The sequence below is a fragment of the Salminus brasiliensis genome, chromosome 16, assembly GCF_030463535.1.
Source record: "Salminus brasiliensis chromosome 16, fSalBra1.hap2, whole genome shotgun sequence".
Taxonomy (NCBI): Eukaryota; Metazoa; Chordata; class Actinopteri; order Characiformes; family Bryconidae; genus Salminus; species Salminus brasiliensis.
Window position 1 is genome coordinate 20,027,282 of NC_132893.1, and position 144,179 is coordinate 20,171,460.

Consider the following 144,179-nt stretch of genomic DNA (forward strand, 5'->3'; position numbering starts at 1 on the left):
CGGTGGAACCACTCCTCACACAGGGGACAGTACACCCATGACACAGCGGCTTCATCCGCAGGTGGACCCCAGGGCTCCCTGCTCCTGCCAAAAGTGTCACAGGGTTAACTGCACAATCTCCTCTTTAGTAGCACATCCCTCACTGCCTGTGATTCCTGCAGCCTGATTTTATCTCATGATTATTTTACAGGTGTATGAGGGCCAGGTGTTCGGCCATGTCCCGTCCTAAAGGTTTTTTGATTAGATTTGTGTTTATTCCCCTCATTACAGAAGATTTTAAATAGGTCAGAAACAAGGACAGGAAGGTGTGGCCCAGGCTGGATTACCGTCAACCAAAGGTCATGGTTGTGACCTTATTTGCTATCCTCCTAGCTCTACTACAGCCTAGAGCAAACCACACAGTGCCAGTGCGTGTGCTCTTCATTACATTTATAAATGTGCTCAGCTCGACAGGAGTGTGGTGATGCAGCTATCAAGTCAAGTCAAGTCAAATTTATTTGTATGGTGCTTTTTACAACTGTTGTTGTCACAAAGCAGCTTTACATAATTAGTACTTAGTAAAATACAGAAAAAAAGAAAAATAACTTAAGAAGACATGAAGGATCAAAGACCCACAGCGAGCAGCCAACAGCGACAGTAGCAAGAAAAACTCCCTCAGAGCTGGAGGAAGAAACCTTGGGAGGAACCAAGACCATCCTCCTCTGGTCAGAACTATTTATAAATTATTGATAACAGTTACCAAACCATCTATAGTGTTGAACTGCTCTGATCATAATCATAATATAATAATCATGGTGTAGTAGAACTTAACAAACATAGTCATGGCAGTGATGGTAAGAGTAATGATTAGTTAATAGTGTGGCAGACATCCAAGAGTCCACCCAGGTTTCAACATGGTCATCAGACAGATAGCAGTGGTAGGAGGGTGTGCCGCTGGTCTGGCATGGGTGGTGGTGGGGACAGGGTCTGCTGGTAGGTGGCAGCTGGTCTGACGCAGGTAGAGGCGGACCTCAGCGGGCAATCTTCCAGCAGGTCGGGCTGGGTGACCATTAACCCGGAGAAGGTAAAGAGACAGAGTTAGTTCTATCATGAGTGTATCATGTACTTTAATAAGTACAATTAAGTAAAAGTACTTATTTATGAGTAATGGGTTTTCACATATATTATACTTAATAAGATTTCAGCGGCTTCACACAAGGTTTACCAAATAGAATGATGTCCTTACACTTTCAAAAATCATGGTGCTTCAAGGTGGTTCTTTAAACAATGCCACAGAGGAACCACTTTTGGTTTCAGAGTGCGAGGAACCTTTTACAGGTCTAACGAACCTTCACCTGATATTCACCTGATCTCCTGAAAGGTTCTTTACCGATTTAATAAGCAGTAAAACATCAAACCTTCAATAAAAGGGCACAAGTGACCCGTTGCTTGTCAAATAATGAGCCCACATTCGTCTGTAATATAAACATCTGATATTGCTGGTTACTTTGCCTCCTTTTCTTCTCCATCAGCAGGATTATACTGGTCAGCTCCATCAAATCTGTTAATAAGCACCAAAAGCATCTCTTATAATAGTAATTCATTTCTTATTAGACTTGACATTCACATTCTGAAGTCCTGGCATTATTGTTTACTTTGGCATTTTGGAGTTATCCTCATGATTGTCAAAGGTATTGCTGAAACGCTGCTGTTGGTCTGTACTGCTGCGATATTTGTGGTTTGCACAGCATTCCAGATGTGCCACGACTGGTAACCTTCCTTTACTTCCTTTGCTTTCCCACTTTCGGATCTCTTTGGCCTGCCCAAACCATCACTGGTATCTGTTGGTACTAGCAATGCTCCGAGACTATCATATGCGTTCCTGTTCTCTCAGAGTTTAGCTTTTCCTGCTTGGTCCGTTGTTTCTTAGCATCCCAAATAGTCTGGGAGTCATATAAGCACCTAAAGGGAGGCCATAACAATATCATTTGGTCATTAATTCATTAGTTACTGCCTCAGCAATGCTGAAAATGTCAGGACCTTAGAATGTGATTTATTTGTTCAGTCCAAATGCTGGACTGAGCCTGTCGGGATATTTTCCTGCGTTATCTCCAGGATGCTGGGATGTTTTGGGTCGGCCAGTGCCCGGGTTACTGACTCTTGCATAGGGTTCATTATCAGCAATAATAAACAGCACATGAAGAAGTCAGTTAAAATGTCTTCGGGCAGCAGCGCAGGGACACGACTGACAGAAATCGGTAAATACACTTGCATAAAGTATAGACATTTTTACTGTTTACAGTCAAATACAACTAGTCAGTGTGTGTGTGTGTGTGTGTGTGTTTGTTTGTTATTAAAAGTAAAAATAATAATATAAACAAGACATTTTTGTAAGCCCATTTTATATTTGTCAATTTGTATAATGATGTCTGTGTAACATTTTATTGTAGTTGGCTAGCAGTAGATACCAGCTTAGCTACTCAGCTAACCTAGATACAGTAGCTAACCAAATAGGCCAGAGGAAGCAATTAGTCCAATTAAAATAATACAAAATAAAATAAATAAATACATAAATAAAAAAACATTGCTTGTTGGTTTATTCTTATAATCCATTGCTGGGCCAGTTTGATGTGTGTGTTCTCATATACAGTTATTACTGGCTGGTGGAAATGACTCTCAGCATGAGATGCATTTCGCTGATGTCTCATCTTGGATGGCAGCTCATCCCCTCAAACTTAACCCCAGCAAGGCCGAGCTGCTGTACATTCCTGGAACTCATCTGCAGAAGCACAAAGCCTTGGTATAGTCATGGATGATCTGATGGGTGACTCGATCATGCAGATTTTTCCTTTACAACATCCAGAGAATTCGACCCTTCCTCTCTATAGAGGCCACACAGGTTTTTCAAGACTTGACTATTGCAACTCCCTTCAGGCTGGTCTTCCTGTGTGTGCCATCAGGCTCCTGCAATTGCTGCAGACTCTTTAGTGTTTCAGTGAGTTCAGCCATGTAAGGTCGACTCCACTGCTGCATTCTCTGATTGCGTCAGATTCGAAACCCTGACCCTGGCCTTCAAAGCCAAGAATGGACCAGGTCCTCAGTACTTGATGGCGATGGTCACAAGCCGATCTGCACCAAGAGCTCAGCTTGACCCACCATCAGTTCAAGATCCACAGAAGAGTACTTGGGTGAAGTGTAGTGTATGTTGAGTATCATGGTCTCCAGACTGACTTGTGTGTTTAGTAGCATCTAAGCTTAGAGGTGTCTATTGGATCCTAGTCTATACAAACTAGCTGAGGGTGTTTTCTGAGTCGCTCTGAAAAAGAACGCCGGCTAAATGCCTTAAGACATACTGCTCCTGCAGTAACACATTAGGAGATATCCGCTGAACCTGACAGGTTGCTAATGTTGCTAATAGAGAAGACAAAGTAAGACCAGTACACCCAATAAATCTGAGGTTCACAGCGTAGATGAAGGTGCTATAACTGCATTTTGTAATGGGTGAAGCTGGCTGCCTTGACCTGAGCTACAGATGACTCTATAGACTGTGCAGCCCAAGGCCAAGCTTAGTAGCTATATGCTCCCTGGTCCCTTGTAGGTCCACCTTTCTGGTGCGCAGTTAGGGACCGTAGTGGACCTTCTCCTCATCCGGAAATGCTCAGTTTCTAAACACCCAGCTCTGTCTTCCTTTGACAGTCGATGCTTCTTTCTCCCCATACATCACTTCATGTGGGCAGTGGTGGCTCAGCGGTTAGAGCGCCGGGTTATCGATAACAGAGTTGTGGGTTCGATTCCCGGGCTCGGCAAGCTGCCACTGTTGGGCCCTTGAGCAAGGCCCTTTACCCTCTCTGCTCCCCGGGCGCTGGAGTTGGCTGCCCACCGCTCTGGGTGTGTGTGTGTACTCACTGCCCCTAACACATGTGTGTGTGTGAGTGTGTGTTCACTACCAGATGGGTTAAATGCGGAAGACACATTTCGCTGTACAGTCCACACTGTACAGTGACAAATACGTGCACCTTTTCATGAGGTGAGGCCTAGCTTCTGTATTGATTGAGTATGTTTTAAATTTTGATTAATTAATCAATCAATCAATCAATCAATCAATTAATTAATTAATTAATTAATTAATTAATTAGTTTATTTTGGGAGGGGGGTAGTTCAATGTCAGGGTTAAATGTTCAGTTTCAGGGTTCATTTAAACGAGAGAAACAGGACTCGTTTAGTGTAGGTCTTGTTCAGCAGATGGCGCTCTTTCCCCAACGCGGTAAAAGGCGCCTCTTTCGACTCAGCCTGGCTTCCTCCGGGCGTTTGTGGAGAGCTGCTGCTGGGCTCACCTGAGCTGTGCTGTTCCCTCACCTCCGGTCAAACCTGCGCTCCCCTGATTCCCTCCTTCAGCCTGACCTGCAGGTGTCTTACAGTGAGGGTCGTTTAGTCGGAGCTGCAGGTGTGTGACCTCTCGTTATCGGCCATGGATGGAGCTGTTTGAAGTCCAGACGAAGAATACTGTCAGAAATGATGCAATCGATGGTCAGGCTTTAAAAAAAAAAAAAAAAAAAAAAAAAAAAGTGGGGAACGAATCTCTCTGTGTGTGTGTGTGTGTGTGTGAGAGAGAGAGAGATTAAAAAAAATAAAAAATAAATAAATAAATAATTCGCTCTAATCCTCTGACTGGGGCGCACGCTCTCCACTCCTGCGCGCGCGCGCTCGGCGCCACAAGTAGCTCGAGCGCGCCAGCGATGAGCTCTAAAGGGGGTCGGTGGTGGGTTTCTCCCTGAGGAAGACCAGCAATGAAGGGCTTTCTACCTCTGTAACGGTAGCGTCTGACGAGCGGGCTGGAAATGATGTATCCCATTACGCGCGCGAGGCGCGGAGAAAAGGGCGGGAAGTGGAGGAGGTGTTTGGGGTTCGCGCTTAACGGCTCTACTCGGCGTCTGTGAGATGAAGTTTACCACGGATCTCGATTACGGAGCCATGGAGAGGCGAAAGAGGCTGTTTCCTCTGCTTTTCTTCGTGATGTCAAAGTTGTACCTCAGTGACCAGCAGGTTCTCAGAATCGGTGAGTTTCCTCCATCGTTTGAGACTTTGGAGAAAGAAGCCTCTGGGTTCGACTCGGTGGCCAAATGACCACCCTGTCTTTCTTTCTAGCCAACTGTCTAGCTAGCTATCACTAGCCAAGTCCCAGTAGGAACTTCTCACATTCTGCACATTATAGCGCTTTCCCTCATCTCTCTCTCTCTCTCTCTCTCTCTCTCTCTCTCTCTCTCTCACTCTCTCTCTCTCACACACACACACACACACACACACACACACACACACATCCCCCTGACTCCTATCTAGCTCATTAACGACCTCCTCGTGTGTTGAACCAGGTGTTTTTAAGTAGAGAAAAACACAAAAGTGTGAGGAGTGGTGGCAGCTCATGGTGAGGGGTTGTGGCAGCTCATGGTGAGGGGTTGGGGCAGCTCATGATGAGGAGTGGTGGCAGTTCATGGTGAGGGGTTGTGGCAGCTCATGATTGAGGGTTTAGGGCAGCTCATGGTGAGGGGTTGGTGGCAGCTCATGACGAGGAGTGGTGGCAGCTCATGGTGAGGGGTTGTGGCAGCTCATGGTGAGGGGTTGGTGGCAACTCATAGCGAGGGGTTGGTGGCAGCTCATGGCGAGGAGTGGTGGCAACTCATAGCGAGGGGTTGGGGCAGCTCATGATGAGGAGTGGTGGCAGTTCATGGTTGAGGGGTTGTGGCAACTCATGGTGAGGGGTTGGTGGCAGGTCATGGTGAGGGGTTGGTGGCAACTCATGATTGAGGGTTTAGGGCAGCTCATGGTGAGGGGCTGTGGCAACTCATGGTGAGGGGTAGGTGGCAGCTAATGGCGAGGAGTGGTGGCAACTCATAGCAAGGGGTTGGGGCAGCTCATGACGAGGAGTGGTGGCAGCTCATGGTTGAGGGGTTGTGGCAACTCATGGTGAGGGGTTGGTGGCAGCTCATGGTGAGGGGTTGGTGGCAGCTCATGGTGAGGGGTTGGTGGCAGCTCATGGTTGAGGGGTTGGTGGCAGCTCATGGTGAGGGGTTGGTGGCAGCTCATGATTGAGGGTTATGGGCAGCTCATGGTGAGGGGTTGTGGCAACTCATGGTGAGGGGTTGGTGGCAGCTCATGGTGAGGGGTTGGTGGCAACTCATGATTGAGGGTTTAGGGCAGCTCATGGTGAGGGGTTGGTGGCAGCTCATGGTGAGGGGTTGTGGCAGCTCATGGTAAGGGGTTAGGGCAGCTCATGGTGAGGGGTTGGTGGCAGCTAATGGCGAGGATTGGTGGCAACTCATAGCAAGGGGTTGGGGCAGCTCATGACGAGGAGTGGTGGCAGCTCATGGTGAGGGGTTGTGGCAACTCATGATTGAGGGTTTAGGGCAGCTCATGGTGAGGGGCTGTGGCAACTCATGGTGAGGGGTTGGTGGCAGCTCATGGTGAGGAGTGGTGGCAACTCATAGCGAGGGGTTGGGGCAGCTCATGACGAGGAGTGGTGGCAGCTCATGGTGAGGGGTTGGTGGCAGCTCCAGAATTATATCTGGATAAGGCCAAGCCACAAAAAGTGTAAGTGTAAACTCACCCAGGACGCACTTAAACCTCAGTGAGTTCAGAACACAAACACAACCCCATTCAGCCGTTTCTGACAGTGCTCTGCAGCTGAGGTAAGGTGGGTCCTTGGTAGGACTGTCCCATGAAACCTTTTCTTAATAGTCTAGTGTGGTGATCACAAAAAAGATCCCGCCTTTTGCAATTGTAGCACAAAACATTTCAACACAAGCTCTGCTTTAGAGACTTTCTGCCATGTTTGTGGTGCCGTTAAATCCTAGTTTGGCCACAATACCAGAGAAATCCTTGCCTCTTCTGTGAGCTAGAGCCAGAGCTGCTGTTCACTTTCATAGAATACTTTTTTTTACTCCAATGAAAGACATGGATCTCATTTCTGTTTAAAACTTACATCATCTTTGTTGTCACTGTGTATAAACTCACAACATACTTTGGCAATCCATTAATGCTCTGTCTGCTTGTGCTTGTGTTTGAGAAAAGACCTTGCCAGTACAGTGGCTGATGACCATCAGTGCCCGCCTCCACCGTCCTGCCAGTCGGTAAATCCCTAAAGCAGTTTTAACAACCTACATTAATCCTCGTTCCCAGCCAAGGCTTGATTTGACCCTACTCTCCAAAAGACTGGACTTCTTTCAAAACAGAGAGGCCGGCACATTACTTGTGCGGCCTAGATTTGCCCCAGCTGTGTCCTCGCGCTTATGGTAGCACGCCACCTTTTAGACAGACTGAAGGTTTCGATTCACTTCAACTGTGACTAAGATGACTCAGCAGTTGACTCACCACAACCTAACTAATACTTTAGTCTTTTTTGTAAAACTGTCTTGTCCATTTAGTTCTTGCGGTTTTTAAGAATTCAGGATGTCTTCTGAGAGGTTTTCACTACAAGCCGTGAACTAATAACACATTGATTTTATACGTTTTCCCTTCTCACACACAGAAGCAACTCGTGTTGTTCACGGTATGCAAAGAACATTTTTCATAACACTTGACTCTCGACTGAGCGTATTGAGGACTTATAGATGTTCTGTCCTCTGGAAGACATTGCCGTTTGTCATTTAGATGAAGGTGTACCCCTGTCGTGGTACCTCTGAGTCAGTCAAATTCGTATACGCCCGTATGAAAAATAGATTAGAGATATAATGGAAGAGATGCAATGTGTTTAATTTTGAAAACAAGTTTTTGTCTTTGTTGGATGCTTTAAAACATGTCTGTACTAATTCTGTTTGTCTTGAATGACAGTTTCCTTAAAGTCATTTGACATATCAAGCTGAATTGAATACCTTTTTCATCAGGGCCATAATAGTGTATGCATTTCTTTGGCTATGCATAGTAATACCATGTAAATGTATGGAGTCAGTCAAGGCCCCAGAAAGAGTACACCTTTATAGGGGATACTATAACTACTATAAAATTAACTTCATTTGCTCTCAAAACAGCTATAATTCATTGTAGCATGGATTCCACAGGATATTGGAAATGTTTTTTTGAGTTTCTGGTCCATGTTGACATGATTGCTCATGCATTAAATCTCCTGTTATACCACATCCAACAGGTTCTATGGGATGTAAATCTGGTGACTGGGAAGACCACTGGGTAACGCTGAACTGCCTGTTATGTTGTCAACTGTTGTCATACTGGAAGTAGAAGTTAGAAGATGAGTAAATTGTGGCCATAAAGGGATGCACGTGATCAGCAACAAAACCCAAATAATCTGTGGCATTGGTGCAATGATCGATTGGTATTAAAAGGCCCAAAGTGTGACAAGAAAGAATTCCACACACCACTACAACACCTTAACCAGCAGGTTGGGTCATGTTGGTGCCAAATTCTGGCCTTTCCGTCTGTGTGCCTTTGAGATTCAGGTCATACCAGACTTTTCCGGTCTTTAACTGTCCAATTTTGTTGAGCCTGTGCCCACTGCAGCCCACTGCGTCCTCAGCTTTCTGTTCTTGGCTGACAGATGTGTAACTCGAAATAGTCTTTTGCGCTTCTGCCTCAAGGTTTGACATGTTAAGCAATCTGAGTCGCTTTTCTGCTCACCACAGTTGTACAGAGTGGTTAGCGAAGTTACTGTAGCCTCTCTGTACGTTTGAACCTCCCTCATGGGCAAGAGGTTTCCATCTGCAGAACTGCCACTCACCGGATTGCACCATTCTAAAAAAGTCTAGAGACTGTTTTGATGAGCAGGTCTGGAAATAATCAAAACAAGCCATCTAGCACCAAAAATCAGGGAGATCACATTTTTCCCCATTCTCATGGATGATGCGAACATTACCCGAAGCTGATGGATTGTAATGTATACATGATTTAATGCATTGCACTGCTGCCACATGATTGGCAGATAAATGACTATATCTGCAGGTTTCCTAATAAATAATAAATGCACAGTGAGTGTATAGATTTGAAATGATGTGCATAGTTTTAGGAACGTGTGAACACTACACAGTTCGGCTAGCCACAAGTTGATTAAATTACACTCATGTCTTACTATGCTTAGTATTCTCATTGCACACGTATCCATTACTAAATCACAAGAGAAAGCAAGAGAGCGCCTCTTTACAGCTGTGCTAAATAAAACACCATTAGCTTGAAGCATATTGTCTAATTGTCTGTCTTGTCGTATCAGTAATGGAAAGGCTCTGGAGTGTGAATCCTAGGCTTAACAGTGATGATTCGAGGAGTATTTTAGTTTGATTTTGCAAACCAGTGATTCAATGCAGTATTTTGTAATGAAATATAGACCTGAGATGTTGGTAGTCTGTCACATGGAGGATAGACATTGATTCATTTAATATAACAAATAACGCATAATAAAAGTTTCACAAGCACACTCAGATTTTAGTAGCTCTCCTTTATGGCCTCTAACTTATTATAGAACCATGTGTATGTGACAGTCTAGACTGGCAGAATGACAAGCTAGTGTTCCTAAGTAAATACTTATCATTTATTACTATGTCTTATATAGAAATTGTCATATTTTAACATTTAGCAAAATGAATCATAATTAACAGCAACAGGAGCACTGTTGCAGTCAAGAACTGTGACACTAGATTTTGTGATTTCCAGACCGTTGTGCTGACACTTGTCTGTGTTCAGAGCAGTGCTGAAACCAATAACCTGCCACATTATACCTTAATACTCCATCAAGTAGCCCAAAGCAAACTCTGCCTCTAGAGCCACAGTACATCTGTCAAAGGGCTGACTCTGATCCAGCTTTGCTGTATCACATATAGAGGTAAGTTAAGACCTTCTCATGTTGGTAATATGTGTCTCCTCTTTAACCAAGCTGTGCCCTTGATCTCCAAAATGTGCTCATCATTTAGATTTTCATTCTTCAAGGTTACTTTATGGAGTCCAATTAGCTACGTGCTGAAAAAGGGGGAAAACCAAAATGCATTATTTATATAATCAGAGTACATAAATGCTGAAAGAACAGACTTACAAATATCGCCTGTACCCTCGTCTGCCATTTCCATTAATATCTCAGATGCCTGTACCTCAGGCTAACACAGATCGTATTATTAGAATCTATTTCCACAAATGTTTACATATAAATGTCATATTTCTGCCTTTTGCCTCCAGTGAGCAAGGATGGCAGCATGGCAGTAATATTTGTAATACTTCCATTTCATGGATAATTTGTTGGATGTTATCCTTCACTGAGTTAACGGCCGCAGATGCTTTCTGAACAAGCAAAGTACTCTCGAGACTTTCTGTGCTCTCTCTTCACCATCATGAAAAGCAAAATTCTTAAATGTAAAAGTTTGTTTACGTTCACACAAAAAGCTTTCTTTCTTTTTGCAACACAAACCAAACAAACACCTCTCAGACAGTTCATCTATTTGGAGTCATTAGATACAACTGTTGGGAATTTAAAATACACCTTTACTTGTATTGTATTAATGGTATTCTCATGGGCAGTGTTGAGAGATACTGCTAACATTGAACATCAAAATATGTTGTAAATATTTTATAGTATATCATAAATATATCATAGTATAATCATATCGATGCTAAAATGAATTGCAAATGTGATGTGAAGAGCTTATGTTGTAGGGCTGCCCCCTGAAAGTTCACAGGTCGAATCATCAGTCAGAGACCCGTCAGTCGACTGAGATTCAAGTCAAGCAGTCGAGAAAGGTTTTCTTTTTTGTAAAATAGATGAAAGCTTAAAAATGCACAAGGATTACATTTTAACGAAGAATTATAAATAATGGGAAATATATTTTGTATTCTAGAGAACTATCTGGTGCACTTGCTAAAAGAGAATCTGCACTAACAACCTGCTCTGGTGGTTCGCTGGCAATTTGTACCAAATAACAATGATTCAGGGTCTAAAGTATGGAGGCATTTTGAACTTTTAAAAGAGAATAACAAACTTAAATGCAAGAATTCACTAACCATTCAACATCAGATACAGCAAAGCATTTGAAATGGGTAAGCTGCTATAGGTGAGCATTTTCCAATTTAAAATAGATATGTTATAATTCAAACACTAACTCAAAATATATGTTATGTATATCTCAGCTTGGCCCGTCATAAGACAAGAGAGCACGGACACATCTGCTGGGAATGAAAACATTCAGAATCTAAATAAGAAGTGTTTAGTTTGATTATTTATTGTTTACATCTTAAATTTATTTCAATGTAATGAAAAATACAGCAGCTGATGCCGCAAATATCTGTCAGTTCTCCCACTTCATTCTTTGCATCTAAATATAATTCAGATTTTGACGTTTGATCTTGCTAAAGAACTAAATCTAATGTTTAACTGAAAAAAATAGGCTGTAAGCTTATTTTGAACGAAAATACATGCTGCAATAGTCTGCAACCTTTCATCATATGCAACATCTCTTTTATTGATTTTTAAATAGGAAAAAGGTATAAATGAATACTTAGATTTTCGTATTGAACAGCCCTTATTATTTTGAGTGGATTGTTTTGTTCTGTTTCACCAAAGTGAAGCTTTCACAGCACTGTAAACTGTAAAGGGAATATAATTTTTTTTTTCTACATAACATGTATATTGTTGTTTTAAAATAATCACCCCGAAAGACTGAACTGGTGGGAAAAACAAAACCTCTGCAGCAAACTATTTTAAAAATATCCTTTTCCTGCAAGTATGAATGCAAAGTAATGTTACTATTACTATATAAAGTTAATGATGCTTTATATTTGAAGAATTATGAATTTATAACACCCTTCCAGTAAAGTTTCAAACTTAATTAACTCATTGGGCCTTAATTTATTAGGAGTCATTAGGAGTCAATTGGCAGATGAAAAACTTCTTCAGTCAGTTGTCGGTTGATGTTAGTTTCAGAGTGTAACTAATTCTCTGTCTCTTAGGGGCAGGTAACATGGTAAAACTATTTTACTTTAATGTTTAATGACATTTACACAATGCACAATATTTCTGGAAACATTTTGACATACAGACAAAATGCACCTGTAGGTTTTAAATAACTATCCTATATTTAATACAGTGATTGCTGGAGTTTGTTTGATAATCCAAATTGCAGACACATTATACAGCAAAATGTCATTTGGCCAGGGTTGCCAAGACTTTTGCATACAACTGTTAAAAGTGTACAACACAGAAACACAGACATAAAAACAGTGAGAAATAAAAACAGCATGACAACAAAGAAACTAAAATGATAAATATTACGCTTATTATCCATATCAGTACCATTTTTGAAAATCAGTATCATGGTGTGACACCAGTACTGGTGTAGATGGTATACTGTTAGTTACAGTGTAGATGGTACGTTGCCCAGCACTGCTTAAAGGTCAGTGTTAAAACGATAACACATAACCTAGAGTAGAACATGAGAATGTGCAGCTCTGCGAGTTTGTATGTTGAGGTGTTGAGCCTCACTGTGTGGCCTGGGGGAGAAATGTGTGGCGCTGGCGGAAACGCACAGGCCGTCTGGGGGAATTAATCCTGTTAGATGTGGCCGCGCGTGCCCTCGGATGCGTGATGTGGGGTGTGAAATGCCGCTGCTCCACGGCCATCAGCACAATTTATTGAAGCCTGAATGTGCATGCTGAACGTAAGAAGTTCCTCAGCCGTTTCATCGTGCTCATGCATCTTTTTAAAGTGTGTTCAAAGAGTGTGTGTTTGGGTATGTGTTTATGCTCTCAGCCATATGCAAGCTGGCGGAATGTGCTTAAGCTTCATAGCCCCATGCATCTTGACGGACGTATTTGAAGCAGTACACTACAGAGAATTAACAGAAAACCAGAAAAGCTAATAGTCGTAAATGCTGGAAGTGAGCATGTACAGTTTAATGGAATGTTTGTCAGTCAGCAGAATTGTTAGATATGATTTTTACTTCATTTTGTTGTTCTTGTTGTCATTTCTATTTATATAATGCCTGTCCCGGGCCTGAAGATGCTTTACAATCATGAAATAAGAGGCAACATGTTTAACAAGAAATAGATTAATAGTCTTATACAAATGTTTAGCAACTATTGGCCAAATTACATGATGTTGTTGTTTTGAACTTGATACGTAGCCTGTGTATCTAATCAAACATAGGACCTAATATTTTCAGCAAATCCTAATGCTTAGTTAATCTATCTAAATCTAAATCATCAATGTGGTTTGTTCAAAGGTTTGGGCACCCTAAGCATTGCAAGGGCTCCGATAACTTTTGATAAGGTCTCAGATCTTGATTAGAAAATCCTAATGGAAGAGTCAAAACACAGCCTTTGAAGTATGCTACAGAACATCTAAAAAACCCAGTTGAGTACTGAAGATTGATGAAGTCTTTGGTCACAACCAGCAAAGGAATTGCCTTTATTCCTGATAATAACAGGAATAACACCTTTCCAACTGTGAATCATGAGGGTGGGTCTATAATGCTTTCGGTTTGTGTTGCCATAAGTGGCATTAGCAATATTTGCAGGTGGATGTAAAGATTGGTTCCTGGATGCAAATGTCAAGCCATTTGTGAAAAAGGCTGAAGCTGAAAAGAGGATAGCTGCTCAGATTGACCATGAATTACCTGTAGAGACACGTACTAAAGCTTTTGGAATGGCACTCACAGTCCTCTGAACTAAACAGTCCATTTGACCTTAAACTAGACCTTACACTAGTTGTGCAAGACAATCCTCTGAACAAGAGGCCCTCTGCAAAAAAACAACATGAACTGAAAGAACTTTAGCTAATGCATAAAGTGTTTGCAAAATTTGATCACATTAATGATTCTTTTCTTTTTTTTTTGGTGTGAACGAGTAAATGCTTTAGGATTTGCTTAAAATATACAGTATGTTTTTATGTTTGATCAGCTACAAATTGTGAAATTTGTAGGGACACCCAAATGATTGCAGAAGATTGTATTAAAAATATCTCAATTTATTTTCCATGCAAAAAATTTTTTTGACAAATTTAAAAAAAAAACTAAATGGAAAAGGTAAAAAAATAAACTGGAAAAAAAAGTGTTTTAAGCTTGGATGAGGCGAATGCGTTGGTGTTCAATAAAGGAGAAATGCAACAAATGGTGATGGAAACCGGTTTTGTGAATGAGTAAGTGGTAAAAGTGAAGTGGAAAAGTGGTTTCTGCCCTCTGTAAATGGCCCACTGTTCTGTCTGCTGTCTCTAATCTACAGCCATGTACAGCTGAAAGAGAGCTGTCAAATCTGTCCTAATGACAGCTTATAAATGTTTGAATCCCTTCACGGTCTGGGCTTCAGGTGTTGAGCGAATCTAGCCGTGTTCACGAATTAGCAAAATTTTTACCACAAAGCACTTACAATTTGCTAAACCTTTGGCTGGAAACTCGGCTACATATATTATCTGTTTAGACCTTGCATCAGCATGTGTTCCACAGCGCAATCATTAAAAAACAGCTGTAAGCCCACAAAATATGTTGAATGTGCAGCATTATGAGAAAGTACGCAAAAGTAAAACCAGGCACAATTTTCCTGCACCAGTCTTAACTGTGCAGAAATCCCAGCAGTGTCACAAAAGCCTTTTGTTCCATCTATGCAAACGATTTGCTTCCTGTTTTGCTAATGTAGTCACGCTTGGAATGTGTCTTAGTCCAAGGTAGATTCAAATACACACTGAACACAAAACACATACTCAGAAGTGCTGTAACGGATCACTGATAATCCGTATGGATCCCCCCACGGTTCGGTGTGCATGTAAACTGTGGATTAAGTGCCTTTGTTTAACAGTGTGGAATGCAGTTGTACTACGGCAGTTACTTACATTGATAATTTCCTCAATCTGGATGCAAAGCTGCAGTGAAAACATGCAGACTTAGCAGTTGTCTGTCACGAGAACGAAGCATGTTTGTAAACATTGTGTGATGGGAGCCATAATGCAACTCATCGAGCATGGCCACACATCTGCAGCGACATCACTCTGGTGTGCCAATGGAGAGCAGAGTTCTATTAGTGTGAGGTGTGGGAGTCTCATATCGACTCAGGCTAAGTGTAAAAAAGACGTTCAAAGAAAGTCAACCTCAAAATGATGGACTCCACTATTAACTTTTAATTACTTTTACATTTTTTTCTTTTTATTAAAGAAGTTATCCAATCTGTGACTCAAGAACCCGAATACTCAAGTTGCCAGTATAGTTATACAGTAATTGCTATTCTAGAAATACATGCAAAAATGATACAGGCCAAACGATGGTACTGTGTTTTTAGAGCTTCTGTTCTTCTTGAACTGAACTGGTTACCTGTTCTATTAAAGGTTACTGCTCCTAACGCCCCATCCAAAGCCATCCACGGATTGCCACTCCTTACATAGCTGAACTATGCCATCCTTACTGCCGTACAGTTAAGTCTGCTGCTGGTTTGCATAGTGTCGCCATCTTTAGTCAGTGGCAGGGCTTTTACTGTCCTAAACCATGCAACTCACTCCTGCATAGTGTCCTTGTTCTCACCTCTGTTTTGGTGTTTTTTAAACCCAACTCAGAACCCACCTTTTTATTCAGTGCTTTTTTCTCTTTGACTTTCCCTCCCACAGCCACTCATGCATTCTCTCTTTACAGTGTTCCCCATCTCTGCTCTCTTATTTGCATTCTAATTTGCACTGCTAATTTTTCTCTTTGCCCCTTTGCTTCTTCAGTTTCTTGGTGTGTTCACATTTGCTTGTCTGCTATTGTTTGTTCATGTATTTTAGGCAGCAACTTTGTGTTCAAGAAAAGCGATAAACACAAAATGTAGCATTATTATTGTTTATTAATAAAACATTTTTAAAACACTACAAAAGTGTAAAATCTGACCAAATGTATAATCTTATGTAATGTGATACAGTGGTGTTTTAATTCTAGACACTTTCTAATACAGGGGAAATGTAGAAAACAAACAATTGTCTTCTGTTAATTTGTTCAAATTTACATTTTACATTTTTTTAACATTCAACATGACAAAAGTACAGTATTTTGTAAAAATGCACTAGCCACAAGCTAGTCATGACAATAACGGTAAACGGTTAATACTCTAACAGTAAATAACAATAATAATAAATTGATTATCTCATTACAGTGGTTTCTGTCAAATGATGATATATATATATATGTATATAGATATGTATATATATGCAGCAAATAAAACAGACATGGGCCAGAGTCAGAACATCTTCCAAATGCATGGTCTTGTGAGTATGCAGTGGTCAGTACCTACTAAAAGTGTGGGTGAACAACTGGTGAACCATCGACAGGGTCATGGGTGCCAAAGGCTCACTGATATGTGCGGGGGGTGAAAGCTAGCCCGTCTGGTCCGATCCCACAGACAAGCTACTGTAGCTGAAAACTGCTAAAAACGGTTATGCTGGCTATGCTGCAGATAGGTCAGAGCGACATGTGAGAATCAGAACGGGACCATGGAGCTATGAAAGGTGGTGGCCTGGTCTGATGAATCACATTCTCTTTTACATCATGTGGATGGCCAGGTGTGTGTGTTTGTTTGTTTTGCTTGCCTGGAGAAGAAGTTAATGCACTATGGGAGGAGGGCAAGCAAGTACAATCAGTGTGATGCTTTGGGCATTGTGAGGCAATGTTCTACTGGGCAACCCAAGGTACAGTCATCCATGTGGATGTTATTTTGACACGTACCACCTGCCCAAACATTGTTGCAAACCAAGTACACTCTTTATTCCAGTAGTATTCCCTAATGGCAGTAGCCTCTTTCAGCAGTACACTGTGTCCTGCCACACTGCAAAAATGGTCCAGGAATGGTTTAAGGAACATGATGTAGATTACAAAGTTCTCCAGATGTTAGTCTGATTCAGCATCTGTGGAATGTGCTGGACAAAATGTCTGTAGCATGGAGGCCCCACCTCGCAACTTATATTAAATAAATGATCAGCTGCCAACACCTTGTGGTCTTGTGGAGTTTATGCCTCACTGGTTTCGAGCGTTTCTGGTGGAATGAAGGGCTTATTCCCTAGTCTTGCTCTTAATTTGAGGTAAAGAGGAAGCAATAATATTAAAAGAGGAATGATGCTTCTACTTAATTTTAAGTTTTGAATTGAAAGGCATGTATTAAACCTACTAAATATTATCAGAGGGATTTAGCCAATACCAGCCTACCAGCATATAACAGCTGGGCTGCAGTGAGTTGTTCTGCATTTTATGATGATGCATATGTTACCCGCTGTCCTCAATAGAATGATGCAAAAAACTGGAAAAGAACAACCATGTATATGGAGTCATCCCTGTAGGGAAAATCAGAGGGTTTGATCTCGTGGAGGCGAGAACGTGTAAGTGAAGACACATTGTAAAAGCAGCTTGTTTCTTCTGTCTGCGTAGAAAAAGACAGCGCTGCTGTGCTATGCTCAGTCTGTCGTGTTTGCTTTTGTTTGCAGTCATCATGAGTAGATTTGGACAAAAGAAGCAAGGCACTTTTTTTGATGATACAGTCCCTGTGTGTTTACAGCATGTCATTATGATTGGTGTGTGTGAAATACAGAGACTTGAGTGTTTTAGAACTGAAGGGTGTCACTGTTTTGTCTCAGTCATTGCTTCTGCAGTGCACATTTAGAGAAGTCCTTTCATCATAGTATCATAGCTATACCCCGGTTGATTGGAATTGGGAAATTTGCATAATAATAAATTGTTGGGCTGAAAAGGCTAATATTTTTGCTTGCTTTGAATTTTATGCACCAATCTTGTGTAAATTGGTTTGTTTAACTGTGTGCAGCAGCGTGGCATCAACTGAAATATGTAGTGATATGCACCACTGAACTGAATACAGTGCCTTGATTCAACCCCCTCAAAGATCACACATTTGGATATTTTGATATTTGATGCCATATTTTATTTTGAAAGACTGACCATAATTAGTTTCAAGAGATAATGGTTTTTACTAGGGATGTCCCAATCAAGGTTTTTAACCCCCCGATCCGATCCCAACCTCTGATTGCTGACTATCGGCTGATCCAATCCTAGTGTTTCTGTGAATAATACAGCCCCACAATTTGGGTAAGCTATACTAATCCACGCTGGTAAACAGCAACAACTCTACTTTGTTTGGAGCCACTTTTTAAACTGTTTTAAACTCTTCACTCCCGACACTCCACTCTGACTGACCTACCTGACCATTTAGGTCCCAGTTCCTTTTCAGCTCTGCAGTCAGATCACTAAGTGTGTGTGCATTAGCATTAGCCTCACCCTCAGTTCTGAATGCGTCGTTCAGAGCTGGTTTAGAACGGAGTGTGAGTGTGGTTCTCTTGCTGGTAGGAAAGAGCATTTCCACCAGGCGGAACTCCTGTAACCAGTAGTAAAGACAGGATGGGAAGAACCCAACAAACTGGCCGGTTTTTGGCAGCGCAGACAAAAACGGCAGAAAATAGAGCACCTAACACACTCTTTACCTGCTGCTCTCTCGTAGCTCTAAGTTAAAGTTTTCCTCTTTCCCCGAACTTTCCGTTCCACCTTAAATAACCTTACGTTCGTCTGCAGCAGCTAAGGATCATGTCTATTAATGGCACCTAGAGGACGCTAGATGACACTGCTACAGCAAACTTAAGGATCGTAAGTGGATCAGAACCTTGAAAGCAGATACTCGATCCAGTAAAAATACCTGGATCGGCCCCCAATCTCTAGGCTCTTTACCTACCTAAGTTTTCAATGACTGTAGTGTGTAAGCTCCAAGTTTACAATTATGAAAGAGATTGGCCCATTAGGACACAATTGGCTTACAACCTGTAAATCATTTTTTGGATAAAAGTCCATCTAAGTACCACTGGTCAAACTGTGGATCTGAAGGAAAGCTGTGTAAATGAAGAGCCAAGGGGTATTCTAAGCAAATTAGAGATGTAGTTAAAACATGCACAAGACAGCAAAATAATATCCAAGTGTTTGGATATCCCAGTGAGAGCACATCCCAAGTTCATCCCTTAAATCTCAGCATCAGAGCAAGAAGGGGACTTCTGAGAGAGCCTCAGAGAGACCAACACGCGCTTTGAAGGAGCTACAATGTTTATTGGCATAGGCTATATAATAGGTGCTATAGTCCTGTATGGGAAGATGGTTACAAATAGCTGTTACTCAAATCACAAATAAGTATCAGACTGACCCAGCTAAAATGTCGGATACATTTTTTGTCTGGTTAGAAGAGACAAAAGTTTGCATTTTTAGATGAAATTCTAAACACTATGTGTAGCGCAAACCTAACAATGCCCATTCCCAGCAGTATTGCAGGGGGGTGGTAGCGTAATGTTGTGGGGATGCTTCAGCTTAGTGTGAACTTCTCTTTACAATTGAAGGATGGATGGTGCAGAATATAGGAAGATACTGGCTAAGTCTGCTGAAAAGCTTGAGGGACACTTCAGCCTTTTAGCAGGAGAATGATCCCAAGCACAAGGCCAAAAGCAACACAGCAGTAGTTGAACAACAAAAGGTCAATGTTCTACAGTGGGCAAGTCAAAGTCCTACAACTAAACCTAAACAACCTTCTAGGAAGAATGAGTGAAAGTGCAACCTGCCAAAGTCATACAACTAAAGACAAAGTCATACAAGTCAAAGTCATACAACTAAACTAAGTTTCAACTAAAGACAAGTCAAAGTCAAAGTCATACAACTAAACCTAAACAACCTTCCAGGAAGAATGAGTGAAAGTGCAACCTGCTTAAACTTAAAGCTGGTATAATTACTCAGTAAGGACCTTTTTCCAACAGCTTGCTGATCAGCTGCTTTGAAACACAGAGATGTGTATCCAGAATTGTCAGATCCCCCTGTGAAAGAGAGAACTACCCCAGTACCCAATGTAAATGAATCCCGTCTGAATAGGGTTTAAGAGCTATTTGTAATCTAGACAAATGTAATGACTTTTAATGAACGCTTATCTTTAGAGGACGGTTATTTTTTTGTCAAAGCATTGTTGTCTGGCCCTTAAAGGAAGCTTATTATGCCCCATCTATTTGATAAACATATTACTAGAGAACAAAAAGTTTGTCCTGGCTTCTGAATATGTTTCATCTTCAGGTTTCTTGCCTGGAATCGTACTTGTTTTTGCTTGTATTAGTCCAAAGGCTTTATCCTAAATTGAATGTGCTCTCCTGATGTTACTGAAATAATTTGGATTCTCAAATCCCATCTGCCATTGAAGCTGAGCTAAACCGTCCCCCTGCGGTGCTGACACGAAGGACGGAATCTCCAAAGAGCCTTTGAGATGCTGATTTCCCCATTAACATTGGAAAAACGAGAAATTGAAGTCAGCTCTAATTGCGGAGTACGATACCGCAGCAAAGTACATATCACAGCTGTTAGCTGTGAAATGTCTTTTGTATTCCGTGGAATACGGCCACATAATGAATTGGCTGGCTTTGTGTGGTGGAACTGCCTTTTATTTCCTCTTGATAGACCCTCTTTCGGGTAGAGTATAAGGTGTGTGTGTGTGACACAGAAAGTGAGAAATTAGTAGGCTTTTGGCATCGGTGAGGATTTTAAAAGGTGAGAGATAGGGTAGATTTTTCAATTTGAAAGGAAAAAAACTGTACTGCTGTAATGCCACTTCTACTCAGATGACAAATAATTTGTACTGCTCCTGCATTCCTGCAAAACTTTTCCTGGGTACTACATGTCTGATTCGTCTTTCTAGTTACATCGCATTGCTGCACCCCTTCATGTGAACTCTGTGAACTCTTTTAAGCTAATTCCTATTCCTATGGGTTTGGTTACATACCGAACAGCAAATCATATTCCCACAGGAAGATCTTAATTTTCCTTCCATATTAGAAGAAAATAAGTGTACACCGATCAACCGTAACATTAAAACCGCATTGTAAATAATATTAATTATCCCATTACAAAGGCACCTGTCAGTGGGGTGGGATTTAATAGGCTGCAAGTGAACAATCAGTTCTTGAAGTTGATGTGTTGAAAGCAGGAGAAATGGGCCAGAGTAGGAGTCTGGGACTCTTTACATGTAATGAGAACCGGTTTGTGATGGCTAGACGACTAGGTCAGAGCATCAGGCTGGTCTCGTGTGGCGTTTTCAGTATGCAGTGGTCAGTACCTACCAAAAGTGGTTCAAAGAAGGACAAACAGTGACCTGGGCGCCCAAGGCTGACTGATGCAATCTATGGAGACTCCAGGTGGAGTCAAATGACAGGACCTGAAGGATCTGCTGCTAACATTTTGGTGCCATATAACACAGAACGACTTTAGAGGTCTTGTGATGTCCATTAATCAGTTGGTCAGAGCTGTTTTGGTGGCATGATGTGGACCTACACAATATTAGGCAGGACTGATGTGTATGTTCTTCTTTGCTTTTGGGAATGTAGATACCAGAGATGGGGCCTCCAATCCAATGACTTCAATGGCCTCATGATTTGAATGAACTGAAAATTAAAGTGGGAAAACGTAAAGGGGCACATATCTTTGTCTTCAGTTAACACGTGACATTTGTATTAAATGGAACTGAAACAGGGAAGAAACGGCATATCCAGAATGGTTTTCCAGTCCAGATGTATTTTTTCAGTCTGCAGCCTTGCCTATGCTATCACCATCACTTAGCATTTACACTGCGCCTGACATGGCTGAGTCTTTGTAGTGTCTGCTGATCAAAGCCAGCAAGGAGGGCCTACCTGCCGCGTGTGCCACCCTCTTACCCAGCCTCGCTCCGGGGGACTGATGAATAAGAGAAGGCAACGCTTCTCCAATTTATATGAGCTTCATACAGTAAATGACCACAGTCCTCTGGGAATGTAAAATGTTTACTGCTTGCCTTTGTCTGAAAGCAGAAGTATGATTTCATGTGAGGTTATGTTCGGGATTTAGTGATAAAAGCGGTTTCTGTATTAATTTTGATGCTAATAGTCATTTTCATACAAACACTGAGAATGTTTTTTGCTGCCACAGCACAAAATAATGATGCAAAAACAGTTTACAATGACACAAGCATCCAGAGTTGGTTACCAAACAGAGGGGTAATTCATTAAAGGTACTGTTTTAGAGGTGAACTAGCCGGCCTGTGCCCGTGTCTCTTAAGACTTCTGTTCCAATGAATAGAAATAAAGCATTATGCATGCTTAAGTGACCATTCCGTCGAGTAGGGCACACACAAAACCCAACACTGCACACAATTTTTTAATAGAAGCATCTAGAGCTGGGCGATATGGAAAATCTTTATATCACAATATTAAAAGACATTTTTTACAATATATGATATTTATCGAAATATTTTGTCATGTAGACCAAATGCACCAATTGTTTACATTTTTTAAAAACTGCTCTCCAAATACTCTACTATACTGAGTACTATGATTTTTACTCAAAGTATGCTTCACTCCATAGAGTAATATAAGACTGATAACGCTCTTTGTAATGGAACGTGCAGTTAATCAGTTTTTAAGCACTGACGATATCCATGATGCACGAAATATATCACAATACGATAAAATATTGTCATATTGCCCAGCACTATGTGTTTTAAGTATCCATGAAATGAGCATTCCTGAGAATTCCTTTTAAATACCAGTGTAATACAAGTGTTACGTTTTTTTTATAGTATCGATTAATCATTAAATAAAAGGAAACAATAACAGTGATAGATAATCAGTAAACCGCTGTAGTATATATTTAATAGTAACAGGCATAATTATTATTTTTTGTTTAATATTGATTAGAAACTACTCTGCTCTCACATCGTTCGTTCTCAGTCCTGCCAGATCTGTCTACTCTGTAAAAAGCTCTAAGCCTTATTCTGCCCTCTGGCATCTGTCTTCCTCTGTCTGGCCCTTATAGTCTAACGCACACACACACACACACACGCATACACGCACACACACAAATCTCTCCCAAAGAATTCTTGACACATCTACCTGTTTTCAGCTTTGTTAAAGAGTTTTCAGTTATTTTCCTTCTGGGGGTGTGAGAAGCTTCAGAGTAATATGTGCCAGAGAATTTTCATCAATCTCTTCCACTTCCTGTTCAACCTCCAGCTAAACTCTGGCCAAACTGAGCATAAATGAAATTTGCTTGATGAAAAAGCAAGTTCACTTGAACAGGGAAGGATGTGAGAACTTGGGAACTGAAAAAAGAATTTGCTTGCGAAAGTGGTTAATTTTGCTTAACCACTATCGAGTTAATGAAGGAGAATGTTAACCCCCAAATTTGGCAAACATTGGAAGTGTGCCAGTAGAAAGAAAGGGTGGAATGGTATGTGTATTTGTCCCATATTGTCAAGGTACGGACATGATGGTTGATGGCTGCATTCTGGATATGGTGAATACATGGTAGCCTATGTCAAAATGTATTAACAGAATAGAATTAAATTTGACAAGCTCAACTAAGAAACCTTCAGCTGTAAGCCATTTAGTTAGCAGCATGCCATGCTAAGCTCAGTTCAAGCTTATTGCCTTCTGAATATGGTAAATACAAATAACACACAGGAGCCAGAAGACCCGCCTGCTTCTTTCAAATCAGCGAGTATTTTTCTCTCTTTTCTTTGGGAGTAGAACAAATTGAAGCACTCCTCCTAATTAAAGATTTTAATTTGGACTCTTATAACATTGCTTTTCAGTTTTGTAACCAATGGTGACCTATTGCCTTTTGTTTTATACCAGCCCTACAAAAAATCTAGTTTCATACCGATCAGTGTTTTTGATAGGACTGTAGGGCCGGGCTGGATGCCACATTAAGCTTTTTTTTAGACAAACTCGGTAAAACATCTTCATGCAGGGCTTTAGTAATGTTTCAGCTCTCAAAGCAAGATACTTTTTCGAATCAACCACACTGTCGAACTCCGAGCACTCGCCGCGAGATCCAGTGAATTCCAGTGCAGAACTGCACTGTAGAGCTAAAAGTGTCGTTAGCTGTCTTTGTTAGATCTGCTGTGTTCTGATACTCACTCTACTGGACTGAGTGTACTCTCGAGAGGGGTATCCGGTATTGCCTCCCAATGTGGCGGAGTTCTTTTTACACATTCTACTAGTATGTGATTTAAGTCAGATACGGTAAAAACTGACAGACCCGCGACTCTGTATGCATTCACAGAGCGGATTTGTACGCTTGGTTTTAATGGCATTCTCCAGCTGTGATTGAGGTCCGTATTGCCACCTGTGACCTTCTGCAGAGCTGCAGGAACTCGCAAAACATGAATCATATGATCATATGACAGCATATGATATATTGACTAAGCGTATATTTGGGCTGAAAATCGTCCGATACCAATACATAGCCAATCGATCTTTCCATTTTGCTATACAGATCTCGATTACGTTCAGACAAATGAGCTACAGTATACTACTGTGAACAGAGTAATCTGGAACTGTATAACCGCAAACTGAAAATCCAATAATGTGGCCCTAATGTCTGTAAATATCTGTACAGAATATAGCTTTTATTCTTCATCTTTCTGCTGAAGAGACTGCATTACAATGTCTCCAACAATGAACACAAACAAGAGATACATTACAGCAGTGTGTTTTTAAACAGATGCTCGTGTGTAATTGTGGATACAAAGCCTACTGTTTAGTTTAGCGTCCCACAGTGGGGACACAGTTGGCAGCGTCGTTGGACTTCGCCTCTAATCAACTTCATTGTGTTTGTGTGACACTGAGTTTTAGTGAGGCAGCGGCAGTCTTCCACTGCCACTGGGGGAGGTTTAATAGCAGGAGTCTTAAATAATGGTTACTGATACGATCAGTTCAGCTTTTTTAGAGCTTATTTAAATTTAAATTGGCCAGGGTCACACTAATGAACTAATAAATTTCAATAAAATGGGAGGATCACAAAGGAATGGGGGAAGCTGAATAATCTATCCGTTCGTAGATGCATATTAGCCTTTGTAAAATGTCTGTGGACATGTCCAAGATGGCATTTCATTCCATTCCAATTGTCTGTAGTGATCAGAACGGCATCCAAACACAGTCTGCTCCTAAATCAAGCTGCCTGCACCCGTTAATGTCATGTTTAAGGTTGGTCCCAGAAATATGCATGTAATTTGCAGCGGAGGTTTTGGACCGTTTAAACCGGGGAGGGGAGGGGGCAGGCTGGGGCCAGTGAGGGGGCAATTACTTTTTACTTCATTGTGCTTTGTGGACAATAAGTGACAAAGGTCATTGTTCAAATACACATATAAAATTTATCATTGAATTTATACAGTTTTGAGTTAAGTATGACCATATAATATATTCTATATTAAGTCACACCCCCCACCAATTGTCCCTGTCTGTGCGTGAGTGAAGTAGGTTTGTTCTTGTTGTTTGGTACCATGGGCGTTGGACATGGGGGGGAGGGGGGGGGGGGTGGACGAGGCATGCAGGGCAGCGTTACGGGTTTAGCTTTAGCGCACCTGGTTGCTCAGGCTCAAAGAGAGGTCAAATTAGCCATGTTAGCCTTGTGATTGGTCAGGTGTATGCTGATGTAAACCCACAATAGAATCGTCCATTCCGCAACGAAAAGAGGGCAATACTAGTGAAATGCAGAAGACATTTATTAGACTACAGAAGATATTCATAAGATATACTTTGTACATTTACATTGGGGGCTCTGAGGAGCCAGATTCACTTAATTAGAAAGAAAACTCAGATTTAGGTTCCCAGGGACTTTAAGGAATGCTTTGAAAGTGGTTAAACTCGCACACACGCTCATTAATTCACTCTTTATTGTTTGTGGGTATTTATTCTAATGTCAGTGTAAAACAAACAAATGGATATATAGCTTACTTACATTTTTTTTTTTGTGTGTTTTACTGAAACTTATGCAGTTAGGCCTGTCACGATAACTGTTTTAATAAATTGTCTCAAAAATAATTGCAATAAATGAGACCATTTTATGCCACTGATATAATGACAATATAATAGCATAATTACATAATTTTAAAGAGCAGCAAACTTTCATAATTGTAATTATTTTAACATTTAGGCATTAGAATTGTAATATATAAAAAATGTTTAAATATCCCACATTAATAAAATATAAATAAAATAAAAACAATGTTCAGTCAACATATCAGCTCACTCACATTAAAGGACTCTCCTCATTCATTTGGCTTAAAGCCAAAAGCTGTGGAATGCATTTGGACTCGTCCAAACTTTCTGTCTGGAAATGTGCAGTCTTTGGGGACTTGCATCATATTTTCTGTGGTAACGCACTGCAAAATCCAACCCGGCGGTTTTCCAGCCGTGCGCGAGATCAGGTGCAGCGTGCATGACAGCGCGGAACCATCCCTTGCGTTTGTCGTTTACAATGGAAGCAACACACACGCATTGTGAGGCAAAAGTGGCTTCTGTTTGTCTTGCATTGGCTTAAACAAACAACATAACAGCAGCAGTAAAACTGTATTCCACAGTAGTTTTCTTAACCTTTGGGGGTTTCACATGCATGCCGTACTGTGTGCGGAGGGGTACGTTACACCACTACCTATCGCAGTCCACTCTGGATGTATGGAGGCGCTGTTATTAATGCACTGGTCACTGTGCGCACTGCACTGTTTTTCTAAACGATTGATGTCGCTGTCTGCTCATAGACTCGTCCTATCCTCCTCCCACAGCAGACGAGACAACAGAACAGTGAGTCTCTGCTAAAAATACACGCAGGTCAATACAATGGGCAATATCGAGGTCAGGAAAAATGATCAAGGTCCTGTCCATATGTTGTATAATAAGTCCATAATGTAACTATTGGGACAGGCCTAAATATAACTTGCTTGGTCTGTAACCTATGAGAAGTTAGCTACTGAGTCTGTATGCTGTAGGGGTGTAACAGGACACAGAAATCACAGCTCAGTTCACACCATGGTTCCGACCTCACCCGCTCCTCTAGAGTTGCTTTTGAAATTAAGTGTACTTAAAGGGAGATTTCCCTTTTCCGCAGTAACAGCAGACATCAACAAAATGACGCTCAGATGTATCCCAGATGTTTTGGCTGAGAGCTCCAACACTTTAGAGAAGACAGTTCCCCTGCTCCACAGCCGAAGTGCTGCTGGGCTTTATACCCCTCTATCTACCAGATGACACTGAGTATGGTGTCTTTAGACTCATGCTTAATCTATGACGAGTAAACAAGCTGTGCATGCACAGAAATATGCCTGCGTCAGTACTGGATGCACGGTGAAGTAGCAGAACTCACTCATTAAAAAAAAAGAAAGTGTCTGGGTACCTTTGTACGTATTAGTGTATAGCCGATCGATTTGGCAGACTACACTTCAGCTCCGCCCATTCATGCTACAGTTCTCAGGAGTGGTTTGTGAACACTTTTGGAATGAGGCACAATACAGGAACACCAGTCAGAGCAAGCTTTAAGTTGTGTAAGTAGCGCAAATGGTTGTACATTTACGTGGCTTCTGTACCGCCTCAACCTGCCTTTTTTTAAAACTGAAAAATAATCAAATACAAAGTTCAGTTTGCTCACAGGGTGAAAAACTAAGTGGACAAGTGCATTCATGTGGACATGTGTCATTCAGTAAGTGCTAAATTGTCAGTCTGACAACAACTGCAGATGTGTAAACTGCTCTGAATCAGAGAGAGAAGCTGATTAGCATTTGTTAGCAGGATAGCAGTCTGCTCACTACAGGAAAAAGTCAGGTTTGTCTGACTGAAAGCCTACTTATAAACATTTAGACGAAAATGGCTCAGATCGAGCAACTGGGCAATCGAGCGAAGGGTTTTCTTCCATGGTTTTGGATCTGTAGGCCCTTGCTAAGCTAGCCTTTGCTGAACTAGCTCAGCTACAGCTCCACTGAGTATCAGACAGCTCGGTTCAGCTGCTGTTGACTAACTGCCAAGCCACCAACACAAGTGTTGAAAATAAAAACTAGCACTGTCTAGCTATATTTAGCTAGATAAGTTAGCCAGCACGCCCCAACACCACAGCACGGCCTGTGTTCCAGCTTACTGAGGCTCTAATCTTACACGTTAAGATTAGTTTTGACAAGTACAAGAAAACATTATGAGCTCTCTTATGATCCTCTTCCTTCTATGAAAGTCAGTAAGCTTACCAAGTATATGAAGTGCAATTTAAGCAATACTATCCAAGGTGTGCGTGGTTGATTTATAGTACAATCCGTTTTTGTGCTTGCCTTTTTGTGGATTCATCTAAGAAAATGTAAAATGCAATGTTCTGTTTGCCAACCATTGTATTTCTAATAACCCACAGTAATAGAAAAAGGGAATTGAAACAGGCCTTTTGACTAGACTGTATTGTGTATTGTGATGATTATTTCCTTTACTCTCTTTTTCTCTTCTCTTTCTTTGTTCCATCCTCCCTTCTCTGTTTGCAGGGGGCATTTTTGAGACTCGAGAGAACGAGCCAGTGAGTGTGGACGAGTTAGCCTTCAAATTTGCTGTTACTAGTATCAACCGGAACAGGACGCTGATGCCAAACACCACTTTGACCTATGACATTCAGAGAGTGAATCTCTTTGACAGTTTTGAAGCCTCTCGAAGAGGTCAGACTTCAGATCACATTTGTCATCATGAATCATTTGTGTTATCGTTCATCTCTGATGGGTACAATGTAGTGAAAAGTTATTCTTACATTCACTTTCTGTGCTCTCTGCTTTCAGTATGTGACCAGTTAGCTCTGGGCGTGGCCGCAGTGTTTGGCCCAGCTCACAGCTCCTCTGTCAGCGCAGTGCAGTCCATTTGTAATGCCCTGGAGGTCCCTCACATTCAGACCCGCTGGAAGCACCCCTCGGTGGACAACAAGGACACTTTCTTTATCAACCTGTACCCAGAGCACACCTCCATCAGCAGGGCTATTCTGGATGTCGTCACCTATTACAAGTGGAAGTCCATCACTGTGGTCTACGAGGACAGCACAGGTGAGTCACAGCTAGGGGGAACGTGGCATGACCTAGATTTGCAATAGTAGCACATTGTAGATAGCATTGATTAGCTCATTACAGTGGCGTCTGTCACAGGGAGGGATATATATTAGGCAGCAAGTAAACACTCGGTTCTTGTAGTCAATGTGTTGGATGCAGGAGAAATAGGCAAGCGTTAGGATTTAAGAGATTTTGATAAGGGCCATTTTGTAATAGCTAGAATGTCTCGTTTAGTTTTCCTGGTATGCCTTGATCAGGACCTATTATAAGTCTTGTAGAGTTCGTGCCTGGACCGATCAAAGCTGCTTTGCTTTGTGTTCGGCTTGAGGGCAGGGTTATGGTTGATTGGTGCATATTAATCTTTGACTTTGTGAATGTAGATACCAGAGATGGACATGAACTAAGAATTATTGTGAATTATGATTATGAAATTATATTAAAATTATACTAATATTAACTAGTATTAAAATTAGTTATTTATTTGCTCCAGTCAGTTGAATTCATTGTTCGAATAATTATGTGTATTCACTTAAGATGCTTATATTAAATGATGCAGTCTGATACATTTTGTTGTTACACTAATTAAAGTTGTGTAGTGTTCTACAGGTACAGATGATACCTTGGTGCACTCAAAAAATTAAATCACACACATAATATTTTACACACTGCCAAGTCCCAGATAGCAAAGGAATCGTGGCCCAGTTCTGGCCCACAATTACCTTTTCATTCAGCCTATACACCACTGTGGAATGATGGCGATGACTGTGCTTGAAACTGGTAGTTTTGGCCCAAAATAGAAATGTTGTTCAAACATTTCACATGGCCGGCTGCATGTGGGTCACATGTGGCCCAGATATCTGATGTCATGACAAAGCTTAAATGTGGCTGCTACAGCTGGGCCAGTTTTGGAGCACAATACACTTGCCATTGCTGTAACCGACCCATAAATGCCTTAACTGGGTCGTATTTGGCCTAGAATTGTCTGTTATCTGGGGTATGAGTGGTCCTTTTGTGTCCAAAGAGGTGGTCTCAACCTTTTTAGCTTGAAAGAACTCCCTCTGTTTTTCAGTTTTCTGTAGTTATGCCATAATCACCAAACTGGACTGAGACTTAGGGTCTGAGGCCAGGAGGCTTAGGGTCCACATGTCAAGGGTCCCTGTGACTTGACAGTGTTCTCTGCAAGGATACAACATCCCATTAAGTGTAGGATTACAGTGTGATTGGGGGGTATGACTGGCACCATTAGATGAAAGATTAAAAAAGTACTTTTTATAGATCATAACCAGCAGCAGGAATTTCAGCAGTTACCAGTATAATGATGTTTGATGTCTTGAGCTTGTATTCTGTGCATCTTAGATATATCAGTTGTGTGTGTGTCGGTGTGTTAGAGTGTCTGCTTCGGGATTAACTGATTTCACATGAAAATAATACAATAGATATCTCTCTCCTGCAGCTCCCGATAGCATTCTCAGAGCAGTGTGAGCTCTCAATGTGCTTGGCTGGGAGAAGGGAGCAAATTTTATAGTCACTGCAGGCTGTCTACGCATGGATGGGTTTTATGTACTACTGGTTCAACTCATGCCTATTACTCACTGGCACAGAGGACTTTTTCTGTCAGGTAATTTTAGATATGGTAGTTTGAATTTCATACCCACAAGGCAGTGCTGTGAAACTGGTCAATGTTATTGAGATACATGCAGTGTTTTCCTCTTTAATAAATGTAGGATACCACAGAATAGATAGCGTGTCTGCTTGTGTAGATTGTAGCCTTAAGAAAGATTTTCCATTTGTGCTGTATTCCCAAGCAATTATAAGGCCTGAACTTGCAGCAGTGCTGAATTGGCACAAGGTCTCTCCTCTAAATATGGAGAAGGCATTTTTCAAAGCTCTGTCATTCTGGTCTAGTGAATGTCCCAACATAGGCTGATGAACTGCCACAGTTGAACAGACTAATATGGCTGAGAGAACAGCTTGAGTATTGATTTATTGTCTTTTTACTTTTTGCCACAGTGCTTCCAGATCAGTTAACATTATTTATTTATTTGTTTGTTTGTTTGTTAAGTGAGAAAGATTAAAACTCTCTCTGGAGACACTATGAAAAAAATAGTCCATCCAGAGAAAGTCATTTTTAAGTAAATGTCCATTTATATTTGTCATTCACTTTAAATTCCTTACTAATAATTACTGTGGCCGTGGAATGTTTTAGATGGCTAAGAATAAGGAATGGCCAGCAGCAGCTGAAAGAATGGGCTAGTGCTCTCAGTAAATACATCCTTTAACACACCAGAAACATTCATCTGGATACTCTTTCCAGGTTTGCCTTTCACTGCATGAGCACAATTCCTGCCCCGATAAGACCCAAAATATTAGTAAGGCCTCAGTGCTATCCATTCCAATCTCTGTGGTTGCTTCTGGACCCCATAATATGGGATTGTTCATGACAATGAATAAAATGCCACACTACCAAGGCTCATTCTGTGCTTGTGCTGAATAAAATCTGTATATAGAGCACCAGTTTATCTGTTTGAGGGCAGGAACAATCTCACGCCGTGCCTCCATCCCATAATCCCTTGCACAGGGGTTAGCAGACACAAGAAAATGCCATACCCGGGAGGGTCAGTCTATTATTATGGTTATTGGCTTCCCTTCATTCTTTTTTAAAGGTTATGGGATGTTGTGCTGAGCAAGTCATAGGCATTATATCATTATATATATATATATATATATATATATATATATATATATATATATATATATATATATAGTCAGGTCTATAAGTTTTTGTAATTTTGCTTCTACCTCAAAGGGTTTAAAATAAAGCAGTCAGCATGTGATAGACAGCAAGTGTAGACTTTCAGCTTTAATACAACATATTTAATAAAGGTGCACAGGTCGTTTCGGAATGTGTTGTATTTGTCTTTTGCACAGTCCTTCCATTTTCACAGGCTCAAAAGTAGTGGACAAAATTAACAAAATGATAAATATAATAATTAAATCTTCCGCAGTTAAAGATTGCCTAAAATCTGGAACCCATGGACATTACTAAATACTGAGCTTTCTCACTTGCTTTGCCAGGTCTTCAGTTGCTGCTTGTTTGTGGGACTTTCTGCATCTGTTTTGTCTTCAGTAAATAAAAGTATACTCAATTGGATTAAAGTAAGCTGACTGACTTTGCCATTTAAGAAAGTTGCCTTAAGAAGCTATTGGGGTGCTTTTGCAGTGTGTTTGGGTTATTATCCGTCTGTACTGTGAAGCACCATCAGTTTTGCAGCATTTGTTTGAATCTGAGCAGAAAGTAAACCTCAGCAAAATTTATCCTGTGACTTCGGTCAACAGCTGTATCCTCTGTAAACACCAGTGACCCAGTTCCTTTGGCAGCTGCCCATCTATTCCATGTATGTGTGTATATATAATGAACCACATCAGCATACGAGGCTATTTGGGCTATGTCTGTATATATATATATATATATATATATATATATATATTAGGTCATATATGTCATGCTACAACTGCAATTCGTAATGTTCTCATTTTCCAAATGAACATATGAACCAGACGCAGATTATATCTGGCCAATATCCTTTGTCCTACCCCAATCTTTTATACACAGAGGGCATTATTAATATCATGATATACATCCTGGTGTCATCACTTCTCCTGTAAAATAGCCCAGGCTACTCACATGGAAAAAAGGAAACACTACAGTACATTTATATTTACAGTGCAGGACTAAACCGGGACTTCTCAAGCTGTAACTCCCATTGCAGGAAAGAAAATATTGTGATATCAGTGTTAAATTTTATCCCATGAAACTTTGTCTCAGATGGATCACTGTCCATTTGTTGTTTGTTTGAGGAACAAGTGAATTACTGTATCCTTAAAAAAGAAAGACAAGCTGTACTTATAATAGATGTATTTCATATGTCATGGAAACATTTGGCACAATTTTAACAATGTAGAATCAATGTGTATCATCAAAACAAACTGTATGACACCATTTTTCTGTTATCAGACATTCGACTCAACATTACAGGAACGTTTCTTACTAATGAAAAGACCTTCACCTGCAGATATTTGCTATAAAGCCTCAGAATGGTATTTATGTTGCATACTGTCTGCTGTCATCACCCATGTATAGAAATGACCTTCTTATGTATTTAACTCACAAACTGTTTTTGCTAATTGTCAAACTACTGGCAAACAAAAACTACCTGCCTCTGAAAAAATGATAATGTTGCACTTAATGCATTATTTTTTTTGTTTTAATTCGGTTATAAAAATAACCCCCATGTCTGCCCATGCTGAAGTCTCAAACTGGCTCTGAAACAAGAAAGATTTGCTTCATTAGGAAAGACTTGTAATAAAATTGGCCAGCTTTGAAATGATTAGTGTGTCTGATTTCTAGCCAGAGACTTGGAACCAAAATTATTACAGAATCATTAGGGGAGCTTAGGTAACAGATGCCAGCTCAAATTCTGCTATGTGTGTGTGTGTGTGAATTTTTCATGTGTGTGTCTTTCTATTATTTATTATGTTGGCCTAGTCACTGGAAAGTTTTAATCTCTGTACAAATGAAGATTGTTAAGGAATTCAAGTAATTATAAATAAATGATCATATCAAGATTTGGACTGATGTGGTCTGACAGTCTGATGTATCACTGTCAGAACTGCTTGTTTGTCAAGAAAGAATTGGGTTAGATTGTAATTGGCCAAACATTGTGCCAATGTTGTTGGATGGTTGTTTTTTCTTTTGGATGGATCTGGAAAAAAATCCAACAACTTCATCTCCACTCTTTTGTGCCTGATCTATTTTGGGATCATTTTTGATCATTGGGATTTGAAGGAGAACTGGGCTCCTGTGTGACTTCCTTGTGTCCTTTTTCTGTATTCCAGTTACTTAACCCTGAGCAGCTGAATTATTCAGAAGGCTTGTCCTAATAAATTGTTCACACAGAATATTCCTGTCGTCTGTATCTAACAGGGTTGTCCACTGGGGTAGAGGACATTGCTTTTCAAACGTTTAAACCGCCTGGGAGTATTCTCCTGTCCATCTGGATGTGACAGTAAGGTTCATTAGCTGTGGAGATGAATGGCCAAACGGTTTCATGTGAAACAGTAGAGTGTGCAGGTGATTACCCTCCCTAATGAGGCTGTGCTTTGTTGTGTATGTCCAACAGAAAGGCTTAGAAACCTATTGCCAAATTGCCACATACAAATGCCAGTGGCACGAGTTTCCTATCCTAAAATAACAGTGGTTTCTTTCTCACTTTGTGCTTATTTCAGAAGTTGTCTTTGAGGAGAAATTGATGTTTCTTGCAGCTGTTAGCTTCAATTTCCTCCCCAGTCTGCCCTTCAGATATAATTTCAGCCTACTAGTATAACAGCCCACATTTTTTATTTATTTATTGCAACTAGAAACTGATGTGCCCTTTGACTACAAAAGGGGATGGTTGATAAAGACCCATTGATTGAGGTCTATTGACAGTGCGGAAGAAGATTAGGGTCCCAATTTGGGTGATGCTGTCTGGCACGGCCGCCACACTGGGGAAATCAAAAACACTCAACTACTCCAGCCGGTAATGAGTTTGTTTTCCTCCTAATGTGGTCGTCCTTGTGTTCACTCTTTTGTGTCGACTCTTTAACAGGCCTAATGCGCATGCAGGAGCTGATTAAGGCCCCGTCCAGAAACGGCATGAAGGTGCGTATTCGCCAGCTGCCCACGGGGAGCAGCGATGCCCGCCCTCTACTCAAGGAGATGAAGAAGGAGCAGGAGTTCTACGTCATCTTTGACTGCTCCAACCAAATGGCCTCTGAGCTGCTCAAGCAGGTGCCACACGCAGACAAAGACAGTTTAGTTTTTCAGTCTTAAACATTGGATTTAAGAATTTGTTCCTTGTTGTAACTTTTCTGACTGAAGTTGGAGTTATGTGAACTTCTGTTGATGATATTTCAGTCCCTCTCTTTTGCTCTTATTAACTCACATAATTAACTAACATTTTACACAGGCACGGAATAATGAGCTAGAGAGCCTTTTGTTTTGTAGAATTACTAAAGGCACACATTTGGCGCACTGCCTGACCAAAAAAAAGTTGCATACTCTTAATATTATGTTGGACCACCCACGGGTTAGATTACTGTGCAGATCTGCTCTGGCATTGTTTTGACAACTTTATGCAGCATCAGAACTTTTATGTTCATCCATAGTTACCAACGTTTTGTCCGAGAGCTTGTATTGGTGATGGGAGAGTCGAAACCACTCCGTAAAGTCCTTTCCAGCACATCCCAAAGACTTGGGAAGGCAATGGGGTTAAAGTCAGGACTATGTGCTGGCCAATTCATGTGTGAAAATTATTCGTCATGCTCCCAGAATCACTCTTTCATAGTTCGAGCATGATGAATCTTGGCTTTGTTGTGCTGGAATATGCCTGTTCCATCAGGGAAGAAAAAACTCATTGATGGGAAAACCTGGTCATTCAGCACATTCATGTACTCAGCTGACCTTATTGCATTATATAACATTGCTGAGTCTGGACCTGACCAGCTGAAGCAACCCAAGATCATAACAGAAGCTTATACACTGGGCACTATGCATGATACACTTCCCTTCTTAATCTGATGCTCCCATCATATAAAAAAAGGGGAAATCTGATCTAATCAGAACCCATGACCTTTCCCTATTGCCTACGAGTCTAATCCTTGTGCTCCCTAGCAATTGTTTCCCAATTAGCTTGACTTGCAAGTGGGCAAACAGCTGTTTTGTCCCAGTCCTGTCTTGTCACATTATGCTTGTGGAGTTACAACATAACTAAATATTGGGAGAAGGACCACGCCCTGAACCCTTAAGTCCCTTATATACCCCCACGTCTCAGTTCAGCTTTGTGTCAAACAAATATTGCACCCACGTTCACCCCCTCTCCTCCCTTTCTTTCATCACTCACCACAACAAACCAGGTGTGGTGGTTTTGGCTTCACACAAAGACCACATGAAAGCTAACCCGGACCCCAAGCCAAAAATATTCGGAGGTCACCCTCCGTTCCATCTCAGGTCATGGTCCGCACTAGCTAACTATTAAGTTGACTAAATTTTAAAAATGCATTGGACAGTTCTTAACTGAACTTGTTTAGTTGTTTTCCTTTAATAATGCAGGTCAGCATGATGACCCTCCAGAAACAAAGTAGCATATTTTACATGGTCATGGGATACTTCTTCCAACATGGTTGGTTTACTAAATGAGAAGCTACTTACTGCATCAGTTATGGTTTAAAATATTGCCAGCAGCAGCATATTAATGCAGTAATTATCCAATCGCAGGCCCTTATGCATTTGCTAATTTTATTCCAAACTTTTTGGCCATTTTGACAATATTCTCCTGTACAGTGTCTTTTTTGGTTGTTTCTCTTTTTTTGTAGCTAATGTCAATGGGGATGATGACTGAGTACTACCATTTCTTCTTCACTACCTTGGTAAGTGGTAAGGTCTGCAAAACATCTATGCTGAATGCATTTATAAAAAAATATCATTATTTAGAATGAAATGGAAAACAGGAAAATGCAGAAGCAAATCTAAATTAATGTTGCCCTTTTCTACCACAGAAACACTCAGACTGTGCCATTTTAGTTTCACTGCAAAAATAAACAGCATATCTGAAAATATGTGCTTTTGCTGTCCAGTACTTTTGCTTTTTTAGTCTGTCCTTCTCTTACAAGTGTAAACTGTGTGTCCTTAAAAAGTGTTTTAGGTGATCAAGTGCAAAGTAGTTATCCAGAGAGGTTTTATAGGAGATGTACAAGCTTTTATTAGCCTATGACATTAAACATATATTGTCTAATTTCCTTAATTGAAGTCATTTCTTTTTTGTAGGATCTCTTTGCGCTCGATCTGGAACCGTACCGCTACAGTGGTGTTAACATGACTGCTTTCCGCCTGCTGAAACTGGACAACCCCTATGTGGCGTCAGTTGTTCAGAAATGGAGCATGGAACGCCAGCTGGCCCCACCCAGACCTGAGAGTGGCCTAATGGTCGGGATGATGACGGTAAAAATGGCCTATAAATACACAAGCAGCAGCCAAAACATTAGGCAGTGTTACAGGTTATATTAAACACATGGGTGCCCACACTTCCAAACGTACTTTTATGTGAAGTTAAATGGTGTTGCAGGTCATGCTATGTCTTATTGACTAATCTAATTCCGTGTCTCAAACGAACAATATTCCCTACTATCTACTTACCTACTTAGCAACAATGCTGATGAGTTTCAGTCTTGTTTAAACCCATAATGTCTGTGGTTAATGTACTTAGGTGTGGTTTGGGATACCGTTTATTGATGCCTACATTTCGTTTTAGTTCTCACACCACTGTTGAACAATTCTTATATATACATATTCTTATATTCTATCTATAGTTTCTGGATGATTCTGAAATGTACTTTATAAGATCAAATATGAGAATGAAATGTCTATTTGAGAATCTCCGGCCCTATTCACAGGGCAGAATCAGTCTGTTGCCAGGTCACTTCAATTTTCAGGGAAAATTGATTAGAAGAGATAGGTCACCCAAAGGGGAACTGGCCCTCTTGGCTAAAGAAGATGCTGAACTATTGGATTGTTTGATGGATAGTAGAGAATATGTCACTGAGGCATTCCTGTATAAAATGCAGAAATGTCACAGACGTTCTAATATTGAATCAGACTGAATAGTTATCACACAGCAAATTACACTCCCAAGTATTTTACTTTTTATATTTTATATTACTAACATTAGCCAAGACTGTCTGTTTTTTGCACATGCAGCCATATACAGCACATTGAAATATACAGCTAGTTGGTAAAACTGGCATCAAAAAAGGGTTGTCAGCAGCAACCCACATAGGCAAATCCTAAGATATATTGACTGTAGCTTTCAGCTCACCCATTCACACTGATTCATGCCCCTATTTTGGGCCAATCCAAAATCTCCCCTTGTGCCTTTCCCCCAGCTTTCACTCACACATTTGAAATGATTATGGAGGATTAAGCTGCGCTGCTGAGGATTCTTCCAGCCACCCAAAATGCTCTGTGGATCACCCAATCCAATGCCATTATATGTTGGAGGCTGTAGAAAGAGACCGCTTTCTCTTTGAACCTTAAAACCTGACTGGAAAATGCCTGACCTGTCTTCTCCCACCTTCTGCAGGGACAGCCACTCATGAACATTGTGTTACAATATTTTTTTATGATTGATGATATTTGGAACCATCTACCCTATGCATATTTTGCCTGCACGTTGTTTTTCTGCCTCTTTGCAGACAGCAGCCGCTCTTATGTATGACGCCGTGTTCATGGTTGCCGTAGCATCCCAGCGAGCTAGCCAGATGACGGTAAGCTCTCTGCAGTGCCACAGGCACAAGCCATGGAGGTACGGGCCCCGCTTCATGAACCTGTTTAAGGAGGTGAGCCTGTGGCACTTTACACACACACACACACATACCTGACTCCCTGAAATGAAAGAAAATGCATCACTTCACTTTTACTTCCTTGAAGATCTTCTGAATGTTCTTCTGTGAATGCTTCACAGCAAAATTGCCTTCAGGTTTTCACATTTACAGTATACATTTCAAAAAAGTGAAATGTAATATTGCTGCACATCATTGGAGTTTGTATGATTGGTTTTAATGTTTCTACCGGTAGTTTTATTATGTATTATTTCCGTCCTAGTTCATTTGATATACTACACTTCATTTTATTTGCTTCACCTGAAGGCTCCTAAAGATATGTACGTGTTTATGGGCCCTGAGACATATTTTACAGGCCAGAATGTGGAGGCAGAAAATGGGCTTTGATAAATGTGCAGTTTGATCCTTTTAAATCCTGGCACTCAGGAAGCATCCTCCAGCCTGCAGCAGGAACATATAACTCACTGGCCTTGTCCGTGTTTGAGTCTGTGTGCGCTCTCTCTTTGCTCTCGGAATTCATCACAAGAAAGATGACTGTTAAATGAGTTCCTAGAGGTGCATTAGGCTGAAGTATTCTTCAGGCTGAGTGGTCCTTCAGCACATCTCAGGTTAGGTTGCTTAGCGTGCATTGGTGTCAGGCTTACCTTATTGGCTGTGTTCTTGGAAAAAAAGCTGCAGGAATGCAATGCAGCCACAGGCTCACAGAGGACAAACCTTCAGGCCTTGCTTGTTGATACAGGCACAGCACAGTAGGGCTGTCACAATTAATTGATTAAACTCAATTACCAATTACTCAATAAAAAATGATTACAGTTTACCTTATTTAAGAATCAGCAGTAATTATAGAGCAGTTTGCAGGGTGATATTTTTTAAAAGTTGAATCCAATAAAATATGCTGGAGACTTTGAAAGGCTTTTCATTGTTTGTTAACTTAATCGAGCAGAAAGTTAATTACTCAATTTCTTGTCAAAATATCTGGTAGAAAAACGACTAATGTAATCAGTAGTGACAGGCCCACAGTAAAGGTTATTGGTCTCTTCATCTCTGTTATTGCAGGAAAGTGCATTATGCTACTGACATCACATCTTTGTTATGTGCTACTATTATACTTCTTAATATATTAAGTTGTGATCTGATGACTGTGACTGCTTTGGTTTGATGAGTCTAGGTTGATGTACATTTTGGTGAAAGACTACAAGGAAGCTTTAAAACCTTCTTGGCTAGGGTTCAAAAACAATTTTTACTGGATCAGAAATGCTGATCTTAAATCTCTTTTAATGGTTAATAACATAATTATTCTCCTTTATGGCTCGACATCATATCTCATGTGATTTCATTCAGTGATTTATTTTACACCTGCTGTGCAGCAAATACATTTTTGAGCTCCGCTAATAGTTTTAGGTTTAAGTTCAGTTTAGCCACATTACCAGCTGCTGCCATTGCATACCATACTGTTACCTCAAACTGTACTATAGTAAAACCTGTCAGGTTTGACATGGCTTCAGATAACAAGTCTGATAGAAAAACCTTCAGACTAAAGAACAGGACTGAAACACTAGATGCAGTAAAAACAGCAGTTGGTTAGTATGTAGTTTGTATATCAAGCATATATATATATATATATATATATATATATATATATATATATATATATATATATATATATATATATCATAGCTAGTGTAATAGCTAATGACCTCTTCAAAACATTTAGAAGAATGTGGTCTGTAACTTACAGCTAAACAGCAACTTCAGCTAAAGTAGCTAATAAGCTAACTAATAAGCTAACTAACTTTATTTACTATAACATTTTCCTAGAACCCTGTCTAAAATACGGCAGACTACAGTTGTAAGTAGAAGTGTTAAGTAGCTATGAACGAACATAGCATATTAAATATAGCAAATTAGCATATAAAAAAAACGGCACAGCCTTTTTTGAAAGTGTAGAGGGCACTAACTTTATATTTTTTCTGTTGAGCAACTACTAGCCATGTAATAACTATTAGAGGTGGGGGTGGGGAGGGGGGAGTTGAATCTTAGATGCATCTCGATGCGGACGTGGATGAGTATGAATCGATTGATAACGTAATGTTGACAGAATGTAAAAGGCGAAACTCAGAAGTGTACTAGTGCAGCACCGGACAGTCTGGTCCATCGAGCAAGCAGTGTCAAAGCTTCCATACAAAGCTAATTACAGACTACCGCAACATTTGCAACATTTTCCATTGAAAACCAGGGCTTTCTTGCTAATTTGTGCACTTTGGAGCCAAGATACAGTAGCGTCCTGTCTTAAAGATAATTTACTGACACAGCACAGATCCCCACACTCTACACCCAGTCCAAAGTCATGGAATCAGTGAAGAAAGCTGGTAGCTTTAACAAGATACAACAGAATCGTTACGTTATCACCGATGAGTGGCAGCTAGCATCTCATGTGCACCAACACAAGAGCAGTGAATGAGAGCCACACGGGTACAGATATGGCTGAGCTGTTAAAGACTGCAGCAGAGGAACGGCACTAATGATCACTGAGAAAGACTTTAAGTGTTAATTACTGTTAATGCTTCAATATGGCTGTTGCTGCTGAACTGGGTAAATTCCTACATGTGAAATGCTGTGCTCACACGCTAAACCTGGGCTCTCTGCGAGTGCTCAGGTTGTCCACTGTGTCACGGCTTCTAAGGAGGGGCTTTCCACCACAACCCTACACTGTAGAACCGTCCAGTTGACCTGCCAGATCACCTCCATCTGTTTTAATAATAAAAGATATAGGAAGTAAATTCATTATGGATCATTACAAATACTTTAAACATATCAAGTAGAATCAGACAGTGAGAAAAATAACTAACTAAAGAAAAGATGTTTGAATAATCACATCACATCCCTCTGAATCGTAATTGAAACGAATCATGAAGCGCTTAGAGATTCCCACCCTTAATAACTATCCAATTTGCTTAAACAGAATAACAATTCATTTGACACAAAACTAGAAGAGTACCACTGTCTAATTGGTCGTATTGCTCTATTTCAGTGGTGGGCATGAGAAAAGGGTGAGCAGAGTGTTGACAGGCAGAACGCAAGAGAGCTTCAGCCAGTAACATATGGCTTATAAGGGGAAAAAGAGAGAGAGACTCAGCTTGACTGAGACTCAAATGACTCCAGATGCCTTGTTTAAATGACCCATAAAGACTTAATTACAACATCATTAAGGCATTTAGCTATGCATTGTGTGGGGACTTTTCCACAGATTATCCACTGAGCTATAATACAGACTAATGTACTGGACTTGATTTAGGACATGAAGGCTCCAGCATATGCTAAACGCTGGGTAGATTATATAGCACAGCGTTAACTTTGCCTTGCAAGGCTGCATTTTTTTTTTTCTGCTGAAGTTGAGCTAATTTACATCAGCTTTGTTCCAGAACAGGAAAAACAGAGTTTTCACACCAGGGCTCTTATTTCTGTAAGAAAAATATCCTGCAAAGAGCAAAGCTATGAATTGTTCTCTCTTGGCATGGCACCTTCCTTACTTCCAGTGGAAACATACAAGGCCTTTTTTCTCATTTGAAGTCAATTTTGGTCTAAACAGTGCCAGGCAAACTTGCTCCTGAATGAATAACGATACTTTCATTCACTGCTCTGCATAATAATTGCAGCTGTAATCTACATGTGGATGCTAGCTGTTGACTGGTGACCACATGTGTCCAGTCCCCCTGGATCAGTTTCTGCTAAAACTCCAGGTTTGAGTTATTTTCCAATCACTCCTAGCTGGATCACAGCACTATCTTATTACTGTTCTATGCAGGGGTGCTTAAATCCGGTCCTAGAGGATCACAGCACTGCAGAGTTCAGTGTTTTCCCTTCTCAAACTCAACTGAGCCCAACTAATTATCATATTCTTCATGAGCCGAAACCACCATGTTGGAGGGGGCGGGGTGCAGGGGAACTCTGCAGTGCAGCTTGGCCCTCCAGGACAGGATTTGGGCCCCCCTGCTCTGAAGAGGAATGAGTTGGGGAAAAGTACTGCAGATGTGACAGAGGTGGTTAGAGGAAAAGTGACCAGCTGGAGCAACAGAACATGAAGCAGCATGTTAGGACTTGTTTGGAGTGTGTTTCTTTGGAGGGCAGTGCCAGTGTGGATAAAGGCATGTAGAGCTGAAGTGGTTATTTCCATCCATGCAATATGAGATGCTCCTCCCTCAGGGGAAACCTGTTATGATTGAATTGGTGGTAGTATTTCCAAATGAATGTCCAATGAGTTCACCCTAAGCAATAATTTAACATTTCTGTTCTGGTTAATTCCATTTTACATAGGCCTCCAAACTTATGGCTAGACCTGAAGTATGTAGTTGTATTCATTAGGATTTGTTCACACAAACAGGGTATGGAGGTTTTCTAAATTTCTTTTTCACATGGTTTTGGATCTGTAGGCCAAAGCTGTAAGCTTAGCTTAGCTAGCTAGCTAAATCAGCCAGTGTACAGAGCCACCGAGTATCAGACAGCTCAGAGCTGCTACTCTGCTGAGCTACAAGCACCAAGTGTTGATGATAAAAACTCATGTCTGAGAGAGCGAAGTCAAGCAACTGGTGTCAGGAGTAACAGAAAGTCAAAATGAGACCGGTTCTGCTGTGTTTAGACTCATAGCCGGCTATCTATGCTTAGGTGAGTTAGCTAGGAGGCAGGCTGTCTTCCAGCTTACTGAGGCTGCAATTACTCGTTTAGAGGATAAAACCTCATATCTGAGAGCACAATGGTAAGTGAATAGTCTTAGGAGTCTTTTTGATTGTTTTTAGGCACACTTAGTCGACTGGTTCATCCAGGTTTGCTTGCTCTCCCTTTTAATCAAACTCGGCACGTCGCTAAATTCACAATTATGATGGGCTTTGTTTTATTTTTCAGAGCATGACATCACCAATCAGTGACCTCCCACAGCGCCACCTCCTCTCTTAAATGCACATGGGGCAGCTTATTAGGCAATGTACCAGATTACCATGTACAGAGAACAGGAATTTTTAAATAGTGTTCTCATTTTGAGATACCTTTAATATGTTTAAATACTGAGGTAGTACCTTAATAGCATCTGTTACAGCCATATAGAATATAATGACAAAGCTCCCAGAAATCAAATCAAATTTCCTTATTTTCAAAGGGCAAATTGGTCAGCAAACCAAAAAACAACAGTTTAGTTATTAACCAGTTACAGACATTTCAAATGAGATTTCTGTTCAGTAACAGTTGAGAATAATTATTTTGGGTTTTTTTGTTGTTGTTTCAATTTTGCTCCTGGTAAATCACTGTTTTAATTGCGGTTCAAGTATCCATTGCATAAACTGGTTCAGAGCCATAAGTAAGGTAAATTTGGAACTCTTGCCAACAGGGACAGTTGAAAACATTGAATTGACCAAAATGCTCTTACTTAAATTGTGCTGTAATTAATAAAGATTTGCCTAATACTGAATTATTCATGGATCTGCTTCTCATTGGCTTTGCCCCCTGCACACGATGGAATCCTTTATCGTTTCAGTAACCTTGTTTTCAGTTCCATTGAAAAGTTGGCCAGACAGACCAACCTAGCCAATTAAGATCTACAGGAGAGGGGGCCTGTTTGTTTTGATCTTGCTAAGACATTTTGACTCTTCCCGTTGCCCTGAGCCATGTACACAGCTGTTTGCAATGGAACTTAATGACTCACTGTGTATCCCCTCTGTGTGTGTCTCCTCTTCTCCGTGCTGGACAACACAGGCTCAGTGGGATGGCCTGACAGGACGCATAATCCTTAACAAGACTGATGGACTCAGGAAAGACTTTGACTTGGACCTCATCAGCCTCAAGGAGGATGGTACAGCAAAGGTGAGGTAACTCAATTAGTGCTCTGGAAGGTGCTGCTGGCAGAATCGTTTATGTTTGTTATGTGGATGTTTTTGACAGTGACCTTAGACAGTGGGGCATGTGACAAGTTGAGTATTGTAGCTTACATATATATGTATATGGCAGATCTGAAAAATAATTTGCATCTAACATCACCTCAATACAAAAGAAAATGCTTAGGGAACTAATCTGCAGCAATCTTGTTCATGTACTGACCACTCCACTCTTTTTTATTCTTTTCAAAAGCGTGTAGTTGATGGTGCAGCACGTCGTACTAAATTGTGGACAAAGGTTTGTTCCAATCTCCATTTGATTCCCCTTGCCTAACGGAAATATCCCAGTGCTTACACCCAGTGCCATCTTCCTTACTAAAACCTCACCTTTTTAACATCCCTCCCTGATAATCTTGAAACTCTCACACCCAAGTTTTGACAGGGATAGTTTCTTAAAAAGCCTTGCTGAGATATGTAAGAGCCTGTAAGTTACAAGTAATGGCACTGGTTAAAATATAATGTACTGCACCTAATATCAAACATATTGAAAAACCTTTTCATTCCCCAGTACTTTGATTCCTCAGGAAGGAATGTATCTCTGAAAGTGGCTCATCAAGTGCGCTCCAACACAAACACGTTAATCCACCAGCAGATGTTTGGAGAGCAGCGCTAATTTATTTTTAAAAGTTAATTCGTTTGAGCAAGCCACTGCTTTCAGAAGTCCCTGGAGGGAAGCCGTGCTGTATGACATGCTCCACGCATAAAGTGCGGGTGGTTTATGGTGCTGTTAATAAAGGCATTATCAAACAGAGGCAGGCGTGCCGTCTTCAGGCACTGCTGCCTCTAATTCTCTTACTGCTCACAGCTCCTGTTAAACCACTAGAGCACAGCGCTGAGAATGTGCCGCTGCTTTTTCATTTTTTTTTTCAAACTGTGTAGCTAAACAGAAGTGGCACAGTTCTGTGTTTAACTTTTGTTTGTTTACATTAGTGAGCCCACGATTCAAACCTGTAATCCTTTGGTCCATGATGTGAAACATTGACTCACCAGCCCCTTAACCCTGCCCATTATAGTGTCTTGTTGGTATATACTGTGTGTTCCATGTGCCTCCCACATATCAGATCATAGTTGTAAATTGCATCACATTTACATTTATGTCTTTTAGCTGACGCTCTTATCCAGAGCGACTTACAAGATAGTGTTGGGAGTCTTGCCCAGGGAGTCTTCTTGGTGTAGCGCAGCATAGTCACCCAGACTGGGAATCGAACCCCAGTCTCCAACGTAGTGTGGTAGCTTTTTTTTTTTCAAACAAAGTGAATTTAATCAATGTAATTATTGGTGTATTCTTTTTTTTACAATGACTGGGTACCAGAATCTAGTTCCTGAAAAGCACTGATTAAATCTCATCGTTATCAGCTAAGCTGCAAAACAGGAAAACTAAAATAGTGAAGAACTGCAGAATTGACATAAGTAGCCATTTATTGAATCATTGATTATATAACCTATTGCACATAAAGCTAAGAAACCCAAAGGACTGCATAAAATCTGATATTGCAAAGCCTAATCTACACATGTGTTACAGCTGAAGAAATCTAGCTTTTCTTTGCAAAACTAGGTGGTAACAAAGGTAACACATTGAACTCATAAAATAAATGATGTCAACTCATGTGAATAAAATAAAACATGCATGATAAATGAAACTTCTCTACTATACACATAAATGCCATCCACCATCCCAAGTAAAACTAACTACTGTTGTTACCATCACCACTACTGGCAACGTCATGGTTAACAGAAGGTTGATTGAAGGTTACCAGAAAGTGAAAACGGAGGCAGGGTGGCACAGGCCCAAGGAGTGGCATGCTGTCAAGCTGTTAGGGAGTGTGATGCAGTGCAAGGTTAGTTACAGTCACTCTAAAAACTGGCAGAAAGTACCTACAACCCCCTCTGCTAGTGGTATTTTGCCACGCCTCACAGAGCTATGGCAGTGCAGGCTGTTCCAAAGCCCTACCAGAATCTAATTGCTACCCATCAGCTAGCCATAGCTGTGACATCTGGCCACACCTGATTTCCCTCATTCTGCTTGGAGGCTTGGTACGTCTGGTAAATTGCTGCATCTGGCTACTTCCAAAAGAGCTCATCCGAACATAGAAGCTACTGCTGGCCATTTGGAACCCATGCCTGGTTGAACACCGCAGATTTTGCCCCATGCTGCTGGGACTTGAAGATGGCACTGGTCTTTTGTGCATCTTTGTGGATCATTTAAGGCATGCTTTGACACATATTTTCTTGGATTGTAAAAGTAGGAGCATCCTGCTGGCTTAAAAATGAGGTCAGACAGTACCCTTTCGGATAAGCCCTGAACTAAGAAATATTCAACGCTCAGCACTGCACAGCAGTTTAAGAAGGCTAGGAAAATCATCATCTTCCACCCTGGCACATGAGATGGATTTACTGTATGTGTGGACCAAAAATGTTAGTATTTACTTATGCCTTCGTTCAGGCATTGGGCTGCAGTGCTGCATCACACACTGTGACAGTCTACTGGCTTCTCTGGCTGTTACTCGTCTATCTCTGAGGACTCTAGGACCACTCTAGGATGCTTACCCATGGTATCAGGGCAGCCATTTGGAGGCACTAAAATGGGGTGTGTTCACATCTCTCTTTCCTCAAACATTTTCACACAACTGCCACAGTTGATGGAGCCTCCATCACAATTCCTTTACTATATCACAACTGTATCACAAAATCGACATGTTAATAAGATCATGCATACTAATGGACACCACTCAGCCAGGTCCAAAAACCTGTTTTCTAATAAAGTACTGTAAAATATAGTAACAAACCAAAAAAAATCAATATCAATATCAAAAGTCACAGTTATAAAAATAACAGGAATTTCCAGATAAATCGGATCAACACAAACTACAACACAGTGTGTTAATTCTTTTAAATGACACATAGAGCTCAGTCTTTTCCCTTCACCCATACTCTGCACAGGGCCATCAGACAGGCACTTCTCTTTGTCAGTGTTTCCCTTAATTAAGCCCACAACAACTCCAGAAGGCTCAACGATAAGGTCTGGTGTCCCAGACACCCTTCCTTCCACACTCAGTTCACAGAACTATCACTTAACCAACTTTATCATTTATGTAGAACCACATTGGCCTTCCTGGTGACAAAGGCTGTATCTAGTCCCACTGGCACCGTTAATCACCTGAGTATGTGTATGTGCCTCGGACGCCAAGCATGTTTGAAAACATAATAGACACAATTAGAATAATTTGGGTGGAACTTTTTGGCATGACGGCGTGGTTTATTAATTTTCTATGGTGCATACAAATAAGGGAAAAGTACAACAGCCCCATTTTTTGTGGATGCTGAAATCCAGCCAGACACATTGAGAAACCAGGACTTCAAATTGTATTAAGTGAATTCTGTTTTACTGTTATGGCATGCTGTCTTCAAAACTTCCAAAAAATTAAGGTGCAATTTAAGGCTTTGGCTTTACCTAACTTACAGTTCACGTTGTGATTCTTTGACAGAGGGAAAAGAAATGAACAGTGGGCATAATCCTGTACAGTACATTATAAATACCTGCACAGACAATTTAGATACTCAGAAAATAATGCCATCCCGAATACGGATGTGTACGAGTACACATCCTCTGTTCTTCTGTGTCTTCGCAAAGCCTCACTTTTCAGGCATTTTTTCCTTTCTCTCTGCTAAATGTCTTTTTGTTGGCTTTGGTCTAAACCTGTTCTCTTAAATCAGGCCAGCATTTCATATTGTGATCCTTATCCACATTTTCAACCCTGAAATGATGGATGCCAGCTGTCCTCCACACACTGAGGATTCACACACATGAAGTAGAGGCAGTGAAATGGCTTTATCAAAGGCTGAGATGCAGCAAAGGATGTTCTCTGCCATCCTGAGCTTGAGTGGTAAAATACAGAGGCGTGAATCAACTAAACCTCAGTGGAAAATTGAACTGAAGAGATTGGAGATTTAGACCCACTAACTCATTGATTTCTCTTTAAATAATCAAGCTCAAATAATCACATTTCTGCTTCAAGAGTAATCAGTTTGTGCTTATTAGGTTTCATAATTAAATAAAACTTGAATTGACAGTAAATGAATAGACTGTCATTTGATTGCATACTGCTTTTTGAAGTAGTTCTGACTTTTCGACTGCAGCTGGAGAGTCCTCTTTTTTACTCTAACAGGATTTTACAAGGTTGAAATAAAGTAATTAAGCTGAGAGAGGGCTCAGTGGCTTTCTGTTGTTAAGGCCTCTGCATCTCATTTTAAGGCAAAAGTATGCTTGACCATAAACTCAGTGAATACCTTAGCAGCTAAGATCTCCGGGGATCTTTCAGGATCAGCTGTTTTCAGATTTGCTGCACTCTCCCTCTCTAAACCTGTTTTCACATTCCCTGTTGTCATGATCTGATGGACTTTATTGTCTCGCAGTGGCTTAGGCAGTATAGAATGAATATCGTTATAAATCTTGTGAATGTAATTCGAAAGTGATATCCATATTTATTCCCTGCGTTTATATTACTTTTATGTCGGTTGTCATCACCATGCTCTATCTGATGGGTTCATATTGCATTACTCATAGATTGGGGTTTGGAACTCATACTCGGGTCTGAACTTAACTGAAAAAAAGGATTCCAACAAAAACGTCACGGATTCGCTGGCCAACAGAACACTGATTGTTACCACAATCCTGGTAAGATACTGATTTATTATTTTATTTATTGTAGTAATTCACATAATTAATTAAGAAATGAATTATTTCGCTTCCCCTTTTGCTTTGCTGCAGGAGAACCCATATGTAATGTATAAGAAGTCTGATAAGGTGCTGTATGGGAATGATCGCTTCGAAGGCTACTGTCTGGACCTGCTAAAGGAACTGTCCAACATCTTGGGGTTTAATTATGAAGTCAAGCTGGTGTCTGATGGAAAGTACGGTGCCCAGAATGACAAGGGAGAATGGAATGGCATGGTCAGGGAGCTTATTGACCATGTGAGTCACGCACACTTACATAGGGATTGATTTGTCATTTTAACACTAACATCAATGACTTAACTGTTGGAAAGTGAGTTATTCTTGGTTCTACCCTATATCATTCAGTTACTGTTATACTTGTCATAAATGCCATAAATGACAAACAGCTTGTTCTAGGTTTAATTTCAGAGTACTTCCATCAATTCACATTGCACATCAGTTTTGAAGTTATAGCTGGCATTAGCTGTGTTTTTATGTTTGGATTGGTGAGAAGGTTTCGACAGCTTGATCTACTGCTCCTTCTCTTTACTTTTCAGATAGCTGATCTAGCCGTGGCTCCTCTGACGATCACTTACGTGAGGGAGAAAGTCATAGACTTCTCTAAACCTTTCATGACTCTGGGCATTAGTATCCTGTACCGTAAACCCAATGGCACCAACCCAGGGGTCTTCTCCTTCCTCAACCCCCTCACTCCAGATATCTGGATGTATGTCTTGCTGGCATGCCTGGGAGTCAGCTGTGTGCTCTTCGTCATTGCTAGGTACAGTAAGAAAGCTTTACTTTGTCACAGGCTTACTTGTAAGAAGTAATTACTCAAGTTTAGGTTTCAGAACTTTTGAGACTAGCTACGTTTATGTGCAGCATGATAAACTGTTAATTATCCAAGTAAAAGACCAAAAGATCACGCTGACTTCCACTTCTGTCAGCCAAGAACAGAAAGCTGAAGCTGCAGTAGGCAGGTTAATTGGTGAGCAGTTTAATTGATGCCTTTTGATTAAACCAGAAACTAGTTAAGGCCATAAACCAGAAGCTCTAATAGAAATGTATAGCAGTTAGAACCTGTAGAAACCACCAAGAATCTCCTGATGGTTTCAAAAACCCATTTGAATTCAATAAAACCAGCTTGTTTCATTAGAGCTGAAATAGTTGTGTTAATGCATAACATTACAAAAATAAACCTTTTGCTGAGATTTTTTTTATGTTAAAGAAGCATTTAATTTACAGCACTTATATTGATACCAGGTGGACTGTTAAAATGGTATTCGGTTATTTTTACTATTTCATTTTCTTTTTTTATTATTATTATATAAGTCATGCATCATTCTTAAGACACCTAAACATTAAGACACCCAAAATAATCACATCCTTTTCTGTCTCTCAAGGCAAAGACAGTGTCTTCTGATTTATTGGGACATCTTGACATAAGAAAATGTCTCAAGACATCTTATGTAGGGCTCTCAAGACATCTTAAGTCACAGTGATGGCTTGGTATGAATATAAATGCACACATTGTCTTGTGCAGTCTTTCTAATGGACATCTGGTGTGGTCCTCAGCTAGTGAATTTATGTTTCCATTTTCTTAAAGTAATAGTGAGAGGGAGGTTTTGGTTTTGGTTTGGTTTTCGGTGGACTTGGTGGACTTGGACATTAGTTTCTGAGCTTTAATTGGAAAGATATTGTAGTCTGTATGTGTGGCATGAAAAATTCTCAAATAAAAAACCATCAGGGATTGATTTATTGGGCAGTTCTTAAAAGTGACTGTTTTCTGCAAAGTCAGATTGCAGTGTGAATTTGAATCTTATATTTGTAACAGTAGACTCTGTGTTTCACTCAATCAATGTGCAATTTCATCTTGACTTGTGAATTAATCATTCCATGAAACTCACGTTAACCTTGACTTTATCTTGACCCTCTTTTTGCACCAGGCAGATGAGAAAATTAGAGTCTATAATGACTAAGTGGGCTGTTCATCCTTTTTGAAAAAGAAAAATAATAAATTGCTCTCATTTGTGGAGTAGTAACTATGAATGTTCAGTCTTCTGTTATGTCTTTTGCATCTCCTGTACATAACTTTTTGTTTTCTAAACTGAACAGGTTTACACCATATGAATGGTACAACCCTCACCCCTGCAACGCTTCATCAGAAGTGATGGAAAACAACTTCACCTTGCTGAATAGTTTGTGGTTTGGAGTTGCAGCTCTTATGAGGCAAGGTAAGATAGAGTTTAACAGAGTTTATTATCTTCAGCTACACTATATTTAAGGAGGAATAATCAAATATGAAACATGATCAAACATGAAATATAGAAATATACTTCCTGTTCACATCAACCTTTTTTCAATATTTGGTTCTGTTAAAGGCTATATGAAAGTCACTGGGAACCTAAATCTGAGTTGTCTTTCTTATTAAGTTAATCTGGTTCGTCAGGGCCCCCAATGTAAATGCACAATGTCTTATGAATATTTTTTCCCAATGTCTTCTGTATTTCATAATTATTTCTCTCCTCTAATTTGTAATGGGCGGTCCTAAAAGGGGCTCAGGGTTATCTCAGCATACCCCTGGCCAATCACAAGGCCAGTAGGGCCCTGTGGATCTATCTATGGGCTGGTAACTCATTTCCAGATATCCAAACCTCAGTAACCCCTGAAGATCTGCAGAATCACAACCCAATCCAAACTAAAAAGCTAAAAAAATCGGCTGTGTGCCTTGACATGGTAACGTAAACCAATTGTGTTAGCCAGTGATATTAAGACCCCGCCCAGACCGTTTTCAAAGAGATCTGAGGAGTGCATTTTTTTTTTACTTTGCTGAACGCTTCACTTAACACCCAAGTGGTTTCGTATTATACGGAAACATTTACTATATAATAAAATGTGTGTTCATATGTCAGTAAGTCAACCATAATTAACCTGCCCTTTTTCTTACAATATGTCTTCTACCTTCTGGGCCCAAACTTTGTTTGCAGGCAGATCTCCAGGAGAAGAGAATGTTTAGAAACTCATGTCGCACACATAAAGATCCTTGGCAAAGTGCAATTGACAACAAAACGCACCAAAATAATTGTGACAATTTAAGCTAAACAACAACTGAAGCTAAAGCGAAATTTCCTGTAGATGTTATTTCATCTTCAGACATAAATTCAGGCTCATTCCTTAGCCCTATAGCCTGCCTTGGTTTCCTGGATCCATATAGAATGTGAGTGGTCTTTGCCAGCGCAGAGGAGAAAGCTGCCGTGAATATCGACCTAACAGGCTCCAAACTCAGCCGTAAAGGTGGCGAGCAGCAGCTTGAGTCAATATCGGCGGATCTTTTCCTCAATAACCCTTTCACTTGCTCAAGTTTCCCCTGCACTTTCATTGGCTACTGGCCACTGTTGCAAACATTTTTTGTGTCATTTTACCATTAAACTTTTCTCCAGGAGGCTTTTTCTGTGTTCATGTGGTCAGCTACAAACTTTGACTCAAGCTGGGAAGGTGTCATTGCTAGAGCAAGGGCTTCTTTCTTGGCAGCCTCTTCAGTCCATGGCAACTTGATTCAGTAAGGGCTGTAATGGATGTTATGTCATGGTGGTTCAGCAACACCCATTTCATGGCAGGCGTGTGACTGTTAGTTCTTGGGCTGTTCCTAACCATCTGAACCAATTATTTTCTTAACTGAGGGGGACTTGTGGCTACACCTACCAGTAAAATGTTTAAACTGAAGCTCTGAAATGGCTTCAAGAGACATTCCTGACTTGTCTACATCCATGATCTTCCTTTTCAGATCTGCACTGAACTCCTCGCACTTTCCCATTTTATGATTTGTTGGTCAATCCAAATCTCCCAGCTGTAGTCAATCATGATCACTAACAGGAAGCTAAGACAACCTGACCTTCCAAGACATTTTGGAATTTTCAGCGCCGCTGAATTAATAATTTAAAACCCTATTTGAACTGGATTAGTTTTACATGGTAAATGTGTGGGGTAATTAAATTATTGGTAGAGTCTCTCAGTGATTTTAGTCCTGTTCAAATGCGCCTCGTCAGTCATTTTTAAGGACCATGTGGTCCGCGTCAGTCCAGTGTCTTTTACCTCCAGTAAAATAATTAGCAAAAATAATGTAAGGCTTTCTGCTATCGGCAACTCCTTCTGAAATCCAGAAAACCAACCAAAGGACTCCCCAGAGGTGCAACACTGTTGCATAACCTATAGGCTACATGCGTGTTATGAACTTGTGGCAAATTTTCATACTAAAATGTTATTATTTCTGAATTACTGTGGGTTATACAATTTTTTATCACATTATTTTTGATGGTGGAGACATTAAGTTGTGCAAATCAAGTAACCATTCCTATCTCAGTCATTTATGAGACTTGTAATCCTGTGCGAAATGGTAAATTACATTACTCCACCTCCCCATGTAACACTACTTCTGTACAAAAAAGCCTTAACAGGGTAATCTAAAAGGGTATTACAGATGTGTGTTGGACACTCATTTTGCCCTCAGAAAAAAAAATAATTCATTCAAATCATTGGATATTTATGTCCGCAATGAGTGTATGTAAACCTGAGACCAGAACTATACATTATTTGTACCCTGTTGACCAAAACTGTACATTTTGTCAATGTATAACAGGCAACTAAATACTTTTTAAATTGTTAAGTTTTAATATGTGTCAAAAAAGACAAAATAAAATGCATGATGTTTCCCTTAAGAAAACTGACTTACAGGATTTGCATGCAGCAGAAAGAAAGAAGTGCTCTCTTTCTGGTGTAACCATAGAGTGGGTTCATAGTTATTAGAAACACTTGATTTAAAGTGACACCCTAATTATAGTCTAGCATTTAGCCTAGCCCCATAGTCTCAGGCTGCCTTTCCTGTAATGAGGCGGTTCTGGCCCGGTGGAGAGGCCTGCTGGTTCCACAACGCAGGACACACAAATAAATGGATGATGTGTCAGGTGTGCAGGAGAGTGTGAAGCAGCAAGTGTTACTTTAATGAGCGCAGGAGATACGAACAAATCATTGTGCAGCATATTCAGACCTGGCAAGACTTTTCTCCTGAAATATTAGACAGATGGGGTTTTGCTATTGAGAGACTACTCAGCCATGGAAACTGCCGTACTAATGAAAGTTCTTGAAAGTTCACTGAAACTTGGGGTGGGTGTAGCCAAAGGCATTTAAAGACACTTTGGTAACTTTGGGACTCGACATTACCTTATGTTTTGTATGACTCACTGACCCGTCAGTTAACCTGTATGTTGTTGCTGTCATGCAAAAAACTCAGAAACAGCAGCTTTACAGGAGAAGGCAAAAACCTTTCTAACTTTAATGCTGACTTAATGTTAAAATATTGTATTACAGGTCATTTTGGAGCATTTTCTTGTGATTGATTCATTATAGAATTGACACAGTGTAAAGAACATCTCCCAGATTCAAACTGATTCAAATCAAGGCAAAAGTTTATACATGACAGCCACAATATTCTAACAAGACTGTTCAATATGTCCGAGGCTGCTTTCACACATACTACATCAGTGCAGATTGAGTGATGCGGCAGCTTGGCTGCGACTGCTTGCACATGCTGGTCATTCACACATACAGTGCTGTCGCACCAGGCTTTATATCCAAAATAGCACTGTTTATAAACAGGTTCTACAGTCAAATCAGTCACTTACTTGCTTAATGAAAATTATGTGTGAAAAGAGCTTGGGTAAACACTCTGTATCCTGCAGATCTACCAGAAAATGTGTGTGGAACAACATGGTTAGCTAGTATGTTGTTAGATTTCCATTGTGTTTCATAGCTTATAGCTTATTTTGTTGTGCTATGCCTTGTCATGTCTATTCTCTCAATTCTTCTGTGAGCGCAATGACCTGTTGGCATGAATGCGAAAATGAACAAACAAGGTGTTCTACATCGCTTACATTGAGCAGACCTAAATGTGTGTGTGTGTGTGTCTGTGTGTCTCTGTTTGTGCGTGTGTGTGATCAAAACCTTTAATATCTGACAGCTAATCACGAACACAAAAAGCCTTTTGTTAAATTTAGACTTCACAGAGCCTGTTCTTTTACAACTGAAGTAGCAGCCAGACCACCCTGCTTACCATACTAACAGAAATTGGATATTTCATGGCTTGTTTGTGTCCTTCCTTTCTCCTCTTCTGCTTTTCTATTTTCCGAACTGAATGAAAGAGCATTTAAAGGGATTGGCTAAAGGAGCTGTGTGCCAAACCTGAAATGAACCTTCATCTGATTTTTTTCTTTTCTTGACTTTTGAAATGGACAAATGCTGTTTGTGATGTAATAGGTGTGTTGCGCTGTTTGGCAGTAGTAGACAAAATGACATAATATAAAAGACATAAGGTGGGAAATTTTATATTTCCAGTCATGCTCTAAATGCACCTTCTGGTTGTTCATTCACTGATACATATCTGAAGAAACTCCTGTTTCTCTTCTCTGTTTTTCATAAGGAGCGGCCTTTTCCTGCTTGAATGAGAAAAGTAAATAAAGTAACCATGGGCCATGATACAGAAACATCACATACAAATCTAGTATAGTCATGTGAAATGATTAAGTGTACATACATTATGATAACCTCAGAAAGAAGGTTGTAGGCTGTAGATGAATTAGGATGCATTGTATATACATTACAAGACCCTCAGAAAGAAGGTTGTAGGCTGTAGATGCATTAGGATGCATTGTATATACATTATGAGACCCTCAGAAAGAAGGTTTTAGGCTGTAGATGCATTATGATACAGTGTTTCACATATCTTTACATACCTTCAGTTTTATTGGTTTAGTTATATTACCTCTATCTATCAACATTGTTAAAATGAAAATTAAATGTCCAAAAGACAAAGGTTTTCATGGGGTGTCCAGACTTTTTCACATGACTGTGTTGTTGGTCATTTGTTTCACCACTGTTTCTGAACAGTGCAGCTCGCGGTGTGCCAGGTGTTGGTGTTTGCTTACTGCAGCATGCCTGTAAACAGAGACGTTTGATATGCTTTGCAGAACAAAGTTAATAGACTTACCTGACAAGTCAAAGGGAATTTCAAAGCTATTGTGTAAGCCAAAGGCCATCTGCTGAGTCTGCTCTCTCAGTCTTCCGGACAGTCATGCATAAAATACGTGTCGTTAAGTTGTCGCACAGCCCTTAAATCTGTTTATCACACTGTTTCATACTCTTTCGCATTTACACACACTGCAGTTGGCCACATCTCTCTGAAGTCCAAACACATTCCTTGACACAGTTCAAAAGGAAAGTCAGTAGAGATACATCCATAGAAACAGATCTCTAAGGATTTGGCGTCCTTTTGTAGAGTTTTCAAACACATACAGTATGATTTAAGCACTAATGAAACTGAAAGTGAAATGCAGTATTTGAGTGAAAAATAGTTTTTACCATGAATTTTAACATTTTAATACAAATGTTTAGTATTTCATGTGTCCCCCTTTTGACTCCACAAGCTTGGCAAATGTTTGGGTAGATTAAAAGAGTTCCAAAGAGTTATCGAAGCATGATCTCCCACTGGAGGTATACATTTGCTTACATTGTGTTGTTTATTTCAAGAACCAAGATATTAGTGAGTGCTGCAAATGTTTTAAAGGTGATAAACCTTCACTTGATGTGCAAAGGAAGACATTTTAACTGCCTAATGAACTTGTAATTCAAAGACACAGTGATGAGTCACCAACGACAGAATGATCTACAGTTGCGATGGAAATTATTCAGCCTCTATTACAAATGAGGTGTATTAGCAAAATGTAGAAACTTTCAGCTATTTGCAATAAACCAATCAAACAAGAACAACTTAAATAGCTCAACACAACTCATTTAACAAGTGTTTTAGTGACTGCAGTCTCTAAATTATTCAACCCCTTCATGACAAGTGTCTTCAGTATTTAGTAGAGCACCCTTTTGCTGTTATTGCTGCAAATGTGATGCATAGCCAGAAACCAGCTTCTGGTCCTGAGGAATCTTAGCCTGCAACAGCTTTCTTCAATTCCCACCAGAGTTTCTATGGGGTTCAAGTTAGACGATTGTGACAGACACTCCAGAGTCTTCCAGGACTTGTGGAGGTATGCGTTGGATAATTGTCCTTTTAGAAAGTCCAATGACCTCCAGATTCGGCTTCCTCACAGAAGGAATGATGTTTTCTCCTTGAATTTCCTGATACTTGATTAAATCTATCTTGCCGTCTACACGCTGCAGGTTCCCTGGACCAGAGGAAGCAAAGCTGGCGCAGATTGAGCCACTGCCATGCTTTACTGAAGGCAGAGTGTTCTTTTCAGCGTATGCTTCGTTCTTCCATCTCCAGGCCGCTGATCCATAGATCTGAAAAGGTCCGGTTTTGTTTCAGAGCTGTTTTGGGATTCTGTTCAGTGGAGTGATTTGGAGTTTTTTCAGGCCTATGGATGAGCTCTATGTCTGAACTTTTTTGTACATTTGGTACAACTTAGGTCTATTATAGGAATTTGCCATTATAGCATTTGCAATGTTAATGACCTTTTTAATGATTTATGATATCACAATATTGTATTTGTATTGTATTGAAACAAACACTAAATGATACATGTCAGTACACAGGGCTGGTTTCCCAGTCAGGGATTAAGCCTCATCCTTGACTAAATACCATTTTGAATTAAGATATTTCATTGAAATGAAAATATAGTCATTTTAATAGCAAAATGTGTTAGTTGTTATGTGCTGTTTTTTCAACAGTCTTAGTGGGCATGATGTCTTAGTCTTTTCCTAGATTTCTTTTCTCAAGCTGGGTCGCAGAACCCTTGTGCTCTAGGTAGCACTCTGAGTATGAAAGTACCTTTACATGTATCGGACCAATAACAGACTAACAGTACAAACATTAAATACAGTAAGGGATCATATTGTGACAGCAACATGGGACCTTATATGACCAGATCCAAAAAAGTCTCTAGTTTTAAATGCAGTGACAAAAAGTGCCCATGCTACCTTATTTTCTTTTATATTTGTATGTCTAGTACTTACATCTAGTCTAGTAAACTTACATGTCTGTGTCTCAATGCCTCAGCCATTCCCTGGTTGAGCACTCCTAGCCTCAAAGAACATTATTAGTTTTGTATGTGGTGGGAAGTTCATCACAGAGATAAAAGGAAGACCCTATTTTTTAGCTTTAAGTGAAGATAGACACCATAGTGCACTCATTTTGACAGCTTCATAGACCTGAGCCTGTACCACCATGAATCCTCCCACTTAGTAAATCCACCCAGGTAGAAAGGCAATGAGAGCAGATGCTTTATGAGTTCACCGACATGTTCGCTTATGCACTGCTTTAAAGTGACAATAGTGCAGGTCGGTGTTTATAACAGCTAATTTCTCATCATATTTTCCCATTGTATTTATAGTTAGAGTCACAACCACTAAGTCTTGCCTACTGTAGGTCATCCACTTGTGCTTGTACAGTAAAAACTGAAGGCTAAAATGTGTGCCAAATATTCTTTCAAAGTTTACCCTCACAGGTTCTACATTTACATTTTGAGTTTAACTGCCTACAGAATTAATTAACTGTTGAAAAGCTGAAAAGTTAATTTAGTATAAATACCACAATAATTGCTCAATAATCAGTTGAATGGGGACCTAAGCGCATTGAGAGTCATTAGAACTAAACAGATGTTACTTTACTGCAAGATGTTACTTTATCGGACCCTTTCCTCTGGTAAAACAGTGGCAGCAGCTCTGTACACTTATACAAAGACCATTCAGACAATGTAGACTTTTATATGTTTATTTTTTTTTTCAAATATGTATAGTAGTTTTTGTTGTTGTTCTTTTACCTTTTTCTTTTCCTGTACTTTTCAAAACTTTACAGTCTGTGGTATTATAAAGAAACTCAAACAAATGCTGGTGTGTTTACGCAACTGCTTAACGCTGAAGCGTGCTGATTAAGAGACAGTGTCTGAGTTCATTTATTGATTCATATGTATTTACCGTTACTTAGTTCCCTCATATATATTTCAGTATTAAAGAGGGATTAGGGATCTGTTTTGGTCACAGCCATAGTTCAGACCCATGAGAATCAAATGAAAAAATATAAATCCTGGGACTGCAGACAGTATAGCGAGGAGTGAGATAGTCTGTTCAAAATATGAACAGCATGTCAGAAGCCCAAAGTCCAGTTTTGTCTTCTTAATATTAACGTTAGCTTTCTTGCTAGTCAATAAGTTAGCTAAAAAGACACAGTCACTTACCTTTCTTTGTGGATTTTGTGGATGGATGGATGTTTTGGTGGTTGTGTCATCCATTTATGACCTGCAGACCAAGAAAGCAAACTCAGAAAGCCTCGCCTACTACATTTATCGAGAACATAATGCTTGAATTCAGAATTTATTTCTTTTGAAAGAGCAACGTCCATGAAACAAGCATCTCAGTACATTACACTTTATTGGTCTGCTGCACTTTGATGGGTTGCCAGGTCAAGTCAAGTCAAGTCAAGTGGGTTTTTATTGTCATTTCAACTACATACAGAGTACACAGTGAAACGAAACAACCTTCCTCCAGGACCATGGTGCAACATAGACAGTGCATACAAAACACAAGTGCAACACAATAAAAGTGCAGACAGACAACACAACACAGTACAAACAGAGACTAATAAATAATTGGCGGTAGTGTGCAAATTATGCAGTGTGCAATAAATATTGAGTCCAGTGAGGTAGTAAAATTATTTGTGCAAAATGCTTTGCGCAAAAATGCTTCCCATTTTATCTGGGGTAAATGATTGGAGAGAGAGAGAGAGAGAGAGAGAGAGAGAGTGTGTGTGCATGTAACAGAAAAAAACATCAGTTCAGAAGTTGAGTTGAGTTGAGAAGTCTGATGGCTTGGGGGAAGAAGCTATTGCAGAGTCTGGTCGTGTTGGACCGGATGCTGCAGTACCTTTTTCCTGATGGCAGGAGGGAGAACAGTCTGTGTGAAGGGTGGGTGGAGTCATCCACAATGCTGGTTGCTTTGCGGATGTTTGTGCGCATTGCAAATAAAATCACCATATCATGTTTTAACAAAAAACAAATCCCTGTCTCCTAAAAAAAATAGAAAAATGCAAATAGTTACTAAAGAATTATGTCATTTGTGTTCAGTCTCAAATGATGAATCCAAGTCAAAGTCAATTCGAGTCTTGTCAAGTCATGTGATTTGAGTCCTCACCTCTGCTGGATAGCACAGCAGTAAATAAAAAACAGTAGAAGAACTGGCAGATAGAGTAAGATAATGAAGAACTGTGGTTAATGTGAAAGCAAACCATGAAGATGTGAGTGAATGCAGCACACATGCTCAGGAGATAAAACCGGTGTAAAGGCCATGCAGACTGAACAGTCACATGCACAGCCATGTTTTTTTGTTTATTGTTTGTTCAGCGTTTCCAAAAGATTCTGTGTCATTCTATTTTTGGAATACACAATATTAAGTTATGGCTTTATGCACATAATCTGACATGCCCTAGTTTGGGTTTGTTACCCTCCCTGTTGTCCTTGCTCTCCCTACATTGCTCTGATCAGTGTCTCTGCTGCTGTTGTTACAGGCTCAGAACTGATGCCCAAGGCTCTATCAACCAGAATCGTTGGAGGGATTTGGTGGTTCTTCACCCTAATCATCATATCGTCTTATACCGCTAACCTGGCTGCCTTTCTCACGGTGGAGAGAATGGACGCTCCAATCGATTCGGCGGACGATCTGGCGAAGCAGACTAGAATCGAATACGGGGCCGTGAGAGACGGCTCGACCATGACTTTCTTTAAAGTAAGAATACACACACAGTGTATACACTCTCATGCATGTGTCATTAATATCACAGTAAAGGCAAACCATGACAAAATGCCCTTGATAAGCTTCAGAGGATGATCAATTTTACAACGCATCATCTGTCAGGAAGGGTATGTTCATTCTAAGAGTATATTGATGGGATTTTTTCGAAAGCTCATTGATTGATGCAAAAACTACCAGTATGTGTAGAAAATTCATCACTCTGCACCGTCTTTACAGGTCATGTAACATATGAGGGCCAAGCCTCCAGACCGTTGTTTCTTTTTCATTTCTAGAAAGATGACCTTTCTCTTGCACAGATGCAACTTTGCGTCTCCGCTAATGCCACGTGTTCTCCAATCTGCCAGAAATCACTGCGATATTTGCAAAGCAATTTACTACTAATCATCCTCCCGTCTCTTATGTTAGTAATACCAGTAATCTATCTCAGTAATACCAGTAATCTACCTCAGGCAATCCACTAGTGTGTCTTAATGGATGGACCATGTATGTACTATATGTGCTGCTTATCCAACGAGAGCCTGCGTGCATCTGTCTTTAAGGAGAGGTGGTAGAGAGACAACCAGAGAACCTGAGAGAGAGAGAGAGGGTTGCGAAAGAGGAAAGAGAGAGAGAGTGTTGCAATAGGGAGCCATGTAGAGGGCAAGAGAGCGAGTGCAGCAACCGGTGTGGGTTTTATCCACAAAGATTGTCGCTGATGATTACTGCCTCCTGTAGCTGGTAAAACAGTGGCTTGTAGACGGCCAATACAGATTGAATCAGCTGAGAGAGATTTAGCACACAGCTGTCCCATTTCTCCTGGCTGAGCTCCACACACAGACACGGGCTGCAAATCGGTGGCAACTTGCCTCCTTTTGACTCATCCTGAGAGGCGGCGGGGGCAAAGTTATTACACGGCACAGCTGTACAGATCCTACCCGCTTTGTGTCCTTGATAAGCTGATATTGATAGCAGTGTAAGGGGTGGTAGAAACAGTGCAGAATGAAATCAACAGAACGGATTGGGGTTCCCTGTTCAGAAAGTTTCAAAGTCAGCTACAACTTTTCTGCGCTCTCAGGGTTTAGCTTTAACTGTGTGAGGGCCTATATGAAAAAAAACTGAAATATGAAAAATACTTGAGACTTAAGTTGACAGCTGGAAAATCGGCTGTACTTCTGATCCTGTAGGTCTTTGCACTAAACTCTAAGCTATGATGTTAGAGGTTGGCTAGTGAACGTAATAAGACTGTGAGCGGCAAGCACTTAGTTAGCTCCAAACACAAGCCAGTTTGCCATTTTTGTGATAGACTTTCATCATATGTTGCAAGCTTCAAATCCAGTTTTATCTTTAGCTGTGTTAAATCTGCTTTGGGACGATTTCAAGACTATAAAAACGTCTTGTGCACACTTAATGTCTGAAAAATATACAGTCATAAAAACATGAATGTGCCAACTGTATATGCCAGCCATAAAAACAGCATAAATATAGCCTAATGCAGAAGCTGATTTTCAGTGGATTTTTTTTAGTTTTTTGGTCTCGCTATTGAGATAATACTGCATGTGTTAAAAAATAAATGGGTGCTGTTATTTTGTTGTTATTGATCTTTATGCATAATTTTACAGATTTATTCTAGCGACGTAAAGCTGAAAATTTACTTGAGACTTTGAATGGAATGTCTGATAGTTGCAACTAAGGCTGTTTTTCTTTGATGCTGCAGCCAGCAGCCTTCTTTAGAAATGTCTTTAAATATGGAACATGAGTCGCATTGCTGCATATCGGATCGGATGTATCAGAACTAAAAAAAATGGCAGATTCCGTTTTTCCCAGTTCACACTGCCACACAGATAACACATCTGTATAACATATGACGAAAAAGATTTGGGATTTGGGGCACTTTTACCTGCTGTGTAAAGTAGGGTTGCCACAGTATGAGATTTTAGCGGGATGATAACCATCTCAGAAAACATCACGGTTTTACAATATTATAACAATATGTGGAGTTTTTTCATTTGTTTTGTTTTACAGTTTTTTAAAACTATTTTAGAATGGAATTATATGTAAAAGACTGCCCTTTATAAGAAAATACATAAATAAAATACAAAACTATTTTGTATGCAGCTAATGATTATTTTCATTAGGGATTAATCTGCTGATTATTTTCTCAATTTATGGATCGACTGGTGTTCAAAACTCGAAAAATAGTAAAAAATAGTAAGAATCTGGTGGGATTCTCAGTTCAGTTGCATTTAGTTTTTTCAGTGCAAGTATTATTCACATGTACACTGTATGGTAACAGTGTACAGCTTTTTTCATACCATGGTTACTTAAAACCGATATACTGCTGCAACCCTAGTGTGAACAGTATGAAAGCCTGTAATTGTGGACTGGTGAGACTTCTTGCGTTTGTGTCGTATGCTGGCATAATCTTCTAATAAAATAAATGATCATTTTTTTTGTTAGAATCAGCTTGGACAAACAACAATACCGTTTTGACTGCTTTTTAAAGGTAAAAATGAGAAACTGTGCAAATCAACTCCAAAATGGATGGGTCTGATTTTCCCACAAGGGTGTTTTCACATCAATTTTGTATCATTTGAATGACTTCTTGTATGGTTTACTAGCTGCAGAACTGTATTAGAGTGTTTTCTGGTGTTTTCATAAGAACATGAAGGAATGCAATATCAAGTAGACAGTCAAAACTATGACTAAACGGTATCTTGTCCAGTCGATTTTCAACACTGCTGTCTTGACTTAGTGTTTCACTTGCCCTGGGCTATCATTAATGCTGAACCTCTGTATCCTTTTGTTTGTTTTCAGAAGTCAAAAATCTCCACATATGAGAAGATGTGGGCATTTATGAGCAGCAGGAAGAACACAGCACTGGTAAAGAACACCAGGGAGGGCATCACACGTGTCCTAACCACAGATTATGCCCTCCTCATGGAGTCTACAAGCATCGAGTACATCAGCCAGAGGAACTGCAACCTCACCCAAGTTGGGGGACTCATAGATTCTAAAGGCTATGGAGTGGGCACCCCCATAGGTAAAGATGAGACCTAATGGTTGAGGAAACACATGACATGAATTTATTATAAAAATGGCTTAAATAAGAACATATCTTTGCCTCTCTATAAATAATTACAATTCTTTATAATTACATTTCAGAGGTACAAGGTTATGTAATCGCACCTTTATCCATAGCTGCATAGCAACCTACAAGCAGCAACATAAGACCTTCCTCTTTTCTTAGGGTCACCCTACCGAGACAAGGTGACCATTGCCATTTTGCAGCTACAGGAGGAGGGCAAGCTGCACATGATGAAGGAGAAATGGTGGAGAGGGAATGGCTGCCCAGAGGAAGACAGCAAGGAGGCTAGCGCTCTGGGCGTGGAGAACATCGGGGGTATCTTCATCGTTCTGGCTGCTGGCCTCGTCCTGTCTGTGTTTGTGGCGATAGGAGAATTCATCTACAAGGCCCGCAAGAACAGTGACATTGAGGAGGTGAGGAGAATGGGGTGGGAGAGCATAGGTCAGGCACAGTGTATGCTTTATGCATGTGCCTCTGTAGCTCAGGTAAATGCTTTATCAGAGCAGTTGTGGGAGGCTAGCGTTCATTATTCAGCAGCAGACTGCCAGTTTTTGCTTATGAGGTTGTATATTGGTTGCTTTGTGACAAAGCTTTACATATTTTTCATTTGGCGTGCTCATGATTTTAACACATGCATGCAACGTGTATTCTTTTATTCGCATGCTTTGTTGACTTGTCTGTTGATCTGGCATTTCCTTTTTATGTTTTGTGTCTTTCATCTGCATGCGAAGGCCTTCTGTTTCTTTTATGGCATGCAGTCACGGCAGCTGCAGAGACGCGATTCCACCTCTTCTACTGGCACCTCCTTATCCACAGATTTAGAGAGCGGGCGCCTTCTCGGGGACGACATATGCTCCTCACGTTAATCACTCCTGCTCTCGCCTCGCTAGCTTTGGAAGGGGTGCGTGTGACCTCATTAATCTCCCCTCCCTGTCACCAGACATCACTCCCCTTAACTCTTAACCCCAATCTTGTGTACATACTTCTTCCAAATGTGGGAAAGATTCCTTCTAAGTGTACAATGGGTTTTAGGTCTTACTCCTTGCCCTGTCCCTTGATAGATAAGAAATGGTGTACAAAATTAAATATTGATTTATTTCCACCGGTCCTGGTGCAGATATGACAGTTTCTACTGCGGGGATACATTTATGACTTGTCTTGTTTCTTTGCTAGCTTATGACTCCCGACTGCTGCCCAGACACTGATAGCGTGTTAAAGCATGTTCTAAAAAGGCCACAAAGCTTCAGTTAGCCAGCTGTGCATGGTGTTTCATTGAAGATAATCCATGATAGCCCAAAAAGCTAATTTATAGCAAAAGAAATGTGCTGCAGTCTACAGGGAAGTTGACGCTGCTATCCCCCAGCACAGTGGAAGCTCTCTGGCCACGGCCTTTGTAGCCTAAGCTGTATTAAATAACCTTATCATGATGGATTGGATCACAGTGGGCATTCTGGCTCTCACGGTCAACGCTGCGCTATGTCCGAGGCTGTCAATCAAGGAGACAAATCCCCTTTTTATCGGTGGAACTGAACTAAGGCGCAGATAAGTGCTTGGGCTTCGTAATTACAAAAAGACAATAAGCCAAATAATTTGTTCAGCAAAAGTGAGAACGTACTGTTCAAGATGTTCCAAGTCATTAAGCAAAATGAGAGCATGCTGTTCAAGATAGTTCATCAGAGAAAGTCATCCCCTTTGTGTCACATTCTCAGTGCCGTCTTCTCTTCCATGTGGCCTAATGACATTTGGCAGCTTAACAAAGTACTTAACTGTTTGCATGCACCATATTCAGTTTTTCAGCATATGTTGCTTTTTAAAGTAAACAGTTTACAGCAGTGTGGTGTAGACTGGTTGAGTCAATTCAGGATTTTCCTTATTCCGACATCAACCTAAACAATAAATGAATAAGTGGTATGCAAGAAGCTTTATATATGATCCTATCTTAAAAAGTGAGTCTTTGCACATTTATAGTGTGTTACATACTTGACATGGCAAGAAAAACAGGCTGTGACCTCCTGTATCAGCTTAAATATAATTCTCTATTTGAAGTTCCAGAGGGCTCCATAAATTCCAACTCAGGAAAAGTCTGTGTTCATATTGTTGCCTTCTTGCAATTCAGGATTAACAGCCTTTGTTTGAAGTACCATGGTAGGCAGATTCTCTGGAGTGTTTTCACCCCAGCAGGCTCACAGGTTCTTTTCCCACCATGGAATGGTTTAGCATATTGTGGTTATTAAAAAAAAGGTAGTTTTGATGCTCTGTTATTATATTCCTTCAGCTAACACTCAGTGAAAGTGACATTCAAAAGGTGGTGGATTTAAACCATAAGAAGAACACAAGAGAGAGAGTCTTCCTACTAAAGGTGTTCACACAGAAGTTATTGATCTTAAAGAGTGATCTGAAATCAGCATTAGAGCTTGTACAACAAAGAAAATAATACATTCTTACAAAGGATTAAGACAGGAGTATTCAGGCCTAGTCCTGGATATCTTGATGTATCTGATGTATGTGTTAATTGTTAGGTTTCATAGGCATGTTGGGGACAGAAGACAGTGTGGGACTTCAGTCATTGAGGAGATTAAAAGTGACTGTACCTGTCAAGCCATTTTTTCTTGATATATCAACTGTTGCTTTTGCTACTCAATAGATCCCAATCTATATTCTTGGACACTCGGATCCTTTTCCACCTCATTCCTGATTCAGGGCTTATTACACACTAAGGCGTATTATTCAGTAACTACAGGGACTTCTGTACAAACAGAGGCTTCTTAAGGGGCCCTAGGCTTTTTAAGGGGTTAAGGTAGGAAGTGAGAGCAGTCGGGTGAGTTCAGCAAAAGTGAGACATGAGGTACGAGGTGCTTCTTGTGTGACAGGAGCCAGTCACATGTAAGGATCATTAATAATTACCCTAAGGGCGCTGGTCTCACAGCGTTTCTTTTCATTGGCTGGGAATCACTGTTTTATTCAAACACCTGATATCATCTACCAAGACGTGTCCCACTTTTGCTCAGTTTACCCTGTCACAATGAGGACTTAAGGCTCACTCACAACATCGCCTTCTCTTTGACAGTGCATCTCTTTCAGTGAGATGATGGAGGAGCTGGGCGTCTCCTTCAGGTGCCACAAGGCCATGAGGAAAAGAGGAAGGCCGCGAGGAAGAGCTGCCCTCACAGGAGTCTTATGCAATTCCAAACGCATCATGAGGAAAGAAACCATGGCCTAGGAAGACATTTTAACATCCAGACTGGAGATACATTTGACTGAAAATGACTCACCAGAGACCTTCAAGGATGTTTCCCACCCAACCCTTCACTTTATTTAAAAGAATAGAGCATTTGGATGTGGATGTAGTGTGCACTGCTGTTTACTTTGTGGAGGAACGCACATACTCGCGTTTCTGAACGGAAAAGGGAAAGGAGCGGAAATTGGGGATGTATCAGTGACCCCCACTGAAACATTACATTGTACCTGGTACAGTAGCATTTCTTGTGCTGTCCTTGCTTTTCGAAATAAAAAAGGTTTTACATATTTTAAACAGCATCTGTAAGTCTATATACATCACTGGTGTTACCCACCTCTTTATCCTACAGCTAATAGATTGTCACCAGGCATCGCTGTGTTCAGTTCAATGTTCTTTTCTCTTCTCTCACTGCGCCAGAGGGAATTTGAGGACAGACAATTCCAGACTTGATCGTTTTGACTGTGACAATCCAAGACGTCCTTTCTGCTGTTCACAAAGCGTGTGCCCCAAGGTATTGACCAGACTAATGTTCGTCAGAAAGCTCAGGTACGATCAAATAGAGGTCAATGATCAGACTCGCCTCATATTTGAAAGGTTCTAGCACAGTGAAAAATGCATTTTGAGAGTGGAAAGCAGAAATCTTTCTTTTAAAATGTGATGGGCCTACTTATAAATGCATCAGCAGAAATGGAGTGGCATACATAATAAGTGAAATGCAAAACAGAGTAGCACTTTGCATCTTACTGTTACTGTCACGATCGTACAGTGACAAAACTGTCGTTCGCTTCTATCAAACGCTGCTACGTTTCATTCATTAGCATTGCATGTTTTGGCTTAGTTTGTACACTAATATGAGTCAAGTTAAGGATTTATGCTCATGTCCTGTCCATGCAGACAACGCAAGTTGTGTATTTTGGGAATCCTTGAGCATGAAAGGTTTTAATTTTTAAGTTCTGAGTCACTGTGTGTGTGTGTGTGTGTGTGTGTGTGTGTGTGTGTGTGTGTGTGTGAGCGCGTAGGTTTCTCAAGGCTTCTGACAGCTGCTTTACAAAACTGAAAACCTCAGAGAGGCTGAGAAAGCCATTCAAACACAAGCAGATAAGAAATGCTTAAAGCTGTTTAAAACTAGCAGCCTGTTTCAGAGCCTGCAGATTCAAGTGAACCCAATGGAGTAAAGACTTCATGGAGAATTTACTCTGAAACTAACTGCAATTATTAACTGTGTTAAAATAGATTTCCCCTCAGCTGCAGTTACAAGACAACTTGTGTATTTCAAGTTTCGCTTCAGCAGAATGAGAGACAGAGATAAAAAAAATATGAACACCCTCCCCCCCTACCCCCCACCCCTACCCCCTCCAAATATAAGGCTGCGGTTATCTCCCTTCTGCTAAAATCGCTGTGTTACAACAATCGTGCCATAGCCAAAGGTCAATAGATATCCTCTGATAGTAGATGTGATCAGCTCTCCTAAGCAATGCCCTGCAGGGATGAAAGTAGTTCAAAGGCCCAGTAGCCTAGTGGAAACATCTGATAACAACAAAGATTATGAATATGTGCAGATAGATACAGCTTGGAGAGAACACTGCTAGTGTTAGCATGAGAGGAATGCATAGTCTGTGCTAGGCACTCCCGCCACCCCTTCCATCTGTTAGAGGGTCGGGTTGGTTGATATTTATTTATTTATTTATTTACTTATTTTTCTATGTATTCTTGTAGTCTTGTAGTGCGTTTCTCGCCTGTCTAAAGAGACTGCTCTTATCAGTGCATACAAATACCATACCCATGTACAGTAGTGTGCAGAAGTCAGACTATCTTTCATTTATTGAATTTCCAGCTAAAACGGCAGTTAACTGCAAGTTCTTTATAAAAATTAATAATAAAAAAATAATAATCTAATCTAACCTAACCTGCATTTACCTTTATCAAAGCTTCCATTATTTTCAGGGGCACCCACTTTAGGTATCTCCACAAAAAAAAAAAAAATCAAAAAGTTCAGCCTTAGAAGCTGGAGCATTTTCTTCCATCCAAGTGATCTCAAAGACATTCAGTGATGTTGAGGTCCGTTTTTTCTCTTGGGTGGTCAGGTCATCGTTTTGAGAAGAACAGCTGATGTTCGTCTGTTGTATGTCTGTTTGCTTTTCTCAGTAAGAGCTACTCGATCAGCCTCACATCTTTTCAGACTCACAGCGTCGAGTCGTCTGTCTCACAGTGGAAAGGTAGACATAAAAAAACACTTGTGGATTTGTTCAGATCTTAAGCAAGAGTGGAGCTTAATTTTCTCCTCTCTTAAAGATGAAAGCTTTGTCTAATGGGGCATGTTGGTGGTCTATTGGGTCTCTCAAGGCTGTTAAGTGTCTGATTTTCTCTGTATGCGTGTATCTTTTGTGCTTTCTTCCTCTCCACTGAAACTCAGATTCTTGAAAATGCCAGCTGCCATTTACATTATGTGAGCATTTCATGATGAATGGACATTTTAGCCTTAAGATCAGGATTAGTCTTCTTTAAATATAGGAGTTTTTAAGGCTAGTGCTAGTGCGTAAAGGTTACTAAAAGCAGCATACACTGATGACAGTGTTAAAAGTCTTAGTTAAAAGTCACAGCCTGGTTTGAAGCCTCCCACGTTCACCTCTGCAGCCCCACCATTTACAACACATATAAGGAGGCTCTCAGACTAGTGCACCTGCCTTTGTGGGCCATACAGCTGCCAAGAGAAGTGAAGGAGTTAAAGAAAGTGGGAAAGTGTAGGCGTGGGTAAGAGAGAAAGGGCATTGAGAGAATGAATGAAAGACGTGAATGACCCGAGGGCGCTTGAGCGATTCAGTTTGAATTAGGTTGAAGCAAAACTAGATCATGACCTTAGCGTCAACGTTCTTCTGTGGAGAAAAGTGTTCATACAATTAGTCGTACTTCACAGAATGGTCTGGAAAAGGAGGAGAACATTAAGGGCTGATGAATGATGAACAAAGAGCGTCTCTGGCTGCTTTAAAGGTTTTCATTCTGATGATTATAACGGAAAATCTTCACCTCCCGGGGTGAAGTGTTAATCGGGGGACTTAAGCGGAATGGCCCGACGTCACATGGCGGTTTACCATAATATTCAGACGATCAGGCCAAGACCTGTTACTGACATGCATGACCTTGTTGGTTGGGAGGTTGGGCGTTGTTTACTGGTCTCTCCACTGCGAATATAAACTGTACTTTAGATTGTACTGGATCCATTATAGTACCTGTGCACACAAACGCCACAATAAACCATCTGGCTGCACCCAAAACGCCCCACCTCCAGCCCGGGCTGAGATTGAGGGCTGCAGGTGCAGCTGCAGCTCCACTTTCCATCACTCTCACAGCATGCACAACACACATTAATCCTTGGGAGGTCACACGCATGAAGCCAAATGCGCCATTAGTAGTAATGACTGTCCTCTCGTGCCGAACAACAGCCACCTCAGTGAGCGAGCACTGGCCGTGCTCAGCATTAGCTAGCAGCGCTAATGGCCGTCCCTCTAATGCAGATCGCCACAGAGAGGCTCTCTATAAGCAGTGAAGTGCCAATTAGTCCAGGAACACAAACACGGTGACACCACCTCCACCCTCCTCTCCACTGCTCCTGAAGTCTAAATTGAATTACAATATAATTCTACTTCATTGACTGATCGTTTCAAAACCAAAAAAAAAGGTTGTGTTCCTCAATACGGTGCCTGCACTGAATACTTGATTATTAATAATAGATCAGATCTCTACTAGTCTGTTGCCATTTTGTCTGATGCCTCTTGTCCACTGAGCGAGGAACAGTGAGCTGAAGAAAGGAACAGTTCAGTGAAAAATCAGAACATGATTTATGACTTAGTCCAGGTGTAATCCATCAGCCCAGACATGTTTGATATTTGATGTGTGCTTCTTTAGTGTGCTAGACTAACATTGGTAACAAACACTTCTCAGTAAATACATGCCCATAATCTTCAGAAAGCCTTTGGGCAGCTGTGTAAACAAGTTTTTTTTTAATTAAGAGATTGGATTGAATAAATAAAATGGATAGAATTAATTGAATAGACCTTATTTTTGGCTGGTTTTTAGAGAGTGAAGTAAGTTATATCTAAACTGTGGTTCTAAACCACACCGATTTGTCTGCTCCAAACAAATAAAGGTCTGGCTGCTGTCCACTAGCCAAGACATGTTTGATATCTGACATGTGCTTCTTTAATTTACAATGGGAGATGCTCAGCTAATGTTGCTAACAAACACTGGACTCAGACTATCACCAGTCTCTTCTTGGTGAAAACATTTCTTTAATGTTATGAGTTAAAAGTTTTAAAAAAGGGATTTATTTCAGACCTTATTTGTAAAATAGTCTAAAGCAGCCATTCAGCTCTGCAGAGAAGATTCTTTTGGTTTTTGTCCTCTTAAGACCCTGCATCCTCATATGGGGACATTTTTTATACTTGTTAGGTCCTACTAATCCTAAATAGGAGAAATTAAAAATGCACACCAAGCAAAAGTCCAGGTCTCAGGAGGTTAAAGTAAGTCATCTCGTGTCATAAGTCACATGAAACTGATTTTCCACCCTAAACTAATGAAGATCCGGATGCATTTTGAGCAGGTGGAGAGATGTTATCTGACATGCATTTATGAAGATGAGTTTGGTGACCATCTTCAGTCCAGTGTTTGGTTGAAGTGTTAGCCTAGTGCCTGCCGTTGTAAACTAAAGAAGTTTCAGATCCCGAACATTTCTTGGCCTCTTGACTGAATCTCAGGTCAGTGATGAATCATGTTTATTAGATTTTTCATTGAACTTTTTCTTTAACTTAAATACATTATTCAGTTTGCTTTCCATGGCAACATCACAGCATGAACATGGTGGCTTGGATTGATGGAGAGATTTGGGTATTGGGCTTTGGTTTACACATATTTTAATGTTATCGCAAATGAACTATTTTAAGGAATATCAAAGACGCAGCGCTCAGGTTTCTCTTTAAAAACCTTTTAAAAGTGTCAGAAATGGCTCTTTTTAGCAGCACTCTTTTTAGTAGTTTAAAGATCCACCCATTTAAAGTTTTTTAAGGGAACCAAAAGCATCACTACAAAAAGTAAGCCATTCTGTTCCAACATACAAATATGCATCTAGAAACAGTTTTTTTTATTATTATTTTTAATGGAATTAATAAAAATGCATTTTCTTGTGAGATACAAGTTGACACACTGTGCTCTAATAGCTAGTATTTCTCCCCTTGGCTTAAATAACTTCAGTTAGATATTTTCTTTAATGATCTACTGATGTCTGACATCAACCGGGACAACATTTTTTCCCACTCCTCCATGCAGAAATCTTTCAGCTTTAGTTTTACACAGATGGTCTCACATTTTCTTCAAGTGCCATGTGATACAACAAAGAATTCCTAGTGGATTCTGTGTTAGATAGCTCTCCAGGCCCTACTGCAGAATACTAGCCTCAAACCATGACATTTCCACCTCCATGCTGCACAGCTGATATGGGTTCTTGTGCTTAAATGCTGTGTCTGGGTTATGTCAAACATGTCCTCTGTTTCTGTGTCCAAATAATTCACTTTGGATATATTTGTCTGGAGCACATTGTTCTAGTAGTCCTGGGCTTGGTCTAGAGGTTCTTTGGAAAACTTTGGTCTTGCACTGATGCAAAAGCTCCTGTGGTCCTGTGATGACGTTTTAGGATTTTTTGGAGACTTCTTTACGTCTTTTGTGATCTTCCCTTGGGACCGAGCTGTTGCACTTGTAAATTTGTTGCACTTATTAATTAAGACATTTCTTTGGTTTAATTACCTTCGTCTCCCAAAATTGTTCAAGTGAAGATCTAATGTCTGTATGTTTTAATACATCAAAAATGTCAAAAACAAAACAAAACAACGGCAAAAGATTTTGTTAGGACTTTGTTCTGACAGCGATATGATACATCGCATCTATATATAACCCTTCATAGCACTTCATCTTCTAGAGTAATCAACCTGTTGCTGCGTTGCTTTACTTATTCAATTTTTATTTTTCACTTGATTCACTCGTGTCGTTGTGTTCTAGCCTGTTCGTGTGTGGCAGAGAGACACTGACTGACTGGCTTGGCAGTTGTTTGACCTTCCGCCAGACAGCAGGTGGATGGAGGGGAGGGGGTGGGCTATTAAATAAAGCTTTCTGAGCGGGGTCAACCCAGAGGTTAGGAAGATCAAGCTTCAATAGATAGGATTTAAAGAGTGCATTTAAGTAGCTCGAGTGTTGCAGCCACATACACATACACTCTTATCACACTCGGCTAATTAGTAGGGTTTTGACGGAATGGTGTACGAGAAACACTAATTCTTTAGTTGTATTAGTAGTGTTCAAGTGCCGTCCTTTTACAGTTGTACTTCATAAAAGAGACAATAACATCTATCCTTGCCTTAAATTATGAATTATGGCAGCCGTCACCAACCCTTCTCTCTCTTTCTCTCTGTAGGTGTGCTTCCTTTAGATTCTGGCCACATAGAACATGCTGAACACCTCAACCTTCACCCTCATGCAACACTAATGTACCTGGTTCAGCCGGCGAAGGTCTTCAGACATGTTCAGCAGACCTTCACACTTGTCTGGAGCAGGTCAGAATATAGATTTAGAACTGGCCTAAATCTAATTAGACTCTCATTGAGCTTCGATCCTTTCGATTTCTCTCAGAGCAGGGTTTTTTTTTATGGATGAGATCTAGTCCTGGTCTAAACTATACTATACTGGCATTTTTTAGTCCTGATTAATGTGTGTCTGCAAAACCAGCAGTAAATATTTAGTCAAAGTTGGAAGCAATGATTTTCTTTTAAGAAGCAAAATTGGGATAATGGGGTAAAAACAGAGAGCAGTCAGCAACCGCCTGTTCAGCGGTGCTGCATTTCCGTATGCTCGAAACGGGCATGAATCAGATAGTAGTCCAAGGAGGCTTTTCGTTAATCTCAGCATGTACTGCCAGCTTAAGGATTTTTTTTTTTTACTTTTCAGTATTTTGATTAATTCCGGGATTGGGTTTAGACCTCTGTAATGCTGTTTGCCTGGCCTCTAATCTGCTAACCTCATAACTCTTAATCAAAACCCCAAGCAGTTTTTTTTTGTTGTTCTATATTTTAATCCTGAGCGACCGAGGCCGTGGATTAAGCTGCCGTCCTGTCCTTCCTTTTCTCCGTCAGCGGACTTCACCTGAACGACAGCTTTAGAACAATCTGTCAGAACCGCTCAGAGGATTCGGATTCTGAGCTGTGTGTGACAACTACAACCCCATCCCACCCACCCCCCCTCCCCCAGCCAGGCTTGCCACCTGCGTCTGGGCGCCGCTCGGTGAGGTGTGGTGATTTTACATCACATTTCACTTGAAACAGCACGAATATGTAGATTTATATAAAATATGTATATTTCCTCCCTCTGCCTGATATGTTTCTTATGAAACACTCCATTTAAGCTACCTTGGCACTGGATGTAGTATCTGTTGTTTACATAAAAACGCATGGAGAGGCGAGGGAGGATTAGAAGCCGCGCAGAGACACAGCGTCTCACAGAGCTCAGATCGGTTAAGAAGCTGACATGATCTTTGTCTTTACGTTGGAACTCTTCCGTTCTTAAGCTCGATTTAGGGAGATTTCAGGTTTTCTTCATCTGCGAGAGGTATACACACACACGCGCGCGCACACAGACTACTTGTCATGTATACGCAAGGGCAGTTGTCACTGCTGTTAGAGCAGTGTCCACCTCCTGTCCAGGAGGTGTGTCCTGCTTTGTGCCCCATGATTCCGAGTAGGCCTTGGACCCACCGTGACCCTTACCAGGAAGACACGGTTAAGAATACACACAAGACGACATTACTGGAATCGTTAACCTCAGCGTATTGTAGGAAAGATAATCCACTATTTGGACAAAAGTATTGGGACACCTGATCATTCATTGTTTTTTCCAAAATTAAGGGTAGTAACAGAACGCACTGTAGGATGCTGTATACTCATCGCCTTACCTCATCCCAGAAGTACACAGAACACAGTTCCACAGCTCAAAGCTGGGGGGTGGGGGGGCTGTATACACCTGGCATTATGATGATGCCAACAGGTTCATGTTTATCTGCTCCAGAGAGTCTTAATCCATTGGCAATACCAGCTGTGTGTGTGTCTTCAATTGCACAGCTGTATCAGCAATGGGTGCGACCGAAAGTAGCTGAATGAATTAATTAGAAGGGGTGTCTATACACATTTGGACATATAGCATAGGTAAAATCTGCATGTCTGATGAAACCTCTAATGTCCATCTTTTTGATCAGAGCATTTCTGAAAAGCTATTAAAAAAATGTATAGAATTATTTCTGTCTATTTCAAGACAACAATGACTTCACACAGATCAGGACAGGGCAATGTCAAGATAGTGGAGCTTCAGCCTAACCTACCAGACCATTCCTTCTGTTTTTAAGGGTGAGTCACATTAACTTACTTTGATGTAAACAGCCTTAAAATCAGCATTGTGTAAGGAATTTATAAGAGGTTTATACCACTACTAAACTAAGACCAAGCCTTCTAGTAGCTTTTGGGGTTAGGGAGGCTGTAGCAAACTAGGACCAAGTCTTCTAGCAGCTTTTGGGGTTAGGGAGGTTGTACCACACTAGGACCATACCTTCTAGCAGCTTTTGGGGTTAGGGAGGTTGTACCACACTAGGACCAAGCCTTCTAGTAGCTTTTGGGGTTAGGGAGGTTGTACCACACTAGGACCAAGTCTTTTAGCAGCTTTTGGGGTTAGGGAGTTTGTACCAAACTAGGACCAAGTCTTTTAGCAGCTTTTGGGGTTAGGGAGTTTGTACCAAACTAGGACCAAGTCTTTTAGCAGCTTTTGGGGTTAGGGAGGCTGTAGCATACTAGGACCATACCTTCTAGCAGCTTTTGGGGTTAGGGGGGCTGTAGCATACTAGGACCATACCTTCTAGCAGCTTTTGGGGTTAGGGGGGCTGTAGCATACTAGGACCATACCTTCTAGCAGCTTTTGGGGTTAGGGAGTTTGTGCCTCGAGACATAGATTATGATTAGTCGAGTACTGCCATCTGCTGGTGGAACACAAGTACTTCAAACAAACACACAGTCAGTGTTGACATTTCTTTTTAATGTGTAAATATTCCTGCGCATGCTTTATGATTATTTGCATGTATTAGAATAATCAAAGAGATTTAAATAAATGCGGTATTTTAATGAAAGGAATAAATTCAGGGCTACTGTGGATTTGCAATATTAAACAAACAATTTAATCATTTTGCCTCTGTGGCTTGTAAGACAAATGAACTAATTTGGGCCCAGGCGAGAAAATAGCATTGAGGCGAGAGAATGATCAAACCATTGTGTTATGCAGATAATTACAGTTGATTTAGGAAAAAAAACAATGATAAATATTTGCTTACAAAATAATACAGCACATTTTCTCCTGTATTGGCCCATCATCAATCAATCTGGTTTAAGACAAATGTGTGTTTATGCTTTGGCTGGATACAACAGTACATGTAGTCCAGACTTACCTACAATATCCAGACAAGCAAAAAAACTCCTTCATGTGTTGTACATTAACGCCGTACATTATAAATGAACCCCCCAAATTCTTTTCAGCTCATATTGTTTAATTACTGTTACTTACCTCTCTGTACATACAGCCAAACTGTAGAGCCTCAAGGAAAGGATATTTAAAAGTCTCTTTTGAGAGTAACTGCAAGACTCGAAGGATGATACGGGATATCAAAAAGTGGGTGCAAATAGAAAAAGGTCCGCAAGAGTGCAATTAAGAGAAACCTGCCTTAAGACTAGAAGGATTATCCTTTGGTTCAGTGAATAGTTCATGTAACACTGAAGAAATCAAACGTATATAAAAATCAAATTACAGCCATGAACGCGACAATACAGAAGTGATTTCATACACTGATTTCACGGTCATAAAGTAAAAGTTTTCTTCTTACAGCGAACAACAACAGCAACAACAAAAAACAACAACTTCAGTACATTTTCTGTGGTCTCCATTTCAAATCCAGTTCATGATTTACAGATAATAGAAAAACAGGAAGCACCTTTTATTGGTCGGTTTCAAGTTTGCTGATGTGGTCTGGGCAGATGTGCGTGATGGAAGTCATTGCACTCTCCTCAACGTGTGGAGAGTCAGCAGGATGGGGGTCAGGCAGTGCTGCCAGGAGCCCTGAAGGGCTCTGCGTATTGGCTTTGGCCCCACCAGCAAGGACCTCCAGAGCAGAGCTGGTGGAAGGCCTGGGCTCGCAGCTATCCGCGTCAGTGCCCAGGCCTGTAGCCAGGGGTTGAAGTTCAGGCTCAGGGCAGTGGTAGAAGCACGCTTTGGACAAGTGGGTCGTGAATGGGCAGTCTGATAGCGAGGTGTACTTGGCAAACACCTGTACCTGTTCTGGCCGCAGGTCGGCTTCAGCGCACAGCCTCTCGTACAGACCAGAGTAACTCTGCCACGTCTTCAGCTTCAGCTGGTCCAGCTGCTGCTTCTCAGCAGTCAGCTTTTCCTTCTCGTTTCGCTGCAGAACACATACACACAAACACTAACGTGTCAAAGTAGGTCCCAGTTGGTGAAAGTAGATGTCCCTAGTTTAATCATGGCCATAGCACCCACTATTTAGGTCTTTCCTAGCACACCAAGTGCTACAATGATATAAGGGTAAAAGCTAGCATGAACCGTGACAGGATCTTTTCAACCTCAGACAGCTGAAATACTTTAAAGGACAACACTAACTGTTCGCTTCTGCAACATCAGCTTACATAAACCCATGTTGGCTAGAATCCCATTGAGGGAGGGAGGGACAGGGAGGGTCATCCTACCCACACAGAGAGCGTTCGGCTAATTATGCGGCCATAGATTTCCATATTTAATATTATCTATACTGCATCGCATTATGACAAAAAATGTATGTCGTAAATTAAATGGTTGTTTCCTAACTTCACTTTGATCACAGTGTTGTGATCAGCTCTTGTACAACTCTTGTCACTGTACAGCTTTTTTACCAACAGTAGAAATATCATCAGACTCTGAGTGATAGAAACTTGATCGGAAAGTCTCAAGTGGTGCAACCGTCCAAGCCTTGGCCAGGTCGTCTGGAGAATGCCAGTTTAATCCCACTGCCACCTGTGGCCGGTAGTCCCAGAGATCATAATTTGGCCTTGCTTTCTCAATGTTAATAGGATGGCTCTCCCTTTCCCCAATCACTCAGCACGTGTGTCTGTTAGCATCTCACATAACAGAATTGGATAGTTCTATTCCAAACATGGTCGGGTGTACAAATACAAAATAAATAAATACATACAAACAGCACTAGAAGTAATGCATTTTCTCAAAGAAAACACCAAGAGCACCATATCCTGGCTACCCACCAGTCTTTCGATCTCGCACTCCAGGTTGTGAATGCAGTCTAGTTTCCTCTTGCGGCAGCGGCGAGCAGCGATGCGGTTCTTGCTGCGCCGCCGGACGTCATGCACGAAGTCGAGCTGCTCACGTGACAGGCAGTACGTCTTCAGCATCTGCTGGAAGTCATTGCGACTCAAAGATGCAATGCGGTCCACGGAAAATGGCAGCTGCATCTGTGGGACAGAACGGATCCATGTTAGTCCATTTACACTTGATGCCCTGACACTTCAACAACACTAATATACTTGCGCAGTGGACTTACAGTACCTACACTTCTTTTACTCAAAGCTAGGGGGCGGTAGAAGCAATAGGTCAGTAATTACTGTTTTGGATGGTAATAACAGTCCAGCTGTAGTTAATAAGCTGTTCCATCAGTGGATACTTGTTTATGCTAACTCATAAACCATCACCAAAATCAGAAGACATGGAAAGTGCAAGAACCTAGCCAGTCACAACTGGCTCTCATCCATTTTAAGTGCCGTGTGTTTTGTTTACACCGACGGTTGGTTAATACTGAAACTGGTTTATAATTATAGTGTGGGTCTGTGTCTGCCTGAAGTGAGGTAATTACTGTGGACTTTTGCCTCGGCCATAGAGTTGTTTAAGGATCACCAAGTGAACAACATAAGCACACTGCCGATATTTTTATAGCCCTCAACAAGCCCCCAAACTCCTCCAAATCTTAAGAGTACCGTACCGTAAAAGTACACCTTCAGTGATTTTCGTCACTGAGCTATTTTAAAAGATCTAATAAGCAGAAGAAAGCTTCGGTAGCTCAACCAGCTTTTCCTGTTTTCAGTAAAGCAGATAAGTTGCATGCAACAGGTGACTTGACTAGAGCTGAATGTTTCAGTTTTTCAGTTCTGCTCTTTCAGTCCCTGACCATTTTCCAAATGTCCAATAGTTCCACTTTAAAATGTACTGTAAAATAATAAAATAGAAAAGGTACAGGCAAAGTACAGGCTTCAGGATAGCAGTCGCCACTGATTTTAAGTATGCAGCTTATGTTCACTTTTATTAGGGGTGTAATGATATTCTCAACGCAGGATTCAGTTTAATATTTTAAACAAAACTGTAATGAAGAAAAATGGTGACTGTGCTCTGTTAAAGAAAACAGAGCTGTGCAGCAGGAGGGTTGTGGAGCATGGCATGACTGTGCAGAGGCAGGATGTTAATTGGTGCAAATGTTATTTTTTCAAACAATGCAATTATCTTATGTTTCATAATTAACAGATCATATATTCTCCGTGATGGGCACGGTCATAAGTGTTTCAATGCAATGTTGCAGTAATAATTTTTATAGCCAGCAGGAAAAGTATCACAGTCATAAACTACGTAAGTGTATTTGAGATTACTTAACTTTACGGGATTTGAGAAAATTATAAGATGATGTACGCATGCAGCTCATATAATCATAACCAGCTTGTCAGAAGCTGGCACTACTTGTTAGTAGGGACGCAATGATATTTTTTTTTGTTTTAGGCAAATGTCTGCCAATGTCTATATGACTTGGACATGATCTTATCTCCCTACCTGTTTTTTGCCAAGCGTTTGTTTTAGTGTGTCAAGAGAACTAATCAGAGGATGCTCACCTCACTTGCACGTTCATTGGTGTAGGACTCGCTGTCCCCCTCTGTATCAAAGCCGTCCGAATCCTCTCCAGAATGCATAGAAGAGACGTAGGGGCTCCCGGCTGAGAGGGACGGTCTCTCGCTGCCTCGTACCTGAGCATCCCCGCTGTCTTGGTCCCTAAAAAAGGGGCAGTCCACTGGAACTGGCCCCAGTCCCAGCTCCAGCTGCCTCCAGCAATGTAGCTCAGGGGGCCTCCTTGCTGCTCCTGGGGTGGACGCCGAGGTCCTGGGGCTGCAAATGTCGGGCCAGGAGGTGAGCTGGTTTGCCACCTCGATCTCCACGCTGCTTCTTTGGTCTGCTCTGGGGGCACTTCTTGGGCTTGGACAGTCTGTTCCAGTGAAGCAGTCTGACATTATGGCCTCCTTACCCTGGAGTCTGGCAGCAGGTCTCTCTACTGCTTCCCCTACAGATACGGCAGTCGTCGGGCAGCCGGCCTCTGTTGCCTCCTTGCAGATTTGCACTGATGCCTTGTCAGAGCAAAGACTCAGAGGTGCCTCAATTGGTGACTGTTTAGCAAGTGGGCAGTAAAAGGGCATCAGAGCATCCTCCTCCTTGCCTCTTGGAGAAGCTTTGTTGGGAACCACATCCTCGCAGTCTCTGGAGCTGGTGTAAGGCAAGCAGCTTAGGGGGCAGGCACTTTTGGCATTTTCAGCCTCTGGGCCACAGGCGTCCATGCAGGACAGGCTCTTTCCACAAGCCAGCTGAAACTTGCGGTACTTGGGGCACAAGAGGGAATAGTCCAATGTCAACTCTCCTTCCGTCTCTGCTTCCATCTCGGACCGTGTTTCCAAGCGGCAATCAGCATTTTCAGCAAGTTTGGAAGGGCTGGACAGCTCCTTTTTCTTAGACACGGTATGCAAAGGCACAGATGATGAGTCTTCAGCATGGACAGCATTGTTGGCCTTAACGGTTGATTCAGCTTTTGATCTCCAGCATTTGGTCTTACAGCACTGCTTTCTGGGGCCTTTCGATGAACTTTTGCTGCTTTCGAAGAACTTGGGCAGGAGGAAGTCAAAGCAGGCATTGTCCAAGTTCTTGAAGCCCAGAACGGTTGCACAGTTGCGGATCTCTAGCACATTCTCTTTGGTGAAGAGCAGTTTGGAGGTGTATGCAAAATGTAGTAAAGGCTCAAATCCTTCTGCAGTTACCTGGGAAAACAAGTTATTAATAAACAATAATTAATAAACAGACATACTCCTGTCCTCACAACCCGGACATATCATGCGAGAATTGTTATTGTAGTATTGCCGTTTGATGTCAACCACCAAATGTCAATAAATTTGTTTACATTTGATAATCAAATTTGGTTATTTACCATCAAGGGTGGAATAACATCCCTTCATTACAGCTTTAAGGCCCCACAAAAAAAGTTTTTACAAGTTTGATGTCTATTAATCCCCAGTCCATGTGGTCCAGATTTACTGTTTTAATGCTATCATGAAAAACAACATTTCTATATATCCACTCAATCATTTAGCAATCATTTAGCCATTTATTCTTAAATTAAAAGGATTGCTTCATTTTACCAGAAAAAGACTGATGAAAAGATTGATACAGGACCTTAATATGTTCTACAGTGAACTGACCTGCTCTCAAGAATGCATATGGGCAGAACACAGCAGAGTGTCTTTTTTTGAACACTTGATGTTGCTCTCTGGCATTCCCTCACCTCATCCGGCAGGTTGATGACCAGACCCTGGCCCGTGTGGCTGGACATGCGAGCACTGAAGTAGTCGCTACATGAAGCAAGAACGGAGCGATGGGCCCGGAAGCTCCGATTCTCCACCACTACCGTCACATCGCACAGGAGGTCCTTCTGCCTCTGCTCGTCCAGACAGCGCAGGACATGTGAACTGTGCACCGACGACTGGAACGTAAACACAGAGGTCTTGCGGCTCTCCAGCGACATGCTTAACTACATCTGCGTCAGAGTGAAAGAGGAAATTCAGCACATAAGGGGAAAAAAAAAAACGAGAGTTCTGGATGCGGAGAGAACTGTGACCTCAGACAGCCGGCATTTAAAACACAACTGAAAACAATATAGGTTTATGGTGGATGATTATCCCAACTGACCTGCTGGATTTACAACACGGCACAAACGCGGCTGAAGGAACTTTGACACACATGAAGGGAATCGTGACTCATAAAAATCAGGCAAAAGAGAAATGTGCATTTAAGCACTTATAAGTGTCCCCAGTCTTCAGTGAAACACATCCTGTTGACTTCTTGTCAGAGACGGCATATCAGTAAAAATACATTATTTAACTGGAAAGACTTTGTTGGGTGTCCAACTGAGTCTTATTCACCAACCGTTCTTAAAAAGGAATGTCGTCTGTACGCAAATCAAAGATTTGACCATCACCAATGTTTTTTTATTTGGAATTTGTTCAGTTTTACGAGGACAATGGGATCCATGTTTATAAGAGCAGAGCTGTGGACAATTCTGCAGCTTATAACACATCATGGATCTGGCATAGGCCTTTTCTCAAGAACGCATTTAAGAAAATTCTTCAATTACATAATATCATTACTTATTAGTTCAATAAAATTAACATTTTATAGCAGCCTGGTTCCTACCTTTTTTTTAATTCAAACTTTCTACAGCAAACTGATGGCTATCAGTATCAGATCAATGCCAGCAGAAAATGCTGAATCAGTTTTCAGAGAAAGGCAGATTCCTGTACCAAATCTAGTCTGAAATAGTTGTTGAAACTGTGTGTTCAGAGAATCAAAACATTTCATTTTAAAGTTTAGCTTTAAAACATTATGCAAAAACTGGTATTTATGCTACAGGGTTCCACTATAGTTGTAAAGTGCCAACGGGCCTCTTATGGACAGCTGTACATGTGCGTTTGTGGACGAGTGAAAGAGTCAGGCTGGATGATGCGGTTGAGTAATGTAGCAGGACTGCACACAAGCATGTCTCGGGTTATGTAATGCTAGCAGGTCTCGCGAGATGTCTTTCGGAGCTCCACCAAAGTTACAAAGACAGAGATGTCATTCTGCTTGTTACAGTCAGTGAAGAATCAACATGATTTTGAAGTGGATATATTTCATATATAAGGTAAAATTGTTACATATTGCTGCTTTAAAAAGAAATAATTGATCACTATAGGCAAAACACATTAGATACCAATCCACCCCCACCGTCACACTGGATTTTGGTTGTTTGTCTTGGGGGTAATCATTTAATTCCTGGACACCAAAAAAAAATTGTTTCCCCCCCCCCCAAACAAAACAATGTGTACAAAGATCAGGTCTGATTGGCTCGGATTCCCTCAGCGTAGGAGCAACTGTTTCTGAGAAGTGCTCTGCTGCTGAGATATTTAGGCACTAGGCAGCACTACAATGTGGTTACTGAGAAGACTGGGATCTGTAGCTGCACTGACATCCATCTTTCTCAGATTGCATCGTGAGCACGGACACTGCCCCTGCCTGCTGGAATCAGTAAACCGTGATGAAGCCCATAATTCAGTCATGTAATCATGTAGTGACTAAAAGACTAAAATACTAAAGCACTGAGAGAAATGGTGTCTGACAGCAGGCCTAACTTCTGCTCTCCTTAACCTGTGCACACAGAAAGGCAAGGCATGAGAGAGGGCCAGTCCACACAGACGACAAGCTCAAGGTGCCGAACACCTGAACGTCCCAGAGAGGACTCCAGTGGAGGCGCAGACGGACTACACGACACTTCCAGGTCTATCTAGGTCTGTTTACGGTTGTGAACGAGGTTAAACGACTGACGTGTACGTGTCCTTACCCGTGAGAACTCCTTATCTCGACCGTGTGAAGAGAGAGCTCAGCCCAGCCAAGTCATCGCCACAGTCAGTGAGTGAGCGAGAGAGAGCGCGCGCGCGCGTGCGTGCGTGTGTGTGTGTGGCGCAAGAGCGCGCGCACTGCTGACTCACGGGCTTTTGCTGATAAAGGATGAGCAAGCACTTTTCCCGTCCTCCCTTTCCCCCCGTTCCAGCCAGCAGCTCTCTTTCCAAGGAACTTCTACCAACTCCTAAACTGCTAAAGCAGCGTGGGAGGAGCAGCCTCTCCCCCTTCAGCTACACCATTCAGCTACACCACGCACTCACCTAGTTTACTTCCCTAAAAAAAACAAAACCGTGAGGGGTTTATCACAGAAAAAAAAAAAACACCGTAGTGGACGCTACCTAGCATAGCCCACATGTGTGGAAAACGTCAGAGGATTAACAAAGAAAGCGTACACTCGAGCTCGAGTAGGGGTGTCCAATCGATTTTGGAAGGTAGAAGGGCACGACTCGTTAGGTTAGTGGGTCACACCGCTAATAAAGCCCCTTATTACTCGGCTGGGACGAGCTTTCGACGCTCGAGAGGACACAAGTCCTTCAGAAAACTTTGATAGCATATGTCCGGTGGGTTATTCCCCACATCTCGGTCATTTCCCCCGTGCGCCCCGCTTAAAAGTACGAATGACAGACAAGCGCTCGTACTTACCCACCATATCACTCGACTAAAACTCCAAAAGTCGCCTTTATTGCGCTGACAGCCACACGTAGCCTTTAAACAGCTCAGAGCCGTATCTGAACAAGGAGGCGCTTGTGTTTCCATCATGTGACCCCTCCTCCCTCCTCCCTCCACCCCCAGCCAACACTGTTATGGTCCCGCCCACCATTTAAAAAAAAAAACAAAAAACACACGGTCACTGCTCCGATTGGTCGTCAGGCGTGTCAATCTCAGTGACGTGCTTTCCGGTTCGTTTGCGTTGCAGGTTTGAATGGAGGGTGTCAGCCTTGTTTTTGAGGGAAGGTGGAGGAGGCGAGGGTGAATGTGAGCTCTCTTCGTGGTGTGAGGTTGTAAAAAGTCAAACTGAAGACTTTCTGTTAGTTGTGTAGAGGTTGTGTAAAGTATTGGAGTGAGTGAGTGAGTGAGTGAGTGAGTGTGTGTGTGTGTGTGCGTGGGGGTGGGTATCTCTCCTCAGACGCCTTGAAGAACCTGCTGTGGAACAGGTTTGAGAGGATGCATCTGCTGAGGTGGTTGGTATGTAGCCTCTGTCTGAGGTAGCTTTAATCTAGGAGCTTCCGGGACCAGCAAACTAAAGCAGGGCACAAACATTTAGTACCAAAGTGTCACCACACAGTGAGTCAACTGACCACAGACAGCTACAACAACACTAATGCCCCTCTGATGAGGTGAATTTCATCTAGCTGGCCAAAACCGAATTTGTCTGAGTGTGTGTGTGTGTGTGTGTGACTGTGATGGATTGCGTTACAAGCTGTTTCACAATCCTAAAATGTGCTGATCTCATTTTGAAACTCAAGTTCCTTGTTATGAATTCGACAATGGAGGAAGGTACTCATGTCTGTTCTCATCTAACCTGATACATATCTAGTCATGTGTGTGTGTGTGTGTGTGTGTATATATATTTATATGCACACACACACACACACACACACCCTAATGACAGACTGTCAGCTGTTAACTCGCCTCTACATGTCTTTTATAGTAGTTTGCCAAACAGTGTGATGAGCGACACTGTTGTTATTTTTGACCCTCCTTAGGCAGGGGTGCACTAAGGTATTGTTTGGCGGAGTGTGTGTGTGTATATATATATTCTGTTTAGGACACTACACTGAACTGATGGACGCAGAGAGAAGGGGGTCAACTGTAAACCCTTTCCACAGAGGAAACTGAGCTACTGGTCTGCCTGGCACAAAGGCCGAGACCAGTGAGAATCATACTCTCGCCTGTCTGTCACTTGCTCTCTAACTTTCTCTCTCACTTTCTTTCTCTCTCTCTCTCTCTCAAAAAAAAAAAATTGGTGTATGTAATTTGTGTGCGCAGGGAGCCGCTATCAACATCAGGAATACTCCCGCAACTTCCGGGAGAGGTGGGACCGCTGTCGTGTCTGAGAATGTGTTCAACAGAAGAAACACCGTCACAACACAGGCAACATATTTATTCAGCAGCGGCTGATGGGGACACTGCAGATTGACAGTGACACGTAATAGGCAGCCACACAAGTTGAGCAGTAAAAATGAAAAATACATAAGGTGTATTCTTTCAACAGGCAATAACCGATTTAAAAGACGACAGCAACGGATCTGAGGACGAAATGAGGATTCCTGGCTCCAGGCTTGGGTCGCTCCAAACAAGACAATCCTGTTAGTTCTCCATCAACCCCAAGGACCAGTTTTCATAGAACAGCATAACACTGGAGCGTTGCGGCTTCATCAGTCACGCTATTTATCGCACAAGATCAAGGAGTTCACTGCATTTACTGCAGGAAATGACGGTTTATATTTCAGAGCAGAAGTCCTGCTCGTAGCGAATACAAGCACTGAGGTCAACAGCTATTACGGACCAATAGTCCTTAAAGGGAACCCTGACTGTTAAGACGTGTAAGCCTTAAAATTGCCTTCATGTCCAACACTAGTAACACATGAGGTATTCAGCAAATAGAAATGTTTGGCTTAAAAGAAAAATCCCCAGCGCTAAATCCCTCCCGTAGCAGGTCATCATGGTCACACTGTGATGATGTCATATGGACTCTGAGAACTGGCGATATTTTCTTGGGTAATTTCACACTGTAGTGATAAGTGATGGTCCTTCTGAGTTGCTCCGACCTGTTCAGAAGCTCGGAGTCATGTGTGAAACCAAGATTTCGAAACTTCTGAACAGGTCGGAGCAACGGCCAACTCCCAGACTCTAGACTCTAGATATTGTCTCTGTGGGTAGAACAGAACCCTTCTAGGAACTAATGTTGTCCTAAAAGGTGGAACCCCTGTAGTGTTGAGGCCAAATAATGGGCTCTGAAAATCAAACAGTGAATGTCTGCCTCCCTGTCTTTCTTTTTCTCATGCACACCAATCAGCCATAACATTAAAACCACACTTACAAACTTCACCTATTCTGTTGTGACACCTATTCCCCTTGTGTCACAAAAATGGCTCTGGCATGAACTTTTTCAGCAGTTTGTGCTACAGTGGCTCTTCTGTGAAATCTCCATGCACCCATGACCCTGTCACTGCTTCACCAGGTGTCCTTCCTTGGAGGACATTTGGTAGGTGCTGACCACAGCATACCGGGAGCACCCCACAAGACCTGCTTTATTGGAGATGTTTTGACCCAGGCATCTAGCTGTCACAACTTGGCCCTCGCTTAAGTCACTTAGATCCTTAAGACTGCCCAATTTTCTGCTTCCAACATTTCAACTTCAAGAACTGATTTTTCACCTAATGTCTAACATATCTAAACACTTGACAGGTGCCACTGTTTTGACGTCACGGCTGATCAGTATACACATTCAAACGCTTTCACAAATGCTGCTGGCAAAAAGCTCTCAGTAAAGTTCTCGGCTCTAAAAGCTTTCATTTCTGGCTCTTTCATTTTAACACTTCCGCCATTTCCACACATAAACAGGACATGTAATCATGCAGAAGCAGTACGGATGTAGATCAAAGTGATTCCCTCACTCAGCAGATGACCATTTCTGGATCGTAACGCAGGCATTTGGTCTATTTTGAATAACAAATCATGTATTTTGCCTGGTTTATACAGCATATTTTACTAGTACTGGAAATGAAAGGCATATTGAACAAGTGTAATGCGAAGGCATCAAACAACGGGCCTTCATGTTGACCACTGAGACCTTTTATCTCTGAGATGGACACCATGTTTTAGAACCGGGCGTTCTAAAACAGTCTGAAATGTAACGTACATTAATGTAACAACAAGTCATTCTGGTAGTAATTGAATGTAGCAATGAGTATTTGGACCTTTTTTTTTTTTTACTGGTCCGTCCATCAGTACCCTGACCCAGTCTAATTTCCTTGTTTATTTGTAGCGCAACCCTGCTGTAGTCTATTATTACAGTATAACGCTGTCACAGAGATACGCAGCCTGTTGCTTTATGTTTTATGCTACATTTCCAGTCACTCAGTAATTGTATATGTACACAGTGCTTCGAAAAAAGTGTCCCCTGTCTGAATTTCTGCACAGTTTCACTTTTTTTTTTTTTGTCCTAATCTTTAATCCATTTTAGAGTGGATTGTATTCGTATATATGGTGCATCTTTGCTGAGCAAGGTATCAATTGTCCAATCGTCAGGTCTGAATGTGCTTAACCCCCAGAAAATTCATTAGGATCATTACTAATAGACAGTGTGACTGCTTCAATTATGACCATCATTGATTTGGGCCAGCCCTGCCTCATCTAAGGGCGTCAGTTGATGAGTTTGTAATCTCATGAAAAATCCAAGCGCATCAAAATGTGCCACAACAAACCATGTAAGAACATTCTCCCCGCTGATTGGTTCCGACTGTCTGAGATGGGAGCTGGAAAGCAAATACAGGAAGAAGGTCCTATGTTCCAGACTAGTGCATATTTCTGTACAGTGGAGCAGCGGCAGAGACGCCATCTGTTCATAGCTGTAGTAATTATCTGGGCAGTATACCAGGTTAAACTACACCTGCAGAATGTTTGGCTCAAACCTGAGAAGGACACCTGATAGCTGGGTGGGATCAAGGTCAGAGCTCACGTTGTCACCACAAACAAACCGCTCCAGAGTTCATTTGGGAACAGATTGAGACCACTTCCTTTCAAGGGTCTTGGTGCGGTTGTTGTGGTCTGCATCCGAGGACGATTACTGTATTCACACCTGCCCAAAGGAATCAGACTAAAAAAAGTGCGGGTGTGAAAACGCCCTGAATCTAACTCTGGGTCTTTAAATCTGAGAGAGCTTGGCAGCATACAGGTTGTAAATCAGCCAGGCAAATCGTGCCACAGCAAAGAGATGTTCCTAAGGCCCTCAGTTATGGACTCCTATCAGTGTGGAATAGGTTACAAAGCCATTTCTGATGCATTTCTCATCCTCCCAGGAGTGGACCCCCTCCTACAAAATCTCTCCACGGGCAAGGGCTACAATCTAGAAAAGGACCAAAATAAAACCCAACAACATTTAACTACAGTAACTACAGGCCTCTCTCGCCTCAGCAAAGGACACTGGGCAAGAATCCAAGGGATCGATTTTAAAACAAAAAGGAAAAGAAATGCTTATGTAACGTTTGTCAAGAAACACCTAGGTGTTTTCCAAGGAGGAGTGGCCCAGTATTCCTCAATAGCACTGTGAGATACTAATCAACGACTACAGGAAGCGTTGTTGTTGGTGGCAGGTTTAGCTTGCAAGGGGGTGTAAGAAGATATTAAGAGGAAGGAAATATCACTTTTCACACAGGGGAATTAAGTGTTAAATATCGTGTTTTAAAAATAAGTACATAAAATGTTGATCACATAGGTCCCTCTGGGTGCCTTTTATGTATTATAAGGCATAATAAAGGTGCACAAATTCAGGAATCCTGACAGGGAGCAAACGCTTTTTCACAGCACTGTATATTTGCACAAACCCCAGCCTTTACCTTCACTTACACAGAAAGCAAAGCTGGAAATCATCTGGCCTCCAATGTGGACACCTTACCCTACTGATTCTCATACTACTACAAGTAGTAAACTGCCCAGAATTCTATAACAATGGGTACTTACTATACTAATGCAGGTCCAGAATTAAACTCTTAAGCCTCCTAAATGGTTGCCTGGAGTTCACTATGGGTTGTGTACCATCAGCATGACCCATAATCTATGACAAGGTTATTTCAAATAGAGCACAGCAACATGTCTGATCTGACGTACAAATATAAGCCACAATGATACCATCTAAAAAGAAAATGGAATTTTGTTTACTGTGGTGCCATGACTGTGACGAGCGGCATATCAAAAACAACAGGGTTGCTGGATCAAATCTTGTAAGATGAGACCGAAGTAATTTTAAGTGCTAGAGAGCCACAGAGTACTCCTCTGATGACGTGGCCAACTTTCAATACTCTGAAACCCGATACAACGATTTCAGTTGTTTATTACTAATGCGATATTCCTGCCCCTACACTGTGCTAATGGGAAGGTAAAACCTTCACCGTTTCAGGCTTTAGGGTCAGTGTTTACAAAAGCTCTGAAGGCCTGTAGTGCTCTTTCAATGTACAGCATAAAAAAAAGGAAAAGATTTGCATAAATCTTATTTTTTGTCCTTATCCTCCCCCCAGTGTTAAGATGTTTACCAGGAAAAAAAGAAACACTCCCTTTCTAACCCTTGCGGGAAAGGTCAAGGGTCAGGAGGAGCCCTGTCTCTTCTGATTGGTCACACGCAGAGTGGCCAGCTGCTGAGTGCGTTCCGTGTACACCGTGACGAGCGTCCGGTTCTCCTCCGTCAGGAGGCGGAACTCTTCTTCCAGCCGCGCGATCTCCGACGTTACCCTCTCGTCTTCTGCCAGCTCTGCTATCAGCTCCCTCCTGGCATGAGAACACACACACATATACACGCATATACACACATACACAGCAAAGCTTGTCCCTCAACTATGAGGAAACATTCTTTTTTAAAATGATCAGAGATGACTTTGCCAATTTTGTGATTTCCATTACATGAATCATCGATTTCTTCCTTTTTTAAAAAAAATAATAAATTCCCAAGGTTGATTTACAGCTGTCTGTCTGATACTGGAATGTTTGCCATTGGGCTGCTTAATTGCACATTATCCCTGATATATACAAATTAACAAACTACCGCTTACAGCCATTCACATCCCCTTAAATTGGGCCTTGTTTGGTAATGATCATTTTTGTGAGGCAAAGCACCTCATGGACCCGTTGAGTAATTCACTCAAGAGAAGGCTGAATATTTTCTACAACATTGGTTGATTATGTTGATTTACAGCTGTACGTGCTTCACATTAATGACACTGTTTGTCCTCATTGGTTCTAAGCTGCATTTCATTCTACTGGGCCTTTAACGCCAAGTTCACACTACACGCTTTTAACCCTGATTTTTAAGTCTCTGACTTGGAGATTACAGACAAATACCTTAGGGCGGAGGCAAATCAGCGTTCGTTCGGTGTCAGGCTCGGTCGCTATGTGTGAACTGGTGAAAGGCGTGATCCATGAGCTTGCCAAGGGACCGCCGATGACTCGCAAGCCCCTGACAAATATCTAGCAGGTTTAACCTGTCGGCGACTCTAAGTGTTGTGACTGGAAGTTAGTGCAGCAACTAGTTACAGGAGTTACACAGTAGGGCAAAAAAGTATTTAGTCAGCCACTGATTGTGCAAGTTCTCCTACTATAATTTTCATCATAGGTACACTTCAACTATGAGACACAATGAGATAAAGGATCAGGAAATCACATTATCTGATTTTTAAAGAATTTATTTGTAAATAATGGTGGAAAATAAGTATTTGGTCACCCACAAACAAGCAACATTTCTGTCTGTCACAGACCTGTAACTTCTTCTTTAAGAAGTTCTTCTGTCCTGCACTTATTACATGTATTAATGGCACCTGTTTGACCTCATTATCAGTACAAAAGACACCTGCCCACAGCCTCAAACAGTCAAACTCCAAACTCCACTATGGTGAAGACCAAAGAGCTGTCGAAGGACACCAGAAACAAAATTGTAGACCTGCACCAGGCTGGGAAGACTGAATCTGCAATAGGCAAGCAGCTTGGTGTGAAGAAATCTACTGTGGGAGCAATAATCAGAAAATGGAAGACCTACAAGACCACTGATAATCTCTCTTGATCTGGGGCCCCACACAAGATCTCATCCTGTGGGGTCAAAATTATCATGAGAACGGTGAACAAAATTCCCAGAACCACACGAGGGACCTAGTGAAAGACCTGCAGAAAGCTGGGACCAACGTTACAAAGGCTACCATGAGTAACACACTACGCAGTGTCAGGCGTGTCCCCCTGCTTACGCCAGTACATGTCCAGGCCAGTCTGAAGTTTGCCGGAGAGCATATGAATGATCCAGAAGAGTATTGGGAGAATATCTTGTGGTCAGATGAAACCAGATAGAACTTTTTGGTAAAAACTCAACTCGTTGTGTTTGGAGGAGAGTGAATGCTGAGTTGCATCCCAAGAACACCATACCTACTGTGAAGCATGGGAGTGGAAACATCATGCTTTGGGGCTGTTTTTCTGCAAAGGGCATTGAAGATGGAACGTGGCTGGGTCTTCCAGCATGACAATTATCCCAAACACACTGCTCGGGCAACGAAGGAGCGGCTCTGTATAAAGCATTTCAAGGTCCTGGAGTGGCCTAGCCAGTCTCCAGACCTCAACCCCATAGAACATTTGTGGAGGGAGTTGAAAGTCTGTGCTGCCCGGCAACAGCCCCCAAACATCACTGCTCTAGAGGAGAGCATGGAGAGCGTGGAGGAATGGGCCAAAATATCAGCTACAGCGTGTGCAAACCTGGTGAGGCCTTACAGGAATGTTGGATCTCTATCATTGCCAACAAAGGTTATGTTACAAAGTATTGAGTTGAACTTTTGTTACTGACCAAATACTTATTTTCCACCATAGTTTACAAATAAATTCTTTACGTTTTTTTCATAGTTGAAGTGTCCCTATGATGAAAGTAGGCAAACTTGCACAATCAGTGGCTGACTACTTTTTCCCCTCATTGTACGCGTGTGTCTTTATCAGTTTTCTCATCCATATTCTTTTGTTGTTTTTGCTGAGAATCAGCACACAGACAACTTGTAGTTCTTTTTTTGACTCTGAAAGTCATGTAGTGTGAACCAGGCACAAGCAGTACCCTTATATTCCCTATAACTTCAACGTCAACATTGATAATGCACTGACCCATCATTTTAATTATTTATTTGATTTCTAAAATACCTCAATTCAAATAAGCAATGCTTTCGAATAACAGGCTAAAACATGCATGCATTACTTTTTTGGTTTCAGTAATTGCTCGGCTTTGTTCAAAGCTACACTTTATTAAAAACACAGCATCTGAAGAAGAGTCTAAATCATTTGCTAAAGTGCTGAAATCTGAAGTCCTTGTAGCTGCTTAATACCCTAATTGCTACATTGATTCATGTACCCTATATATTTTTTCCATTTCTTTGCACATTTCTTTAGAGAATATTTCAATTTACTCAAAAACGTTTAATATGGGGTTTAAAAAGAAACCTGAATTTCTTTTGGAGTTGCAGGACTTACTCAAATAATAAGCCCTATTTTTGTGTACTTTTATCAAGCAGGAGTTGCCAGTTTAAACCTACAGTTTTGTATATTAAAGCAACACTATGGAAAGGGAGTCATACCTTAAGCCACCACTAAAGGACACGTGTTTCAAGACAAGGTGGGGAAAATAGAACCATCACTGGAAGTTAAAGAATAATGTAGGATAGGTGGTAGAGTAATATTACTTTAATATTACTTATTAAAGTTGTTGTGCTAAGGTAAAAATGCTACACAGTGTTGCTTTAATATGTAAACCTTTGTTGACATTTTGCGTTGTGCATATTGTGTATGTCTGTATATATATTATATGTAGAGTAGCTGTATATTGTTAATACTAGAGATACAATAACAGCCATAAACAATTTTCTTGTGTGTGTGAACATACTTGGCCTATACATCTGATTCTGATTCTGATTGGAGGGTTGGTCAATGTATTAATCAACAGAAAAATCATAGGTAGCGGCTGCCCCTAGATATTGAACACTTTGAGAAGTGCTTGCGGTAATGTTCAGTGTGACTGGCCGTGGCATGATTGTTGGTGTCAGAAGTGGTGGTTTGAGTATTTTTACAAGTGCTGATCTTTTGGGATTTTTCACCACAACAGTCTCTAGAGTTTACTCAGAATGCTGCAATAAAGAAGCACACAGTGAGCGGCGGTTCTGCAGACAGACACGCTTTGTTGATGAAAGAGGTCAACAGAGAATACGGAGCCAAAATGGTTTGAACTGACAGAAATGGAAACTTCTATTTTTAAACCGTTACAACTGTTTACACTGACACAAGTGTTCATGTTTTTCAATGTCCTGATCCTGTATTGTTACACTCTTATTAACATTAATAAATGCCTTTGCAGCCTGGCCATCTTCTCTGCTAATAACCTCCTAACCTCCTTTTAACCTTCTGGGTCTGATTTAGAAAACTCAACACTCCAGAACCTTAGCAGACCCAAAAGCCAAATAAATATGGTTTGTTATCATTACTAAAATGATAATATAAAATCCATTACTAATCACCCCCCCCCCCTTACACATTGTCTTGTAGTGTAAGTAGCTGAGCCATCTACTCTCCAGCAGCTCACGCTCATGTAAACAAAGCAGTGTGCTGTTACCCCCCCTCACCACCACCACCACCACCACCACAATGGCATACAGCCAGTCAGTAAAGCTCCTTGGCCTTTGGACCAACTGTTTGCGCAGTGCATAAAGGGTGGGTACAATAGTCCGGGACTTCCAGTAACTCTGGTTTACGGTGACAAGATTGGAACAACAGGAGTTAATTCACTGCAAAGGGAAGAAACTCTTAGGCAGTGAAAGCAAGGCAGTTCCCTGAGCAGCGTGTGAAAGGGATGTGACAGGGTTTACTGGCAAGGCTGTGAATGTCAGGTATACGTGAGTGTGTGTGTGTGTGTGTGTGTGTGTGTGTGTGTGTGTGGTAATTCAACACCTCGTTTGCCTACTGAAAGCGCACATGCCTACCTCATGGGAGATTCCAAATTTGGCAGGTCTAAATAAATAAATAAATAAATAAATAAATAAAGATCACGTGCCTTTTCTCTCCACGTGAAAGCAAGAAAGAGGGAAACGCATTAGGGAAATTCACAGTGACTACAGTGTCAGGTGGACTGGAAAAGACTTCAGCGTAGAGTCACGGCCTGTGCCATACACGAAGTCCGGCTCATAAGCCAGTAATTATTCAAATCTGGCAAAATTTGCCGTTTTCCAGGATACTTGCCCGAAAGATCCCTTTGGATACTGCCTGACTGCAACAGGCAACACAAGCCTGTTTCCTAAAGCACACTTTTTTCCCTGTGTGGAGAAAAAAAAACCCAAGTGTTGCATGCCACAATACAGTATGTAAGAGTTTGTCACGATTACATGGGCCTATTTTTAAACCGGCCGAGCATGACTTGTAAGGAAATCCCCCTTGTCAGTCAAAGAGGAATGTGTCCCAAGGAAGAGCACCAGACAAAGACTGCAGTGTTGCGTCACACAGGAGAATGGCTGAATTTATCATAATGAGAAGCTAATATTATTTACCTTCCTTGTTCCCTTATGAAACTGCATGATAGCGGTTGATGAAGTATGAGCACTGCATGGCCTTGTGTGAATAGAAACCTCGCCATCCTCCCTCAACTCCAGCAACTGTTCAGACTTACTTCTTGTCTTCCAGCAGAGCGATTTCTGTTTTAACCTGATGAAACTCTCTGGCCATTTTACAGTGGTCTCTGTAGACCTGGACCGACTCCTTCAGGGACTGGCATGGCAGCACAGGCTGTGGGAATGAAGGGGAGAGAGAAGATCAGGCTGAGGACAAAAGTTTTCAGACATTTTGCTATACAAAGTCCTTCTGGTAGTTTCCAACCGATAACCTGTCCTGTAGCTTCTACCCAGTGTTCACAGTTTTTCGCTCAGTGTATGGTTTTGCACTGAACCAAGACCGAAGCATGCAGTAGGTTCACATGGAAAGGAAAAACTCTTGAGAGATCACCACTTTCCATGATATCCACTGTTTCCAGTATTACAGCTTCAAGAAATAACGTGTAGGAAACCGTTGGTGAAATGTTTGGCTTCATCTGAAGCAGAACTTCTGCTTTCAGGATGACTCAAAGCAAACTCCTCAAAAATATCACTTGAACGACAAACTTCTGCTTTATTCCCACTGGTTAATGCGGAGCCTTGTATGCCTTGTTCTCGTGAGCTTCCATTTTTCTTCTGTTTTTCTCCTTTCTGTTGCTGTTGTTGACCAACTCAGCAGTTGTACAGTCATTTTTCCTTCCAAAAGTAGATGGGATGACAAAGTATGGCTAGCTCAGTCAGCATGAGTAGCCCAAGTGTGGCTAGGCTGCGAAACTATTGTGGTTCCCTTTAAGCCCAGCTGTAGGTTTTCTTCTTTTATTTTTGCGGACAGCCAAATCTTCCACTGCCTGTGCATCCAGGGGAAGTAACAGAAAAGCACCTACTGTCAGCTACACTGTGTGTCCAAATGTTTGTGGACACCCCTTCTAATGAATGCATTCAGCTACTTTAAGCTACTCTTTTGCACCCATTGCTGACACAGATTGTCTAGTCCCTGTAGAAAAGTCCTGCCAACAGAACAGGACTGTCGGGAGCAGATGAGCATGAACCTATTAGCAGGTGGTGCTGTGGAGCAGTGGAACTGTGCTCTCTGGAATGATGATGGTGATCCATCCAATACTTTTGGGATGTGGTAGTGTGGTGATCATCCAACATCTTGGGCTTATTAACGCTTTTGTTGTTGAATGCAATCCAATCCTCACAGCAATGCTCCAAAATGTAGTTGAAAGCCTTCCCTGCACAGTAGAGACAGTTACTCCAACAAAAGGCAGGATAAACTCTTGTTTAATCCCCTCAATTCTATGGTATGGGGTATGTTTAATGTATATATCTGTCCTTTCTTGAGCTAGTATAGTTAGCATAATAGACCACCCTTAGGCACAATTTGGATTTTGTTTGAAAGAAGGTCAACCTTGGTCAATTGACTAGCAGTTTACTCGGAAAAATGTTTCGATTATAGCTTCAAAAATAGCCACTTATTGAGACTTCCTCTTAAATTCTGATATTGGCCTTTTATGAGGAAGCACAGAATTACAGTAATGTGGAACAATGACTGGTAGAACCACCCCCGGCTCCCTGGACAGAAACCAAACTCGCAGTACTGCCCTCTAGTGCTCATCATACTGAATGACCCATTTTGCTATCATATAGTGTGTTCATTCTACATGAATCTCCATTGCACTGGACATACTGGCTCAAAAAGGCAACTTCAAAGAAGAACAAATGGCCCAAAACCAACAATAATCTATGTATAACTCAGACAGTTTATCCGGGAAGCAGTTATTGCATCCCGTTGCACAAGCCAGCCACTCACGATTGCTATTCCTGGTGTACAGTTCTATCATTAGCCCCATGCATTTATCCTTTCTTCTACTTTTCCACACACCTGTTACTGTGTGACCTCAGTGCTCTCATCAAGTAAACCCCAGCCTCCAGACATGACAGAAATGTTGTTTACAATACAATCAATACACAACGCAACCGTGCCTTCAACTACAGAGAACTACAGGCAGGCCTTACCTGTAGCCGTTGCTCGAGGTCGGGGAAAGATGGGAACTGATCCTCAGCATCTTTCAACTCTGGGGGAGAAAAGAGAGTCCGTTCAGCGCCACGGGAATCGAGAAGAAGCCAGGCTGGCGTGCTGGGTACCAAAGGCCGCTAGCCCACTGGTAGGATGCCTTTTGAGTTGGACGCTAAACGCCAAAAGGCATGGCTTAGTCATAGGACGGGGCAATATGACAATAGATCGTTATCACGAGGATCATGGCGGCACATCGGTATCAGACCGATATTAGCAGAAAATGCTAATGTCTGAAACAGTACACACTCACGCTGTGTGATGCCATGTTGTTAGTTGTGTGTTTTTCCTATGGGGTCGTAGGATGTGAGTAGTCTGTGGCATGAAAGCCTACCTGTAATTGTAATGTAAAGGTCAAATCATAAGACTGTACCAGAAACGCATCGATGTGCCTGATCTGGGTACACAGAACACTGCTGTCGTGCCATCAGTCTGAAGTCGGCATCATGCAGCAGGTCAGCTGGATTTCTGAGTTAAACGGTGACTCCTGAGGCTTCCTTCTGTGCATACATACAACATCACCGTCTAATGCCTGGGATCGGAACCTTAGCAAGAACGTCTGCCATCACCCGCCAGCCTTGGTCCACGTGCTTTAAAGCTTGAGAGGACAGACTGAGCTTCAGCATATCCCAGATTCTTCACAACGACTTGTCTTTAACGAGAGGCCTGACAGATGAGTTGTCTACACTAGCTGCGGCCATGCCAGCTATGTCCATATGGAGCTGGTGTACACATGTCGAGAATCCTCTGATGCAATCAGCTAAAAACAGGGGTGTGGTCATGCCTCAGCCATGGGGCCAATTATAAAACATAAAAGATATACATGAGCATGTGACAATCTGCCCATAGGTTCGGGCCTCAAGCTGATTTAGCACTTCATCTTCATACTGGTAGCTTTAGGTTCTTGTCTTGGTACCAGCCAGTAGGTACAAGTCATCCATTTTCTTTCCAAAAAGATAAAATTAGATTAGATATGAGCAAATCCACTTGTCAAACAGGAGAGACATCCGTGCAGGGTCAAGTGTTTCTGTTCAAAGACAAGTCAGCACTGGGGGTCTGAAAGGATGTTAAGCTGATCAAGAAGCTCTTACTGAGAATAAGGAACAACATTGGCATGTCAAGCTGCTGAAGCTGCTGGTGTTCTCAGAACGATGGACTGACCACCTCAGAATCCAGACCTCAATGACACTGAATGTGTTTGGGATTACTTGGTTGGTGGGCCACAGAAAATGTCCCAAATTCTAAGAAGAAAAAAATCTCCCATCAGATTTCTGAAAAAATTGAAAGTCAGTCTCCTGATAAGAAGAGCGGTAATGTGTAGGAGTAGAAGGTGGATTCACTGAATACTGAAAAGAACAATGTTATATTATATTATATAAGTTGTTGAGGCTTCTGTCTAATGTTCTGTTAAACACACCTTCTGGGTTTTTTTCCATGAAAAAAAGAAAAGAAATACTGGGTGTGAAATAAATAAATTAATAAACAAATAAATCTGCATAAATGATTTTAAGGAGGACATGTTGGTATCACTGGGTAGGGGGTGGGTGATATTGGACCAAATCATGATATTTAAAGACATACCCGAATACAATCCCATACTTAGTAGTAGTCATTTTCAGTGAAAATTTGCTGCGCTCCAGCCAATTACACAGGACTATTTACGCTCTGTGTAATGAAACGTGCAGTTGGTCAGGGTTTTTTATGCACTGTGCAGAAAAGCATATTGTGCATTACGATAATAAAAGCCATCGGACATATATCTGAATGAATCCGATCCAATCCTGTCTAGCCTGAAACAGTACACACTCACTGTGTGATGTGATGCTCTCAGCTGGGTGTCCTGTCCTGTGGGAGTAGCTTGTGCATGATGGCCTACTTTTACATGTTCATTTTAAGCAAAGTGGTGAAATTATAATTTGGTGAAATTATTAGTGTTGGGCACAGGTGAAATTTGGCCTCCACCTTTAACCCATCCGTGCACCGAACACACACACATACACACTAGTGATCAAACACACACAATGACTGTAAGCAACCATTGCCAAGAGCGGTGGGTAGCCATTGCTGCAGCGCCCGGAGAGCAGGGAGAGTGAAAGGGGGATCTGCTCAAATGCCCAACAGTGGCAGCTCGCCGAGCTCACGTAGTGAACCCACAACCCTGTCATCAATAGCCCGGTGCTCTAACTGCTGAGCCACCACTGCCCCAAGACCTGTTCCCTGACCGGGAATCGAACCCAGGCCGTGGCGGTGAGAGCGCAGAATCCTAACCACTGGACCACCAGGGAAAAAATGCTGCTGGCTAATATTTAATATATTGATGACACACAGTGGCATCGTGCCATTTCTGATGAACTGACAGATACAGTGTTCTGGTGACGGCGCACGACACCAGTCCCACACGTCATCACAACAAATATGATGAAACAACAGGAAACAACCCAGTCATTCGATAGGGTGTGTGCACACCTCTCTTCTGGGACAGAGAGAGGCAGAGAGAGGCAGAGGCAGCGGCAGCAGCGGCGGAGGGTGAAGTGTTAAATGCTTTTAAATATAGGCCGGTGTTCTAAAAGCAAATGAGTGAATCACACAGCAGTGAGGTATTAAAGAGGAAACCTGATGCTGGGCTGGCCACGCTGCAGCTGCCATCCAAACATTCGCCTGAATAGCTGTAAAACACTTTGACAGCACTGTTGACTGCGTGTCTAGGTAGATACTTTGTTTTTAGGATGCCAGCGATCGACGGAAATAGAGGGAGCACCTGTTTATCCGAAAAAGAATGACAAAAGTTCAAAACTGATCCGGCATGAGAAGGGGCTCGTGGTGGGTTTTGCTAGTTGCTGTTTTGGTAGGAGGCATGCAGTGTATGCCATCGCTGAGGATGGTGGGGTGGGGTATATGATGGTGGGGGAGACAAAACCCCCTTTTTAGTGCCTAAAGCATAGCTTCCTTTACATAAAACTGCGCTGTGTAGTCTGAAGTTTGGAGAAACGACTGACCTGAGGGCTCCTCGAGGCTGAAGGAGATTCTGACTTCAGGTTTGTCGGTGGTCACTCGTCTTGTTGAGGTGATCATTTATTCCTTGAAGAGGGGAGGCACGGATGAACGGACGGGCATACGCAGAGGGCACAAAGCGTGTTTCCTTTAATACACAGCTGTAATGTGAGATCATTCACCTCTCAGGGGCTATGACTGGATTTCATCATGTGCCCAAAGCTGCATCAGGGATTAAACAATTAGAGGCACAGGCTCTCTGAGCCAAAGAGTGAGGTCACACTTCTCTGGGACTGGTTAGTGTCTTCATGTAACTGTTTTATACAACTTTACACTACATGTATCTCTCCGTGCAACTGGTATACTGTTCATTGGGTCAAATGTGTGTATTATTATGTGTACCTTCCTTAAACCACCTAATGTAGACTACATAGTCTTACTGGAGACTGTCTCCATATCAAACCATGTATTTTAGTCACTTGGCTACAGAACAAGGACACACAATAACGTGCAAAATAATGTCTGATCAAGTAAAACAGATCATCTAACAGGTTTTATTCCTTACTTTTTCCTCTTTTGAGATCAAATAAGTCTTACCTGACTATGGAAACGTATTTCTGAGAATCTCCTGGAAAAGAAAAAGGTTTAAAAGACTCAATAAAAATAAAAAGAACTCTTTCCACAGAAGAAAAAGCAGCACAGTAGCTCAGAGGTCCCGGTTTAGCTTGGGTAGCTCTCTAATGTTGGCTAGCATTGCCTTCTCTGAAAGTGGACAAAGGAATCATATCTGCAGCTCTTCAGCAGAAGAGTCTGTGTTTGAGTGTGTGTGTGTGTGTGTGTGTGTGAGAGAGAGAGAGAGAGAGAGAGAGAGAGAGAGAGAGAGAGAAAGACTGCTGCCCACCAGGATCTAGCCCTGCTGGGAGTCCCTCGGATGTCGACACTTCACTCAGCTCTGCGTGATTTTGGGCAGGGAGAAGGTCCAGCGCTCAGATCAGCGCCGAGCGAACCAGACAAGCAGCGGGTGATGCAAGGGGTCTGAAATGAGGCCATTTCCCTGAGACCGACTCCTCAGCTTTCCTCCCTTCTTTTTCTTCCCTTTTCTGTAGTGTCTGAATCTTCATATTCTGTCATGAATATGTTTATCATCCCGCTGTATGATTTTTTTTTTCATATTTAATCCTATTTAAAACAGTCGACGTCACACAAACACATTACATCCAAAAATCACAGAAATTAAACGTTTTTTAACCATTTGAGACATTAAAAAAATATTTAAACTATTTAACATTTTAGTAAAAAAAAAAGTCGTTTTTATCATGTGAGATAACTCATAATTTTAAAAATATTTAAATATTTAATATTTATCCATTCACCCTCTCTGTTTACTGTGTCTAGTGTCTGTTGTATTTATTGTGTGGTTCTGGTTCCATGTTTGCACAGTTTTACACACACACACACACACACACACACACACACATACACACACACGTATCTGTCCTGCTGTGTCTCTATCCCGTGTTGGACCACAGTCCCGGAAGAGTGTAATTCTGCTCCACATAAAAATAAAAAATACTTTTACTTAACAATAATAACCGTTATTAATAAATTATTACACGTGATGCTAAAAATGACGCACTAAACTTCATGCAAAGTAAATGTAAATAAGCATAGGATTTATTTTATCTTAGAGAATAACTAGGCACTTTAGTAAGTCAATGTAAATGTTATGCTGTTAGTGTTTTCATTTTAATTTATCATGTGTTTATTTAATTTACTGTATCGATATTACACGGAGCGGTTATTATATTCATGTTTATATTAATATAAATGAGATACAATCATTTCCATCATGTACATACATACAGCCTATAGCAGTCATAGCATTTGCATATTCATAACCCTGATAGTGATAATAAACAAAAATTGACCAATAGTAAAAGCCGAGGCACCTTCGCTTACGAGCTGTTTACCAACTCGGTCGGCCCGGGCGAAAAGACACGTGGACCAAGTCCGGTGGCAGTTTTTGGGGGCAACTTAGAGGACAGTCAGAAAACAGTTGGTAAATGCTTTTAACTGTACCATTCCTCTGTAGTCCACATAGTCTGTATAAGCTACTGGTTACAATTCATTATTTTTATAACGTCACTGTTACCCCCCCCCCCCCCCCCCCCAAGTACACATACATAAATTAATTAATTATGTATTAATATATTATATTAATAATGCTTGTGCTGCGATACAGGGAACATACAGCTCATCAGTCTTAAAGGGACCTAGAATGGAAAACTATATTTACCTTGGCATAGAACTGACATTACCGTAAACCTCAAACACTGTTGTCTCTTCATTGAAAAAAAAAAGCTAAAAATCCAGCATAACCAAAACAGAGCTGTAAAATGAGTCCCACCTCAAACTGTTTTGTACTCGTTTAGGCTCATTTTATTCATGCCCTCAAAATTTTCTTACCTCCAGCCCACCAGCAAAAGCCTTTCTACTGCTGTAACAGCTGTGTAAAGCTGTAATATGGTGTTGTTGAAACCACCACCAGAACCAGCATATTTTTGCGTGATCTTTTGTGTGAATAATTACAAAAAAAAATAATAATGATAACGTTTTTGTCACAGTGTTTAAAATAACACCATGTTGTGCTGTACTGCGTGGCTCCTGTGATCCGTCGCTGGTACCGAACCAGCCAATCAGAGCAGAATGTAGCTACCATTTTTATTCCACCATAAAAAAACTGAACAAATGCATTTGGCCCATTTAAAGGGGATATTGGAAAATGTCACGAAAATCGCCTTGCTTTGGGTACAGAAATCCACACAAAATTAGGAAATAATGAATAGTGTAGGATACAGGCCCTTTAACGGCTCGAGGAATCGATTCGATCGTAGCTCGACTGATCAGCCTGTGAATCTAAGTCTCCGTGTCTCGGTCATCGACCGTCGTCCTGTCTTTCTTAGCCGCATGCTCCGGTTGTGCTGCAGCGGCTCTCAGCATCACACCCAATTCACCCTCACCGGGGCTCTACAACACTCAGCATGGCCCTCCACGTCCCCAAAGCTCCGGGCTTTGCCCAGATGTTAAAGGATGGCGCAAAGGTAGGGTTTGCCTGGTTTATTCGTGTATAAACGGAGTTTTTAGCGAGGTGTTAACGGTAGCTGCGCTGTTAGCTAGCTAGCATGCTAGCGTGAATCATGTGGGTGGAGATTTCTAGAACATGGGCCCAAGAATCCCTCATATTTCGCTATTAACTATTAACCCGACGAATCCCCTTATTTAGCTAGTTTTATGACTGTAGGCTGTGTTTATTGTATTGAGCTGGGAAGGGTCCTGAATATAGCAGTAATAGCGTTTTTGAGATATTAGCTCATTGTTAATTAAGCATGTGCATTCAACTCCTAGTGCCTCAGTTAGCCGATTAGCCCAGTGACAGTAATGTCCGTTACACAAACCGTTTGCTTATTATAGACATTATTTAACGTAGCGTGTGAAGTATTTGATAATAGTAATGTTGATTTTGAGATGATTAATTTGTTATTAATGTGATTTTATTAAATTGTTTTTTATGGTCAGATTCTCAGAATAGAGACCCACCCTTATGTCATATAAACAGACAGGTGCCAAGATTCAAAGCAGCGATGCCCCTATAATGTGGTAGACCAACGCCTGAAAGGTTTATATGCATGTGTGTCTTGCTAGGCGTAAATCTTAGCTGTCACATTTGACTTTTAGTGAGCTCAGTTTAATCACAAGCACAGTTAGTTTTGGTTTCTGTGATGATCTGTCACATTTGGAGGGGGTTGATGCTACTTTGCAAAGCTCTCTAATTCCTAATTCTACGTTGACTTCTCTGATCAGCATTATTCAGGTCTTGAGGAAGCTGTCTTTAGAAATATCCAGGCATGCAAGGAGCTGGCACAGACCACAAGAACTGCATACGGACCAAATGGTAAAACGTGCTTACCTACATCAGGATGTTACATTTTCAGCGGTTTTAGTGATCACTTGGGACTATTTTGCATAACATGATTGAAGTGATTTTCTGATGTATGTTTCCAGGCATGAACAAAATGGTCATCAACCACTTGGAGAAACTCTTTGTGACCAATGATGCAGCCACCATTCTGAGAGAGCTCGAGGTGAGATTGTCGTACAGTGACTTGATGGGCTCCAAAGTTGTCACTTATTCATCTGCACGGCCTCCTAAGTGTGATTTTTTTTTATTTTTTTATTTATTTATTTATTTATAGGTCCAGCACCCAGCTGCTAAGATGATTGTGATGGCATCCCACATGCAAGAGCAGGAGGTGGGAGATGGAACTAACTTCGTCCTGGTGTTTGCTGGTGCTCTGCTTGAACTGGCAGAGGAGCTGCTCCGAATGGGTCTCTCTGTTTCAGAGGTGAGGAGCTGCTGTTTTGTAGTTGCCCTTATTGTCTGGACCCCCAGGCTGTTTTATTATAAACGAAGTACAAGTTTTATACAGGATGTATAATTGTGACTACTGCCTTGATTGCATGCAGACTATTTCTGGCACATTCTACATTTTTTTTTTTGTTTGAGTTGACTGGGATTTTATTAGGATTTATCTAAACATCAGTTGATTTGCTCCTTCTGGCACTACTGCTACTCCTATTGGTTCTTTTTGTAATAAATACAAAAAAAAAGAAGCATGAACACGATAAGTTCACTAATTGAGTAGAGAGGAGGGGGTTTCTCAAACCTGTTTATGTCTGACATTATTGGTACTTTAGAGTTTACTCAATTACTTTCTTTTTTTTTTTTTTTTTTGATATCCAGGTCATTGAAGGCTATGAGATGGCCTGCAAAAAGGCTCTGGACATTCTGCCAGACCTGGTCTGCTCCTCTGTCAAGAACCTGCATGACTTAGCTGAGGCCACTGCAATGATCCGTACCGCCGTGATGAGCAAGCAGTACGGCAATGAGGACTTCCTCGCCGATCTCATCGCTCAAGCCTGTGGTAAGGGGCTGCATTCGATATTCCAAGATCATGCAGGATTCTGTCTAATGTTTGAGTTTGCTTCTTCTGAACATTTTGGAATTTTGAGTCAGATATTGAAAAATGGCTTTGATCTGTTCCATTTACAGTTTCCATTTTCCCTGAGTCTGGCAGTTTCAATGTTGATAATGTCAGAGTGTGTAAGATTTTGGTGAGTTACCCTTTAGTGTTTTGACTTTTTCAATATGTTAAGTTGGATGTAGTAAATAATATTTCAGTGTTTGGTTTTTGGCTTGTTTTGTGTTCTCATACTGGTCATTTGTACATGTAGGGTTGTGGACTGAATGCCTCTTCAATGCTTCATGGAATGGTTTTCAAGAAGGAGGCTGAAGGAGACGTCACATCAGTTAAAGATGCCAAGATAGCTGTGTTTTCTTGTCCATTTGACTGCATGGTTACTGAGACCAAGGTGAGCATATTGTGTATGAATCAGTTTGTGGCTAGAAGTGTTTATAGTTACAATACACACTCCCATTTTCTGAAGATTAATATTGTGATGCATCATTAAATGCTATAATGAAGGGTTTTGTTTACACATTAACACTGTAGGTTTATCATTCACCTTTTAATCCCAATGCAGAAACTATTATGAATTGTTTGGTAGTTTTTGCACATTTTATGGATTCCCACAGGGTTTCATTTTAGGGTGTGTGTATTGTGAAACTGATCCTAATTGTGGCAGTAATGTAGTGAAGAACTGAAGTGTGGACTTACACAGTGGGTTTAAGAGATTCAGTGAAATGGCAAATTAGCGGGGAATTAGTTTGATAATTTTTAGTTTGTTATGAAGCTGAATAGAAATCTAAATCGGCATAAGTTCCTTTCTCTTTTCAGTCGTTCACTTGAACGGTGACCAGATTTTTTAGGATTATTACACATTAACTACATTTCATTCGCAAGTTTGCATGCTAACATTTGGCCATATCTGATCATAAATCATCATTAATGCTGCTACAGGTTACTTCAGGAGTCATCATCACACATCCAACTTTCTGTTTTTGCTTGAAATGAGCATGAACACTTGTTTGAGCATGTATTGGATACTTCTCATTCACGTATTTCATTTGTTCATTTCTATGAGACAGTGGCTATGTTTACTTGTAAAGTTATTCGCCAATCTGATTAAATTCATTCTGATTATAGATCAAGTCTAAGGTGTTTATGCACACTCTGCTCAATTATCAATCATTCGATAACTTTACATGCACACTACAAGTAATTAGATGCACATGCGTAGCTCACCAATGCCAGTTACCACGAGCATCATGCGTGTTTAGTCAGAGTGACCCAAGCAGAAATATGCTTTCAAGCCTATCCTTCTTGGTAGGAAAGCTGTCAGCAAACCCAACATCCCTTTTTTTTTTTTTTTTTTGCTGGCAAGAGGCCAATCACTTTGTACAAGTACACAGTGGAATGATTTATTTTTATTTTTTTTAGTACAAAAAGTGCAACGTGGAACAAAACACAGTACAGGACATTCATTTGCTTATGTACTTTTTGGAAGAGCTTGATAAACGTATCCACAGACCAAATATACCTGCCAAATGCGTAATGGTGAGTGTTAATTTTCTCCACTGTCTTTATGTCTCCCTTAGGGCACAGTGTTGATAAAGAACGCTGAAGAGCTGATGAGCTTCAGTAAAGGAGAGGAAGACTTAATGGAGGCGCAGGTGAAGGCCATTGCTGATGCCGGTGCTAATGTGGTGGTAACCGGGGGTAAAGTGGCAGATATGGCTTTACACTATGCCAACAAGTACCAGCTCATGGTAGTACGGTAAGAAGATACTACTAGACTATTGCATACCTTTAACTGTTTACCATCAGTTGGAGCCTTTAATGTGTGTTTAATGGAGACAGTTCAGACACTGCTCTGCATGCATGTGAGCTGACACGCAACATTTTCTGTGCTTTTTTCACCAAGGCTGAACTCCAAATGGGATCTTAGAAGGTTGTGCAAAACTGTCGGTGCTGTAGCGTTGCCTAGAATGGTAAGTCTTGACTTTAAATCTAGTCACATGTTGCTATCATCCGACTTAAATGTGAAATTAATAATAGTACTGTAAATGCTCAGTTTCCTGGTGCCTACATTAGTCTTGTTCATGTTTCTCCAGACTGTTCCTACTCCAGAGGAGATGGGGCACTGTGACAGTGTGTACCTGACAGAGGTCGGAGATACCCAGGTCGTAGTGTTCAAACATGGTAAGAGTTATTCAGTCACTTCACATTGTCTGTTTGAGATGAACCAATAAAAATGCTCCAAAATCTTTTTACATTGACTTCCATTCAGAATGAAGGTGTAACCGAACAAAATATTAGTCCAGCTCTCCCTTTTTAGTTGTTTGTCTTTTTTTACTTGCATGGAACCTCAAAAGTAGTTCTTAAAAGGACAAGGCTCCAGACCAACAGTACTTTTATTTTATTTATTTATTTATTTATTTTTTTAATTACAGAGAAAGAAGATGGAGCCATCTCTACGCTTGTAATTCGAGGCTCCACAGACAACCTGATGGATGACATTGAACGAGCCATCGATGATGGAGTGAACACCTTCAAGGTCCTTGTCAGGGTAAGTGTACTATATCATTGGACACGATGTGTTCTCTACCTTTGAACAACCAGCTAAAAACTATGTTCCTCAGGGTTATTAATTTGTTTACAGTAAGTCAACACTGATTAGTTAGCTCATATTTATTATTTTTATATGCTATTCTTACTGTCCAATTGCTGTAAAAAGCCTCTTCTCATTTAGTCTGTTATTTATTCCTAGGACAAGCGACTGTGTCCTGGCGCCGGGGCTACAGAAATTGAGCTGGCTAAACAGATTATGTCTTATGGAGAGGTAAGTCAATAATATCACTGCATTTAAGAATTAACTAATGGCTTAATGTTGTTGTTCCCCTGTCCTGTGTTTGGCAGATGGGGCTGTCTACATAATCTTGAATAACATGTCTCTACATAGTATGTCCAAACCCTGCGGCCACAGATCAAACGTGGTCATGTTTTTAATCATATAATTCGATGGATCCATGTCTGTGTATTAAAATCCAAAATCATATTTCATAAGATAACCTTATGGCCTTCCAAGAGTCTCTCATTTATCTTCTGTGGACACCACTTCAACAAGACATCTTGGCACAACCAATCAGAGTGGAGTGCGCAGCGAGGAGGAGGGGCTTATATCATGCATGTGTCCATGTTCAATTTCTGGGCTATTTACAGATATAAGTTGTGTTTTTTGGGGTGTGGTGTTAAATGGTGATGTGTATCATTTTCATCATTTCTATGTCTATTCTAATTGGACTAAAAGCACCATCGTAGCTCAGATTGAGGTTTTTGTGTTGTTACACACCTGCCGTATATATCTCTTTAACCCGTTAGACCCACTATGAAAGCCCACACTCATTCACTATTATAGCTGCATTACTGCTATGATTGCATCACGTTTCACAGGCCCCAAAATAGAACCCTGTGGAACTCCAACAGTGTATGCCAAACCGAACGGTTCCCAAATAATAATCACAATAATTTCTATATTGGAAGTCATAGCTGTGTAATAAGCATAGGCTTCAAGGGGGTAACCAAGCAAAGTACGGCATCAGAGAACATATGCATTTTTCCTGAAGACCATGCTGTGGTTTGCCAGTCTTGCCCAGGTTTGGAGCAGTACGCAATCAAGAAGTTTGCTGAGGCTTTCGAGGCTGTGCCACGTGCGTTGGCGGAAAACTCCGGCGTGAAGGGCAATGAGCTGATCTCCAAATTGTATGCAGTTCATCATGAGGGCAACAAAAACATGGGCTTTGACATTGAGGTGAGTGTTAATGTTTACAGAGCTAGCCTGTAGTGTTAAGTATCCATTTTACAATTGTCATTATTTTATTTTTTTCATTTATTTATTACTGTTTTCTTCAAGCTGTTTTAACCTTTCTTTGATAGGGTGAAGGGCCTGTGGTGAAGGACATGCTCGAGGCAGGCATTCTGGACCCTTACCTTGTCAAATACTGGGGCATCAAACTGGCCACCAACGCCGCTATCACTGTTCTCCGGGTCGATCAGGTGAACACTCTCTCTACCATTTATGATGATTATACTGCTAAGAGGCTTTTGGGGAACTGGGCTCAGCCCATTTTCAGCCCTCTTCTTTCTGAGCGCCTGTACAGGTGTCAGCTGATTGTATTTTCAGGTTGTAACATGATGTACATGTGTATCAGATCATTATGGCGAAACCAGCAGGGGGCCCCAAAGCTCCCAAACAGCAAGGCCACTGGGACAAAGATGGATGGGACGAGGAGCCTGATAAATTTGAGACACATCATTGATAAGAAACCCCAAAAATGGGACAGGTGCCCCATTATCTTTTTGTGTGCCTAACCACTGGAGTGTGGAGTGTGCTGGTTAGGGATGCATGAACACACTGACCTTTTTTAATACCGACAGTTCTAGGGTGGGACTGTGGGCTCTGTTTGAGCACGGCATTGCAAATGGATCTCAGATATAAACTACTCAGGAGTCTGTTTTCTCTCAGGGTCTCCAACATGGGTTCTATCAATGAGTAAGGTTTAAGCATCTAGTGATGTTCTGGAGGACCCATTGTGGTTTCCTGCTCTAACACACTACCTCCAAGTCAGGAAGAGCTTGTTAATTTGCAGGCAGGAGGTCCTCTAGGGCCAGGATTGGGATCCATTGTTCTGCATGATGGCATTATTTTATCAGCAGTCTGTTCTGCAGTCTTAGGTCCTGTTACATGTATTTGGAACCCGTTCTTTGTGTAGATGTCACATGGAGATGAGGGAAAACGAAAACACTATCAGAATGATTTATTATTTGAGGCACCATATCTTGACCTGCGTTGCTTGCTGTTTGATCTCTCAAGGAATGCAGTTAAACTTCTCTTACTGGAACAATAGACGTACATCTGACCTTGTCACTGAGCAGGGCACTCCTCCAGCTTGTGTGCTTGGTTTGATACTCGATTAGCGTCTTACTAACATTTTTCTCTCTGTGCACAACACATTTTGTCACATTGTTTTGAAAAGGAAACCTGGCGCAGTAAGATTGCATGTTGCATGCACTGAAGCACAGTTTTCAGCCATTAGGGTATTCCAGACTTGGCACTAGCATTCATTGGATTCACTTTACTGAAAAAGGTGAAGTCTTCTCTTGTCTGACGTTATCTGACCGGTCTGCATGTGTCTCTCTTGCCCCTACAGATCATCATGGCCAAGCCAGCTGGTGGACCCAAAGCGCCGCAGGAGAAGAAAGACTGGGATGAGGACGAATGAGCTAGCCTTGCTTAGATGCCTGTTTATCTGGCGTTCCCCTTTCAGCGTTTTGACCTTTTATTTAATACCAACACCTTGTTTTTGTATTTGTTTTCTTTAGTACAAACTTTGGAATAATTGTGGGAACCGATGTTGATGGCTCTGTCGTTTTTGTGGTCCCAATAAAAGGCACTTGAGCTGTCAAGTATCTGTCCAAGATTGTCTCTTTTTTTTCACCTGCTGTAGTGTGTGTATACAAATAAAACCATGGGTTTTTGCATCAAATGATCAAACTACACTCCACAAACCTTCCCCTGAGTGTGTAGTCAATTATCGAGGAGTCATTAGTTCCTTAGTTTCTTAATTAATGGTTTCCTGGGCATCCTTTTAAATGGAGAGAACTGTCTCTAGCTATATCATGCTCTACAGGGAGGGGCCAAATATTACAATTATGATCAACTTTGATACTTAGACTCCATAGAGGTTTTTTTTTAAGTGCATAATCATACCAGTGCAGACGGCTGTTGATTGTTGTTGGTTATTAAAGGCGTTATGAAATGGCAAATAAATCATTTGGAGAAACAGAGTTATTGACGCCCTCGGGAGCGCGCACCAATACCCCGGAGTGCGTGTGATGGAAATTCGAATCTTTCAAATGCTCCGGTTCAATGAATCGACCCTCCGATACAACGATTTATTGGTGCAAAGGTCCCTCACAGAGATACCTATTCCGTAAGTTTTGCTGTAATGTCAATAAATTCACGAGAAATAGGTGCACAACGGCTCAGTATTAGTTTATAAAGACCCTGGATAAAATGTCTTCCTCTACTGACCAGTAGCTAGCTAGCTACATAATACAGACTCGACACCCACAACAAAGAGGGGTTGTTCAAGTGTCCTTCTACAGTCCTACACTGTGATATTTACACTGTAACATTTGTGTAACTAAAACGACCACGAACGAATCGCGTGTTTAGATTCGGCTGAACTTTTGAATCAGTTGAACCGAAGTAAAAAAAAAAAAAAAAAAGATCCGATTCGAAGGAATGATTCATTCGCTAGTCGGGAGTCTCTACTCTTCAGTAAACATGGCCGCTCTCAGCAAGTCCATACCGCACAGCTGCTATGAGATTGGCCACACTTGGAGTACATCATGTACACTTTCAACACTGCAAGTGACAGCCGGCGCCCTGGAGGTCTCCTTCAAGATATACGCGCCGTTATATCTGGTGAGTCTTTTCTGGACGGTTTTACAGTGTTTACTGTAGAGGACACAGCGGCTGGGGTAGTGCTGCCTGCCTCCCTGAAGCCGCATCCCCATACAGCTAGCTAACTACTGCTAGTGCTAGTGCTAGCTATCCAGCTAGCTAACAAGTTCAGTCGCAAAGTCAGGCCCGTTTAGCTCTCGCAACTGTCTGAAAAGAGAAGAAAAGGTAGCTAGCTAGCTGTCTCTGAACGTTGTCTTTATTACTCCAACCCGTAGGAGCAGATTTAGCCTGGGGGGGTTAATGTAATGAACGCCTGACGCCTGTACTGGTGTCTGTTGTGGGAGTCAGTGAACGCTCACCATCACTAGCTGGATCTCAAGTTGCTCTCCTGAGCTTTGGCAACTTGTTGATCTGAATCTGGCGTTAAATAGCCGTGTTACCCAACACACTGGCTGCCCTTGCCTTTATCATGTTGCGCAAATTTGTATTACATTGCATTTGTTCATTTTTCGACGTTTAAATGGCTCTACCCTGCAAATAACATAGATACATGCACGAGGCAAGCCGAGGTCTCCCAGTTTCTCCCGGGACTGATCACATTGTCTTGTCTGCAGTGGATCAGGACGGTGGGCTCTTTTGAACCTTATCAAAATCTAGTTGCTAATCATCTCAAAAGATCCAGGCTATCAGACAAGGAGGATTAGGAAAGAAGTGGACCAGCCGTTAGCTAATTAGGGTCTGTCCGCTTGTCCATTGGTCCTGGACAGTGACGTGAGGGTAAGCTGATGTTGTTGCCATTGTGGTGAGAGGCGGGCACTGCTCTATATGAACTCAGCACGAACAGCTAACCTAGAGACCTGCTTTTTCTAGCGGTGGTGCCACTAATATTTCAGTGATCTCCAGAGACTTTGAGCTCCAAGCCTCAGCGGTAGTGACAGTAAAGCCTGCAAGCTTGAAGATGTTTGGATCTTCAACCAGCACCCCAGGTCAAAAGTTCAACTTCAGATGTAATTGCAAATTTTTATATATACACACACATATATATATAATACTGTGTAAAGTGAGGCCTGTGTGCCAGGAACTCAAACATAGGTTCTATTAGTGAGTGAGGTTTAAGCATCTAGAGATGTCCTGGAGGACCCCTTGTACACCTTCTTGCTCTAACACACTACCTCCAAGTCAGGAAGAGCTTGTTCATTTGCAGGGCAGAAGGTTCTCCAGGGGCAGCATTGGGACCCTAGAGGATGGGATTATTATTATATCAGCAGTCTTAGGTCCTGTTACATGTATTTGGAACCCATTCTTGATGTAGATGTCACATGGAGATGAGGGAAACCGAAAGCACCTTTGTGGTAGATGGTGCTAGATTTCAGATTTTCACATATGAATAAATGTAAATACTGCTCTATTACATGTATATGTTACGTACAATCCATAACTTGATGGTACTGTGGATCCAAACAGGGCTAGGGCCTCCTGTGGGGCCTCCTCTGGGGAAAAAAAAAAAGACAGCCACTCTAACCCAGGGGTGGCCGGGGTACAACACAGTTTGCTGATTTCTGTGCCTTTAAAGACCTACTAACCCTGGCAATTACCAGGTGTGCTTGAAAAACCCCCACAAAACTGTGCAGGAAGCTGTTCCTCCTTACCTCTCACACAGTGACAGATTAAACATATTTGACCTATGTATAACTTATATAATGTATAATGTTCTTGTACGTGTCGCCGGCCCACCACAAACATCGGGCACTGACTCCCAAGACAAAAAGGTTGGGCACCACTGGGCCATAACAATACCCTTTACTCTAAAAGCCCTTGCTGTGAGATCCTGCCAGAAACAAGGGCCACTGCTGATGCCTAGATACAAAGATGCAAAACGCCAAAAACGTAGGTACAAACAAGACACACTGCAGGGATAAGATTTCAGAAATGCAACTACAAGATTGGCCTTCAACTAAATGCTACACAAAGAGGTGCATCTCAGTGTTTGAACTTCCCAGTTTTAAACAATTCACACAAGCATTTGACGTTCTCCCTTCTAGATTGCTGCCATCCTAAGAAGAAGAAAAAAAGACTACTACAAGAAGAGACTCATCCCTGAGATCCTGCAGTCCACGTCCTTTCTGACTGCAAATGGAGGCCTGTACATTGCCTTTTTCTGCATACTTAGGTAAGAGCAGCTCTCGGGACAGTCGAGTGGCGGTTCTGCAAACAGACATCACACACAGGTGGATCGCCAACCTTTGGAACAGTGCTCTTATCAGCTGGGTAAAGTCCAGGAATAGTATACCCAATCCTAAAGACTGACGCAAGATTGAACTTTATGATTGGCTTTATGGTGGTTTAGTATGTCTGTTTTTGTGGCTGAGATGCGTTGGTTCCTAAACCCTTCCACTTTTCAATAATACCCCTCACAGAAGTTGGTGGAATGTCATGGAGGAAGAAAATTTCACCAGCTGACTTGTTCCAAGGGTAGCATCCTATTACAGTACCATGCTGGAGCTCTTGTTTGTAAAGGCAGACTGTATGGTTAGGTGCTTGATTTTATACACTTCTGGCAGTGGGACTGAATGAAACACCTGAGTTTAATGATTAAGAGGTGTGTCCCAATACTTTTGCCCATGTACTGTATATGCTGATACCGACACACAAACCTGTAAAATGTAGAACCAGCTAAGGCACTGTCACTATGACCTGAGGATCACTGGTTTGAGCCCTGGGTCATGCTGCTCTCTCTGGGTGTGTAGATGGCTCTCCAGGGTGAAGCTGGCTCGGCAAGGGCATCTGCTAACCGACGCATCAGAGCAGGGTTGAATAGTAAGGTTGCATCGGTAGCAGTTCGAAAACAGCACAATATGATGTTGTTGTGCATCCTTGAAATGGGGGAGGGAGGAGTAACAGTACACACTGTTGAGTTAAAAAACAGTACAATGGGACAACAGCAAACCCAAATCTATAGCAGCAAACCCCAAGGTAGCTGGTGCTAGTACAATCCCTATAAAAAGCATTCACCCTTTTGATGTTTTCCCTTTTTATGCTTTTTATACATACTAAAACAGATTTCAAAGAAACATCAATTAAATATCAATATAGAATACAGATTAACCAGTGACTGCACCTTCCAGACTGGTGTCCTTCTACTAACCACATGAGACACAGTCACTCCATTTCACTAATAGTGAGACTACTAGCACTCTCCTGGACCTCTGTTGAATTAGGGCAGTCACTTTAACATTCTTTAATCATCATATGATTATAATTCAATTTCTAAAAGCAAGAAATGGGGAAAACATTCATGGGGGTGAATACGTTTGAAATCACCTAGTTGTGTCTGAGTGAACTAGCATTTTGAATATGCAATAATGAATCATTCTATAATGATCTTTATGTTTATTCATCAGATTCAGTTCCTCTTCTGCTCGTTACCTTCCTTTTTCTGTCTTGCAGGAGGCTGTTGGGTCGTTTCTACTCCTGGTCTGCAGGCTTTGGAGCTGCATTGCCCGCTTCATATATTGCTATTTTGATAGAACGCAAAAGCAGGTTGGTTTTAGCCCCTCCGGTTTTTAGTTTTTTTTTTTTTTTTTTTGGGGTTTAAAAAGTCAAGGCCACAGTCCACTCTGTGTAGCACGTTTGTAACATAAAAGCCTCAGTGGGTTTTAGAAGTACATTTTATGTACAAAGTGCAAACCTACTCAGAAAAGAAGCCAGTGGGGTGAAAACAAGAGAGCAAGAGAAAAATAAAAAGTTGTGTTATATAATAAAATAAAAATGCTTCTGCCACTAATCCTCTATAGCAGGCAGTGTGAAGACACGCTTTCTAAATTGAAGAATCCAGTACATTAAAGTGCCCTCACTGGTGACACAAGTGGTCACTCACATGTAGCTTATATAATTTCCATAGCCGATGGAATTGGCACAAAGACCCCCCCCTCCCCTCAGCATTGGGCTGTGGCATAGTGGAACACTATATGGCTATTGCTGCAGCACGGGGGGAGGGGCAGATCTACTTGGAATACCCTTGATTTTGGAAGAGTCCTTGCATGAGCAGGTGTGTCTGAGCCTTTTAACATGTATATACTTACAGAGCAAAACCAAATCAGTGCTTCTGGTGGTGTGCTCTGGTGTGCTCTTTAAATACTGCATTGGTTCACCGACCTGTACAATGGAAAGCTCAAGGAAATTGGAAACTCTCACTTTTGATTCAGTGTGCTGTGAAATTTCAAAGTTGGCCATATGTGAGGTCTTTTTTTTTGTGAGGTCCTTTTTGCTGAGATGAAGGTTTTTGTCTTTAGTGTATTTTAATGTGTCTGTCTTTGTACAGGAGAGGACTTCTAACAATATATATGGCAAATCTGGTAAGACCCTTAAGCATTTTATCAGGATTAGGGATGTCATAAGAGTCGATACTTTAGTACCAAGATCATATAAAAATTCTAAAAACGTGACGCTACTTGTTTCCTGTGGTACCGAAGCTGTCGAAACTTGTTTGTTTAGAGAAGAGAGAGATGGAAGGGGGCGCCATTAGTGTTCTCGCACACATACACACATAAAGACAGACGTTGCCAAGCAGGGAGCTGACTGTTTTAAGTACCAAAAATTTGCAGAATCAAATGACTTGAAATGAATTAACAGGATATCCAGATTTAAATGCACTGTTTTGCTGTTTCTGCTGTTTTTGAGTGATTGAGAGAGAGAGAGACAAGAGCTGATCTGCTCAACACGAGGCCTCTGTCTGTAATGAATGAAGACACAAGGCCGAAGACACAGTTTAACTTATCCGCATGGCTAAATAGTGGGGCAGCCAGGACCTCTAGAAGTACTGCTAGAGTAGTACTACTAAACAGGATGTTATACAGATGGTTATGGTGACATGAGTAATGTTATGTAGCCCTTTACCTTAAAATAACAGCTTAAAAATGGTAAACTGACTAGTAATAGAGAGAATGGCTTGTCTTTCATTTCATCTCTGCGTTGGAACTGACTACACTATGTAACTTTGGTGGAGCTGCATGAGACCTCTTGCGAGAACTGCATAACACTGCCTAAGCCTAGTCAGTTTTTTGTTATAATCATGTAATATTACTCTGAGTTTAGGTGCTGGTTCTGTATCTCTCAGCTTGTCAACAAACTCCCCACCTGTAGGGGGAGCAAAGCCCAGGAACAAAAAATAGCAATTCTCACGTAATTTTTCTTTAAAGGTTTAAATAAGGTCTATCTAATGTCCTTGCTGTTTTGCTAAATCTAAAGCTTGATTTTATCATGTGTTTATCGGTGTGAGATAATTTGATTGTTTAGCCAAACTATTCCTTTAAAGGTGCTGTATATGATTCAGCTTCGCTAGCTGTCGTGTGTTTGCACGCTGGATAAAGTCTGGCGTTCGTGCTTGTGCACAGGACAGGGGAAGCAGATAGACATTGGTGTGTCTTCAGAACAGTGAAAGACTTAAAAATGGATGAGGCTGTTGCTCCATTTCACAGAAATAGCTCCGTATTTCAACGTCCGGCGAATGTTTGTAATAGATAATCACAGCTAGTTTGCTTAGCAGCAGCAATTGCAGCAACAGGTTCCTAACCCACAACGTACATGAATTATGGTGGGCGGCGCTTCTGAATGAACACTTACGGGAAGGGTGTTTGTTTTGCTTGTTTTGTCCGCCTTCAGAATCCTATACAGCACCTTTAATATCTCTTCTTTGCTACCATTCACACAGGAAATGGTTAAACTTTGTGTCCTAAGCTTATTTTAACAGTAGTTGTTGTGTGTCATTTTCAGGCCACTGAGACGATATTCCGGATGGCTGTCACACGAGGCATTGTCAATCCTCTTAAACATGGAGAGGTACGCTGACTTCAGATCTTGACGCATCTTAATATTCAACCACTAGGACATTTTTACCTCTCCTCTGTATGGAGAAAGCATGCTGCGTAGATCTGCACTGTATTTCAAAACACCAGATGATACAATTACATGCTAACTGAAATTTAATGCTGCAGTCATGGAAATTTTTGTTTTCTACTCACTCTGCCAGCTTGGGAATTTGCCTTTGGGCTATGCCATGAAAGTAGCAGCTGAACAAATGTTGTTCATTTTCTTGTCCTGTAATCTCAGTCTCACTGAGCCTCTTGTCTTTCAGGTTCTACTCTTCTGCCTGACTGCATCACTCTACATGTTTTTCTTTAGGTCAGTCAGCTGCTCGTTAAATTCGTAAATGTTGAACTTAACGTGGCCGAGCTTCATAAAAGCCGGGTAACAAACTTATTCCATTATTTGTTCATTTTCAGATGTAAAGATGGACTTAAGGGCTTTGCCTTTTCAGCATTAAAGTAAGTGGCCGTGTTGACGTGTTTGTGTCTCCCCTCATACAGTGTCCTGGATGTGCCTAAAACCCAAAACAGAAGGAAAGTCCCTGATATTGTTGTTTATCCCTCTGCTTGTTAGTTTGGTTGCTAAAGAAGAATATGTGTTTTGTCTTGGGAAGGTTTATTGTAGGGAAGGAGGAGATCCCCACACATTCCTGCCAGACTGAGACGAGCAGCACTTCACGCTCTGAGAGGACCGCAGTGCTACCCAGTCAACAGCCGGAGGAGGAACAGGCTTCGCCTCGAGGGGGCGGCATTGCTGCCCTGACCCGCAGGCTGCTAGACTCTCTGTGAGTATACGGGGAACTTGCCTGCAAAATCAGTGTGACACCTGTGGGCTGCTGATCACTGCAGCGTGTGATGGTTGCTGGGACAGACAAGGAATCCTTACTCTCACTTGATTGTGCCCCTTTTAGATGCAAACATGGCCCGAGACACAGATGTTGCAAACACTACCAAGACAACTGCATCTCCTACTGTGTTAAAGTAAGAGTCTTTACCTCTTTGCTATTATTATTATTATTATTATTGTTTATATTAAATATATTATTTTTGTCCGCAATGTTTTATGTGTTTTGTGAGGGAAAATAAGGGAGGGTTTGTTCTGAGACAAAGCAGATTGTTTGTACAGAATCATTAATCATTGCATTTTGCTCATTCATTGTGAATACAGGGAGGCACTTAATTTGTAAATAAAACAGATCTTTCACCCCTACAAAAATAATTATACTTACATCAACATATTCTGATGTAGCACAGACTTAATCCGGAACAACCACAGCCACATAAACTAGGGCCCTATATATTGGTTGGCCAATTTTATGTAACTGATATCTTCCATCTAGTGAGGCTAAACAGTAATGTCAGTAAGTCATTTCTTTTATGCATCTGAAGGGCTTCATCCGCATGTTCAGCGTGGGCTACCTCATCCAGTGCTGTTTGAAGGTTCCATCAACATTTAGGCAGGTTTTCACCAAACCCTCTCGCCTTCTATCGCTGCTCTACAACAAGGAGAATTTCCAATTAGGAGCATTCCTCGGCTCTTTTGTCAGTATATACAAGGTAAAGTCTGTACCACAGTTGCCTCTAGTTCTCAGTGTATGTGATCTGTATTGGTCATCTCCTTCATTTGCAGATTCATAGAGAGCTCTGTTGTTCATCATTCATGTGAAGTGGTCTTTGTAAGTGTCTCTCTGTTTCTCTGTTCATTCTTTTCTTTTTTTTGGCATTCCTCCTCTGTCTCTTCCTAAAGGGAACAAGTTGTTTCCTGAGGTGGGTGCGTAACATTGATGACGAGCTCCATGCACTCATAGCAGGTAAGCTTCTGTGTGCTCTCTGCTCTTAGGAATGTATGAAACTTCATTGGTTTACATTAGAGTGATCTCAAATAACCTAGCAGTGATTTTAAAGATTAATCGGAAAACCAGACCTAAAGGATAAGGATGAGGTGAGTAGAGGTCAGCAAAACTCAAATTCATCTGATTATTTCAATTAGATTTAAGCTAAGTGATATAATAATTTACTAGATACATGAACTCTGAAATGACCAAGATTGCCAAGATATGATTTTCTACTAAACATTAGTTTTGTGCCATTTAGATCTGGTAAATGTTGGATCAATAAATTAAGCTTTATATAACCTTACGGTTTTATACATTTCATTAAAAAATGGGCAGATCTACATAAACGTGTTGATTGTCATGCCCATACGAAAATAGTGGCTTTATAGATGAGCTGGTTTTGCAGCTTGGTTTCCATCAGTCAACTCAGACTTCAAGCTTAGTTTGATGAGTAATTTTCCCCCCAGTAAGAGTACGAATTGCAGACTAATAATTACAGATTTATTAAAAGATGAATATTAAATGACTACTGATAATTAAACCAACTGATTATGGCAGTCCTTGTTTCTTTCTCAGATGTGATTCTGTTGTTTCAGGTTTTCTCGCTGGCATCTCCATGTTCTTCTATAAGAGCACCACCATCTCAATGTACCTCTTCTCGAAGCTAGTGGAGGTGAGTTCTTTATACATGAGCTACTACTTCTTTTAAAGCAGTTGCAAAAAAACAAAAAACAAAACATTGAAAGGTTTACATTTCTTACTTGACTGAATCATAGTCAGTCAATCTGTGAGCATTTCCAGCTGCATATTTGAAAACAGAATGCTATTAACTTCTTACCATGTTTTCCTGGTAGACCATGTACTTCAAAGGCATTGAAGCAGGACGCTTCCCTTACTTTCCTGAAGCTGACACCATAATTTATGCCATCTCAACAGCTATCTGCTTCCAGGCGGTGAGTGATCTGATCACTGTTGGAGGTGTTTTGGATATTTAGATTTGATATCAGTGCATCAGTTGTTTTGGAGGGGGGGGGGGGTTCTCTGACACTGACTGTTTTCTTCCTTGTTCACTATTTGATTGTAAATATCAGTTTCCTCAATACATAATAACAAAAAAGGGGACATACGTTTCTTTACAAAGGTAGAAATACTTGTGTCGTGTTTTGGTTCATTCTGTTCTTCATGGTTTGCTTCACCGACTGAGTGTTTTGTATGCAAGGCCAGCAATGAAAAAAGATGAATGAATGAACTTAGGTCATAATATTTTGATCATATGGAAATCAAACCAGTGATGATGAGCTCCTTCCCCAAACGAGCCCAGAAGCGGTACTGGATGCGCACTCATGTATTCAGGACAAGTGTGAAAACACCCCAGTTTGGATGTAGTTGTACAACGATATATTGTGCAAAGATATTCTGTTCTATTATATTCATTTAGGGAGAACTTAATGTTTTTTTTACTCTTAAAATACACCTGGTTAGAAATAAATCTATCATGGAAAGGCTTCGTTCTACCAGCGGGAGACCCGCACTCCTTTCTATGGTTCTAAACCAGCGCTGAACAGCACGTTCAGAAACGGGAGTAGGAGGCTAATGCCTACCCGCTATAGAAGTGCAAATCATCGCTCATTCAGTCTTGGCCAGGGGTCACGTGTAAACGGGACTTTAATCTCAGTGTGAACCTGCTTAAATAAAGGTATTATATTATAGGCACTATAAAATAGTTATTATACCTCAGTAGTCGACACACTGCAAAAGCTATCAGTTCAGAGTGTGTACCACTGTAAACACACACACACACACAAAGTGAATTGACTGCAGTGTTTATAAAGGAGCTGGGAGCTGAATGTTCAGTTCGACTGGATTGTAAGATATTGAACACACTATTAAATTTGAACCAGTCATTGCTACTAAACAACATTAATTAAAATGTCTGATTATAGAAACTATTCACTAAAAATACAGGGATTTTACTAGTGTTTACAGGACATCTAGTGAACTAGATCTACTATATCAGGACATCCCTACAATGAAATGTAAGTTATGGGGCCTTTTTAAGATTTTATATATGATATCTCATATATACCAATGATATATACATAAACTTACTGCACAAAGGGTGAGGAACCCCGATCCTGGGGGGGGGGGTGAATTCCTGCCGTGCCGTTTCTTCTCAAGCACACCTGCTTGATTATCACCCTTTAACCTCTTAAACTCCCTGGAATTACCGTTATGACTTAGGAACAGCAACTCAGCCAGTTTGCACTGCTTTGCATGTAGTTATCGATTAGCAATCCTTGGTGTGTAATGAGAGTCAGGAGCATAAGGGGTTAATTGCTAGACTTAGTTGGTGTGTTGGAGCAATCTCTGCCCGCACCCACATAATTCTAGCCCACTCTCATCTTTATATGTAACGCATCGTATTGTTAGGCTTGGAAATATAGGCGATTCAGCCTCAGACCTGGATGATTCATGTGTTCTTGAATTCATCGACTGATGTTTGCTCTGTCCTTCCCTCTAGGCGGTGATGGAAGTCCAGAATCTGCGGCCATCGTACTGGAAGTTTCTGCTGCGGCTGACCAAGGGCAGGTGTGTCATGGATTGACTGAGTTTGACCCACAGTTCATGGCTGTGATTGTTAGAGAGCGAGCGGCGAAAGAGAGAGAGAAGCAGGCAGTGTGGGTGTTTGGACGTGGGTGGTGCTCCAGCACTCCAGAGTTAATGCAGGCTGGAACAGAGCTGAAGGGAGAGCGTCTCAAAGTGTGTCGACTCTAACATTCAGCCTGTGTTTTTCTGAATCTCCAGGTTCGCTCTGATGAACAGGAAAGTGCTCGATGTGTTTGGGACTGAGGCATCTAGACACTTTAAAGACTTCACCCCCAAACTGGACCCCAAATACATGCTGGTACCTCCAGGCGCGGACGTGGAGCTGGGTTAATGGACCAGGCCGATGTGCCGCTGCTGTGATGCTTAGCCAGAGACCCAAATTTGAGAGAGTTCATTTCTACTCTCACTTCTACCTGTGTGTAATGTGAATGGCATCGCTTTGATTGAGAGCATAGCGTTTCTGGTGTTGCACAAAAGCAGTATTACGTGTTTGCGTCCTCTTCTAACCGTTGGAGGTTGAGAAGAACGAGTTCTTGGTAGGGATAATGAATCAATGAATTTTTTTTTTTTACTTTTAAGGCAGTAAGTACAAAGCCTTTCATCATTTAATTGCTGTAAGTGAGGTATGGAGGCGGTACCTTGTGATTGAAATTATGAGACGCTGACGAAGATGCCTCAAAAGGCAGGGAGATATAGACCTGATTTTAAATTAGTTAAATACATTTTCCTAAACATTCAAGCTGGAGAACATATGACTCCCTTTTAGGTTCTGGCTTCTGTCTGTTCCCTGAAACAATTCAGACGTTTTTTTAACTTTCCTTTCAGAAGGAAAATCAGTGGGGGAGAAAACATACTGGGCGATGGTGTCAGATGTGTGTAAAACCAGGTCTTACTTACATCAGGGTTTCTTTTTTATTGTAGTTTTGTTCTTTTGGCGGAGAACATACTGACATTTTGAGCAGAGCACAAGTTTTACTTTAATAACAAAAAATATATATATAAAATGGTACCCCCAAGATCAAAATTGATAGGCTGTTTATGAAAAGAGAAAGCAGGTTAATGTAAGTTTGGGTGGAAATTAAAATATCACAGACACCATTCTCAGTAGCACAGATTTTCTTTCAATTAGCAATAAGTATAATAGCGGTTTAATCAAAGTATTGCTGTATACAACTCTGTAATTTATGTAAAAAGAAGAAGCATAATGTGTTTTGATGTTTCTATGAGCGCAAATGCTTTCTATTAAAAATCTGAAATGTTAAGTGCATTGCTCTGGTTACTTCTTTTACTTCTGGCCACAGAACACATTAATGGATAAAATCTTTTCTTTTTTTTTCAGCATTAAAACATAATAGGCAGATTCTTCTCATTTTTTAACAGGTGGCAATATTGTGACATGATAAAAGAGCTGTATAACCCGGTATCTATGTATTGTCATTGTGGAGTATTAGAAAACAGGCAGCCAAAAAGAAATCTGTTCCTATGTCCTACGTTCATGTGTTTTCAGCAGCTGTTCAGGGTGTGTTTGAACGTTTTAGAGTTAACCAAAGCAACAACAACAAAAAAATGCTTGAGGATGTTGAGGAGTGAGGATTTTCAGATTTTCACAGGTGGGGTCATGGTCAACATAGTCCCATTAAGAGCATACTGGAAACATCTGAAGAACATGAGACCACTATATGATGGCAGGGGAGCAGTTAAAATGTGTGGCAGGCAATATGTTAGTTTAATCAGTTAAATTTTAATTAAAAAAAACATTCAAGACCAGAGGAGGTTCTTCCTATTTGATTTTTGCTGTCAGTGTTCATTATAAGGGGGAAAAAAGGCCAAACACGTTTGAGCAGCCTCTCTGCCGGTCAGTGTGTAACAGTGTGCTCCGTCGTGTTAATAAGAGCCTCAGATAAACTGTAATTTATCAAACTGAAATTGTTCCACTAATCCTGCTAACAGGGCCTCCTCGGTCCGCTTGAGGGCGATGTGGCTCTGCTGTGAAATCACTGGTGTTTTGGGCTGTGGTGAAAGTGCTAGTGTTCAAATGAAGGAGTGTGTATGGGGTCAAAACTGGAGTATAAACTGAAAACAGCTCTAAAAAGACGAAAAAACGCCGGTGGTAGACTGTCCCCAGGTTTATCTAGCAAATTTAACAAATTTTCCACATTTCCACAATTTTCACCTGAAGAGGGAAGAGTAGACCATTAGAAATGCTCCAAAATGACCTGGAATATAATCATATAATAATCTTTATATAGTGACTTCCACTGAAAGGTAAGAAAGTCTTGCTCCTGCTCCTGTAAATACGATGTTTCTGCATGACAGGGCGATGTATGTGTGTGGGGGAAAATGTAGACACCACTTCTCGTTTTCTCATTAGCATCTTAACACTGGCAGCCATTGTATTCCAGTCACTCCCGGAAGGAAAGACTGGTGGAGAACAAGCCAAGACATGGGAACTGCAATTGAAAAAGGGTTTTCCAGCAAATATCCAATACTAAAATTAAATGTGGAATTTGAGGGGGAAGTGTTGTTTACAGTTTATAGAATAACCCCCCCCCCCCAAAAAAAAAACAAAACGTTTTTTTTTTGCATTTCAAAATCTAAATCCTTATTTCTTTAAAATAAAAATCTTTACTAATTTCCCCAAAAAAACAACCCAAAAAATTATGTATGTATATACGTATATATATATATATATATATATATATATATATATATATATATATATATATATATATATTATATTTTTTGTATTTTTTTTATGTATTTTTTTCATTCCTCATTTACGCATTACTCATGAATATTATTAACGAATATTATTAAATTCTCATTGTGTTACTGTCTAGATTAAATGCGGATATGCCATCAAGTGTAAGACTGTCAGTTCGTGGGTGGGTTTCTATTAAAGCCATAAAACACCCAGCACTTCTTCATCTGCAGCTTACTGAACCTGATCTGTGCTTAGGTTGCCAGTTATTCAACTCCAGGATCAACGCACATTCATAACCCAGCTAGGATTCATTTTCCTAAGGCAGTATTTTCATTTTCTGGTCTGCAGTCAAACATGCATTTAAAAGAGTAGCCTAAACCACACTCCAGCTATTGCAGTTTCCACACAGCACAATTTCGCTGGAAAACCGCGAACCTGGCAACTCTGCCTGGCTGAGCTCCGCTCCCCACTAGAGGGCGATGTGGTTCTGCAGTGCAGTTGTATTGGAAACAACGATATTTTAGGTGTTTTGGTTTTAATGAATGGTTTTAGAACAAATAAGAGCAAATGGTCATTTATATACCCTGGCAGTACAACATAAATCCATATTTATAAAAAGAGCACAGCCTTTTCCTTACGTTCCTTTTCGTTTCCAGCTATTTCTATCATTCCTTTATAGTTCATTTTAAATGAATCTGCTGGATTGATAATAAACATGGGGAAAAAAGCAAGGTCAAGTCTGCAGTCACTTAATCCGACTCAAAGTCGATGGGGAATGGGAGATGCTTACCCTGCGCAGCACTGAGGCATGTGCCGTTCACATGATGCACACAAAGCTTTGACTTGCCTGAGGAGAGAAAGGGTCAAAATCCAGGCAGAAGTGCGTCATCCGCAGGCCTTTTTCACAGAGAGGCCTCTGTCTGAGCTCATCTATTCCTATCAGGCTGGATTCCTCTCAGACCTCCTGGAAAGTCAATGTGTGGTCTTAGTGATGCTTCAGATGCTCCAGAGAGGTGACTTATGTTCTTACGATCATATGGGCTAGTTAGGTTACCCTGACCTCAAAACCCGGCATCAGCAGACGGGTCCCATGATGGACTTTTCTCCATTCATTGTAAGGAAGTCAAGGGTGGTCAGTGAGGAGGGCCCGTGTCTCTGTGGATATCGGTAGCCTATGTGTGTTCACTATGGCTGTAGGCAAACAGCCAAACTGGGTCTCAGAAAAGGGCCTTATGATTTCTGGGAATGTCCGTAAGCTATTCATGTTTAGTCCATAGTATGATGTTTGCATGTAAACTCTACTACTAATCTTATTCTATTCTCAAGTGTTGGTCAGAAAAAAGGTTAGATCCCTGCTGGGTTGGATGCTCAACAAGTATTAGACAAAATTAGACAAACAGTAAGACCCAGCTTGACAAAGCTGGCTGATCAGCCTGACCAGCATGGTCAACCAGCATGGCAAAGTCAAATGCTACATACACTATGCTGGTTAAGAGCTGGTTAACCAGCTAGCTTACCTGTCTGAAACCAGCTACCAGCAGAACCTCCCAATGAGAGAGCTTGGCTGGGCTACATGCAGCCTAACAAGCTCTCTTATTGGGTAGAACCTACAGAATAAACAGAACTAGTAAATAATTAGAAATGTCCAGAAATCAACCAATCACGCTTTCTGATTCGCAGTGGGTGGGACCAATGTCTACAGAAAACCTCACTCTAGACTTTTTGAAAGTCCGAGATATGGCACTATCAGATGTTAGAAATGGAAAACCGAGGTAGCAGGCTCCATTACAAGCTTCAACAGTATCCAATATGAGGTATCTGAATTCTTTTTATTATTTAATTATTATTATTATTATTATTATTACTATTATGAACTGACTGGCTCTAAAGGTCATGATTCAGCACTAGGCAGGCTACTATTGCTGTGTCAAATTGATAAAAATTCAATATCATAAATGTGCAGCTCTGTGGCTCTACCAACTTTACATGGTGCAGTACCCAACTAACAGCCCAGAGTGACAATGACAGAGATGCCATTCTCCCTATTACAAGTTAGTGGAGCATCAACATGATTTCCAAGCTGTTATTTTAATGTATAGTTATTACATAATGTTGCTTTAAATGTAGTTATAAAATAACTCACGCTTGGGAGAAGGACCACGCCCAAACACCTCCTCTCCATTATGTCCCCACACCTTCTAGTAATGAAAAATCACACCACACCACCACCCCAGCTCCACCTTCTGTTTCAGAACTCATGCACAGTCTTTGCTTGGCAAGTGAGTGTCTAGCTTCAAGTCCCATCAGCAAACGTCACCCAGAACTCCAGACCAAGTTTTGAGAGCGTGGACCACTAAAACCAGCATCACGGTACAGAGGGTATATCAGCCCACATCACAGGCCAGTTATTAATGTCTTCTATATGCAACTCTATCCAATATAAAACAAGCTGCATTTTCCAATCAGACGGGAGGGGTACGGCTGGAATTTAATTTCAATCCTTAGTGTCTCCCCAAGGAGAGAGACTAATTTTATCTAAGTCTCTGATCGATGATTCACACAGTGAGAAATGACTGTCGAGCTGCTGGGAACAGCTGCTAAGGACACGTCCATCTGAAGGACAGATATCCATCGTCCAATCTGCGAATCATTTCCACATCGCTTCTGTTTCAATTTGCATTTGTTAATGCGCGCTGCTGATTGAGGCAAAAAAGCGCAGCTCATCTTATGGGAGGCGCCTCTAATTGTGAAGGTATTTTTAAAGCGACCTTGAGAACATCTCTGAAGAAAGAGGAAACTTGCTCGTATAACTGATAACTGTCTGCTCCCCCCTCAGGCCCACGTCTCCCTACGGATCTCATAAAAATAACGGCTCTCCAAGCTTCCGCCAACACTTTTTCAGGTGCGGGCCGATCAATCACTCTCATCCGTCGCCGTGGCAACAGGAGCTCCAAGGAGAACGATGGGAGTGTGTGTGTGTGTGTGTGTGAGCGGTCAGTGAGTGTTTAAGTTTACTTCCAAACTTCATCATGGAATTTAGAGTGATGGCATATGATGGAGCTGTTTGGGTGCCAAAGATCAGCACTTTCCACACTCTTGTCCTTCTGCTCTTTCCCTTTTCCTTGCTAAGGTGTTGGGAATATGACAACACAGTAACGTTATCACCGTGATCTGACCTTTTCTGTTCCTAGACATTGCTTTCTACCAATAGCTGTGAGGGAAAAATTACACTAAACGTTCTACAGTGAAACACCGTCATTTTACAGTTTTGTTTCTTGAATTATTACAATTTACACCTTTATTATTTCTTTATTATTTATATTATTTATCATTATTATTAGTATTATTATTATTATTATGAACAGACTGCTCTAAAGGTACGCAGGCTACTATTGCTGTGTCAACTTGATAAAAATTCAATATCATAAATCTGCAGCTCTGTGGCTCCAACAACTTTACATGGTGCAGTACCTGACAAACTGAGCAGAGAGTGGCAGTGACAGAGACGCTATTCTCCCTATTACAAGTTAGTGGAGCATCAACATGATTTCCAAGCTGTTATTTTGTTGTATAGTTGGATAGTTGTATATAATTAATGTTGCTTTAAAATAGGACCACGCCCAAACTCCTCTTTTTTTCCCTTGAATTATTACAATCAGTGAAAGAATAATTCTATGGCAGCATGAGATGGAACACTGGTACACAGCTATCCCAGTGTCACACTCAGCAACACAGAAAAAGATAACTTGCTCTTATAGCCCACAACACTGAGGCCTGGCAGTCGACCATCACATTAAAACATACAAAAACACCTAAGAGAAGGAAGCCCTGGGGAAACGACAACATACTGACAGTGAGTGTCAGCGTAAAAAAATCAAGAAAGATTTGTAGAATAAAAATCTGTACAATAAAAGCTGTTTCTCTGTAGAAACTTTACAGAAATTATTGGATTTGAATTGTAAATGAATGTATTTGTGTTTTTCCACTGAATTTCAATTAGAAGTTTTTTGACCATTTTTATACAGTGTACTTTTAAATCTCACTTAAAATGTACCTTAAATCTACAAAGTAAAAACTTTTAAATTAGTATATGCATTTTTAATTGCAGATAATTGCTGTAACTGTACACACATTTGATTGTAATGTAGTATAGCAGAAAATGAACCATTTCTGTAATTTTACAAGGTTTTGTTTACATTATTTTTACGGTGTGGTCAAGACAACTGCGGCATGTAATACAAACAGCTGAGCTTTGTGTGTGTGTGTGTGTGTGCGTGTGTATTTTATTATAGTTATTCTTGCCCTCAGAAACACACCTGAACACGCTGCGCCCTCTCCTCCCTTTGCCGCCGGGCTGTCAGGTGTGTGTGGCAGAATGAGGCCACAACTCACACACTCGCACACTCCAAATGTCACAGTATGTTTAGGACTTGTTTGTTGTTCATGATTTTCTGAGCCTGTGTATCAGTGCATCTTATAGTAGGTGTCTTCATTACACGGTGGCTTAATTATCATGAGCCCCCACCCATAATAACCACCAGAAACACAGCTAATCCAAGTTGACCCACTTTTGTGCTATTACATGTATGAAAGAGAGAAAGAGAGAGCAAAAACAGAACACAGGCTACATTTCATGGGAGTCTGGTGGGCATTAACTGCCGAGACTTCCAGGCTGTTGGGAAGATTAATTTTAATCACAACATTTATTATGATTTAATCCCTCCCACAACAACTCGTATTATTAGACTCCTCACACACCAGCAGGCCATACTGCTTTGTGAAAGAAACTGCTATTAATGCTCTGCATTCCAGAGGCATAAGTAGGGTCTTAAGGGCCCCAGTTCAAAGAAATGTATGTGCCCCCCCAAAAGAAAATTACCTTCAGTGAATAGAACCATGGCTGTATTTGCTAGTGCTATGTTTAAAACCAGTCAGTACCCAAATGGTAGGCTAATGTCTGAAGTAGGGAAGGCTGATATGGCATAAATATAGCATTGCAATATTACAATAAATATTAACTATGGATATGATGTTTCAGAAAAGTGGGTATGCCATAAGGACCCGTTTCAGCACCCTTCGTCATATTATACTATGTGCCCAAAAGCATGCAGACATCCCTTCTAATGAGAAGGTTGAGCTACCTATTGCTGATATGTGTGTTTAAACCTCCATAGATGGTTTGGAGCAGCTGCACTAAGATCAAGTGCTTGAGGGGTATAAAGTCCCCTAGGACTGATCTGTGGAGCAGTGGAACTCCTTTCTCTGGAGTGATGGAGCTCCATTTAGTTTAGAACCTTTGGAATGACCTGGAGTGACAGTTGTGATCCAGACATAATTGTCTAACTTGCTTAGTAATGCCCTCATGGCTGAATGCAATCAAATCCTCCCAGAAATGTTCTATCATTTTATGTAAAGCCTTCCCAGCAGATCGGAGGCTATAAAATCAGAAGAGGCACTGGAGGAGCAGAGGTCCACCAACTGTGTGTGTATATATATTTGGCTTTTGGGTAAAATTTCAGGATTAACCTAAAAATGCAGGTGAACTTAATGTGACCTTCTCTAAATGTCTGAATGCTCATGTCCAGCTGTTCAGTGTTTCAGTACTTTTTGCACAACTTGCTGTTCTCTAACAGGATTTAACAGGTGTTGGATCTATAAATCAACCACTGGTATTTAAACATTCCTCCTCATCATTGCTGTTCACAGATGGAAGTGGCCACTGAGCTTAGAGTGCTGCAGCGCCATCAGCAGGTTGCAACAGAGATACAGAGAGACTGGAAAAGTCCCAGAAAGGCATAGAAGTGGACGGCCTTTGGCCACATCCCACACTGATGACAGCTTCGTTGTGAACAGTGCCCTGCGGAACCGTATTATGAATGCCACACAACTACAGGCACATTTAAGGGAGGCACCCAAGTGTTTACATCAGCGTGGTCTGTGTGCTAGATGACCTGCAAGGGTACCTGACCACACCACCAGGCACAGGAGTCATCGTCTTGCATGGGCCAGGGAGCATTTACGCTGGATAAGGGACCAGTGGGCCTCAGTGCTGTTCATGCTGAGCAGAAATGGTGTCTGCCAACGATGTTAACATCATAACATCATTAATCCAGCCATTGTGTCTCTGCATGAACAACACAGGCCTAATTTCTTCATGGACGACAATACTCCAGCTCATTGAGGTCGCATCATTAGGGAACGGCTGCTGGAGACTGGAGTACCTCAAATGGAGTGGCCTACACTTTCTCCAGACCTGAATCCCATAGAAAACCTGTGGGATCAGTTGAGTCACTGTGTAGAGGCTCGTAACTCTGTACCCTAGAACCACAGTGTCCTGAGGGCTGCCCTTCAAGAAGAGTGGGATGCCGTGCCTCAACAGACAATAAGTCGACTTGTGAACAGCATGAGACGTCGTTTCAAGCTGTAATTGATGCTCAAGGGCACATGACAAGCCATTGAGACATTGGCATTTTTGTTAGGGTATATCCACCACTGTTGTTGGCTTTTGTTTCAATAGATGTGTTTGAGATAAGAAAATCACTTTTGCATGCTTCTACTCACGTTTTCATAAATATCACCTGATAGCCAAAATATATTTTTGTGATTAGTGTATACTCTATACATCCAAGAATATACTGAATATACCAAAACTACAGGTATTAACAAGAGATTGTCCTCCTTTAGTCGGAGTAACTGTCTGTACTTTCCAGGAAAGGCTTTCTACTAGATTCTGGAGCACTGCTATGAAGATTTGATTGCATTCAGTGTCAAGAGTGTCGATGTCAGCTTATCCCCAACTCCCCAACTCATCAAAAGTACTGCATGGCGTACCATCATTCCAGAGAACACGGTTCCACTGCTCCACAACTTTATGCTCCTTTAGCCCATGCCTGGCATTAGGCATGATGTCAATGGGCTCATGTTGATCTGCCCAGGGAGTCCTATTCTTTTGGCAGTTCAGAAACTAGACAAGCAATGTGTGCACATTTGCACAGCTGTGCCAGCAATTGGTGTAGCTTAAAGTTCTGACTGCATTCTTTAGAAGGGGTGTCCACAAATATTTGGACTGTGGGCCCCAGTGTGATTGCCCCACCTGCATTGCCCGTAACTATGCCACTGTCGCGGTCATGTGTGTCAGACTTAATATGGCTGGATGCATGTTATCCTAAAGACTGCATGCATGAGTTCCTTCTTTTAAGAATATTCAGAAGTGTTGTGTTGGAATAGACTGTAATCACATTGACTGGTAAACTTTGTGCCAGCAAATTAACTGACAGAGCCTCAAATGTCCCAATGGCTAGGCATGGATTTGGGTCATGTTGCAATATTTGACAGGCTGGAAGCGAGGCCCGGTGTCAGTTTGGGTTTATATGGTGTCCAGGCAACACTGTCTTGTTTTGAAATTGAGGTTGGGAGCTGCTTGGCTGTGAGTGTGATGTCACTTCTCTAACATGGCTTATGCAGCAAATCTTGCCCAGCTCGGCTTAATATTTCTCCTGACTAAACGTCAGATTGCATTCCGGGGCCTCCACGTTCTCCTAATCTTGGAGGTAAATTCATTTTCCTCTCTGGCTTTAATTAAAGTGTCGGAGCATCAGACGTGTCTGGAGGGCAGGGCCCATGAGCAAGGCACGGCCTCTTTCTCTCTCTCTCTCTCTCTCTCTTTCTCTCTCTCACTTCCTCTCTCTCTCTCATGTGAGAATGAGTCTCCTTTCTAATTACAGACCAAAAGCCATTACGACACCTTGGCTGTCCGTTACAGTGTTTAATGCCATTCATCTTTTCTCCCTGATCTTAGATCAGTTCCCTTGCTTCTGACTGAAACTGTCTCTGTATTTTGGCTTCTGGCCCATAGAGGACATGTGAAGTTTGCCTACAGTGCCTACAGTGATGTGGTCCTAACACATTGGCCGAGGCAGGTTACAGTTAGAAGTGGCCCCTACATCATTATTCCTTTTGCTGCCTTCCAGTCATAAAAGTCATGATTTTACGAGATGAGTGCACATAAAATCGTAGTGAAAGCCTAGACTTTTTAATGAGCCCAGACTATTCGAGTTGGTTATATTGCTACACTGTTATATTTCAGGTAGCAGCAACATGAATACGGCAGTCTAAGAAACTTCAGAGGAGGACTTGAGGGCATCATTAGAAATTCAAGAATAACAGGTCCCCCTATATAGAAGCACTATATAGAACACTGTTCTAGGGAACAATAATAGTTCCCAAATTACTGTGATATACAGGAAAATCAGCAATGCTAAATAGAACACTTCCTGGCTATGGAAATGGTCCCATAATCACTGTTTCTATCACTGGAAAATCAGGATAACTGTATAGAACAATTCCTGTGAACATAAACAGTCCCATAATCACTGTTCCCATACCTGAAAAATCAGGATACGTATATAGAACAGTCATTTGGAACATAAATGGTCCCATAATTACTGTTCCTATAACTGGAAACTCATCAGTACTACTGCGTATAGTACACAATTTTCGGTTCCCTACATTAGAAATTCATAGAGAGCAGAACACCTTTCTAAGGAACAGGATTTGTAAATCAATAAAAAAATGTAAGTTTTTGATAAAGTGTGTGCTGAATATGAAACTAAACTGAACAGGCCATTTTATGGACATGGCCACTGTTTTTATTGTATTTTATGATGGTGGATGGTTATGAGTTCCAGAAATCACAATTACGGCATATGATCAGAAGGCTTCATTCACTTTTACACAATCCTCAGCTGAGTCTCCTTTCTAATTGCAGAGCCAAAGCAATTATGACACCTTTCAGGTTTTCTTGCTGATCCTAGATCAGTGTTCTCTCTTCTTTCAGAGTGATCCGAGTGAAGATGTGATAGGAGATAATCCTAGATCTGGATGGGGTGGCACACTTTGCTTACCTCAGAGCCCCTTTCTACCCTGAACATTACAGTTGAACTCTCTGAATGGTGGCCATAAACTGGAGCTATAACCACAGCCCCGAGGGCAGAGTATTATCCCATTGTCTGTGTCACAGTGGAGTGTATTGGAGTCGCTGAGGCAGACTGGAATGATCTTACTGGAGACAATGACTCAGCGTGCAGAGCAATACAGCACATTATCCCAGGCCATGACTCTGCCATTGTGTCCAGTAAAACAAGCAGTTCTTCCTCGGAGCGCTTCAGCCTCAGCTACGAGCACTTTTCTGTCCATTTTGCATGTCTTCGGGCATTTTTAGAAGAGTTAAGATGCCATCCTGGCCGACAATGCTCTGTGGGTGACTGACCGCATTGGCAGTTAAAGATCTGCAGTAGAACTTTTGCTGAATGCTGCACCTAGATGGGGTCACTCCAAGTTCCCAGGGCCTGTATTCCCAGGCCACAGGACCCAGGTAACAGGTCCACTGAAGATGCACTCACCTAGGACTGGAAGATAGGGACAAAAATCTTGTCACAGTATCACATTTTCCCCAGGTCATTTAAGAATACTCATATTGCTACATGCAAGCTAATGCTATTGCACATCACTTTGACATCAGTAACTACACCAAAATAAGGCAGGCTATAGCAGTCATATTACTTTGTGATATATGACCAAAAAGGTATTAAAAGATCTGGTCATGTTGAGCAGTGTAGTCAGCTTAGCTTGGCAAAGCAAGCTAAGAAGAGAAAACTCTATGGTGTTTCAGTAAGTATTAGATGTAGAACAGATAACTAGCTGCCTTGTAAGCTACATTATGTCTCTGCTGAAAAATCCAGCTCAACACCAGCTTCTGTTGGTAGCTGGTTTCAGATGATCTAAGCTGGTCCTTGATGGTCAAGGTCGCAGAACGACTGGTCATCCAGAAGAAAACATATCCTATGCTGTTAAGCAAGCTGGTTAAGCTGTTAAAGAACTTAGTTAGTGAAAATTGAGCTTAGGCCCAGAGTGCCAAATGTGGGTGTAACTACAGAAGACGCATGACTTCAGTGGTCTGAGAGCCTATTACCTTCCACTGCTTAGTGTGGCTATAAACCACCTGTTTTGACCTTTAGAGGTTTGACAAACAGGCATCACAGCCTGCTGTTTTTGATACAGTAAGTTTGGGAGGCCTTTTTGAAAAATCATATCTTAGCATATCTTGCTTTGAAAGGCTCATTTTTTGTCAGGATATCCAGTGAAGGGAGCTGTTTTTTATTGAGAAAGCTGTTTTCTACTGAAAAAGAAATATACACCTTAACCTAACCTTAATCTACACCTAAACCTAATCTTATCGTTAACCTACACCTTAATCTACACCTATACCTAACCTTAACCTACACCTTTATCTATATCTAAACCTAACCTTAACCATAGTAAAATAAGGAATCCATAACGGTTCTCCATACATTTTGGTCCATTCATTTCTGTTGTATTAGCACCAACAAGTTCATGTACAGCAGGATTTTCTCTGACATTAGCTGCGTTCCAAAGCGTAGGCTGCTGCCTCGGTAGGGCGGGTCCTCAGTAGGACTCTCCTATGCAGACTCCTTCTTAGTAGCCTATTGGTCACACAAATAGAGGAGTGTAACGAGGCAGCGTGCTGAGGTTACCGGAGAAGTTCCCACCTCTTGCAATTGTGGCGCATTTTGTATATTTTATCTTTTCATTTCTTCTGGGAAATAATATTTTAATTGTAAAAACTAACATTTTAAAAGAAAGGCTTCGCTTTCTGTCATCTTTCTACCATTTTCATGATGCTTTTTCCCTTCTCTTTGAGTATGTGCAGAGAACTGTGGGCAACTAATTGCCGGGAAGGATACATCAGTTGCATTCTCCAAATCGTTATGAACGTAGGCTGCCTTTCTGGGCTGTATACAAACGGTCCTTCACTTTGGAACAGCCTCTTATGACGTAGCAGCTGAGAATTGCAGCATACCTGGGTACCACTGGAACCCAGCCATTTTCTCCCAGCACCATTTTTTAAAATTCTTTCTTGAGTACATTACAGACTGGTTGGGTGTGTGTTTGTGTATTTTGCTTATCAGTGCTTGAGCAGTGGATGAGTGAAAAAATAGGTCATATTTTTGGAGTGAAACAGTCAACCTAAATGGACGTTTCTATGTGAGATCAGACTGGCAGCACATTCTGATGTTGTTTTTAACACACAATGAACACAAGATGCTGTTATTGCTGTTATGAGCGAATGGCTAGACTTCTTGCTTGCATTCTACGAAATGCGAATGTGCCAAGTGCACACATTGCCACCTAGTAGAGCAAAGCGATTGTTCAGAATTAAATTTTTTCCTGCCAATACCGGATAAATGTACAGAAACATTTTATGAAACATATGTAACATGTATGAAAACAATAAGGGGGGCCCCAAGTGGTCCGACAGACTAACTAAGATCAGTCACTATGATCAAAGGATCACTGGATCAAATCCTGGTCATGCTGCTAGCCATCGGCAGCCGAGGCCTCGAGAGATCACAATTGGCCTTGCTCTCTCTAGGGTGGGTTAATGGCGCTCTCTTCCCACAATGCGTCACTGCGGCGCTGGCCATCACTGGTGTCTGCACGCTGCTGCGTCAAAGCTGGGAATGCGGCGCTTCTTTCCAGGCATGTTGGTTGCCCGGAAAGGTTGCATCAGTGGTAGTTCGAGAAATGAGAGGCTTGACTGCATGCGTTGGAGGGGGCGTGTTGGTCCGCCTACATTAGTTTTGGAGGCATTACGTGCGATGGGGGGAGAGAATATATATGGGTTATGTAATTGGCGGTCCAAATTGGAGAAAAAAAAATGGGAAAAATGTCTGAACCTAATTTTTTCTCCCAGACCTTTCACCTATATTTCTTACTGTCTTCTGAGATGTTACCACTGTGCGCCTTAAAATAAGAAAGCAAACACATTCTGTTCTGTTATTATAAAGTCTTCACACTGATGAAATGGGTTTTCACAGAACCCTATTAACCCTTAAACAGCCTATATCCTGCCAGTGGGCCGAATGTGTTATTACAAACTATTCCTATTACCAAAGAATAGCCCCACTAGTTTGCACAGAAGACCTTTCTGTGTTAAAGGGGTTAAAACCAAGCTCTTGACACAAGCACAATTGGCCACATAGAATTCTTTATCTCTAGTGTCTCAGTCTTGGTCGTGCTACTGTTTTTTTTATGAGCTCAGATGAAAATCTACAGACGCTTGCGTTTCCAAGGCATACTACATCTCATTAAAGATCTATTCTATATCCAGCTTGGGCTGCTCTTGATTCAGTTAAGTCCACTGAGAGTCCACTTGAGTGTCTATTTCTAATGCCCCACTTATGGATGCAATAAGAGAGAACTCATCAGGCTTGTAGAAAAGGTACCAGCTTAACTCTTCAAATATGACGACCATGAAAATGATCCTGGGAGCTGGCATGGGTTAATGTTCCCAGTTACATTTATCAGAGCACTCAACATTATAAAAGTACAAGGTAAAGAAGAAGCAGTGTTTTCAGCTCCCATTGCTGGTCTTTTAAAAAAATCAATTTATCATGCAGTATAAGAATTTGATGCTTGTGTGTATTGAACTGAGAGGCTTGTACTGAACTACAAGCTATATTCTTACACTCCTACTATTTAGTGTTTATGTTGGTTTTTAATATTACAACAATAGTTTTTAATGTTGCACAGATTTGGGCCTTATCTCTATCCCTGCAAGTCAATGAAAATTGGAAGTGAATTTAAATATCCAATTAAGCTTGACTAGATTAGGCTAAAAATGTATCTGGGAGGGTTTTTTCTGTTCATTCTTTACTGTCTAATCCCTTTACTCTCACATCACGTAACAGCCCAACCTCATCTTCTGAGCAATCAGTCAAAAGCATTTTTTTACTTTTGGGCCGACAAATACATCAGGTGGTTCATAATTAGGCTTGGTCGTATTATAGCATCAATAGAATCATGCTGGTGATTTCACTGATGCATATGAGATCTGTCCACTGTAGTGGTAGTACCGCTTTACAAAAGTGCTGGACGTTATTGGACTGTGAAATCCACCTGGGAACTGCGCTAATCCGAGGCTCTGGCCCTGCAAATCTAAGCCAGTCGCCACTCCACTCTCCTATACCCCACCAACTAATCCCCTTTTCCTAGCCAATGGCAGTGCATCGTCATCTGCCGGTACAGGGGGGAAAAACCCTCTGAATATGCACTGAACCTTAAAACTGATCATGTGCCTTAAAGCTGGATTCAGGCACACCAACCCCCACATCGTGAACTACAATCTCTCTCTTTCTCCACTGAACTGTCTCTCACCCAGCATGTTTGGGCCAGTGAAGAGTATTAAAATAAAAAAAAAACACTGTGGAGAGACTTTGGCTGGGTTTCATGGAGAACGGAGAGAGAAAACAGAGAGTTTCAGACTATAAGCTTGTCTGATCTGACTGTAAAGTGCTGGAACTGAACTCAAAACATGGAAATAAGGCTAATGCCAAGAATGCAGCTTTAAAGACAAACCCCTTGCACAATGTGAATAAAGCAGGATTCATGCCCTCTCACACTTAAAGCCGAAAGCTGAAATGTAGAGGTTTTGGTTGGTCTTCATCCAGGATGGTCTAAGAGAACATAGTGGGCGTCGTGCCCTAATAAGAAACACTCAGCTCTAAGCCTTTTTCTCTTTTTTCTATTGAAAGAATGAATGATGCTTCCTGTGATAAACAAAAATCGTTCCAAAGCCAATACGTTTTCTTCTGAGTATTTTCTCCTGTTGTTGTAAAACAGTGGAAAAAATTGCATCGTAAGACTGGCAACTAGGGTTGGGCGGTATACCTGTTATAACTGCATGGGAGGGAGTAGCTATTCACGGATGATCCTGTACAAAATAGCACAATATTAAATCAGTCATTCAGCAAACGTTGAACCATCAGCCTAACCACAATTACAAATGTTAAACTGCCACGAATCAGGAGAGAGAAGCTTAGTTAGCTTAGCTAAGTTGGTGTGGCGCATCAGATAACACTACTACCTGCTAGTGAGCCTGGGTTCGATTCCTGGTCTGGGTGACTATGCTGCGCTACACCAATGAGAGTGCTTGGGCAAGACTCCTGACACTACATTGGCCCACCTCTGTGATACAAGTAACTTTGTAAGTCGCTCTGGATAAGAGTGTCAGCTAAATGCTGTAAATGTAAATGTAGTTAGCATAACATTCTGTGTTTTGATGATGATGACTCAGATCGAGTGGCCGGATGTTGGAAAGAAAGCTGAAATTAAAGTTTTTTTCTACATGGTCATGGATCTGTAGCCTCATCACTAATCTAACCTTTGCTTAGCTAGCTCTGGTACAGATTCAAGATGTACCACACGGCACATCTGCTACTCTGACTAACTGCATCACTACAGACACTACAAAAACTTGTGTGTGAAAGAGCAAAGTTGAGCGACTGGTGTTAGGAGTGACAGACAGTCTTGGTAAACCCACGGCACGGGTCATGTCATGTTTGGACCCGTAGCCTGCTAGCTGTGCTTGGATGAGTTGGATGAGACCACAACACAGGCTGCGTTGCAGCTAACTGAGGCCTGAGAGGTTGATCTGCTGGTATACGAGAACCCGGAAGACATGTGTATGCATAGAGGCTATTCCTGCCCATACATTCTTCAGACTGCAGATTAGAATGAAGGATGCTGGAATATTTCGTTCGTAGAGTATCCCCTGCTCCTAACACATCTGATACAACCAATAAACTACACTCTTGGCAAAATGGTGCATTACTTTAAAACTTTGCGTTGGTGCTGTCTAAAATCCTATTTAAAAGGTTATTTTAAGAATCATATGCAACAAGTTTCCCCATCATAGAGATGAACCAGTTTGCCAGACATAGAACCAGTTGTTCATTGGTAATTCAGTTGAACACAGTTAGTTATGTTCTCTTGTTTCTATATAGAACCTTTATTTTTACTAAAGAATTTTGAAGAACCCTTTTTTTATAAGATGTAATTAAGTATTTCCCCAGTTGAACTTGATTTATAATTAGTGGCTTTTCCACACACAGACAAAGCTGTGTGATCTGACTGCAGAGAGTTGTGATATAGTCTTGTGACCAACAGATAGAAAGGCAATTGCGTTATTTTGTTCAAAGAACTGTTATTTTTGAATGTACGTTTCTGAGACTCCACTTGAGACCAACTTTTCCTGTTAGAGCGCCACTGCCTTTCCCCAGGCCATCGCCACAGTCTCACAGAACAGCTGACTTGGTCACACTTAAGGAGTCACTCACTCTAAGTATAAAAGTCAAATTCCATATATATGGATTGTATGGCTGATTTCTCCTTTCGTGTGGATATAATTCACTGGTTGGAAAAATAAACCACTCATTTAGGTTAAGCTGCACTGAAGTCATTAACACTTTGTGTTGTTAAAAAAAATTTTAGTGTGTGCTTTTGCACTTTTATGCATTCATTCATTGCATCTATGGGCCTGCAGGTAGGTGGTGGCAGTGTTTATTCATAAAAGTCTGAAACAGATGGTGTGCATGTTTCTGTTGGAAGCCATAGGGAGTTCAGAAAATGTAAAAACTGCATTTCATATATGGAAAAGGATGTGCACCCTTGGCCAAATTACACCTTTTGTAAATTTAAGAAGTAGTAAACACAGCCTCTGTAGCCTCTGTCTTTCATAACATTATAAAGAATTCTGAAATGAATGTGGCCTGTGCAATTTTGTGGACTCCCTAAGCTCTGCAAAGGCTTGACAAGGTCTCAGACTTTGATTAGCAAATCAGTCCTGAGGAATGTCACCAACTGTAATTAGGAACCGTCAGTGTGTCATGGTTTGTGGAGCTTGGAGACAGCGGCGGACGCAAACACAGGTTATATTTATTAGAAATAAAAACAAAGCAAACCAGAAACCAAAGAAACACAAACTAGGCAATAAAAGAAAAGAAAAACAAACATGAACCAAACAAGCTAAGAAATTGAAACAGCCAGAGAATAAACAGGCCAAGCAAACAAATCATGAACTGCCATAAATATGCACATGCACAAAACCAGAGCAAGAGCAGTGAACCAAAGGGACTACATGTACACAGACACTGACAAGAAGCACCTGAAGAAGATAACGAGAGGGCAGGGCTACAACAGAGGCTCAGGTGGGGACACTAATGATAAGGTGGGGCTGAGGCAGAGACAAGGAACAAACATAAACAGGGCAAACCGGAGACACAGGGGGCGGCGAGTTCGGACTGGTGTACTTAGTAGTACTGACTTGGCAAGCTTGCGAGTACAAACTCCCAAGGACGGGAGGACGCTGTACAGTAATTTTGCAATTGGAACAGCAGTATGGTGTATAATGCATTCTGGAATATTTGGCTGTGCCAAGTCCACACAAGTGGACACGACAGTAGATAACACTACTACCTGCCGGGGAGCTACCACAGCATGTAGGACACTGGGGTTCGAATCCCGGTCTGGGTGACTATGCTGCGCTACTCCAATAAGAGTCCAAGACTCCTAACACTGCATTGGCCTCTGTAATACGAGTAACCTTGTAAGTCGCTAAATTCCATAAATGTATATGTAAATGTAAGTCACTTCCTGATGCATGCTCAATAACATGGTTTTAACAAGAACACATCCGGGCATTTGGACTGGACTTGGATAGATGTGAGCTTTTATATGGAACAGTACTTGGGCTGCAACAGATGATGTTTCACAAGTCCACAGGAACAAAAGTATAGATAAAGACACCTGTTACACAGTGGAATCAAAATTCCATGTCTTCAATCCTTGTGCTAACACTAACACTAATCAAACAGGGGCTCCTTTAAGCAGATGTTTAAATATCTGGAAATAAAGGTAATAGATGCCCTTACAGCTATGAATCTATCATGGTAAAAGTGCGACCAGGAAGACCAAGAAAACTCTTTTGCTGCTTTTGATGACGTCAAAACAGGACTCTTTGATCACAATCAGCAAAGGTTTGGAAGCTATGATTTCTCCCCAAGGGGGTATTACTAAGTCCTGACTCGGTAAGGTGATCAAACTTTTACACAGGCAATATTGATATTTTTAATCGTACATTTTTTATGTAACTGTGTGTTCGGATCTGATGAAAATTCAGTGTTTTGTTTGATTAGCTTTAGAGGTTGATGAGATCAGCAGCACCAAAAAATCTGGAAGACCTGAGAAGATGAACGCATTCTTTCCATGGTGAAAAAATACGTTCACAACATCTAGTCAAGTTAAGAATACTTTCAAGGAGGTAAGTGTATGATGCAAACTACCAGTTACACTCAAGAACAGAATAGTCACTTAGGTTAAACTGAAGCCAATTGTAGAGAAAATTGCTTTAGACCAGAATGATCTTGAATATGGAGAAAGAAAAGCAAGAGTTCTCATCTGGAGCATCCCACAGCAACTGTCAAACATGGTGGAGGCACTGTTATGACGTGGGCTTGTATGTCTGCTAGTAGAACTGGTTCACTGGTGTTTATGAATGATGTGACATTCTGCTGATAGAGGTAGCAGAATGAAACCAAAACATACTGCAAAAGCAACCCAAGAGCTCCTTAAGTCATCAACCTCAATCCAATTGAGCAGCTTTTCACTTACTGAAACTAAAAGCAGAAGACTCACAAACAAGCAGCGAGTGAAAGGCAACTGCAGTAAAGGCCTGAGAAGGAAACTCAGCAGTTGGTGATGTGCGTGGGTTCCAGACTTCAGGCAGTCAGCATGGACAGCGAAGGACTTTCATCCAAGTATTAAAAACATTCCTTATGTTTCTAATGATGTTACTTCATGTCCAATTACTTGTGGCATCAATGTTTTGTTCATTCCTCCTATAAAGTCAGCATTTTGGAGATATGAGATTTTGTTATTAACTGCAGTGAAATAAATGTAAATGACATCTGCGCAACGGGGTGATTAGATTGCATACCAGGGTGCATATCAGGCAGATGAAGGTAGAACTGTGCGTGTATGTGTGGGTATATGTACTGTATATATTCTGTGTAGTACGTGCTGTAGGTTTTTCGAGCATATACTGTAAAATCTAAACTAAAAATCAACTGTTTTTGCTGCATGGCAAATCTAGTCTGATCTTATATACTGTAATCTGTTGTATTCTAAGATGCTCTTCAAATCCCATAAGCACATCATGCTCTCGGGCCACCAAAATCAGGCTGCTACACGAGGACTGGATTCAGAGTAGCAGCGGATGAGGCTCTACATGTGTGTAAGAGAGAGAGAGAGGGAGAGAGAGAGAGAGAGAGAGAGAGAGAGAGAGTATATTTCTGTGCCTCAATATCTGTGTACAGTGTGAAAAGCGCGTGTGTGTAGGTGGATGTGTTCAGTTCTGTCTGTGTGTCTTTAGAGTGTGTGTCTGTGTTTTCTTTTTTCTGTGTGTGTGTGAGTGTATCTCTGTGGCAGGCAGTGTGGGTGTTTCTGCGTGGGTGGTACTCTCTGGCAAAGCTAATGTGAAGTGTTAGAGGAGCTGAAGGGAAGTGAATATAGAGGATTTTTCTTCAGCATATGTATCTATGTAGATCTCTTCTTAACCCTCTCTCTCTCTCTCTCTCTCTCTCTCTCTCTCTCTCTATAAATGCAGCTTTAAAAAAAAATCAATACAGCCAGAAAAAAGATATTGTGCTATTAAAAGGGTCATCTTCTATTTTGTCCCCATTGAAGTCCACTTATGATGTTTGTGTGGCCTTATACACCAAAACTCGTGGCTCATTTCACATGATCATTTTCTAACCCCTCTTTATCCCTCAGACCTGAACAGACAGCTTCGCACTGTGCCTTTAAGAAGGATATTTTGTAAATGACCCCCATTCTAATTGACTGCCCTGTATTGTTTCCTGTATTATGTGGAACGGGCTGTTGTGTCATGGACATCTCCCTTTGATTGGACACCAATGAACCTGTTATTCCTAAAATCACACATTGCCATATAGCAAGTGAACGGTCGGTTCTTAAAGGTGAAAATCAGGGAAAATGGGCAAGTATGTGATGCTAGCGCTAACTAACAAGAGTCAAATTGGGATGCTAGAAGACTCTCCAAAATGGCAGGCCATTGGGGTTCTTTTCTGGAATGTAGTTGTCAGAACCTAAGGTTCATTAATGTGATCTATGGAGGCCTCACCTCACAATTTACAGGACTTGCTGGTAGAACCTAGATCAGATCTGTTGTGACGGCACAAGGGGGGCCTACTAAATATAATATTATCTGCCGTCAGATTCTTCACAGATGCTGTGATGTTTGCTTTCAGAGTTTGTTGGTATTTAACTGACTCAGTTCTCCCCTCTACTAGTAAATTTCCCATGCCACTGGCTGCAACACAAGCTGCACCCTGCAGCCTAACAGTTGGAGAGGTGTTCTTTTCATGAAATCCTGCACTTCTTTTTTTCTCTAAAAAAAAAACTTTTGCTCATTGCAGCCAACAGTCAGTCCTCATTACCTGTTTCCAAAAGGCTTGCTTAGGTGTTTCTTTGAAAACCTCTGACACTGAATTTTGTGGTCCAGGCACTGGACTAGCAATCCTATGAGCAGTTCTTT

General features: G+C 41.3%; 5 protein-coding genes across 8 annotated transcripts; 3 read left to right on the top strand and 2 right to left on the bottom strand.

Annotated features, from left to right (window-relative positions):
* The first annotated feature begins 4,562 nt into the window (after nucleotides 1-4,562).
* Nucleotides 4,563-67,200, top strand: grik1a (glutamate receptor, ionotropic, kainate 1a). Its single transcript, XM_072658127.1, has 16 exons — nucleotides 4,563-5,035; nucleotides 28,252-28,419; nucleotides 28,537-28,794; nucleotides 34,446-34,627; nucleotides 36,211-36,264; nucleotides 36,662-36,835; nucleotides 38,086-38,229; nucleotides 43,975-44,082; nucleotides 48,718-48,828; nucleotides 48,922-49,125; nucleotides 49,425-49,648; nucleotides 50,983-51,101; nucleotides 60,428-60,645; nucleotides 63,466-63,691; nucleotides 63,899-64,149; nucleotides 66,804-67,200. Exons 1-16 carry the CDS (start codon nucleotides 4,918-4,920, stop codon nucleotides 66,954-66,956), a joined length of 2,712 nt encoding a protein of 903 aa, XP_072514228.1. The 5' UTR covers nucleotides 4,563-4,917; the 3' UTR covers nucleotides 66,957-67,200.
* An 8,867-nt stretch (nucleotides 67,201-76,067) lies between these two features.
* bach1b (BTB and CNC homology 1, basic leucine zipper transcription factor 1 b) lies at nucleotides 76,068-84,584 on the bottom strand. 3 transcript variants are annotated; one of them, XM_072659232.1, is made up of 5 exons: nucleotides 84,484-84,584; nucleotides 81,685-81,936; nucleotides 79,976-81,163; nucleotides 78,350-78,556; nucleotides 76,068-77,499 (listed from the first exon to the last, which is right to left on the bottom strand). In XM_072659232.1, exons 2-5 carry the CDS (start codon nucleotides 81,922-81,924, stop codon nucleotides 77,038-77,040), a joined length of 2,097 nt encoding a protein of 698 aa, XP_072515333.1. In that variant the 5' UTR covers nucleotides 81,925-81,936; nucleotides 84,484-84,584; the 3' UTR covers nucleotides 76,068-77,037. The 3 variants fall into 3 exon arrangements, with proteins under 3 accessions (XP_072515333.1, XP_072515332.1, XP_072515334.1); XM_072659231.1 differs by having other exon boundaries at nucleotides 84,480-84,584; XM_072659233.1 differs by lacking the exon at nucleotides 84,484-84,584 and adding an exon at nucleotides 82,089-84,461.
* Nucleotides 84,585-90,142: 5,558 nt separating this feature from the next.
* map3k7cl (map3k7 C-terminal like) lies at nucleotides 90,143-100,289 on the bottom strand. The gene is made up of 4 exons (XM_072659585.1): nucleotides 100,214-100,289; nucleotides 97,160-97,218; nucleotides 95,221-95,336; nucleotides 90,143-90,323 (listed from the first exon to the last, which is right to left on the bottom strand). The coding sequence occupies exons 1-4, from the start codon at nucleotides 100,287-100,289 to the stop codon at nucleotides 90,143-90,145; spliced, it is 432 nt and encodes a 143-aa protein (XP_072515686.1).
* Nucleotides 100,290-103,149: 2,860 nt separating this feature from the next.
* Nucleotides 103,150-110,692, top strand: cct8 (chaperonin containing TCP1, subunit 8 (theta)). Of its 2 annotated transcripts, XM_072659175.1 has the most exons (16): nucleotides 103,150-103,309; nucleotides 104,070-104,160; nucleotides 104,271-104,350; nucleotides 104,462-104,611; nucleotides 105,010-105,190; nucleotides 105,319-105,380; nucleotides 105,501-105,638; nucleotides 106,825-107,003; nucleotides 107,151-107,217; nucleotides 107,341-107,428; nucleotides 107,680-107,795; nucleotides 107,997-108,068; nucleotides 108,873-109,037; nucleotides 109,163-109,282; nucleotides 109,438-109,569; nucleotides 110,437-110,516. In XM_072659175.1, the coding sequence occupies exons 1-15, from the start codon at nucleotides 103,250-103,252 to the stop codon at nucleotides 109,543-109,545; spliced, it is 1,677 nt and encodes a 558-aa protein (XP_072515276.1). In that variant the 5' UTR covers nucleotides 103,150-103,249; the 3' UTR covers nucleotides 109,546-109,569; nucleotides 110,437-110,516. The 2 variants fall into 2 exon arrangements, with proteins under 2 accessions (XP_072515276.1, XP_072515278.1); XM_072659177.1 differs by lacking the exon at nucleotides 109,438-109,569 and having other exon boundaries at nucleotides 103,151-103,309; nucleotides 110,437-110,692.
* Nucleotides 110,693-111,575: 883 nt separating this feature from the next.
* Nucleotides 111,576-123,263, top strand: tmem135 (transmembrane protein 135). The gene is made up of 15 exons (XM_072659248.1): nucleotides 111,576-111,716; nucleotides 113,738-113,865; nucleotides 115,143-115,235; nucleotides 116,017-116,050; nucleotides 117,468-117,533; nucleotides 117,829-117,875; nucleotides 117,977-118,018; nucleotides 118,174-118,344; nucleotides 118,471-118,540; nucleotides 118,949-119,116; nucleotides 119,307-119,370; nucleotides 119,991-120,067; nucleotides 120,249-120,347; nucleotides 121,916-121,983; nucleotides 122,200-123,263. Exons 1-15 carry the CDS (start codon nucleotides 111,576-111,578, stop codon nucleotides 122,330-122,332), a joined length of 1,401 nt encoding a protein of 466 aa, XP_072515349.1. The 3' UTR covers nucleotides 122,333-123,263.
* Nucleotides 123,264-144,179: the final 20,916 nt, after the last annotated feature.

Coding starts and splice junctions, on each gene's coding strand:
- map3k7cl (XM_072659585.1), bottom strand. CDS start 100,289: ATGATCACCTCAACAAGACGAGTGACCACCGACAAACCTGAAGTCAGA. Junction 95,337..97,159: donor ACCTCGAGCAACGGCTACAG/GTAAGGCCTGCC, acceptor TCATTCCCACAG/CCTGTGCTGCCATGCCAGTC. Junction 90,324..95,220: donor GCTCTGCTGGAAGACAAGAA/GTAAGTCTGAAC, acceptor TTCTCATGCCAG/GAGGGAGCTGATAGCAGAGC.
- cct8 (XM_072659175.1), top strand. CDS start 103,250: ATGGCCCTCCACGTCCCCAAAGCTCCGGGCTTTGCCCAGATGTTAAAG. Junction 104,612..105,009: donor TGGGTCTCTCTGTTTCAGAG/GTGAGGAGCTGC, acceptor TTTGATATCCAG/GTCATTGAAGGCTATGAGAT. Junction 108,069..108,872: donor AGATTATGTCTTATGGAGAG/GTAAGTCAATAA, acceptor GTGGTTTGCCAG/TCTTGCCCAGGTTTGGAGCA.
- tmem135 (XM_072659248.1), top strand. CDS start 111,576: ATGGCCGCTCTCAGCAAGTCCATACCGCACAGCTGCTATGAGATTGGC. Junction 117,876..117,976: donor CTCTACATGTTTTTCTTTAG/GTCAGTCAGCTG, acceptor GTTCATTTTCAG/ATGTAAAGATGGACTTAAGG. Junction 120,068..120,248: donor TCTTCTCGAAGCTAGTGGAG/GTGAGTTCTTTA, acceptor TTTTCCTGGTAG/ACCATGTACTTCAAAGGCAT.
- grik1a (XM_072658127.1), top strand. CDS start 4,918: ATGAAGTTTACCACGGATCTCGATTACGGAGCCATGGAGAGGCGAAAG. Junction 28,795..34,445: donor GGTCTACGAGGACAGCACAG/GTGAGTCACAGC, acceptor ACTCTTTAACAG/GCCTAATGCGCATGCAGGAG. Junction 49,126..49,424: donor TCAGGGAGCTTATTGACCAT/GTGAGTCACGCA, acceptor TTTACTTTTCAG/ATAGCTGATCTAGCCGTGGC.
- bach1b (XM_072659232.1), bottom strand. CDS start 81,924: ATGTCGCTGGAGAGCCGCAAGACCTCTGTGTTTACGTTCCAGTCGTCG. Junction 81,164..81,684: donor TCATCAACCTGCCGGATGAG/GTGAGGGAATGC, acceptor TTGTTTTCCCAG/GTAACTGCAGAAGGATTTGA. Junction 78,557..79,975: donor CCAATGAACGTGCAAGTGAG/GTGAGCATCCTC, acceptor TCTGTCCCACAG/ATGCAGCTGCCATTTTCCGT.